The sequence below is a fragment of the Saccostrea echinata genome, unplaced genomic scaffold (genome assembly GCF_033153115.1).
Source record: "Saccostrea echinata isolate AGI-Se365-2 ecotype Australia unplaced genomic scaffold, CSIRO_AGI_Sech_v1 ptg000052l, whole genome shotgun sequence".
Classification (NCBI taxonomy): Eukaryota; Metazoa; Mollusca; class Bivalvia; order Ostreida; family Ostreidae; genus Saccostrea; species Saccostrea echinata.
In genome coordinates this window covers 297,259-441,437 of record NW_026889801.1, presented here as the reverse complement: position 1 = coordinate 441,437, position 144,179 = coordinate 297,259, and the positions used below count along the sequence as shown (strand labels likewise).

At 32.2% G+C, this 144,179-nt stretch overlaps 4 protein-coding genes and 1 pseudogene across 7 annotated transcripts; 2 read left to right on the top strand and 3 right to left on the bottom strand.

Moving 5' to 3' along the window:
- Window positions 1-25,896: 25,896 nt before the first annotated feature.
- On the bottom strand, window positions 25,897-33,809 carry LOC133204245 (uncharacterized; annotated as a pseudogene).
- Window positions 33,810-48,372: 14,563 nt separating this feature from the next.
- LOC133204253 (tubby-related protein 4-like) lies at window positions 48,373-96,654 on the bottom strand. Of its 2 annotated transcripts, XM_061339995.1 has the most exons (15): window positions 96,584-96,654; window positions 95,769-96,085; window positions 79,670-79,989; window positions 75,031-75,159; window positions 73,440-73,604; window positions 69,673-69,847; window positions 67,199-67,315; window positions 65,691-65,836; window positions 62,445-62,672; window positions 59,558-59,798; window positions 58,520-58,710; window positions 56,216-56,456; window positions 52,521-53,650; window positions 52,118-52,309; window positions 48,373-49,126 (listed from the first exon to the last, which is right to left on the bottom strand). In XM_061339995.1, the coding sequence occupies exons 3-15, from the start codon at window positions 79,925-79,927 to the stop codon at window positions 49,010-49,012; spliced, it is 3,330 nt and encodes a 1,109-aa protein (XP_061195979.1). In that variant the 5' UTR covers window positions 79,928-79,989; window positions 95,769-96,085; window positions 96,584-96,654; the 3' UTR covers window positions 48,373-49,009. The 2 variants fall into 2 exon arrangements, with proteins under 2 accessions (XP_061195979.1, XP_061195978.1); XM_061339994.1 differs by lacking the exon at window positions 96,584-96,654 and having other exon boundaries at window positions 95,769-96,117.
- A 10,202-nt stretch (window positions 96,655-106,856) lies between these two features.
- Window positions 106,857-107,363, top strand: LOC133204244 (uncharacterized). Its single transcript, XM_061339986.1, has one exon. It carries the CDS (start codon window positions 106,857-106,859, stop codon window positions 107,361-107,363), a length of 507 nt encoding a protein of 168 aa, XP_061195970.1.
- A 6-nt stretch (window positions 107,364-107,369) lies between these two features.
- Window positions 107,370-137,919, top strand: LOC133204057 (complement C1q tumor necrosis factor-related protein 3-like). Of its 2 annotated transcripts, none has more exons than XM_061339838.1 (2): window positions 107,370-107,800; window positions 137,531-137,919. In XM_061339838.1, the coding sequence occupies exons 1-2, from the start codon at window positions 107,479-107,481 to the stop codon at window positions 137,917-137,919; spliced, it is 711 nt and encodes a 236-aa protein (XP_061195822.1). In that variant the 5' UTR covers window positions 107,370-107,478. The 2 variants fall into 2 exon arrangements, with proteins under 2 accessions (XP_061195822.1, XP_061195821.1); XM_061339837.1 differs by lacking the exon at window positions 137,531-137,919 and adding an exon at window positions 108,200-108,600.
- Window positions 112,189-135,186, bottom strand: LOC133203922 (RNA-binding protein 28-like). Of its 2 annotated transcripts, none has more exons than XR_009723500.1 (4): window positions 135,041-135,186; window positions 120,112-120,186; window positions 119,557-119,848; window positions 112,189-112,254 (listed from the first exon to the last, which is right to left on the bottom strand). XR_009723500.1 is itself a non-coding variant. In XM_061339718.1 (4 exons), the coding sequence occupies exons 1-3, from the start codon at window positions 120,549-120,551 to the stop codon at window positions 119,621-119,623; spliced, it is 450 nt and encodes a 149-aa protein (XP_061195702.1). In that variant the 5' UTR covers window positions 120,552-120,556; the 3' UTR covers window positions 112,189-112,254; window positions 119,557-119,620. The 2 variants fall into 2 exon arrangements, 1 of the variants encoding a protein (XP_061195702.1); XM_061339718.1 differs by lacking the exon at window positions 135,041-135,186 and adding an exon at window positions 120,405-120,556.
- Window positions 137,920-144,179: the final 6,260 nt, after the last annotated feature.

The window sequence follows — 144,179 nt, the reverse complement described above, 5'->3', positions numbered from 1 at the left end:
CTTCGATCTTTTTTCAAAAGTTTAATTTTTTTTTCTTTTTTTTTTTCAATTTTTAATTATTTATTTTTACAGTGTTTTACAGTATTTTCATTAAATCACTCATCTTTACTGTGAGCATCTAATAAAAATTGTTCATAAAATTTCGGACAAACCAAATAAATTTAAAAAGCCTTTGCACCATGCTGTACTCTATATATTTCATTAAAAAGATGAGGAGACTTTTATTTGAATTCTACTTGCTTTTGCAAGTAATAACATTTGAAAATTATTACTGTTGTCGCAGCCATTACAGAACCGGACAATAATTTGCTCTGTAAAAAGTCAGGGTTTTTTTTCTTCAAAAACTATTTTTTTTTTTTTTAGCTGAAACAGAAGAGGGAAGTTTAAGATCTGTTTGATGGGAATTTCAAAATGTCCAAATTTGTAACTTAAGAATTTTAAGTGACATATGCGTTTAATAACATGTACAGCAAACAATAGTTTATTTATCCAAAATCTTATACGTGATAAGAAGAAAACACTTGCTGTGGCCTTCAACTCGACATTTAGACATATCGACGATGTATTGTCAATATATTGTTGTATTAACAATTGTTATTTCCATTCTTATGTCGATACGATATATCCCGGTGAGCTCGAGATAAAAGATATTACAGAGTCTTACACATTTGTTTCATATTTGGATATTTTACTTGAAAAAGACGTTAATGGTAATCTAACAACCAATCTTTATGATAAACGTGATGACTTTAACTTTTCAATCGTCAACTTCCCTTACTTATGCAGCAATATACCTTCATCAACTGCATACGGGGTTTATATCTCTCAGTTGATTCGATACGCAAGCTCCTGCTCTACGTAGGTACAATTTCTAAAACTAGGTAAATTATTGACAAACAAGTTGATGAAACAAGAATATCAGCAGTCTCGTTTAAAGTCATCATTTCGTAAGTTCTATGGTCGATACAATGACCTTGTCAGCAAAAACAATTTATCATTGAGTCAAATGCTGACTGACGTTTTTCATACTAACTGATAGGCCATTATTTACACACAGAATTGTCGACGGATTTTTCCGTTATTTCCCGATCCTGACAAGGAGCACACGGCGGGTGTGACCGGTCGGCAGGGGATGCTCACTCCTCCATGGCACCTGATTCCACCTCTGATGTTTTGGAGGTCCGTATTTGCTCTGCACCTGTTTTGTAATGTTTAATGGACCTTTGAGCTTGAGTACTGTTCGTTATCTCCATATATTTCATTTATAAAGCATTGAACTCCAAATACGCTTGTCTATTGCTTTTAACAATCTACAATACCTTTACTTAACAACGGAAATAAATGAATTATTATTTGTATATCTCTTTTGTATGATTTGTGCAGAAGGGATCATTTTCTCTACGCATTTCAACATTGCAATCAATTTATCAATTAAGTCAATATACCTTTACTTCTAGTAATTACAAATTATGCTTAATATCTTTAAATCTATTGTTATACCTTATATTATAAATGTTATGAATGTATATAAGGTTATTCATTTCTATGTACCGACATATTGCACGCTCGATTTATATTTTCCTCTGTCTCTGAATTAAATATAAATGTTAAGAGCATTAGATATTCTCATTCATACAGATTGGAAATTCTTCGTACTATCCCAAATATTTGCACACTCGTCTGCTGATAATTAGTGTATATTTCATTTTTAGACTTGGAAAATTTTAATTGATCTTGACTTATTAAATAGCAGACGCGTATGTTGTCGTTTTCTGTTCAGTATTTTCAGAAGGGTGATATTTTTATGAATAATAAAATCTCCAGACTTTAATATAAACAAAGTGTGATAAAATCACAAACATTGATTTGATTTATGGCCATGACAAATTATCCTTGAAAATAAAGGAAATTGTTTTTCGTACTCATCTAAACTTTCATTCAACATTTTCCCAGTAGAGCCTTGATAACGAGATCAAAACAGCCTCAATCAATTCGTTCACAAGATAGTATTGCAGGAATAAAACGAATCTAGTTTTGTTTCCTTTGGAACTCTGAACTGCATGATAAAGATTCTCTGTACACTTATTCTGTTATCATACAAGGATAGGTCCACAAAACACATATACACAGATTTCTGTCATTTTTATTCCTTCTTGTGGATATAACAAAAAAAACTTATCTGCAATTCATACGCAGTTATATAAAATCTCTATATCTAATTATCAAAGGAAGTGATATTCAAACCTTGAAACCATGCTATACCATTAAAATTATTATTATATCCTATTTGTATCAGCATTGTCAGATTATATTCTATCATTTGGGTACAATTTTTCCTATCTTTTTAAAAGAAAATTCGTGTGATTGTGTGAATAAAAGCCATCAAATAAATCGAACTATTATTCATATAGTTACAAAAGTGTTTAAATACAGTAGAAAATATTGTACCTAGTCTTTTGCAATTGAGTCAATGTGCAGTAAGAACATCTGTCCCTTAATCTACTTAAAATATTGAAAATATTCAAGCGTATTCTCAGTTTGTTTGTTACTTCTTTCCTTAGACTTTCATTCACAAATAGGTTAGTCATGCTTATTTGTGTAATTTTTTGGATGTTTAAGGGTCCTCCACACCCCGTGACTTATACCGAGTAAAAATGCTTTTACTTCCGGTTTTATATAGTTTGTGCACTGACGATTTGCCTGGCACCGCCTGTAAGGGAGTCATAGAAACGCTTTAGAGAAAAAGGTTTTGTCAGCGGAAATATGCGGTAAACTGAGAGCGACACCCTAATCATAAACAATTAACACATGACATGATCACGGCGTGACCGAAAGCAAAAGGTGTCGATTTTTTCAATAAAAGAAGCAGACTTTTGGGTATATGTTGCATAATAATTCGTAATTAACAGCTAGGTACCGGTATATCTACGAAAAAAGTTTAAGATTATTCATACAATCCATTGTGATATCGTCAACAAAGTCTTTATTGTGAAAGTTAATATTTTGGCACACAGATTTGTGCGTTTCAATAATACCTATCTCATTGTGTGTTTATAAATTTTGATAGTGTGCATTTCTAGCTTTGCTCATTTATATACGTCTGTCCTGATCTGTTGCCAATACTTGAGTATGATGACATATACGGAAACTTGCCAAAGTTTTTGAGTCCCGCCGGGCAAAAGGAAAGATAGCTCTAAAAAGGAACTTCGATACCAAAGATTTTGAAAATAATTTTTCTACATCAATAAATTTAATTTTAATTCAATTTCTTGTTGTAAATTAATTTGTTAATGTTTGTTCTATACTATCAGGAGTTTCCTTAATTTTTTCTCCATGATCTTTAGAGAAAATGAGTTTTATTTATTTTTCTATAACTTTAATTAATTTCTTTAAGAAATATGTTGACTGATAAAATAAAGTTTTTGTGGTTGTTTTGTGAGCTTAATGATATACCATAGGAAAAAACAAAATTTGTTGCGCTACGTATCAAATCTCGATGGGAAAAATATCTTGAAACTTGTGACATGATTTTTTTTAAAAAATCAGTTTAAATTATATTTCAATTCCAGGCCAGATTTCAGAGGATGATATGCTTCTTACAAGTAATGCTCAGTAATATGAGAACATAGGCTGGGTGTATGTCGAGGACCCTTAAAATGGTAGAAAATGCGCTTAAATCTTTAACCGTCCTTTATCTTTCCTGCAATATTTCACATAAGAATGAAATGTTGAAAGGAGTTACTTTCCCTTATTTGTTGATATAAAGATAGATAATCATTGTAGATATTATATTTAATTGGTCAGTTGACAAAAGAATTATGCTTGTAAAATTAATAAATGATATGAAGCAAGACAACTGAAATCATCATGTCGAAAGAGATCCAGTTTGTTGTACATTAATAATGCAGTAGTTGTAAACTTAATAATCATATTTAAGTTGTAGTTTATGGGTCAGTTCAACCAAATTGCCTGTGTTGTAAGTTGCTGTAATCTTTGACTGATATGTCCGTGTACCCTGTATAAAACCATTTCAATATTGTCACATTTTCCGATAAGCGTAGACTGTTTAAGTATATTCAATCTATACAGTGTATAAGAGGGTTGTCCGGTAAAATCTTGCACAAGTTGTCCAGAGTGATAAATAATCAACACTGCTTTCTAAATTTTCCCTAATCTTTGGTACATTTTTCATAAATATACAAAGCAAATTTCAAAGAGTTATATGCTAATTTAAAAAAAAAACAAAATATGTTTTTTATGTTATGATTGGTATCGCCTCACGGCGCACGGATGATAACGCCAAAATGTCAAAAGCAACGTCACTATTCATCTTTGCTTAAAAAAGTTGGATAAGCCCCACTTAAATTTCGGTAATTTTACTGGCGCATACACTCGAGTTCTCCTTTATTCCTTCATAAACATTCAAGTGACCATCTCGCACACACACGGGATCTTATGAAAACATGTATTAGTAAGTTATGGAAGGTACTCTCACCTTCACTGAACTAAATTGGCAGTCTTTTTTCGACGGTCTGCAATGAAAGCATCTTTCTTTATTGCCAATACCTGATTGTCTGTATGTTTGATCTACCGGGGGACCCGATCAAAAAGCCCCCGTTTAAAAATATGTTCCTTTGACTTGTATTCTAGTGTTTTAATGATGTTTTTATAATTTGTTTTATATTTTGTTATCATTCAAAGTCTCTTAAAGCGTCATTATGCAGTCAAAATATATGAATGAACCACTTTCCAGTGCGCCGTAACGTCATCAAACGGCGCAATTTTTCGTGTGTTGCGTTTACCACTTTCCCCATTTTAAAGTCTCGAAAAAGTGAAAAACATTAAGCAAATTCCTTGAAATTATCCAAATGCCGACATAATAGATAGGGAATTAAAAATGTGATAATTTTTACTCCAACCTTATCTATTTTTAATACTTTTATTTCTAAATAATACTCGAATATTCCTCGATAAATTCCTGAAATTTTGGTCGTGAGCCGTAGGACCATACCTTGTAGACATTGAAATATAATTAAATCCTTCTTTTTGCCTATAATTTATTAAAAATATTACGATGTATTTAAATATAATCAATAAAAATTTTCTGAAAATTTCAGCTTAGTGTGTGCATTATTTTTCGATAAATACGCGATGTCCACGATTTTACCGGACATCCCTCGTACAATAGTAGTAGAGCCAATTGGCAAGGATATTGTTGGTAGAGATAAGCAACTGGTTAATAGGCAACTGTTTAACAGTAACTAACTCACATAACTAACTCAAATAACTCACATTCTATTTTCGGCTAATGATCAAAAGACGCCAGGCAGGCGGCGGTTAAGTTCATATGGACAGTTATCAGAAGGCCCCAAGTGTCTTAAGACACCAGGAGGTGTAAGTCTATTTTTACTAGCCGTCACGAAAGCTCTGTCGGTTGAACGCTCACTCTATGATCGGAAGGTCGTGTTTTCGAATCAGGGAAGCGACTTGCCTAGGTCCATAAAAATATGTAGCAACTGTTCCTTTGCTTTTTCTTTCTTTTACTTTGAAGTGAAAGTTGCGAGTCCTTCGGATGAGACCTTAAAAACCGAGGCTCCGTGTCACGCTAGGCAATGGCACGATAAAGGACACTCACAGCTCAATGGCCCTGAGTGCCGAGTGAAGGTCTAAATTTGAAGCTCCCTTCACCGATATATGGTGATGTCTCTATATGAGTAAAAAAATCTCGAACGGGACGTAAAACAACATACAATCAATCAATCTACTTTTACTAAGGTGTAAATATAACCTGCAAAGTTAAATCACGTAGGTCAATTGATTCAAAGACACCAGGAAGGTGTGACACTATCTGTATATTTTGCATATTGCGAGTCAAAATAGGGAAAGTTGTGTATACATCAAACACGTTTTAATATATCCTTTAATTTGAATAGACAGGGGTTTTCCACGATTGCTGTATCATACCTATTTGAGCATGTCTGGATTTTTCGATCAGTGAGTACTCAACCAAACACCCACGTCATGTTAAATCGGTTATTAAAAACAGATTACATGTATAGTTTGATCATTAAAAATTTGATTTTGGCAAAATCAAGGAATATGCATTTCGTTGAGTTTTATCTCTTTCTCTTTCTAGTCTTCGTTACAAAGGATACCTATTGTCGTGGTAAGTTAAAACTTCTGAAAAGTTCTTATATTCATCAATATTTTTTTATATATGTTTCGGGGTGTTTATTATCACAAGAAATCCTCATATTGCAGTTCTTAAAGGAGGACTATGTTTGTATACTAGGAATGGGATACCCATAGAAGAGAAATTCAATAACATAACTCAGATTTGTTGCACAAGTTCAGGGGTGCATGACAAAGACAAAAGATACAATACTGAATGTTGTGGAGGCAAGAAAATATTTTTCATATATATTTATCCATTAAAAATTTATTGAATTAATTATATACCTACTTAAACATAATATCAATTGTATGTATCTGTATCTGTATGTTTTATTTTTAAACTCATTGACGATGTTTTGACAAACATTTTTTTTTCTCATATTATTATAAGAATACTACACAACGCTAGTAAAATCAGTACCTGCTATTGTGTCTGAACGCACGCAAACTTTTATGTGAGTTCAAGAGTTAAATGTAAAGAAAAGTACCTGAATGCATGGTATTTTAAACCATATCTTTGATCATATATACTGTTAAGATAAATAAAACTTGTTTTATCTGAATACCTTTATACACTGTATTTATCATCTTTTTTATTTAAAAAAATCATTTTGATTGCATTTCATTTTAAAAACAATGAAAACGTTATCACATGTATTCTTCTCACATTCAAGCAGTACTTCAAGGCCAAAGAAACATTTTTAAAAGTCGGGCGGCTTTAGATAAATTGCTCTGTCATTTCTCGTTTCTTATGCTAGATTTCTAAACATGCAAGTGCTTATCTAGTTTATTATGGTTAACAAACAGAAGCGACGTTCAAACCAGAAATACATATTTGCTGCAGTGATAAAGTTTATGAAAGGGCTGATGATGAACGAATTTGCTGTGGAAATGATTCTGATTCTAGCAGTGGTAAGATAATTTTTCAATGCCTTTTTAGTAACATGTGCAATGGCGTTTCAGAATTGAAATATAATTATACAAAGGACCTAGACTTGTATTTTCAAATATTTCTTTTCTCGAATATGCATCAATGCCTTTGGCTAGCTCTTTTGGCAACACAGGAATTGGATGTATGACATGTCTTTTGTATTATAAAGTCTTGGTTAAAAACATCTACGATATATATTTTTGTCCAACTGTCCTGAATATTGCGTAAAATTTTCTTCGGTGGACCTGTTTTTTTAAATATTAATCAAGTTTACTTTAATTTAAGGATGTTAACTGTGTTCGAGTTTACAATTTTGTTTAAATCACAGAAAAAAACTTCATGCATCATGATATGATTATTATTGCCCCGTTGTTCAATTATCATTTTAATATTGGGACTAACATTAGTTTTGTTGTGTTTATATTCAAGTTAATTTAAATTAAAACAAGTTTGTATGATTTTAGTGTATTTTAGTATATGTTATAATTGTTTTTAAAATACAAAACGTTGCATTTTTTGATTCGTAATATGATTTTATTTTTTAAGGTATTATTCATTCTGTATTAAACATTAAAAAGCCTAAATGTTGTGGAAATCAAGTTTACTCATCACTAGAGAAGAGTTGTCTTGATGGTGTGCTTCAAGATTATCAAAGTAAACGGTAAGCAAATCACAATATCTACACACGCATATTTCCGATAAAAAAGGAACGTATATAGATGCAGAACTAAAACTCGCAGGTTATTTATTTTTAATAATAATGACGCACGTTATTGTCCTCGAGAATCATATAAGCTATACTTATTCAATACAATTTAAACATACAATAAGACTATAATGACCGTATAGAAAGGCACCGATATTGAAAAATATACCCAAAAAAAATCATAAAATCAAACCCTATATTCCCCATTTGTAGTAACATAGAATGTACTTATATTCACATATCGCTCAGCTCTGGTTCATTTAAATATCATCAAAAATCCTGACATTGTCAAAATATCAACATATTTCATTATTATATACATGCAAAATGATCATCAGTAAATAACGGATATAAACGACCTTGTAGAAATTCCCAGGACCTCAATTTCAACAAAATGGTGAAGCAAACTGGAAAAAGCCTTCTCCGAGAACTCAAGAGGTATATTAGTCTTTCTACTGCCGAAGCACAATTGGAGAACATTTATTCGAAGCCTTGAGTAAATCTGAGTTGAAGACTAGGGTTCAGACGAAATCCCGAGGTTCTACAATATGTGTATCGCATTTGAACATTATTTCTAATAGAATACATATTTCTGCTGAAATGGAATTGTAAAAATAGGAGAGAGAGAGAGAGAGAGAAATAGAGATTTCTGCATATAAAAGCGTGCTTAGTATCACGAATTGTTGTATTATTCCCCTAAGTACTGATTTAATTGACTTAAAATTAAACATATGTACGTACCTTGCAGAAAAGGAATATTCGCTTAGTATTGTTCTAGTATTTTGTGGCATTTGTTTGTGTTTGTGGGTGTCATTTAGTAAAAGTAAAAACAAAAAATATTATGGGAAGCTTTTCCTCTGAATCAATGATGCGCCTTGTCTTTGTAATTATCGTGTCGTGAACTCAAGAATTTAACGTACAAAAGTTGCAAAATATTAAGCAGAGCAGAATTAATATACTATTTTTTTCAAAAGAACATTTTTAAAAAATGTGTTTCATTTTTTTTTTATTTGATTTAAATATTGTTATTGAAATGTTGTATTTTCTAGAGTATTGCTTTATTCGCTCATGAATATGAATCATGTTGATTTATAATGACCATCTGTATTTGATTTTTCACAAATTGCATATATTGTTTTGATTATTTTTATCTAATTGCTTTATATATATACTTTGCTTTAAAACTTTGTTTTCATGATTAAGTGTATAATAATCCTAAACGTATTATTTATAATAAAAAATATTTTACAAGAATTACCAAAACGATCTATTGAGCATTTCACAGATGAGATATATCTATCATAGGATTTATATTTATTTATAAAAATCCTTTCATACAAAGATACATAGCAGGACCCATTAAATGTTATAACAAGTCTCTTTCTTTACTCCTCACAAAAATATTTACAGCAATGAAGCAGAAACTTCGGGAGTACTGTACAACAATACATTCGAAAAGCGGTGTAAATCAGATGTGGATACTTAAAAACTCCAAGGAACTTTTAGATAATTTAAAACACAAAATTTTACCAAACTCAATAACGTCAAGAGGTACATATGACTTTTCAACCCTTCCCAACGATGAATTAATGTCCAGGATTTTTGACTCGTTAATTACTTACATTGTCATTGGTCATTTGCAAAATTATTTTGTAAAAAAAATGTTTGTACACACAAAAGTAGATAAGAGATGCTTGTGTTTCTGAATGACAAAATATAACTATGTAGTTTTTCGGAGATCAGGTTTTCCAACGACCTGTCAGAATTCCCATAAATACCAATTGCGCACTGTTATTAGCAGACCTATTTTTGTATTCATAGATGAATTTATTCAAAACCTTATAATTTAGAAGATGAGGACACTTGCTGTGGCCTTCAACTCGATTTTTTATTTATCAACGACGTATTATCAATTATTAATAGCTACTTCCATCCATATGTCCACTCGATATATCCTAAAGAACTTAAAATGAAAGATAACACAGAGTCTGACACATTTGTTTCATATTTTACTAGTAAAGGACATTAATGGTAACCTAACAACAAAACTTAATGATAACATGATGAATTCAACTTTTCTATCGTCAACTTCCCTTACTTATGTAGCAATTTACCCTTATCTCTTGCATACAGGTTTTTATCTCCCAGTTGGTTCGATATGCAAGAGCGAACAATTTCAAAAACGAGGCTAGCGATTGACATACAAGTTGATGAAAAAAAGGATATCAACAGTCTTGTTAAAATGCATCATTTCATAAGTTCTCAGGCCGATACATTGACCTTGTCAGCAAATACAATCTATCATATAGTCGAATGCTGCTTGACTTTCTCATACTGTAAGGCCATTACTTAAACACAGAATTTTTTTCGGATTTTTCCGATCATGACAAATGGTACACGGCGAGTCTGACCGTTCGGCAGGGGATGCTCACTCCTCCATGGCACCTGATCCCACCTCTAACTTTTTTTTTTTGTTTTTTTTTTTTTTTTTGGTCAGTGTTTGCTCTGCCATCAGTTTGTATTGTTTCAATTGACTTTTGAGCTTGGTTACTCCATATTTTATCAATTAATGAATGTGCATCATCTGCTTTTCTTTTTTATACGTTTATAATTTTTACTAACTTGCTTCCAGCAAAAGAAAAAAAACCTAAGAAATTTGCTATGTAATATTTGTAGAGGGTGAATTACTCAATACAGTAATGCAAAAAATTTGTCTGCTACAAGTCAAAGAGTAAACTCTAAAGATTTAAGATTGGGTTTATATATATATATATATATATATATATATATATATATATATATATATATATATATATATATATATATAATTTGAATCGTTTTAGTTATATTAAACAATGTTAAAGATATTTTTGAGCACATAATTATAAATACTAAATCGAATTATAATATCCAGATTAAAAAAACAAGAACAAAAAACAAAACCAAAAACAAAAAAAAGCAAACATAAATTTGGGAGAAGTTATATTTCCGTTTCTGAATTGGGCAAATACATAAAAACGTTTTTGATAATGTTTTTCTTTAACCCTAAGCTATTTTTCAAAATCTATAACAGGTGAGTTTTATCTTAATTAAGGATGGAGGATCGGCTGTTTCTCACTTGCTCTTCAATCTTTAGTTCATTTCATTTAATTGGGTGTTTAATTTTCCCTGTTTTAATTGCTGGCTGAGTCACATTATACAGAAGAGAAACAAAAGAATACAGACTATAAACAGACATAGAAAATGTCGAAAAATTCTTTCAATTTAACTTAAGTTTATCAATTATAATGAAAAAGAGAAATTACACAATGAAAGTAATACCGTATAAGTAGAAATTATAACCAAGATTCAATTTTGGCATTTTTAGCAAGGGCTCAGTTCTCATGGATTTTAAAGTCATGTCAGTTTACTCTTTGTAAAGTTTTCTACATTATGCCTTGGATTGAGTATTCTGGAAAGGCGGTATTAAGTACCATATTTATTGAAAAGAGCATGGATTTGAGTTTAATAGCAAGTGACAATTTCAGGTTTAAATCTCTTGTGAATACATCTACAGAACTATTCTAGAACCATGATACTGTAATATTTACCAACAAGCACTTAGACATTTACAGATTTTTCCTGTACAAGGAAGATGTAATCAACAAAACATATACAATGAGAACTACGGCTGAACTGAACAATTTATTATTTTGTTAACTAACAATGAATTCGTTGCGCTGGGAAAGGAATGATCTTGTATTTGTTAATTTAGGTTTATGAAAGCTAACCAAGTGTAATGTTGAAGTGCTCATTATTATACAGTGATATTGCATTATCCTTAATTCTAATAACGTAATCGTGCAAATCTTTAATTGTCAATTGATCATTTTTTAGTTTTCTGGATACTGTTAACGTTACTTCATATAAGTTTGTAAAGTTTTAGTTTATTTAAATATTTTGTTTGCTGTTTTCATTTATTGTTCTTTTCATATATCCCATAAGGATGTCTGCATTAAAAAAATATCACCTTCCCAAAACGTACGCTACCCTTAACTAATTCATTTCCTGTCAGAATACTGCATGGGAATAGGATGAGGCATATCCGTTTTAAGTGCAATAACCCTAAAATCTAGCAATATCAGAACGCAATCTAGACATTGTCAGGAGACTTACTTACCCGTTTAAAGCTTAAATTCTTTATTATTTTCTCCTTGCCTTGCCTGAAGACCTGTGATGTCCTACATAATAAAGATTCATCTATCCCGTTTCACCAGTTCGTATTTGCACCTTCTGAACCTAAAAGAATAGCAAGTTCCCATTTATAGAAACATCATAAATTCAGCAGGTCATTTTCCTTTTTGTGGTTCTCCTTTATTTATTTTTCATTTCAAAATTTCAACAAAGTTCGTGATACAAAATGTATCAAGTTATGTATTCTATTATAAACCTGTGTAAAACTATGCTGAAATATCTTTGATTTTTAGACTGAATGTTTCTGAATGTTATTTTTTTTTTAGCTTTAGTTTAATTATTTTTATGAAGAACTCCCTAAGGTATTGTTTCGTCATTTTCTTTACTTTGAGATTTGTTTGGGTGTGTAGGGGAGATTATTCAAAATATATCTTTAAGAGAGTATGTTAACATTAGATTAAAAGTTGATATTTCTTTTAATTCCATGTTGAACACAGCCATTACCCAAACCTCAGATGCTGGATTTTTAGAATTGAGATGTTAACGCCAGGTTGAAAATGTCTGCTTATTTCAATTTTACATTGAGAATTTCGCACAGCGTTTGATAACTATTGACCAGCAAATGTTCCATTATTCACCATTATAATACCATTTGAACTGTGTTTCCACAATGCATTTTATCAGGTTTTCCCTTACATTGATGTGCATTTGATTGTGGTAAATATTGTTTGATTATGAGCAGTCTTTGATAATATTATACCAAAAACAACTGAAATTGTAGACGGACTGGCTGACCCGTAACCATCGGCACTCTCTACAGCTTTTCCCATGATTATTCTTCGTTGATTCTGACAGGTCTTTTCTGGGCCGTTGAACCCGAAATATTGAGGAGTGCCTTTGAAATGAATAATTTTAAATCTCCAAAAATAAACATTTCATCATGCAATGCCCTTTCACCTCTTGGTAATTTAGGGGATGAAACTTTCATTCCACAAGTTCGTCGGAACATATATTTTTTTTTCTTTCAGATCGAGTGTTTATGAATGCCCAGATTCCAAGCTCTATTCTAACATTAACTATTCCCCTTACAGCGGTTTTTCTAGCTATTCATTAACAAATATCACATTATGTGTTTACGAATCCACATGTTTCCATAGTTTGTAATATCCATTTTTCTCTCTAAGACTAATGTGTTTCATGCCAACCTTTATAAGGTGTTTTGATCGTTAATACAATTATTAATTATTTTTAATAATACAGTATGAAAAATTCCTTGTTATTATTTAATATAAATTACCAAAATGATTTTCAATAATCTTTGCAACTGATTTTTGTAAATGAAGCTTTGTGTCAAGCATTTTTCTCATCATTATTTATAGCCAGTCGCTGAAACGCTTACAAATGACAAGAGAACTCCCCAAAAACGTAAGACTTTCACCCACTTTTACTTAACTGTAAACCAGCATATAACACAACCTTCCCACCCTCCACTTTTCATTGCATTCTGAATGGGCGACCTATATTTAAAACAAACACGAGGTTCGTGAAATTACTGACTCATTTTCCCTACACTTACTAAACTTTAAGGCCATTCATACCAATTATTTTAGTTTTAAGTAAAATAATGTAAATATTTAATGACATCACATATCAGGTCTATAATTATATGATTAATATTCCCAAAAGTCACTGTTCAACTGGCATTTTGATACCCCCCCCCCCCCCCCGCCTTTACACCTACCCATGCTACAAACTCCATAAAAACTTAAGTCTATCTTATCAAGGTTTAAGATGAGTTGTGAAGAAATGATACATGTTTATGCATGAAGTAACACGACGTCGACGTACCCCCGGTTATTATTCTACCAGGGCATTAATCATCTTCACACGGGGTTTGTTTATCTCTTGATTGATTCTATGTCAATCATTCCCTCTTTACAGGCTTGCATTTGATGCTTCTTAATTAATGAGTAAATATGATAAGAATTGCATGAACGTTTATCAAATAACTTAGACTGTATACCCTTTAACTATAATTTCATAAATATACTAAGATTTACAAACTATTGGATAAATACATTACCAGATACAGAGATCAACAAAATATAAACAGTTACAATTATAATCTCGTTAAAGGTGCCTTCTGGTGCAGAGAATGACTGGCATAAATGAAATAAAACAAAAACGAAAATTGCGTATGGAAAACTTGTTTTCATGTTCTCATTTATATGTAAAAGTACTGAAGGAATAAAGTACTTCTACATGAATCCACTCTACCTCAATCTGCTATCATGAACCTAATCCTTCGAACTTAAAGTGGTCGAGAAGTCCTTCTTTTAAAGGAATTGGAGCTTCCACGTTTTTGTATTGTTTGCAAACACGATGTTTCACGTTTTTCCACGTGCTGAGGTAGATAATATACTATTCAGAAAACAAATCAACAAAATTGCAGGCATATTTGTAATTATTCTATTAAAGCTATCGATTTTTTTTTTATATGTTAATCTTCTTAGGTGAAGATAAAAGTGTTCCAAGGTCTCCGGTGATGAGGTAAGGTAATCTAACCTTTCCGGATAACGTGTCTCAAAATAAAAGAAACAGTAAGCATGTTTTTTTTTTTTTTGTTTTTTGTTTGTTTTTTTTTTTTTTTGGGCAAGTTTTATACAAGTTTAATTTCGAGTATAAATAAGAGACAACCGTCATCCAAAATCTTGTGTATGCTTTTTTGATACTGATGTTTAAAATAAAATTGCTGCTTGATATCGCATAACAGATAATGATATCTCTTTGTTAAAAACCGGTCACAAATATTTAAAACCAAAGGGGTCGATTGAACTATTGAATACATCTGTTTTGATGGAATTTGTCTTTCTAAAAGTATTTCTCAGACAGAGGAACCTTATATATTAGATATGTATTGAGGATTTTTTAAAGATTTTTTTAAAATTAAATTCAACAGGTTGATGAAATAAAAGGTTATGAAACTACTCCGACAACTTCTGATGCACATTGGTATTTCCAAAGCCAATATTTATTCAGAAAGCCTTCAAAGGAAACCCTGAAGTTACCTTGACATAGAAAGAGGGAAAAATCCTTTAAAATACTTTTTTAGTCTTAAGCCAAAAGAGCTCAATCACTTTGTAGGGATCTTATTTTTGTAATTTACAATTAGGTGTGTTTATGATGTAGATATAATACATCAGATGTTAGATACATGTGGTATCTAGCAAACCCAAAAGGGCGTCCATTTATTGAAATGAAGCTGTAAAACAAATGGCAAACAATGTACAATGTGTAGGCACTTGTTCATTTTCTCATTCAATCGTCCGTAAAAAAATTACTTTTTTTTTATTTGAATTTCTTTTATACAAAATTATTTATATAACCATTATACTTGCTATTCTAAATCTAAATGGCAACATTTTCAAAATATTTGACCAATTTTGTTTTGTTATATTTATTTTATACACAATACTTTCTATACTTTACACTTCAGTGGTCAAAAATGGCATTATGTATTTATTTATGATAGGAGCATATATATTTTTCCTTACTTTGTGCTTTTAAAAATGTATGCTATTGAATCACAAATAACAAGTATCATTAAAATGCCTTTATAGCAATGTAGAGTATTTGTTATCAATGTATAAACGCAAAAAGATTACTTTTGCTTTTATAGCAAATGTGTATATCCACATGTAAATCAAAATTCCACTTAGAGATTTCTTTCACTTGGTACATGTGTGAAAAAGGTAGATATTATGTAAATAAGTACGATTTCAATTTTCTCAGTGCATTTGTACTTCATACTTTTGATTCTTAGCCCTAATGATATTCGTTTTTCAAGGTTGTTAAACTTGTGAATTACGCTTTGATTTCATTCATGGTTCTTAAATTGTGTTTGTTATTCAATCTTGGATAAGGTAATGTTCAAATTCCTATTTATAGTCCGAGATCTTTTTATCACTGTCATATGAAATACATTTGTAAAGCTAGAAAATACGAAAAATTACAATAATAAGATTATAATAATATTAATAAATATGAAAAGGAAGATCTTAACACTTTGTCAGAAGGGATCAAGTCTTATAGAAATGTATTTAAGAATCGTATAAGAAATTTAAAAGGCAATATGCGAACCATCTACCCTTCCTTTTTCACTAAATCACTTAGTGATCAAAGAATTAGAAAGACTATATGAACAATATATTATGGTTCCAGCCGACAAGGCTTGTAACAATATCGTAATTGTTTGCAAGGCTGATTATTTTCACTTTATTTAAAGAGGGCGGTTTTAATTCTAACTCCAAAAAACTCTGTCTTGAATCATTTAATCATTATTATTTCAAGGGCGTTAAAATATACTAGAAACAAAGTTACATGTTTTTTTTTACCAATCCTAACTATACAAATAACCGGAGATCAATATAAACAGACAACTTACACTAGCAAGACTATGTTTTTTTGTTAAAAGTGTAGAAAACTTTCTTTTAACAATTCAATAAACTACAGTGTTCCAAGGAACGCATGTGTCGCCTGTTTTGTATCTTCATTTAAGACGTAAATAAATCTAAGAGAGGCCAACTTTTTATTTACTTCTAGCATTATGCCTGGAAGTATAAGTGCACTTCCTTTGTTTCTTGCGACAAGGATAATAGACAATAACAATAATTTCCAACACGCCCCCGCCCCTTGTTAGTGATAAACAAACTTGTATAGTACCGTAACCGAAATAACATTATTAAGCCTATTAAATTAAAACAAATCCAGCATGCCACTGTTAACTAAACTTATCAAGTTATCAAGAGCAATATATTAGGTTAATGGATAATGAATATTCGGACAATATCGTTATACAGCAGTACAGTGTCAGATGTACAACAATTCACATCAAGCTAATAATTGTACATACCTGTCAAGGAGAGGCCGTCTTGATCATGAAAACTTGTGTCTTATCCTTTTATTTTAACACTTGAACAATAAAGTTTGATCAAACCATCTGTACATTATGGCACTGTCCTGAATTTAATACATTGATAATAAAAACTCTAGTTTCGCTTAAAGAGTGGCTGAAAACCTTTTGCTAGCAAAGATTTTCCGTACTCGCAAGAAAGAACATCTTTCATTAAGTTTCTGATTGACAATATGTATGTAGTTTTCGGAGATCAAATTTTCCAGCAATCCTTTGGAATTCTCATGAGTACTAATTGTGACTCATTATTAGCAGACCTGTTTTATATTCAAAAAGCTTTTATTCAAAAGCTTCTACACGAAAAGAAGTCTCTTGCTGTGACCTTCAATTCGACATTTAGATATATCGACGACGTTTTTATTTTCAATTTTTCAATTTTCATTGTTCATTGCAATACCTACGTTGATTAGATATATTCCTTTTGAACTAGATGTAAAAGACACCACGGAGTGTGACTCATCTCTTTAATATTTGGATATTTTACTAGAAAAAGACGTTAATGGCAACCTAACAATAAAACTTTATGATAAACATTATGACCAACTTTTCTATCGTCAACTTCCCTTATTTATACATGCACCATTATCATCTGCGTATGGAGTTTATGTTTAGCAGTTGACTCCATACTCAAAAGGGATAACTCTACATAGAAACAATTCCTAAAACGAGAACGAGGCAAGTTATTGGAAAAGAAGTTGATAAGAGAAGAATATTAACAGTCTCGTTTTAAATCAATATTTCATAAATTCTTTTTTCAATACATTGACATTGTTAGCAGATACAATCTAAAGTTAAGTCCGATGTTGACTTTTTTTTCTTTTGCACATTGTTTGTTCATTATTTTTACACAAAATCCTCTACGGATTTTTTCCCTTTGCCTGATCATGACAAATAGCACATTGCGGACGTGACCGGTCGAAAGGGGATGCTTACTCTTCCATGGCACCTGATCCCACCTCTGATGATTTTAGATGTCCATGTTTTTCGTTGCCCTCAATCTGTATTATTCCAGCGGACTTTATTACTATTCCTTATCTTCATATTTCATTCGAGGGATTTAGAAGAAAATTAATTATTCAAAGCGTCTGTGTATTGCTGAAACGAAAAACTATCGATATTACTTTTTTCTGTATCCATCACAGTATAGACATATGGACCATCACACAAACACCGCGCATGGTGATTTTGCATGGATTACATAAACAATAACACTGACTACACAAAATGCACTGTGTGATCTCAAAAATATTTGATAAATAAATAAATTTGAATATATGCTGTTATAACTTACGTGACCTTCTTTCCGGTACACTTTTAAAAATCGTGACATGCATCTATTCGATAATCTCCCCTTCAAAAAAAGAAAAGAAGTCAAATCAAAACTCGATTTTTTTTTTTCTGGAAATGCTTAAAATATTCGACTCAATTAACTTTGATTTTGTTTTGCCAATTGATGCACATTTCCCTTAAGTCGTGTGTGCGCGTTTTATATCTGGTACAAACAAATATCCACGAGATTAAGTCTATGGCTTTAAATAATTAGAACTATTTGTGATTTCAAATTAAAAAAAAATGTTTCAATCTGGACGGCTAAAATGTATCAATAACCAAGTTATCATACATGCAATTAAAGTCAAAAGAGTAAAAGCAAACGTTTTTGGATTTCATCATAAAAATTCTGAAATATATTCAATTACCTTATTTTTACATTTAATATTGTCTAACGGTAGATATTACAAAGGTTAATCTAACATTGAAAAAAGTTACATGCGTGTTCTTCATACGCCAACCCATTGTACATAAGAAACTAGCTATGAATCACAAATAAACATAAAAAAATAATGACAACCTTACATTTCATGTTCAACAAGCCAAAGCGACTTCATTTATGAAAAGTTTCCTTCCTTCAACTTCAAAACTGTGGGATGATGTACTCTTTGATATTCGAAATCTTCCTACACTTTCATCATAAAAAGTATATACTGCTTAAAACCTAAGAAATATTGCAACTATGTAAGTAGTAAAACGAATATATTGCATTGTCAATTGCGAAATAATGCTAGTAATTTAAATGCTCATTTATTAAATCATTTTTAAGGGAAGATCAAAGTGATATGTGCGGGTATAGTTCAGAAACTCCATTTCACTTTTTTATGAAATGTCCAAAATATTGTGAGCAAAGGCAGAACCTTATGCAAAACCTTTTCACTTTGCAATTACCAATGCCTTTATCCTTACATGTACAACTTATTTTGGATGAAGACAATAACCATATTTACAACCAAAATATAGAAAAATTTAAAATTGTTCGTGAATTTATTACATCTACAAAGAGATTTGCATGATATTGTTTCTATTCTTTTTTTTTAAATTGTCAAACCACAGAACAAATGTCTATTAATGTGTTCTTATTAACTTTCACATTTATACCTGTATTATTTTTGTTAGTCATATATGTTAAACTGCAAACATTTTGTATCATCTACTCACTTATGATTAATTTTCTACTATTTATTTTGTCATATTTTTAAATCTCTTTTGAATATACACATGTATATATTTATTTTTTCATTGATATGAACTAATATTTATTTGTACATGTATGAGTTTGACCTTGTATTATGGAGAGGACTTATATAGGCAGTGCCTGCTGTCCAATCCTATTATGATTATGCATAATAAAATACTGTTTGAATTACAAGAGGCCCATGGGCCACATCGCTCACCTGAGCACATTGGCTAGGCAAAAGCACAAATCAGTTCAGTATTGAAAAGGTTACCGGGGGGGGGGGGGGGGGGGGGGACCTGATGATGCTTCCATGTCAATATAACAAATGACTTTGTTGTACTTGAGTAAATTTTGAAAAAATTTGATCCCCCATTGTGGCTCCTCCCTATCCCAGAGGTCAAAATTTGAACAAACTTGAATCTACACTACCTGAGGATGCTTCCATATCAATATGACTAAACATAGCTTTTCTGTCCTTGAGAAGAAATATTTTTTCTGCATGTTCTTATGTAAAACTTTCGATCCCCCATTGAGCCCCACCCTACCCCAGGGGTCATCATTTGAACGAATTTGAATTTACACTATCTGAGGATGCTTCCATATCAAAATGACTAATCATGATTTTCAGTTCTTGAGAAGAGGATATTTTCCTATATGTTCCTATGTAAAATTTTCGACCCCCCATTGTGGCCCATCCCTATCCCTGGGGGTGATCATTTTAACAAACTTGAATCTACACTACCTGAGGATGCTTCAATATCAAAATGACTAATCATGGCTTTGCAGTTCTTCATCAGAAGATATTTTCCTATATATTTCTATTTAAGACTTTGATCCTCCATTGTGGCCCCACCCTACCCCAGGGGGTCATGATTTGAACAATCTTGAATTTTCACTACCTGAGGATACTTCCACATAAATATGATCAATCAGGGCTTTGCTTTTCTTGAGAAGAAGATTTTTTAAATTTTTAAATTTCTATGTAAAACTTTGATCCTCCATTGTGGCCCCGCCCTACCCCCGGGGGTCATGATTTGAACAAACTTGAATCTACACTACCTGAGGATAATTTCATATAAATATGACCAATCAGGGCTTTGCTGTTCTTGAGAAGATTTTTAAAGGTTTTTCCTATATATTTCTATGTAAAACTTTGATCCTCCATTGTGGCCCCGCCCTACCCCCGGGGGTCATGATTTGAACAAACTTGAATCTACACTACCTGAGGATGCTTTCATATAAATATGACTCATCATGGCTTTGCTGTTCTTGAGAAGAAGATTTTTAAAGGTTTTTCCTATATATTTCTATGTAAAACTTTGATCCTCCATTGTGGCCCCGCCCTACCCCCGGGGGTCATGATTTGAACAAACTTGAATCTACACTACCTGAGGATGCTTTCATATAAATATGACTCATCATGGCTTTGCTGTTCTTGAGAAGAAGATTTTTAAAGGTTTTTCCTATATATTTCTATGTAAAACTTTGATCCTCCATTGTGGCCCCACCCTACTCCCGGGGGTCATGAATTGAACAAACTTGAATCTACACTACCTGAGGATGCTTTCATATAAATATGACTCATCATGGCTTTGCTGTTCTTGAGAAGAAGATTTTTAAAGGTTTTTCCTATATATTTCTATGTAAATCTTTGATCCTCCATTGTGGCCCCACCCTACTCCCGGGGGTCATGATTTAAACAAACTTGAATCTACACTACCTGAGAATGCTTCCACATGAGTTTCATCTTCCCTGGCTCTGTCGTTCTTGACAAGAAGATTTTTAAAAGATGCTATTAATTTTTCACTAATTCTTTATTATCTCCCCTTGAAAGAGGGCATGGCCCTTCATTTGAACAAACCTGAATCCCCTTCACCTAAGGATACTTTGTGGCTAGTTTGGTTGAAATTGGCCCAGTGGTTCTTGAGAAGAAGATGAAAATGTGAAAAGTTTACGACAACAACGACGCCGACGACGACAGACAACGGACAAATTTTGATCAGAAAAGCTCACTTGAGCCTTTGGCTCAGGTGAGCTAAAAACATAAAAACTAAATTACTTAACGTTAAAAGAGAAAGACATGGTTATTTTACGCATTGTACTTTTAGAGTTATCTTACCAGATGTGCTTTAGATTATGTGAATCCTCGACTGAATTTTTATTTTTTACTAATATGAAGGTGATCTTTGTTCACATGAAATCCTATATACTTGCTTTCAGTCGTAACCTTTGTGCTGACAATATACCACAATTTCCGAAATTTCCAATGGTGACCTAAGTACAAGTAATATAATGGACTCTGCTTAAAAACGTGTTATGAATCCAAGCATTATTTTTATGAACATCGGAAAATGCAAAAATAAGTATATAATTTACATTCTTTTACTGAAAATAAATTTTAAGGTATTTCGTCAAATCTATATTTCTGAAATCGTATCCTTCATTCACGAAAAAAGAATACGATCTGAAATACGATACAGAATAGAATGAGTACATATCAACAGAAAAAATATTTTGGAAAGATCACAGGATATATTACAATGTATATTCATTAAACTTCGATCACAAGTATTTACAAAGTCTAATCTATATTTTGGGTTTGGAGTAGTTAATGTTATCATTTGTTCACAGTTAGTTAGATTTTCTATTCCTAGTTATGCCGGTGTCGCATAGGATATTAATGTTCAATTTCTAATTTATATTATTGCGTGCAACCCAGTAAACTGTGTGAATTTGCAGTGCTTTAAGATCTGAAGTATATTACAAACTTTCTTTGCATGTATCAAGTAAAAATAATTTACTTTATAAAGTATGAGTAACATTTACTCCAATTCAAACTACACTCTAAGTTCTCTAACAAATGGCTTTATATTTCTGAGGACCTTTATTAATGACGCATAATGAATGAACAAGTTAGTTTTTTACCCAAATATGAGTAAATTATAAGACGATATGCATACCTCCATTTCAGTTCTCAGTGCAGTAATTTGAAATATATATTCATCTTTGCGATTGGTTACGTTAAATATGCTTTATTCTACATTTAAACAAGCTATGAATGAATGTGTATTAATTATCAATGAGCCCGCTGGTGTTATCCCGATTTTATCAGGTGAATTGCCGGTAAGCAAATTCTTTACAAAGGTGAAGGACACTAAAATATAATATCTTAAATTATTATCGGTCGATTGTTTTGCGTGCCGGCTTGAGAACTCATTACTCATAAGTTTTGTGCTAACATGATAAATGCAGTTCTTATTTTTGGTTGAATAAGAATCACATGATGAGATCACTTAAACAAGATTTAGCCTTCATTGCTTTTGAAATATGACAGTGGCCTTATTGTTTGCCTTTTGCACTAGCTTTACAAATTGTAGATTGTGCATTATCAAAATAACAGCTTAATCCCCATTTTAAGTTCCCCTAAATATCCCAAATACTGTCATTGTACATAGGTTTAAAGGTAAAAAGAAAAGGCCAAGAAACGAAATGTTGGGTTGGAAACAAAGTATAATTCTGTAAGCTTTATTTATTATTGAAGTATAGACTACGGATCGCAGGAACATTTATCTACCAGAGAAAAACAATAATCAACATATTATAAAAAATGTCTACAAATTAAATTTAAAACACTTTATCTCATAAGCATTGATTACTTGTAAGATTTTACGATGAAGGATATCCAAAACATTACTATCATTTCTGCCCCAGTCTTTTTGCTTCTCTAACAGGAAAAAAGTAGATAAATCGAAATTTTGCATTGTTTCAAAAGAAGTAGAAGTTAACTGCTTTCCCTCTAAAAAAAAAAAAATGACCACAGAGAGCCTGCTGTTATGCCTCATTTAAAGCCTGGTTTTCAATTTGTGATATTAAATAATATGTAAGTAAAATCTAATAAGTTGTTCTCTCTACATTAAGAACGCGTTACGACCAATTAGGTTTGTCACTTTTTACAGTAACCAATATATTATTTGATGTTTTTTTTTCGTCTGTATAAAAATTTTAAACAGAAAACGGTTAATTATGAAAAATACTGGACTGAACGAGATGCATAGTGCATGTAGTGCATATGTTTATTTCTTACTTCTTCCACCAGCATAATGATTCAAGAGAAATATGTTATATTTTTTGTTGCTTAAATGCTTGTTTTTTTAATTCCTTTTGAATATTGTAATATTACAAGTAACACACTGTTTTCTTTTTAATTTGATTATTAAAACGACTAACAATTTAGATTGACATAACTGATTAAAGTTCTCAGCTTTATAATTTTCAAAGGATTTCCAAATAAATGTATTTACGAATTGCCTACATATTCAAAACCCGATGATTTATTAGTAGTAGTAGTAGTAGTAGTAGTAGTAGTAGTATAATGATTATTGGTTTGCTTGGGTTTCAGATACATTTATCTCAAATGTTCGAATGATGAACACTAATCAACAAAATACTGACAAAAGGGACTTAATAAAAGGGAGGTAAACTCGTGTCCTGTCGCATTTTAACAACATAAGCAGATGTTGGACTGCTTTAGTGAAATATAAAGATAACAAACAGAAACCTAGCTCAAAAGTCCATTGAAACAATACAAATTTGGAGCAGAGCAAACACGGTCTCTATAAATATTAGAGGTGGGATCAGGTGCCATGGAGGATTAACCATCCCGTATCGACCGGTTAACTCGCCTTGTGCGTCATGATCGGTACAATGTTTTGATCATCAGCTGGGTATGCATCATCATTTATCGACTGAATGTTTTTCAGCATATCAATTTCAAAACAATTTTCATTTAGATTTCCGACGAAATCTCTAATACATGCATCACTGTGGATTCTGGGTTATCAGTCTCGGAAGTGATTATCTTACAGAAATAAAAAAAAAATCTATCTGTCTAGAGGGGTGTTAAAGACATATCTATTAGATCTCTGCCATTTTTTTGGATTCATAGTGACCACTGCTAAAATTTTTCTAGCATTTTAATATTTCAATACTTTACGATCGTGCATGTTTGAAATTAGTTATCAAATTGAGGAGAGGGAATTTTTAAATGTTTTGATGTGATCTAAAAGAAGTGTTTTATTTCTGGATATTTTAAAAGCAATATAACATTGTTACACCTGATTTAAGAAATCAAGAATTAATTCAAAATGAACTTTTAAGTTTAAAATGTGGTTTTGATTTGTATGTGTTGATATGTATAATTCTCTGAATATATACTTTAAAAAGATGCCTGTTTAGCTAAATTCGAAAATGTGTCCCGTTGTTTTATTAATTACTCAATTAGCCAACAATCGAGGAAGAATTGGGCTTATACAAAGAGAAGATGCCAGGAAATTTGTATGACGTGAAATTGATTTCAAAAAGATACAATTAAATATTTATAAATAAACAATTGCTGCTATAAATAAAAAAATATATCGCAAACCCTAGATGCGTATGTCAATTGCTTCCAACGAAAGGGCAACCTCTGTTTTGCAATCTTTTGTAATGCTTCGGTTTTCTCTGAAGCCTGTTTAGAGGTAGGTGTTTTTCTAGAATCCCTTTTAGATAATTGTATTTAAGTTCAATTATTCGAGGGTTGTCCATAAATTCGTTGACAATGATGTTTTTGTCAAACTAAATGGTCCTAGATATACTTATTGTATACCAAAATATTTTATGAAAATCCAGGTCAGAATACTTTGGTTTTGGTTATTTGAACTTTATATTTTTATAAAAATCGCGGTCTTTAAGGGTCACAGATAGTGCGCACTGCACAAGTTTTTGATCAAAATGATTATTTTCTCCATAAAACAAGCCAAAACTTAATGAAAATAAAATGTGTCTCAAATAAAGCGGTTGTCGTCATCTTCTGCTATTTTTAGTATCCTGGTCATTATTATAGACAATGAAGGCAAATGTAAAGTTCAAAAAGATTTATTTTTTGTTGTTACGAACGAGGCCTCGGTCTTAGGGCTACCGGATGATAAATTGGCTAGCCCTCAAATCAATTATGCATTACATTAAACATTATGCCTCATTATCATTTGAGGGTTACTTTGTGGAGCCCTCAAAGATATCATTATACATTATTCATTATTCAAACATCATGCAATCCATCATTATGCATTATTTATCATGCATGCATTATACATTTCATCATTATACATTGTAGCATCCATCATTATATATTATTCAGTATGTATACATTATACATTTCATCATTACACATTATAGCATTACACATTATGACATTATCACTATACATAATTGGCTTCATGATTGAGAAAGATAGACAAAATCATACTTATACTGGGAAAGATACTTTGAAAATAATGCTATCAAATCTATAAAAGCCAATAGCGTCGCGAAATATCGCCACATGGTTGTTCAAGCAGTGGGAGAACAACCACCGGCAATACAATTGGAGGATAAGCGACGCTTACATTGGCCAGTCACTTACTACACTCGGTACTAAGGGAGCAGATTTGTTGCAATTTACTTTGTAATTTGGATAATAGTATGTCATTGCGCTAGTTCAGAAAGATGAACTCCATATTTAACAAATAATCCGCCAGAAACCCACGACATCTCCGGGTAACTGATATTAAAACCATTATTCACAACAAACAATTTGCTCATAAGACTGTTAATTCTTTTGACTGCAAGGTTTTGAGATTTAATATTTTTACTGTAGCGCCGTGAAGTTCTGGGAAGAATATGAGACCACCCAAGGACAGTGTTTGTAAGTTTAGACCGAATCATTTGAATTGTTTCTCTCATCTTTAAGCATGGCTCAAGTAAAGGCACATCATCAATATCATTACCCCCCACAATCAATAATTAAAATATCAGGCGATGGTTCATACCTCAATAGTAACTGAATGCGGGGAAACAATTTTCTCCATGTTAGACCACTCTTGCCCTGCCAAAGAATGGGATAATTTAGTTTTCTAAGTCCCAAATGTGATTTTTCAGTTGAAAGGCTTGCGCGCTGGGCCCACTTGATAATGGATGAGCCAACTATCCATATACTTTTTTCTTGCCCTATGTGATAAAATATATTTCAATATTTTCTCATTTAAGTTTTATAAGCATATGACATAAATCTATCTGTTTTCATTATTTCGAATTCAGAATGCCCTTTTGAAAAACTGTCCGAGGGAGCCCCAATTCGGAAAGAGTGGGAAGTGTAACGTGAGTTTGAAAGACCTAAGATATTTATGACTTTATCAAAGACTGACGTAAATTGATAACGGGTTAGTTGGCGATCGTCTTTTCTAAAACAGACATTCACACACAGCTAATTTGTGAAATATGTTTACAACCGTTGTACAAGAGCGTGACGTAATGTAAGTCAAAAATATGACTACACAATGCATAGATACAGTATAAATTTACCGCAGTTTTATCGGGTACAAGTGAACTTGTTTACATTGCTTAATACTTTTATTTATTTTGTAATGAAAATAAATTGTAGTGTTACGAAAATTATAGCATTTGTTTACGTACTCTAGGGACAACCCTCGTAATAATTATATTTGATGGGAAAAAACTTGCAAATATTAATTTATGTATACATTTTTATCAGGAGGAAAAAGAATTGCAAAAGAACTTGAATATGTGAATTTTCCTCAACAGGAATAAAGGATCATGAAACACAATAGCCGAAAAAAAAAGATGTCTTTTTCAAAGTCATTATATCTTTCTTTTTTTTTTTTTGTGATGTTTCATAATCATTGATGAATCTAAGTTACCTTTATGACAGAACAAAAATTTCTTATTTTTTTTAAATCAGAATTCTGGTCCTGTATCATTTTAACAACTAAAGATTGTTTGACCTTGTACAGCATGTTTTAGTCTCCCTCAGAATAATACTCTGAAACATTTCAATGCTGTATCGAGAGATATCTTCCTCTTTTTGAGTGTACAGCCAGCCAAGGGATCGTAAATTTTAAATTTTAATCCTAGGCAGGCTTTTGGCAAAAAAATATCACAGAAACAGCGAAGAAGTAAATATACGCATTTCCTATGTATTTTCCATTTCAAGGAACCAAGTATAGACATTTAGAGAGATTCTGGAATTATAAAAATTTAGTTTCACCAAGTAACATGACTATAATGGGTTTTTTAAAAATTCGTTATATTCTTTGCTCTAAAGTAATAAAGTGAATGGAAAAAATTAAATGGCAAAATTCAGCATCACTGCTGCTCATTCAAAGAGATAGGTTCAATTAATATTGTAACTAACAAACATAATATGCTTAACAGTTTACTGCTCCGAATGTTTAAATGGCTACGTGTAAAATATTACAATAATTGATAACAATGTTTTGACCTAGCTTTTACAAGTTGTGAGAACCTTCAATAAACTACTGTTTACAAATCCCTTTGCCTATTTATGAATGAAGGTTTTAAATCTCATTTTTTACTTTCAAAATAAGGTATTTTTTTTTTACCTTAAATTGATCTAAGAAGTAACGCATTGAAACGTCTGTATACTAAAAATACCTTAAAATTTATCCTTTGATATGCATAAATAGGGATTTTCCAAAGAGCCATTAAATATCAGGATTTTGTTTAAAGGGTTACTCATCAGTAACGTCATGTTAAAATGTGATTAAAAAAAGAGAACATGTCCAGTTTGTTCATTTACAATTTTAATTTCGGAAGTATCAAGGAATATGTATCTCTGTAAATTTTACCTCTTTCCCTTTCTGGCCTTTGTTTCAAAGGATGCAGTTGGTTATGGTAAGTGATTTTCTTTTTGTTCTTTATTCAATAATGTTTTTCACATTTTACATATTTCCTATTTTCAAATGAAAAAAAAATCATCATATTGTAGTTCTAAAAGGAGGACAATGTCTGAGAACTAGAAATGGAACATTCATAGAAGAGGAATTCAATAACATAACACAGATTTGTTGTACAGGGTCAGGGGTGCATGACAAACACAGAGGATACACAATTGAATGCTGTGGAGGCAAGAATTTTGATATCTATTTAAAATGTCCAGAAATGCAATCCTCTGTCTTGAATATATTAACAATTTTATGTATTCCTTGAATATATTATCAATTTTATGTATCTATATGTTCTGGTGTGTAAATTCTACGTCTGACTTTGTTTTGCATCTCACAATGTTTTCACTAGTAATAAGATTGTGGTAACACGTAACGCTTTCAAAATCAGCAATTGCAATTAGAACTGAAATCAATTTAAGTAAACTGGAAGTTGCAAAGTTTATGTAAACAAATACACCTATATGGATACACGGTACATGAAACCAAATTTTCCTCTTTTTAGAAACTTAATTGATGTCCGCTTAATTTCATCAATCAAAAAAAAAAAAAAAAAAAAAAAAAAAAAAACGAAAATAGAAAAATAATTCAATTTACTCCGTCTTAACCCTGGGTTGTTTTTAAGATAGTTTATTTTCATGTTGACTATAATTAATAATAGGTTTTGATCATTTTGCATTTTCAAATCATTAAATAACATTATGGCATACGTTTGTTGTTTAATGTAACTGTGACAAAAAACGTATTCACAACAAAAAACTGTCGATTAAAGACAAAGTGTCATATCACTAAGTGTACGAGGGTAGTTCAAAAGTAATGCAAAATGAGATCTGAAAAAAAAAAAGAAAAGCTGGAGAAGCAGTTACCTTATAATTTTAATCGCTCAAAGTATTCCTTGTTAACTTTTGCATATGTCTTAAGTTTTTATACCCATGATCAGAACACCTCATCATACTTGGTTTTAAGGATGCTCAAAAAACACTGATCATTAGCACTCACCATTACATACGTAAAATTTTAATTTTGACCACAATGTTTTTGGAGAAAAAGATCTCACAATGACTAAGATATAGCAAGATGTCTCAGCTCTGTAAACTTTTCTTTCGTCAAAATTTCCTTTAAAGCTCTATGCTTATTTACAGCAGCATTGTCAGCACAAGAAAGTTAACTCCGGAACCGGTATTTGGACTTCCTCCACAGAAAAGCTGCTGAACTTTCTTCAATGCAATTTTAACAAAAACCTATCATTGATAATCCTTCCTTTGGGTGTAGGTTCGTGTATTATCGAATATATCTTGACTAAACAGAAAACCTGTGTACAGTAAGACATGTTTGGAGCTCTGGCTTCTCTTTGCAATAGTAAGATGACAGAGTTTTATCTGGTTCCGATTTATATTATTTTCTTCCTGACTGCTGACTGACGTTTTTCACACAAATTGTTAGGCCATTATTTCCACACTGAATTGTCCACGGATTTTTCCGTTATTTCCCGATCATGACAAGGAGCACACGGCGGGTGTGACCGGTCGGCAGGGGATGCTCACTCCTCCATGGCACCTGATCCCACCTCTGATGTTTGGAGGTCCGTGTTTGCTTTGCTCCTATTTTGTTTTGTTTGATGGACTTTTGAGCCTGAATACTGTTCGTTATCTTCATATATTTCATTCCTTTTATGCAATAAAAAGTGCTCCAATGTTTTAACAGTCATCACTCAAATTTATCACACCTTCTATTGTAGTATTATGTTTATTTTTCGTAGACCATTGGCAGGTTTAACAATTGTTTTCACATACACAGGTATCTGTAAGAAAAAAGACACCCATATGATAAAGAAATATTTTTAGATTCATATTCCCTCTACAAAAACTCTATAAACTGTGATAATGAAATAGTGTCTTACCAACGTCTTTCAGGGTAAATCTGGCATTTATAGATCCTGTTCCTCACAGCATCGACATTATTTTGTGTCACTACAAACTTTGATGAACCAGTAAAACTGCGATCTTATAGCACTCTTTTATTTCCCATTTTGGCTTTCTTTATCCTTGTAAACACTGTACAGCGTGACAGGTTTGTCTTTCAAAAAATCAAAACCACGTCGTCTGTTATATAAATTCTTCAGTTGTATCTGTAATGAAGCGCAGTTTTTACGTACGCCATAATTTCATCTTTTTGGCAGAGATCATTTTTAATAGTATTAAATATCATTTATTATAGTATTTAATAATATTCAGCTCCGTGTAGTGACCATGCTTACTTTAAAGTGAAATTCTTTGCGAAGACTGTAGGAAAAGAATGCGATTTTCGGTGAATATGAGTTCTTAAATAGTACTTCTCTATTGTGAAAAAACAAATTATATTAAGTTCTAATAAATTCTTCTAAGTGCTTCAAACGTCACGGTCACGGTTGGCTAGTAATAGGGCGCTCGCTTCGTGATCAGGAGGCCCTGGTTCGATTGCCATTCGCCGCGCCGCGTCAAACCTAAGACCTAAACATACGTAGTGACTGTTCCTTCACCAAGCGCCAGGTATATGAAGTGAAAGTCATGGGTCTTTCAGATGAGACCTTAAAAACCGAGGTCCCGTGTCACAGTTGGCGTTGGAACAATAAAGAATCACTTCTGCTCAGTGGCCCTGAGTGCCGGGTATAGGTCTAAATTTGAAGCTCTTCACCAGCATATGGTGACATCTCCATGTGAGTGAAAAATTCTCGAATAGGACTTAAATAATATATAATCAATCAATATAAGTGCTTCTACATTTATTATGATATATACCGTGTGTAGAATTACTTTTTGAACGACCCTCATACTCGTTTTTTATGCTTAATTTGTAAACATTCGCCAGTGTTTATCTATTTCTATTCTTTACAAGCAGAAACAACCTTCAAACCAGAAACACAAATTTGTTGCGCTGAAAAAGTGTATGAAAGGGCTGATGATGAAAGAATTTGCTGTGGAAATGATTCTGATTCTAGCAGTGGTGAGACAAACAAAATCATATTCAGTTTTTATCCTAGTTGCATAATGGCGCTAATACAAGTAGTTTCATAACTAGGAACCTAGATTTATGTTTTCCTATTTCTTTTCTCACAAAATAAGAGTCTTGACTTTAACATTTTGCTTTGGTGTAATGGCCAAGATATCTCTAAATATTTAGCACTAGCTGAAAATATTTAGCACTTATTTAAAGCAGTTTCTCTAATTTCTGCCGGTCTGAAAACTTTGAAATAGGGCTGTCATTTAGAATCGCTTGTTGCTCTGAAAGTATTAATGTCCTGAAAATATTTTTTCTTTTGCAAGGCTCAAAACTTGGTAAATTAATATAATACTTTCCGACTGTCAAAGATATTACATGAAATTTTTAGTGATTGACCTGGGCAGTACAATTAAAGAAGGACATAGATACCCAGCATCAAATATTTTGCTAACTTTCCATAAGTAGCTGCTAGGCTAACTAATCGTTAAAGTTCGTAGCTTTAAGTAGAAGCTACGTAGTAACTAAGATCTTGAACGCACTCTTAATCTTGGTAGTTAAAGGATATTAAAATTCTTCGACTTGACGAATTTGTTTTGAGCGTAATTTTAAAATCAAAGAGAACAGTCCTATCTTACGACATACGCTTAATTCTCATATTAATAAAAGGTCATATTTATTTTAGCTTTGAAATTCAATCTTTATAAAAGACCATATTTTGTGTCAAGATATGGGTATCTTAATTTCCTTTAAAAATATTTATAATTAGTATGGTGATAATATTTAAGCCGCAGATACTCCACAAATAGTGTTTAGATAAAAATGTGCTGTTTAGATAAACCATCATGAAATTTAGAAATAAAAAATTGCGTGATATTAGTTACCTAAAAACATATAAAGTTTGAATTATTTACTAATCTCATAATTTTCAAGGTGTTATTCGTTCCGTATCAAATATGCAAAAACCTAAATGTTGTGGAAATCAAGTTTACTCATCGCAGGAGAAAAATTGTGTCGACGGGGTGCTTCAAAATCTACATAAACGTAAACGGTAAGCATAGCACTCTGTATACTGCTCTATGAACTTTTTCCGAAATATTTTGAGGGATATTAATATTTGAATTGACACAGAAAATTATTTAAAATAGGTAAATTCCACGCCCTATTTCATGGTAGCGAAATTTATTGTCCTCAAAAATGTATCTAATAGGCTTTGCTCTTTCTCTGAATTGATTTCAAAATTCACAACATATGAAACAAGAATTTTATGTTTGATAAAAAGGAAAAATGAAGTATTGAAATTAGGCCTCATCATTTGTAATAGAATGGAATTTATCTATGATCTTTTTTTTTCGATTTCCTAAGTCGCTTTGATATCAGCAGTAATCATAAAATGGTCAAAACTTCAATTATTCCGTCATTACAAGCATGTAAAATGATCTTTTATAAATAAAGGGATTTTATAGAATCTCAAAATGTATTAAAATGTCCTCTTCAGAAATTCTCAGGGCCTCAAATTCAAGAAGTTAATGAAACAGAAAGGAAAGAGATTTCTCAGAGAACTCCAGAGGTATATCAATCTTTCCATTTCCGAAACCTTTTGGAAGAATATCAATATGAAGTCCAAAGAAAATCAACTTGAAGATTAGTGTTGGGACGATGTTCCAATAATATATTTTTTCATGATGTCAGGTTTCCTACAATATATATTTTTTTGCATCTATCACTCAAAAATTGAATATTTCTATTAATTATTATTATTTTAATAATTCATTGTGAATTTTATTGAATACGAAGATTTTAAAAGTTTTTTTTCAATTTACTATTTTCCAACTAACCATTATTTCTATTAAAAAAGTTGGGTTTTTTCGTTATTCTGCATAAATTACTTTATAAAAATGTTAATTATTTGTGGCATAAAATTTTAATGATTTTTAATGATTTTAATGATTAGAAGGAGGAAAAAGTTATATGTATCGTGAGAGAGAGAGGGGGGAGAGAGAGGGAGAGTTTGCACAGTGTTTTTTTTAAATGGCATAAACAGAAACAGAACGTTATAATACGACGAATGTCCCTAAAAGTCGTAGACAGGTTAAATTATTTAGTTTCTCTTCACTAACGTAGCTTTCTTTTCTTGTCATAGTAAAAGGTAACTTTAAATCATCATGAAATTCAAGTTTCAAATGGGTAACAAGTTAAATAACATAAAAATACAGAAATAAAGAAACCATAATAGTGTACATCGGCGTATGAAAGCAAAGTTAAGGTTATTTTTTTTTTCTCTTATAACGTCATGACCATTCCTTTTCATATTCGTGTATGGCATTACAAAGCATAATAAAATCGTAAAATTCGTTCAATTACTGTAAGTCTTAAATTATACAGGGAATAAGAAAATAAAGCTTAAAACTACGTTGCGTATTTCCTGTAGTCCTTGCAAAGTCTCCGTAAGAGGCGAATAAAAAACAGATTTTTACGTCGACCGTGATCCATTAAGTTCCACGCTTTCTGGCTTTAATAATCATTTCACTGCATATTAGTCCTTCCTTTTTCAGTTCTGAAGTGAAATTTTCCTGCATCTCTGATGCCATTATCTCTATACTAACTTTAAGTGTGCTATATCACATCTATATCTTTTTGTACTTCTGAGGGTGAGATATGACAATCATAACAATATTTCATTAAATCCTTGAGCGACGGGGTCGCGTTTGACGACGTCATATGCAGCAAATTATTCTCATAATTTGAAAATTCTTTTACCACTCCTGTGTCTCCGATGCCATTTACTTGAATTTTTCACACATTATGCAGGTTTTTTTTCTAATTTAATTGATTTAAACCAGAAATGGATGTTTAACATATTAACAGAGAAACAGATGATACTGCAGTAGTAACACACAGTAAAATTTTGCCGGATTTTGAGAGTGCGCCGATTTAGATATCAGCCTTCTTATAAATCGTCCAAATTTTATTACCATGAAAGATTTTCATTTTAAGAATTCATTATTTTAAGAGACTATTATTGATTATTGATAATCATACAAAATTTGGTTTGTATTCATTTCATACAAAGTTATAAATATTATAACGACTTTTTGGGACAACTTTCATATATATATATATATATATATATATATATATATATATATATATATATATATATATATATATATATATATATTCTTTTTTTAACGAAGTATGTTATATTCAACTGTTATAAGAATACAACTTAAAACTACCGACCCACAAACTTCAAGAATTATATGTATGGAAATGGCAAACATTATGTAGGGCAGAATCATAATATGTTTTTTAACATGATATTTTTTTAATAGTTTGTATTTTATCTTTTTTTTTTATTTACAGGTGTGTAATTAAATGAATCTTAAAAGACTTGATCTCTTCCCTCTCTAGTATGTTTTAAGTATTTCAGTATTGCAATTATCATGTATATCTGAGTCCACACAAATGGCATATTTTTTCTCTTATTGCTTTATTTATGGTTTGCGTTTTAAACTATATTGTTTCCATGATTGTATATTCTGATTAAAACAAGGTTTTTTAAAAAATAAACAAAATTCAAATTATGAACGAACAACTCATAAATTAGATATCTATCTATGAGGATTTGAATATATATTATCAATAAATATTTACATTTGTTGTGTTTTTTTTACTTAGCTAATTATGAAATTGATTTGAATACCATTAATATGTTTAGTCATGTGTAGAAATCTACATGAAGAAACACGTGTTAAAAAGACGACACAATAATTCGACCGAAATGATAAGGATATAGGGCAGAGGAAAGTTTCAACAATTCAAAGTGTTTTTTTTTTTTTTTTTTAGATTTAAAGATGTAAAATGTAAAAATAAGGATTTTTTAAAATCATGTATATGAGACATCAGTAATTTGTAAGCTTCTGCTCATGAATCATGTGATGCCTGTCCTATATACCAGTATGAGACACCAGCTAGTCAACAACATCATAATATTAATATTGATTCAGCCTTTTAATAAGATTTTAAGAACGTTTTAAATGCATTCCATATGTTCATTTCAAGCAGATTTTGCCATTGGCGACTTTAATGATTTTTGTGCATACTCATTCCTCATAGCAATATTAATGATTTATTTTCAGTAATAATTCCGACTATTACTATATGTGTCAAGCATTATCAGTAAACAAATTTTATAATTCTTTCAATTCAAATTTAAACTAACGCATGTTAACAGTAAGATCCTATGATTCAATGAACAACGTGCTGCATTCGGGCATGATCATTAAGCCTTTGAGAACACTCTCTACACTGCACCCTATTTTCAGAGTACTTTTGTGTAATTAGACTGATCTATCATCTGTTATATAATATACTAAATTGCAATACGTATTGTATTACATAATTTGTTATTCATTCAAGTATTCTGAAGATTATATTAGACCAAGAGAGCATAATTGAAAATTTTACTAAAAAGTACGAGGAGTGTTCCAAAAATAATGTCATTTCACCATCTTCGCGTGAAAATCGTGTAAATGTCTTACTGAAATCACATTGACGCGTTAGATTGATCATTGAACCGTAGCGGAAGAAAATTTCTTGTTCACAATTTCACTGACCTAGCTACAGTGTGCATTGCTTTATAGCGTTTTCATTACACTTTACTCAAAATGACTGGGAAAAGAGCAAACAGTGCACTTGAAATTAGGGTCTATATTGAAAGATATGTCTATACTTGGCATTAAACCCGTAGATATTCATCGTGAGGTCTGTGATATCTATGGTAATGATCAAATGTCTCATAGGTCTGTTTGTAGGTGGGTGCTAAATTTAAAACAGGTTACGAACACCTCAAAGATGCTGCTCGCCAAGGTCTACAACATAACATCGTAAAAACCCACCAAATCTTTCAGAAAGACGCAAGATATACCTTGAGGCAATTGGCTCGGAAGACAAACTTGTCGTTAGTACGTGTTCATGCTCCATGTTGAAAATGCGAAGCAATTATTAAAATTGTATCAAAATATACCAAAAAAACTTTTGATAATTTAGTTACTGGTGGTGAGACCAGGGTATATTATTTTGAGCCAAAACGTAAGAGTTCTAACAGAATCTGGGCATCAAAGAATACAAAACGTCCTAGTATTGCTAAAAGATTACGAACCGTGAAGAAGGTTTTATGTAATTTTCTTTGATAATAACAGTCCCGCCATGCAAATTCCTGTGCCAAAGGCCAATAAAACAGTCACAAGTAACTTCTGTAGAAACGTTGTTTTCAAAAAACTGAAGAAATATTACGAAAGTCGTCGCCCAAAACGGGTATGAAGTATCTCCGCCTTTTGCATTGCACGCACTGTGACAGAGTATTTGGAGGCAGAAAAGGTTACTCTCCTACCACACCCTTTTTCTCCAGATATAGCCCCGTGCGACTTCTTTCTGTTCCCCAAACGTAAATTCCACCCATCTAGAAAAAGATACGAATCACGAAAAGCCCTGGGGTCTGCAATTTATCAGTAAATGTTGGGTGTTCCTATTGAGGAGTATGAGAAATGTTTCCAGAAGTGGATTGATCGTCTAAAAATGTAAGGCCAATAGTAAGTACTTTGACGGGTAGTGACAAATAAAAGGAACAAAGGTTAACAAATGTGGGTGAAAACAGCCAAGTGCCCTTTTTTGTAACATCACTCGTATTTTCCCCATTTGAGTAAGCAAATACGATGTTTTTAATACTTCGTTGACTTTAAAGATTTTTCCTGGGTAAAAAAAGGCACGCATCCCATGTTCAAAATGAACTACACAATTTTTATATGTAGTACTTGACGCTAGAAAATTTTCTCAAAGTCCAAAAAAATATTTTCCATCAGTGTATAGAGGGTCCTTAATAATTTCAATGGATCTCTCCCTCACTTGTGCAGATTTTGATTTGAACACGAAAATGGATTCAATTTCGTCGGACAGTTTATTCTTAATAGGCATTCTAAGTTTGCAAATGTGAAAAAAAGTATTTTTAACAGAAGGGAATTTAACTACAGAAAGCAAAACTACTCATAGCGATGAAAGTTTTTCCCCTAGGGAACTAAATTCACGGAATTTTGCTTGAAGAGTTACTCACTCAAGCATTTACGTCACCTCAGAATAAAATAAAAAGAGATAAAATGTGAAGTACTCCTAGTTTTGTCAAGAAATATGGACTGCAGACACTATTTGAGATTTATAATGCTTGCCTTTGTAGTTCCCGGTGCTATGGGCCGTGGTAAATGGTTTATAAATATCAATCTTCCACTACTGTTGTTTTTTGATACATTTAACTAATATTCTGTTTTGCAATTTGAACAATTATTTTGTTTCAGTACTAAAGAACGGAAATTGCTTGCACTCTATTGATGAAACATTACTAGAAGAGACTTATAATCAAACAGCTCAGATTTGTTGTACAAAATCAGGAGTTCACGATAAATATGATCTGGGACAGGAAGTAAAATGTTGTGGAGGTAAGAATTATACATCACTAGTTTCAGGTTTATTTTCCAAAGTATGTCAAAGATAAAGATTATATAGCCTTCAGATGCTTTTTGAGGGAGGGGAGGTGGGCTGCCAACATTGGGGTTTTATATTTTAGTTCATAGTTATGCAAGACATCATTTTCCAGAAAATGCTTTGAATTGATTATCTTTTCAACAAGTTTAGAAAGCACGTAAAGTTTCAATTATAATAAATGCTGAAAATATGTATAATGAACTTTTGTAGTTTATAATAAAAACAGAAACTTACAACTTACTCTCCCTTAATTTTGCCAAAGGTCTTTAAAACAGCCCCATATTGTGACAAAATATTTGTTTTACAAGATAAAAGAAATGCAAATTACACAAAGAATTTTACAATTTTGGGACTTGAGTCATCATATCAAACCGATTAATTGAGAATAATATGAGAGTGTTCCACCTGAGAAGGAAGCTGAGAAATGAAAAATCTCAATATCGTAAAATATTATATGCAAGGAATGAAATCCAAATTCTGTGAATGGCGCTAGAAAATATATTAATTGTATAATCTCTGTTTCTAGACGTTTATCAGCGTTAGTATTGGTTATCATTCCAATGTTTAATCCACAGAAACGACATACAAACCGAAGATAGAGTTTTGCAGCGAGGAAAAAGTGTATAAGAGGTTTTGTTTTGAAGGAAAGGGAATTGGAAATAATTCTCATGAAACAAGTGGTAAGATTTGTGTTTATGTTCATGTTATTTGAATGTATAATATTTATAATTGAAGAGAAAGTACTGTCTTAAAATAGCAAAAAGGCTTTTTACAACATCCATCTTCCTCAAAAATCCTTTCAACTCAACATATCGAAATGAATTCTTGCATTTGTTTACTGCTGCAGACATCTTTACATGTTTTAATGTGCTGCGTGCAAAGACATTACACTTCTGTATATTTACAGTCAATTTTTGAAGATTAAAAATATTATTCCGGGATCGAGTTTATTAACACATTTATTAGTACTTTGCTATATATTTCATTGTTTTCGATCAAAATGCCATAACTCCATAAAAGATTAAATCACGATAAGCAAATATATTTATTTCCATTTTAAAATATCAAAGGGATAAATAATTCTACACTAATTTTTAGTATGATTGCCAACTTCTATCTCAATATTTAATGGTCGTGAGGTCCCTATATTTAATGAAAGGGACTTCCAGGTCTTTATCATTCTTGGCAAAAACAATATTTCAAATTGTACTACCTGTTAAATGATATAATCAGGAAAAAATCTTATACAGTTACAGCCATCAAATTTGTTTTGTACACATATCAAATATTCTAGTTGCAGATAAAAGTATTCCAAAGAATATGCTGGAAAAGCACGTTGATTCAACCATTCGTGTTGACCTGTCTCAACACACAAGGAAACAGTAAAGTTAACATATTTTTGTTCACATGTTATACTAATTTAGATCAAAATGGCTGTTTGAAATCGTACCAACAGATTATAAATATCTTTGATAAAACTGATATATATATATATATATATATATATATATATATATATATATATATATATATATATATATATATATATATATATATATATATATATATATATATATTCCATTGTTACAATGGAGTTAATCATTTTACAAGTTTTTCTTAAATAGAGGTTTAAGAAAATAAACCCTTTTTTTAATGAATAATGAATACACGTTTTCTATCTTTTTAGCAATCATATGGACCTCAAATTCAAGAGGTTGATGAAACAAAGGGGAAGGAAACTCCTCCGAGAGCTTCTGATGTACATTAATCTTTCCAAAGTCAACATTTATTCACAGTCTTAAAAGGAACCCTAAAACTGTGTTTGTGATTTTGTGTGATTCTGTACGTTTGAACGAAAATTACTTATTTATAACAGCTAAAAACCAAACGGACACAATCACGCTTTCTGCTTTTTACAGTGTGGTATATTTTCAAAATATAGACATCATAGTCACATTCATAAAAGGGCTTCCACTCATTGAATAAGTGCTAAAAATGACTAACACTATGCAATTTGTAGAAATAAGTTAGCAATTTTCTCATCATATGGTTCTGAGAAGAATATTTTACTGGTAGGACCATTACTTTAACCCCTGTTGTGGTCCCGCCCTACACCCGGGGGTCAAGATATGAACAAATTTGAATCTACACTACCTGAGGATGCTTCTGTGTTAATATGAATACTAATGGTTTATCTGGTCTTGAGAAGATTTTTTTTTTTTAAAAGATATTTCCTATATATCCCTATGCAAATCTTTGACCCAATGTTTTGGCCCCGTCCTATCCTCGGAGGTCATGAAATGAAAAACCTTGAATCTACAGTATCTAGTGAAGCTCTTTCATCTTTTCTGGTCCAGTGGATATTGACAAGAAAATTTTTGAAAGATACCACCAAATTTTCATGAATTCTTAATTATCTCCCCTTGAAAGAGGGCGTGGTACTTCCTGTGAGCAAACGTTGACCCCTTCACCCAAGGTTTCTTTGTGGTATGTTTGGTTCTAGAGAAGTCAAAAATGTGAAAAGTTTACAGACAACACACCACACGACAGACAGACAGACGGATGCCGGACACTTTTTGATCAGAAAAGCTCACTTGTGGCTTCGACTAAGGTGAGCTAAAACTTTTGAAAATACTAATAGATGTTTATTGACACGGCAGCCTATTCAAACATACGGGGAAGGGTTACATGAAGAGAATGTCCTCCACTGCAGAAAGGGGTCTGATCGGGAGGCCCGGGTTCGATCTCGTTCGCCGCGCTGCATCAAACCTAAGACTTTAACATAGGTAGTGACCGCTCCCTCGACAAGCGCCCAGTACTAGAAGTGAAAGTCACGGTTCTTTCGAATGAGACCTTAAAAACCGAGGTCCCGTGTCACGGTAGGCGTTGGCATGATAGAAAACCCTCATTGCTCAATAGGTCTAAATTTGAAGCCCTTTACCGGTATATGGTGACGTCTCTATATGGGTGAAAAATTCTCGAATGGGACTTAAAACAACATACAATCAATCAATCAATTGAAAAGGGATCCATCATTTTTTTTTCCGCTGCTTGCCGTCAATACCCTGACGATGAAATTTTTGAAGTTATTCAATATGACTAAAAATTGTTTGATAAAACTCTTACGATATATTCTTTTAAAACTTATCAAAATTTATTTGATTTTGTTTAAAGTGAAGTGGAAGCGATCATGTGATGTAGGAATACAGGTCTAGTTGGGGTGTCTCAGGCGCTAACATAGGGTGTGGATCATAAATAGGTACTGACAATTCAACTTTTCGGCATAAGATGAGAAAGCGTTTTGACTTCGTCGCTATAGGAGATCATAAGGAAAGAAGAACAATCATTTTATTTTACTCTAGTATCAATCATTTTATTGTACACCGCACTGCAAATATTCCACATTCTTATCAAACAAATACATGAAATATCTTAAATAATGGACAAGTCGTGAATTTACGTTAATGTGCAAATGTTATGTCAGGCAATCAAAACGTCTTACATGAGTACCCTAAAGGTCAAACATGTTATATTTGAGGTTTTTTTAAGGCAAGCAATCTCAGTTCTTGTGTACGTCTGTTTGTTGTTTGACAAATAAAAAAAACGAACTGTCTAAGCCTCTAAACGTCAAAAGACGAGCGCAAATTCATTTCTATTGTGTAAACCAGCATAAAGCACTGTACCTTCCCATTTTTCATTCGGCATGAAACCCGAATTCAGCCAGATACCATTCAATATATTCTGAATATTCAACCTAATTTATGAAATATATCTAACAAATATAAGGTTTGAGAAATTACTCATTCATTTCCTCCACTTATATTTAACGCTGAGATCATTAATACCAATTATTTCAGTGTTATGTCATGTAAATATGCTATGCCGTCAGTAAATTCAGCCTCTGATTATATGACTAATATTCAGAAACTTACTTCGATGGTTATTTCATAAATTAAATTCCCCTGACTTTTACAAATATCGATGCTGTACACTGCTTAGGAAATAGATAGGTAGAGTATTTCTATCATTCGATAAAGATACCGAATGTAAATCTTCTCGGTTATAACACAAATCAAATAAGTTGTTTAGATGCTGTACGACAGGTACAATCATTGCAAAATAATAATTATGATAAAATGAAAATAAACCATGATTTTAATATGAGAAGGCAAAACCTTTTCCCAAAATTGTCATAATTATGTTCATTAGGATTTACAATGTATTTTTGCACATATTTGAAAATCATGTGTACAAAAACGTGTACAAAGCAGAAGCTTGACGTACAGTTAAATGTTTTATAGTTTATATCAGCTATTAGAAATAGATATCAATTCAGTCAAATCAACTATTTTTCTTTAAATAGCAGGTTGTTGTTTGTAACTCACTCAAAATCTTCTAAGACACGAATAGATGAATCACAGTTAATTTCAATATGCTCCTTTGGATGAGAAAATAGATCTAATGAATAGATTTTTTTTTATATAATCCTATGTATAACTTTGAATGCCTAATGTGGCCCCGTCCTAACCCCTGGGGTCATCATTTGAACGAATTTGAATATACATTACCTGAGGATGCTTCAATATAAATATAATGTGTCATGGTTTTGCTTTTCTTGATCAAATGATTTTTAAGATATTTCCCACGTATTCCTATGTACACATGTGGAACTTTGATACCCTGTTGTAACCCCACCCTACCCACAGGTGTCATGATCTGAACAAACTTGAATCTACATTAATATGAGAATCTTTCTGTATAAACATACCTTATTATGGTTCTGTTGTTCTTCATCAGAAGATTTTTAAAGATATTTCCTATTTGTTCCTGTGTATAACTTCGATACCCTGTTGTAGCCCCATCCTACCCCCAGGGGAAATGATAATCAGCTAGGATGTATCTAAAGTATCCTGAGGCAAGCGAATGTTGAAATGGAGATAAAAGACGAGCTGTATCTGTATAGTGTAAATCATAACTTATTTCTTAAAGTCTGTACACACTTTAAAAATTTTATTCGTCAAAGATATTTTTCTTTTTAACGTTGAAGAGTTCCCGAAAAAAAAAACGAACCCTAATTTTAAAAACAGAAAACGGAACAGGAGAATCCAAGTGAACAGAATACTGATTACTACCGCACTATTGAAATAACACCCACTATTGAAATAATTATTTCAATAGTGGTTAAAAGTGCATTTCAAAACAGAACACAGGTGCAACCACTATTGAAATAAGGTTCACTATTGAAATAATTAAATAAATTAAGGTTACAATGCATTTCAAAAGGAAAACCAACCAAACAAAAACAAAAACACGGGATATTGCGACTTAAAAAGCATCGCCTCATTGTTTTCTGATATGAATTTAAAATGTATGACACTAAACATAATTTTAAAATATACCTCATATTTTTAGTTTTACGTTGTGATAAATTGGTGCTTTTTCAAATGCTTTGTCAAATTTCTTTCATAACATGGTTAAACATAAATTTTGATTTTCATATCTCAAACCTTAATCCATTTAAATTTGATGCTTTTGTTGGTTTTTTTTTTTTTTTTAAACAATTTGATGAAAGGATGACTGCACTTAACGCCTGTTTTTGGATCTTTTTCGGTTGCTTCTGATGCTTTTGTATCTAAACCTTATCTCACTTTTGTGTGTTTATGAAAGAATACTGTCAATTTGGAACCACATTTAAATCTTAAAATGATTTTAGACTGTGATACAATAAAATGATTCAATGTTTTTTGTCCTTACTGCTTTCCAAATATAGTGAATTTACACTTACCTGCCCTTGATTGAACATTAGATATGCATGAGAGGCGGAGCTAACATTGTTAGAGTGGGTCTAAAATTAGACTTGATAAATAACAATGACATGTTTGGAAAAACGAACGTGATCACTCTTTCCAATCCCCCTCTCCATTCTGTATGGCACAAATACACTTCTGACAAAGGCTTCAAAACGAAATTAACAATACGAGCACGTCAATGTAATTAAAGCAGATTTTATATCAATGCCAGATGACTTAACGTGTTCGAACACAATGTCCTAGTTAGCACTTAACATGCTACCTTACAAGTCACGTGACGGAATTTAATATTCACAAAGTTACCTGAGGTAAGAAATCACGTGGTGAATTATAATATTCAACATGTCACAATCCTTGATTACAACACAGAGAGCGAATGTAAGAAGAAGCCGTTTTTTCTCTTTTTAACCATGAGCGCATGTTTGTCTATTAATCTCCTTTTAACACATTATCATTTATGCAAATATACAACTACTGTTACACGTAGAACAATAGACAAACATGCGCTGACTATGTATAAAGTCAGTCAAAAAGTGGGCGTCCTCATTATCGAACGGAGATTCAAGAAATTGTGATGACCCCTGCCTTTGAAAACAGATTCGAACTTCGTAAATACACACTTTTATTAAACCTAATTACATAAAGTTGTAGATTGGATGTTGACCATTCTTGCAATGAAAAGAAAAATCCTTGTTTTGAAAGTTTATTTTGTCGCAAATTCCGCATGTCCTTAAGTGCAGTCATCCTTTAGAACAGAGAGTCATTAGGCCTTAATGAAAAAGGATTATTCTCTTTCAGTGTTGAGAAATAGTGCTTGCACATGAAAAATTACAATTTCGTGATCAAAAACTTTTATATTCTACTTAGATATGTTGTCCAAAATCAGGGCTTGTAATTAATATTGGATACTTAAAAATTTCAACTGAAGGAACTTCTGGAAAATTTGAAATCACATATTTTTTCCAAAGTCAGGAACATAAAAACTTACTTTTCAACTCTGTATACAACCAATTGTAGTCCAGGCTTTTTGACATCATTGACAGCTGCTTTTTCAATAAAAATGGAACTCGTAAATTTACTTACCTTGTCATTGGTCATTTGCAAAACTATTCCGTTAAAAACATTCTGATTGTACACGCAAGTACTCTGAAGTTGAAATTAAAAAGATGCTTGAGTTTTTGATTGGCAATGTCTATATGGTTTTTGGAGACCAGGTCTTCCAACAATCTGTTCGAGAATTCCCATCGGTACCAATTGCGCCCCGTTGTTAGCAGACCTATTTTTGTATTGATATGAAGCAGAATTTATTGTAAATCTTATACATAAGAAATCTCTTGCTGTGGCCTTCAACTCGACATTTAGATATATCGATGACGTATTATCAATTAACAATTATAGTTATTACTAGATGAAATCCCGCGCAAGCGCGGGGATTTGTTCAAAATCCCGCATGAAGTAGAAGACAATTCGTCTCCACCCCCTCCCCCCTTGTAAAACTTAAATAAAAATTTTAATAAATTGACGTTTATTGTGAAACCTGTTATATACTATGGATATTGTATATACTATATTATGGATATTGTACTTCATATGCTCTTATTTCATTTCCGTCAAGAAATGCACATTCTACTGAGAAATTGATTTGGGGGGGGGGGGGGTAAAAATTTACTGGTACTTGGATCTTGGTTTAGAAATATGTATGTACCTTATTGATATGTAAAAACTGTACCTTACCTTTTTTAACATATCAATAAGGTACATACATTTTTATAATCCAAGACCCAAGTACCTGTGCAAAAATTAGCTTTTATATAACGCCCTATGAGTACACTGGCGGATTTAGAGGGGGCAGCCACCCTCCCGTTTTGTGTCCAAAATATACATGGAATTTAACAAATCATTTTTTTTTGGGGTGTGTGCGTGGGCCCCTACCCCAACCTGGTCGCCCCCCCCCCCTTCACCCCCATTTTCAAGATTTCTGGATCCGCCACTAGAATAGGCCGAGTACTTGATACAAAAGACTATATTCAGAAAAAAACTGAAATGTATTGATTAAAGCACAACATTTTACAGTATAATTGTATTTGAACAATGCCTTATTCATTAATTTTCTCTTTTCAAGTTTATTACAAAGTACAAATTGTACTTCGGGTTCGTTGTCACGATGCTCTCAGTGAGAAATATATACAAATTTTATCGATAAATTTATTAGGAAAACCTGCTAAATATATGTAACAGTCTTTCGATATATAAATATATTCACAACTTACAGTGTTATCAATGATTTACCATTATTTCAATAACCATTCACACAAAAGCTTTTTTTATGTTAAAGCAGCTATTTTCTTTTTAACATCGGGCTCGATGCTATATGATGTTCTAGAAGCTTCCGTCAATATTACGATCGATAAATGACGAAAATAATTTGCACAGTTTCCTTTTTAAGCAGTTATCACAACTTATTTCTTTTATATCATTTAAATCAAGGTTTGATTGAATAATTCAGTAATGACGTTTAATGAAATAAATAAACGATTGCTTGTTGTCAGTTTCATTAAAAATTGCCAGTAACTTAGATCCACCAACCGGAAACGCCACCGTACTCACGTTTTGCTATTTCATGGCTGTTTATAGAAAATAAAAGTAGACTTTTGATTTAATGTACGATACTTACTATGCAAGTGAAATCTAAATATAGTTTACGGACATCATCTTGTATCGTGTGTATTCTTAGAGGAGTAAGTAAGAACTCTGGTGCACGCGTTTCGGAGTTTATTTGCAAAATTTATTAATTTATAAGTATAGATGTACCGAGCTACCGTGAACGGTAACTTAAAATTTGAGTACAGGTAAGTAACTTCTGGCTATATTACAGTATGTAAAGAAAAAATATGTATTACAAATAGAAATTAATATGTAGCACTAATTTTTCAAACCTAATCTCGTATTTTTGTTCCACCATTCAAAATATCTTATAATGAAATATGTTACTTTTTTAAAAATCTACTTGCAGCTTAATATTATCGTTGCATATGACTTTGAATTAGTTACATCTTGAAAAGGGCTGGTAGACTTACCCACTCAAAATTTTATGTTTAAGGCATTTCTAAATAATCATCTAAAATTTGAGTGTCAGTCGTCAAGTTAAAAGCGAGATACATAACTCACATTTCTTTGTTATGTAAGTGGATTGAAATTCGTATCAAGCAAAATACGGAGGATGGCTAAGCTCTGCAAACGTTTCTTTCTTCAAAATCCCCTTTACATCTCCATTTGCAGCAGCGTTGTCAGCGACAAGAAAAAAATACCCTGGATACCGGTATTTGAACTTCTCTTACAGAAAACCTGCTTCATCTTTCCTTAATACAATTTTAACATAAATGCTACCATTGATGGTCCTTCCTTTGGGTGCAGATGCATGTTTTACCTGACTTCTTCAATAGAAAGAAAAACCAGTATTAGACCTGTTTGGAATTATGGCTTCTCTTCGCAATAATAGGATGACAGCTTCCTCTCCGATTCCACATTTTATTATTGACTTTCTATTTGGGCTTTAAACAGTGCACCCATGTCTCGTCACCCATCACGCAGGTTTATAATATCTTCTTTTGTTAAAATGTTAATATTTTAATAGACCCTTGGCACATTTAACGCGTGTTTCCTTGTAGGCATCTGTAAGGAGATAATGCACTCATTTGATAGAAATATCTTTTTCAGTTCATTTCCTTCGTCAGAACGCAATCAATTGTTGTGATGATGAAACGTTTAGTGTCTTAGCTACGTCTATCACTGTAAATATGGCATTTTCAGATACCATGTTGCTCACAGGATCAGTATTTTTGGTGTCCCTTCAAATCTTGATCGACCAATCTCCCTTCCACTTTTGAATTTTTTAATCCAAATAGACACTATATACTGCGTGAAACACTAGTCTTTCAAGATATGATAACCATGTTTTCATTTGGGTTCTTCGGTGAGTTTTGTAATGAACCGCAGTTTTCTCATAAGCCCTCACAACGAAAATTAAAACCCCGCAATTTTAGTGATTTAAGTAATTTTTTTTATTAAATTGACACCAATTTCAATAACCCTGATTCTGATATGCTTTAACCTCAAAGACTAAAACTTGGATAGCATAAGGAAGTCGATTTATATCAAGACAAACATGATTAATCTCAATTTTCAATCAACATTAATTTGTTGGAAATGTTAAAATGATGAATATCTGTTAGGCTCTGCATAGGTACAATGTAAGATAATGTTCTGATAAATATCAAAATTAGTCATTGAAAAAGTGGTTCTCTTATCAAATTACATATAAACTGCATAAACATTTGAGCACTGACTTGTAATTTTCTTTCAAGGGAACCCAGTTAAATGTTTAAAATTTATGTTTTACATTATCAAACAGATGGCTATGATTTTCTCCCCAATAACCTTTGCATTAAAAAATAGTCTGCAATTGAGAGGTATCCCAAATGTTTCTTTTATCAGAATGTGTGAGTTATTCACTGCGCAAAATACCTGTTAAGTCACTGTATATAAAATCGAGAAATGCTCCTAAATTTATCTCTTCTTCTTTGTGCACTTGCACTTTGTATGAGGTTAACTGACACTTCGTGAAAGCAATTATAAGTAAAAAAAAAAAAAAAAGTGAATGACTTGCACTAACAACTTTGCAATAATTCCTCTTTTCAGAAGCGCAATACATAATTACATAATTATACTGAGTTATCTAACTTTTGAGGTTTCAAGGTACAAAAATGCCAGTATATCTATTTTTAATAATTTATTTCTCAAAATCCTTTACTATATGTTTTATAATCCAATGACAACGAGTTTTAACTTAAAGAAACGATTTTAATCACTGTTACAAAGGGGAAAAAAACAGCTATTGAGACTCAAAGATCTACCTTTCTTAAAAATTGAATGGAAGAATTTAAAATTTACACAAAAATCATATGCAAAGTAATGTACATTTGGTACGAAGTTATAAATAGCGACAAATTGTTATGACAGGGTTATATAAATAGGCATTGTAAACTCTATTCCAACAATTTGCTGGTTGGGCTTCATTACTTAATAATGGCTAACAAGCAATGAGATCAAATTGCTTCGCAAGAGATAAAAACATTATGCATACAAACAATAATTTACAGCCTGCTGAAATAAATAAGAAAATCTTAAACTGAACTTGAGGACAAATAAATAGTTTATAACCCACTGTAAATCTCAGTGATTCATCGTCATTTTCCAAACTCAAAAAATAAAAAAAAATGCAAAAGTACAGATATTTTAAATATACCAATGCACAATAAAGAACCATATTTAAATCTCTTTCAAATTGAATTATTTTGAATATCTGAATAGCTGTTTTCAGAAAACAAGGTCTTTTCCGTTGTGGGAAAAGGATACCCTGTTCTCCTCTTGCTTAGTGTTTGATTCTATTTTAGTCGCTGAGTCACATTAGCCAGCGCCACGGCAAATGCTTGGAGTGCAGTGAAAGGATACTGGAAATCCAAAGTGTAAGCATTGCTACCAATCCTTCCAAACTGCATCACCTGAAAGTTAAATTAATTGTTCAAAAACCTGCAACTTACTTCAAATGCAGGAAATACATACGTTATTGAAATAAATCAACTACCATCATAATCTATGAATAACGATGGACTATAGGTTTAGTGTTAGTATGGAAAATACTAATGTTAGATAAAAGAAATTATCAATATCCTTTCATACTAATACTTTCATAATAAAATGTTTTTTTATTAAAATAAGTTGTTGGAAGCATACTGCAGTAAAAATACATAAATATACGTAAAAAACTTGATTACAACAATACTTTGTATGCATTTCTAAAATATGACAGTTAACGCATTCGGACAAAAATATTAGATTCCATTATTTACTACTTGATAACCCCAAACATTCAACACTTTACAAGATTGCACAAGTTATCCGCATTCCATCAGGTAGCCTTGAAGTTTAAATTGCATACCTACATTACAAATGGGGTTACGTATTCTTTTCCGTACCTATCCCATTGGTTGGCCTACTTTATTGATCTTTATAAAGAATTACTCATCCCATTTATGAGGGTACTACAGACGGCCGACAAAGAAGAAAATAACAGCAGAAAATAATAGCACAACATCCGGTTATTATGATCTCATTTGTTTGCCTAAATATAAAATGTCAGCAGAAAGACCCTGCCAGTAGATGACACTAAATCCCCCATCATTTCCCTAAATCTCATAATGCACTGTGACCTGGTAACTTTGATCTGAAACGGGTAGACCAATCATTTTCATTTGAACTTCACAGATTGCATTAAATAGATAAGTGAGTAATGCATCTCCTGACGACCAATAAGTGCTACTGTACCATCGATGTGCAGTTTATAAACCTATACGATCGGGAATTGCACCATGCCTGGCAAGTTCCCACGGGTTTTCTTTTAAAGATAATTATTTTCTTTCAATTAAATTTCAATGTCATATCTGTAAAATCCTTGGAACAGTATTTTAAAATTCGAACAAAACGTAATATCATCCTCCGGAAACAAACCTAAAAGAAATGCTTTCGTTCAATATTTTATCATCTTACGTATATATCTTGAAACTTGCACGGGAAAATTTATTGAATTTATAACTAGAAAAAAAAACTTACTACTAAATTTAATTATATCATTATATTACTTTACATCTGCATGGTTCTTAAGAGAAGTGTGTTCATTTGGAATTGGTCACTTGATCCTGCTAAAATTTCAAACTCGTACAGATTTATTCTTGCAGATACAGTTGCATTTTAGGCAAATACTTTGCATGGATTTAGCATATGGGCTGAAGTTAAACTTAATGTCAAGCAAAATGTTTTGTCCCTCCAAGGAATAGCTCCTTCTAGGATACTTTATGACTTAATAGGAAAGTCTCTTGAAATAAGCAACTGCACAATATGCAACTTCACAGCAATACTACTTCAATATACACTGGTAATGTTTCCATTTAACAATCCTCAAATTTGCAAGATTTTTTTTACATGTTTTAAATCAAGTGTCTTTCAGACATGATGCTGCTCATTGACAAACAAGACGTACAATGGGATAACAGCAAAAATCTCCCCACAATAAAAATGCATTTGACTCTAGGGTATACGTCCTGTAAATCAATCATATGGTGCATTTTGCATAAATACAAATGCATGTTCCATTTCTTGATAATATGTACTTTTTTCTTTTTACAAGAATAATTCGAAATAAACAAAGGATGCCCACAAATGCACAGTTGATTCTTCTCCAAGAGTTCTTGTCAATTTGAAAAACTTGCCATTCAGATTGAATTATATTCATATATATATAATATCATATAAATAGTGCATGTTTTTGGGGGTAACAGAAATTGAAATGGTCAACCGACGCGTCAGCAGAGGTTGACAATGGTTTTCCGAGGAGGTATCAATTTCAACTGTTACCCTCAAAAAAAAAATTACTATTTATTTCATTATACTGAATGTCTTATTGATTAGCATGCCAGTAAAAAAAAGTTCAAGTCTGGAGAGCTTTTAAACTCCCTGCTTCTGTTTTTCTCAATAAGAAAGCTTCGAAAAAGCTTGACAGACCTCTTTATTGTTTGTTTGATTGATACTCAGTCATTTTTCATACAAAGTTTCGTTATTTATGCTCTCTCGACAATTTTTATCTGTCGTTTGTTGTTTTCAATCAAGCTACAAGTACATCGGAGCTTTGATTGAAATCAAGTTTATTCTGCTTTTTTTCAAACGCATAACTGACGTTTTTGAGAATTTTAAGGCGAATCGTAATTTACACGCATGTGACATTATCATTGTGTTACCCATTGTCTAGTGTGTTGCTAATGCTGAGGGTAACATAACAAATTGTTAAATGCGTCTAAACCAATCATATTTTAGTATTTAACGTGAAAGTTTAATAATTATAAATATCGATACGTACCGATGTTCAAAAATGTATCGAAAAATAACTTCCAATACGTATCGGGCAGTCAGTTTATCTTATAATTCTGTGAAAAAATTGGGAATTTCGATCACCAAACATCAGATTTTCTTGTTTGGAATTAAAACTGATAAATTATGATATCAACATTAAGGAGAGAGCACATCTTAAATAACTATTACAATCTACACAGATAACTATAATTATATTTTAACATGTTGGTTTTACAATCGTTAAAAATTTGAATTTGAAGCGTATTTTGTAATGACAGTGATGCAAGAACTTCGAAATCATTATGGATTATAAAACACGCAATTTTTATAAAATATATGCATTAATTTAAATGATTTACAAGACTTTTTTGATAGACTTATTAAAGTATCCAATATATCGCATATCGCTTTATAAAACATCGCATCATATCGTATCGAAATTTTCTTTGCTCAATACAGAGCCCTAACATTTAATAACCATAATCCGATATCGTAACGCTTTCGTAATTAAATTTGAAAACAAATTTTTGAGATCAAAAAGCAATTAAAAAAAAATAAATCCAGAGAAACAAAACAACCAAAATGCAAACCTGGCGACTTCGGAACTCAATCTGGAAATTTTTGGCTGACTCCTGACTGACCCTTCCTCCAAAGTCCAACTGATAGACCTGACTGTTCTCATTCCATAGAGGAGCTTTATTATGCATGACAAATTGGCGATACCCCAGGTGTGGATATCTCGACCTTCCCCTGTCTTCACTTCTTTTCCGTACCTTCTGAAGCTAATACATTGACAGGCAATAGTTTTACTTGTTTCTATCTTTCATCATATTCAAAATGAAAAGTTATTTTGTACATGTAGGTACACATACCAAACATTAAACTTGGAGATACAGTAAAGAACTGAAGCTACATTGAAGATTTGCAATTTGAGTTATCATTCTTTGGTCTACGAAATAGTTCTTTTACTCAATAATGAATTAATACTAATACCTTCTGTTTTAGCTGCGTTTTCTGGAAGGTCTCCAAATTCTTGAAACTCTGGGAGTACTTAATGTCCTCAAAAGCCTGTTCATTTTCCTTATGATGGTAACTTCTTGGATTAAAATGTCTTGATTTCCGTTTAAATATAGGACTATAGTGCTTACAAGTGCCCTGAAGAACTTCTTCTCTTATATCTCTCATTGGAGAATCTGCAGCCCTGTGCAAGGGAGAATTTGGCAGAGAGGCACTATGACAGATTTCTAAACTAGAAGTTTTGCGAGTGAAAGAATCAGGATCAACCACTTCATCATCGTAATGAAACACAGAACATGAAGCACCTGAGAATACACTATTACTTCTACATGTGTCTTTATGCACATCTTCTAAAGACCCTAACATTGTGTTTGATTCCTCACCAGTTTCCGAGGGCTCTGGACTGTGATCACAGATAATTGCATCAGAGTCTACATTTGTTAGGGTTTCTAAATACAATCTTTTCTGGTTATCAGAAAAGGTTGGAGTCAATTGACTAGAATCACAAATTATTCCTGCCATATTGTCTGAATTTTCAGAGGCTCGATTGTTTAATCCCTCATCATCTATGAATTTGATGCCGGGATTTGCCAAATCTGCCCACCGATTCTCATCCCCATCCTTCATTATATTTGAAACTTCATTATGTAAACTAGTTCTCATTGAAGATGAATTATTTGTTTGAATTAATGTCTCCCCGGTAGGTGTTCCCACAGTCACTTCTGATGAGCTGCCATTTTGAGCAACACTCCTTACCTTTGGAATTGCACCTTGACCTATGAGCTTGTCCTTGATAACAGAATTATCCAAAGTGTTAAAGGCATTGTTTTGAGCAACTGATTCAGAGGCAGGAGAAAGAGTCCTGTTTTTCATGTTTGGAGACCAATGAAGTCTTTCACCATTTAATACATTGTAGTTACTACTCACATTTCCACTGATATCGCACAATACCTTTTCATCATTTTGATTGGTTGAGTTTGAAGATAGTTTTATATCCATGAAAACATGGCTTGTTAGTTGATTAGCATTATCACCATTACATGTTTCTGACACAAGCATTCCATCTTCAAATCCAATGTCATCTGGATCAACAGCGAAATCATCATCTGAAATAAAAGAAACTAAATAAAATCCACATACATATATTATCCAGATTGGGATCGATACAGTAGTCACTTATGAAAAACACAATTAAACAGAACTGCTACACAATCCATATTTTAATAAATGTATAAAGATACTACATCTAAAATGTCCTTTTTAAAGGTAAGAAATTGTGGGAATGATTAGGGAAGAATGTTTACTTATTTAATAACTAGCTGAATACAAGTATTATAGTGACAAATATATTTTTATTACAGACATTCAGTTATATAGTAATCAAAAAGAAGAAGGAAATGTTAGTGAAATGCCACTCCCCAAAAAATAAAGATCTATGTTAATACCTGGATGCAATACCTTGAACTGGGATGTAACTTGTCCTTGACTTTCTTTTGGCCTTGAATATATAAATTCTTTCTCTTGTACAGTTTACAAGACACTACCAATATTAAACCTATGGGCATGCAAACAACACAAAACAAAAAGTATCTTTGAATTGTGCTTTAGAAATTTCATTCCCTTGAAGCAACACTCTCAACTTCATGGATAAAATGAATTCTGAGTTAAAACTTCTTGAATTTTTCTGTTAAAAGTATCTTTGCAAAGTGCCTTTCATTGCAGTGATTCAATAGTTGACAATTTGAAGTCAGAGATATACATGTCCTCTCATTTTAGTTTTTATATTTATAGAACACAATACTTCTTCAGTACCTCTTTATATATATATATATATGAACAACGTCAGGAGCAGTCAACTTACTTCATTTTTTAGAAGGAAATCTTGAGCAATCTTGACCTTTGGATGACCATGCAAATCAGAATCTCAAGTAATTTGAGAATGTGAAAGACTTGCACAGATTGTGCTAATCATCCAAAACAGAAATGAATTTATTCATGACCCTTTTTCCAGCCTGACAGCCAAAAGTATAGTGATAAATTTGAGACATATTTTTTTCACATAATTCTTCTGAATATAAGTTGTCTCTAAATACCTTACACTTTCACTTTTTTTCTCCATGGTATGATAATATGATGTGTTTTTTATCACTACATGTACAATTGACATCAATAGTTTAAATTCTGGTCAAAAATCATTGCAAAATAATGAATTAGTTTTACAAAGTACTAGTAACCCCTTAGGATCTGAAAATAATATTGCAAATTGGTTTTTTTAATGACCTTTTTTTATTATGCACTTCTGGTCAACACCAAGGGAATTTTAGAAATGATTTATTCTAGTGCAAAAATTCATATTGGATAATACTGAGGATTTTTTAATAATGTCTTATTTTGCCAGGGCAATGGAATTATTATTGTGGTATTAATCATTAATTGAACATTCATAATAAAATATCATTACTCTGCAAACAATACAGTGTCAGATAAAAGTATTAATATCAGTATTATGCAAGACTAATTATTCCAACTTGTTGGAGGCTGGATGGTATCCCAAAGTTAAAAGTAGATGTTAAAGACAACTTCAGGGAAATTCTTTATTCATCTATAAAGTACAGTGTAACATTTAGATTAAGTTAAAAATTAATGTCTTCCATCTATATCGCCTTCATTGTAAGTAACACTTTTGCAAGTTTTGTGAGTTCCAAAAGAATTATCATATTTTACTGTATGCATTCTTCAAACTTTGTGTTGTTGAGGGTACTTGTTGCTAGAAATTAACATTCTAGTCACTTACATGTATTACTATGAAACTACACATGTCAAATGATTTGTAAGAGCTGAATAAACAGTAATATTAGAATTCTTGTATTTAGTATATAACTATTATGTAACTACTATGTTACCTACAGTTTGCCAGGCAAGCCAAAAAAAAAAAAGTAAATATGGCACAAAAAATTCTATGAAAACAGTACTTCACTGATGGATATCTCAATATTTGAAAAAAACATTATTATTCTCAAAATAATGTCACACTCTTTACAAATCTACTGCTAATTATAGAAAGGCAGATCATTATAGAATTTCTCTCATTATAGCAATACTCCAAGAAAGCTAAATTTGCTTCATTATATCATTTTAATACTTGATATATGTAAATAACATTTCATAGCTTAAAACTAGATGTGTATCTGGAACAAATTAATAATATGGTTTCATTATAAGCAAATAAACACATTCATTGCAAGTGCATTTACTACAAAAGTAATTTAATGACTGTTCATGTTCAACACACTTACTGAAACTTAACATTTATTCATCATGTTCATCTACGAGAAATATCAACAAGTCTCATGACCTTCTTTAACTCCCAAGTAATTTTCTAAAGTAATTTAATTACTGCTTGTACATGTTCAGCACACTTAATGTAACTTAATATTTATTCACCTACAATGTACCAGAATAATCCACACAAGTTTCACGACCTTCTTTAACTCTCCTTAAGTAATTTTCTCCACAAACCATTTATTCAACTGCATGTGCATTTATGTACAAATGTTTCTTCAGACTCAAAAACTGGTATCATAAATGGGTATGAATTTCAAAATGATGAATCACAAATAAAAGTTTTTCCAAATAACAGTTGGTTTATAGTATGCAAACTCCATACTTACATGATCTGCTATCCCCTTCCTCATCACATTGTCCGGCAGGGGTAAAGTTAGGATCCCTGGACAAGGGTTGATTCACTGTGCTGAGAGCAGTAATGGTGATGGTCATTTGTCTTGGCTGGAGGTGTAGGAGACTGGTTTTATACAGGACATTTCCCAGATCCTCTGGAAGGAATGGTGCTAGGCCTGTCAGCTTAAACTTGGTCCCCCAAATATTTGAGGTCACTTCTACCAGTTTATTACTCTATGAAAAAGAATCTCAGACTTTTCTCAAATAATAAGGATTGGAGTGCACTAAAAACAAATAATTACATAATTTTACTTTATATGCTTCACCACTATACAGTTTATAGGAATATAATCAATAATCAAATCAGAATGAAGTTGAAATGAAAATTGCAATATGGCAATACTGGAACAAATTTCAATTTAAGTTGATATCTGAATTTACCAGCCCTACAGTTGTACTGGTTTATAAAAATTATATATTGATGTTACTATGGAGGTAAATTGAAATTTGATAAAAGAAATGTTATTTCAAGAGATTGCTTCTGCATTAATATGTTTTGGCAATTGGAGATTTGTCTCCAATGTGTACATGTATGTTTGGTATATGAGGGAATGAGTGAACATGTCAAAAATAACACTGAAAATACAAGTTTGATTACTATTACGTATACAATGTACTAGCTATTTATGGCCAATGGATTTGTAACTTGCTATTGCTAAAACAAAGCAAAGCAGTTGACATTTCAAGAATTGGATTATACACCAGAATTCATTTCCTTCAACAGAAATAAACTACCAGACTATTTTATCCTTTGCTAGGATTATGATTTTCTTGGACAACACAGTAATACAAGAGAGAATGTTTGAATAATGGCCCAAAAACTAATGTTTTTTATTGATTTACATAGATGTGATTTACATAGATTCAAGATATTTTATGCCTTTTTTCCACTATAAATGTCAAAGATGATATGAAATAAATGACAAATTTATATGTGAAGTAATTAATCAATCACATTGGCACCCAAGTATATGACTCTCTCATTTCTTATGGATAAGTATTTTCATCTAAATCAATGAGTTGTCTTCAAATTAGAAAGATATTGATCCACTTACATTCCCCAAGGAATTGTTAGTAAAAATGAATGAGAAAAAACTTCTCTGTAATTCAATTTATCTCAAACTCGAGCATAAAACATGTACATCACAGAATTTTATAGATCTTTATGAAATCCTCAAATGATTACAGAAGAAGAAAAAGAGCAGACCTTCTGTCATTGCTTGAAGCAATTTTTTCTCCAATTAACATTGAATTCTTATAAATGAGGATTTATTAGAGAACTGTAATACAATGCCTTAGGTTTTTTTCAGAGACAAGCTATATGAATATATCTTCAACTGTTTGTGATGGGTTGTGCATTTCCACTACTCTAGGGAGATTTTCGTATATATAAAAGCCAGTTCTTATTTCCATATGCAAGAGTCCATCAGTTAAACCAGATGATGAATAAAACATGCATAGCTGCCATTTCAGACGGAGTTGATATTAAATATGATATATAGGGAAATTATGTATATAATATTATCTGTGCTATCAATAGATCATTAACTGCTCTCTAAGAAATTTATCCCTTTAGGGAATTTTAATTCATGATTTTATTTGTTACAATGGTCATTTATTAAATTATGCCTACCACAAACTTAAAACAGGGATACTGCACAGCTATCTCATACTATGACATCTGCGATTTGGCCTGTACAAATACTCAATAAAACCCAAATCCAATAAAAATCCTGGTATATGACCTCTTTTATCCCTTATCAGAATAATATGATAAACACAAATTCTGAACAACAAAACAAGTAATTCGATAGAAAAGATGTATGCAATTTTAAAAAAAAATGTCCTTGCTTCACACAGTTTAAATAAGCATATCATTTGGAGTTGTTTGGTAGGAAATTATCATATTTCACAAAAAAACCTTTAACTTGTTGACAATGATAAAACCCTTTTAACAAACATTTGACAAATTTGTTAAATGTGCACTAAAGGATTGCAGATTTTACTTCCTGGCTCAGGTTCATTAGTACTGGGTGACTGATGACTTGCAAAATATCAGGGTATTCAAACAACCCAAACTAGTCCCAGACTGTTTGTAACCTGTAGAATGCACCTAGTTGCAATTACTTTTAGTTAGAGTGCATTCTTTGAATCTTTAATACTAATACCACCCAAAGAGCCTCCGAACATACTGAGTGCATTTTTCGCATACATATCTTAATTTCTCAAGTACAAACCTCTGGAAGACTGTCATTGTATAAAAGTTCATCGAGTGTACGAAAAGTAATAGATCTGTCCACTTTCTTTGCTCTGAAAATTTTGGGTCGTTTTTTGCGTTGCATTCTAGGAGAACCACAACCATCAGAAGGAATATCTTCATCAGAGTCGGTTAAGCTGGCTTCAAAGTCAAACTCCGGAGTATTCTGGTCTGAATGATAGGAAATTTATTTACTTATCATGAATTATTTAAAAACACACACACATACAAAAACTAATCTTATATTTAAATATAATCCCTTTTCTATTTGAATTTCGAAGTCCTGTTACTGCAAATTATTGCATTTTATTCATAGTTACAAAAAAAAAAAAAACAAAAAAAAAAACAAAAAAAAAAAACCTTTATACCTTCAAATGCACATGTGATTTTCAATATAAAGAACATGTAATTATACAACTGAAGACCAACTGCTATACACCAGAAAAATAACATGATTATGGACCATAATGTTCATCTGAGTCACAATTCTCCATGTAAATTGTAGCTCCAGGCTGTGGTGATTAAAGAATTTTTTTTTTAAAGATTTTCTGTAGAATGAGATTACAATTTTTACATTTCATATCAAGTGTCAGCATAACTGTAGAATTAAATTGTTGAAAAGAAATTCTTTCAATTTAGAATTAAAATAAGTGCATGGTTAACAGAGAAAATCTTTTAAAAAAAAAAATTCTTTAATCGCCACAGCCTGAAGCTACAATTTAAGTTATTTTTAATCATACATAAAATGAGAAAAAGAAATTGGATAATTAACATTGGTCTCTTTTGGCCTAGTTCCTTAGAAAAATATTTTTTTTTAATGACAATACTATCAAAAGGGTGCATGCTGTTCCATCTGGATACTTTGTGTTTAGTTAAAATTGACCCTAAGCTTTCGTTCTGAAAATGTTAAATAATGTGAAAAGTTACAGACAGATGGACAGGCAGGCATTCTTCAAACTTTGAAAAGGAAAGCTTACATGAGCCTCTGGATCAAGTGAATAATAAAATAAAAATGTACCATCATTATATCCAGCTTTTGCCCCTATCTTAGGATCATAGATGACAAAATCAGGCCTAAGTTTGCTGGCCCTTTTCCCTTTCAGTAAGGGTATCAGCCCCCCAAGGTACTCCAGGTACATTGTATAATGCCCTCCTGATGTTTCCTCCCCATGCCTGATCATGGTACAGAACAGTCGCTCACTAGCTGGGGGAGGGGAACAGATGAACTCACGTAGCTTGAAAGGGTCTGGGATGTAGCTCTGAAAAAAGTATGACAGTGCATTTTTTTTTCCAATCATTGTAAATATAGCAAACAAAAATAAAAAATTTAAGGATTTATTGAAACAGTAATAGCATCTAACTGACAAGTTGTGCTCATACAAGTGTGATAATTTGGTATTAAAATAATGTATGCTGCTGTTATGAGAGGTCTCCTAGACATTATCCATTTCTTTGGTTTGTCCAAGCTCTCTTTTACAATTTTCGTATTGTACTCATTGAAAATATTCCATAGTTCAGATGGGGTGTCACAGGTACAACATGGCAAATACTGACATGGTTTCCTATTATAATAATTTTATTTTAAAATCAATTAGCCATCAAATTATTACCATAAGACAGTATTAAGCCAATAGACTAGCAAGCACAATCAAATCATTGCAATTATCACTTAAGTAAAAGACTCAGACTTCTCTTTCAAAGCCATATGCATTGGTTGGAACAAGTTGGTGAAAAAAAAATATTGTCTAGCTCTGAACTTCATCACTTGTAGACATTTATGGCAAATTGATATTAATTAGAATTGGCTATATGTCACAATCAACAAAATTGATAATGGAATCAGATAAAGAAAACATTTCAATAAAAGTACAAACAAGTTTGCATCCATGCAGACAGGAAGGCAGATGCTATCTCCTGAAGGAACCTTGTTATCAATTTTTTTCCCTATTTCAGAGCAATAACATCTTGTACTATAGCTTACTATATCAAAAAAGACAAAAAAAGAGACTGTTATCACAAATTTGATGCTGATCGAGCCCACTTTTATTTATTACCAACTACATGAGCTTCAGTGATATCAATTCAATAAACGAAGTATATGGGCACAATACTCTCATTTCAAACAGCACATTTTTATTCCTTCATGGAATTCTTTAACACAATATATTTAGAAATTGGCAGAAAACTGATTCTTGCATGGCTTTGTGCAATCAAACACAAGAAATTTATTGTACATTACGTAACACAACACTATTTATCAGAGCTTTCCATGGTAACATAATTGGCACCCAGAGACTTTCTTTTATGAGAAAATGCTGGTATGGCCTTTGACATGTTGAGAACTCCGAGACTTTTACAATGAGAAAATGACAGATGATGTAAAGATTCTTATCGACATTTAAGCAAATATCTTTTTATAACAGCATTCCTGTAAACAATGTGAATTTACTGAAGAAATACAGTTTCCTGTGAAAAAAATAAACTTAATTGCACCATTTATCTGAAGCCTGTTTCTATTTTCCCCAAACTTTGAGATAAATCTCATTTCTAATTTTTCATTTTTTTTTTTGACAAGGTTTCATGCTTCCATAAAATGTTAAATTTATTAACATCTCTTTGAAAAATTGTCAAATAAAGTTTGGAATTTCAGAATAGAATTTCAAAGAGACTGGGTTGCAATAGATTGAATGATACTGCTAGAAAATAGGTGAATTTGAAACATATACAGAGAAGATTCTGAACCACAAGGTTTAGTCTTGTGGTGAAGTCTAAAAACAAAACCATTATTAAACACTATAAAAAGAGATGATAAAACTTAATTTCAATAAATGAAAGAATTTTTAATGTTTTGTAAACTTTGGATTGACTTAATATTGTGGCATTTATGTACAAATTTGACAAAATTGAACCAAGAGTTTATTAATAAGATATTTGGTTTTATCCCTTGAGATAAGCGAAAAAGCAAAAAGATGCTGGGAAAATCCTTGTATTTAGCATGAGTCAATTGAGCATAAAGTGAAGGTCAGTTGCAACATCTGCAGCATACATCACATTTAGTGTCCATTATGATGCACTATATCTCTGAGTTTTGTTTGAATACTCCTTCAGAGACAAACAATGGGCCTAACCTTGCAATAAACTTAAGTCAATGGAGCATTAATTTAAAACTGATGCAACATCTAAGCTCTGGGCCATAAATCTTATACAAGCTCAGTTTTGATCTCAGTTTCACTTTTCCATATGTATATTCCTTTTGTAAAAATGAGACGCAGAGCAAAAGTGAGCTTGTCCAAGTTTTATGGCCCCCAAGCCTGGAGCATTCATCTCATTATCTACCAATATCTGCATTACATCCATATCTGCAAGTTTGGTTTAAATACTTTTTGGGGGTTTTAAGCAGAAGACCTAAATGTTTAGTTTTTTTTTTTCCTTTCGTCCACAGACGTACAGGAACCACATTTTCAAAAGAATTTATGACTAAGACGAACAATATAGCTGTTTCTTAAATTTTGTCTACCTAATATTTTTCGCAATTGAAAAAAATTGCTCTCTAATAAATACTTCCCTAAATTCTTAAAGAATTACATGACTTCTTCAAATCATGATATCCAGCTTTGGCCCCTATCTTAGGGGGGAGGGGGCATAATTTTTCTTGTACTTTAAGAGATAAAACACATGTTTTCTGCCCAATAAAGTGTTAGAAATCATTCAATGTGACAAAAAAATCCAATCAGTCCTATTATAAGAATAAATGGAGATGACTATATAATAAAAATTTCACTTTTAATCTTTTATCCCAGCTCTTCGATCTACATACAACCAACAAAATATGGCTGATATACTACTGACTCTGCATTAAACAATCAATCAATCTGCATTGATACTCTATCTTCAAATGACGTTACCTTGATAGTTGGTGAGAACATGGTTTGAACGCTATGATGGAGTCTCATGGGCAGAGGTAGTTTTCCTATTAGTTTCTCACTTTTTATACAAATCTGTATGACTCTCTGGCAGAGGAATTGTAAAGGTGGCACCTTCTTCATCACCCATGCCACGTGGAGGTTGAACCCTGCTGCCACAAAAAGGCGGCGGTCATTGTGGCCCCAGCATAGGGCACTCAGAGGTTTACCCTGCAAGTCAGAACGAAAACACATGTACTTTCTTTAATTTTATTAAATTCATGCAAAAACAGTATGAGAATTAAAGAACATTAATTTTTAAAAGAAGTCAAACATTAAAGACCTTAATCCATTGCAAGTGTTCGTCTAAATCAAAACAATACACAGAATTATGTATGAGCACTGTGTAGCATTAAAATCATATTGTATTTCAAAAGATAACATGATTCTGTATATTTTGGTTTCTACAAATGGGGGGGGGGGGGGAGTAAAAAAAGTTTTTTAGTATACATTTCCTGTGCTTGTATTTATAGGTTAATACACGAGGCAGCAATGAAGATCTCCCGAAAAACAAACCACTCCCTGCAATAATTAGTGCTATTAGTTCATCTTACCATCCATCAACACAAAGCATAATTATTACCCTAATTCAAACAGAAATTCATCAAACAAGATTGATTATTCATAACAAAGCCAATGACAACTTCACCTAATATCCTTTATAGAGACATAAATAGGTCAGGGTAAAAAAACAAAAGAAGCCTGACAATGATCGCAATTTATCAAACTGCATCCGCTTTACTTCGTTCTGAGACTAATCAAAGAGACTCTAATGCGACAAGGCCTAGCTAATTGTAAGGAACTCTAGATAAAAATTATCTAGGCTAGACCAACAACCCATATATATGATCTCCGGATCGGAAGCATTTACTACTCATAAGCTGTCTAAGTTACGTAAATGCAATCACGGCCTACCTAACTTTGCTTTCAGATGCCTAATTTCAATAAATACATCATGTCTGACCCAAAACATAGTTTACCAGCATTTATTACTTTGGATTCCAATAAGTTATTTGTCTGAGACATCCATATTAGCATGAAAAAAAACTATGGAAAATAGCACTGCATTAAAATGCATTGGAGGCTTTAGAACTTGATTGTGGAACTTTTATTGATATTGAAATGGAATTCTTGATAGCTCTGGAAGACAGTCCAATCTTGAGGTGAAAAGGAGAGAGAGAGTAAATTATCAAATGTTAATTTTTTACGTCATCTACAAATTAACAAATGAATAAATAGTTAACCTTCATTCACTCATGTCAAATCATGTGTCTGTTTGTGTTCTACTTTGACGTCAACATCACATTTACCTGCGTAGTGCTCACTTGTTTATTTTGTGCCATACTCATAATTGTACCAATGAATCCAATAAAAAAATTTCTCCATTTACATTCTACATGAATTTAATTATTTGAGAAACTAAGTAGAAATTTTGTCTCTCTCTTGTAGACCATATGTTTCTGATACAGTAACTTTGAACCAACAGAAACATAACATCCTGATCTTCATATCAACTCTTTTGTTAGTGCTAATCTCATCAATGTTCTTGAAGAAGAAAAATCACTCATCAGTCAGAAATGAAAAATGTTCCAAGAAATACATTGTCTCTGGTATATATAGCAATTAAGATCTAATTTCAAATACGGAAATTAATAATGATTTTAAGCTTACTTTATGCTTTCAATTTTAAATTAGGTTTTCATCTCAACCTGATATGGTTTCTCTACCTCCTACTTTTATCGTACAACTATAAAAAATATTGTCAATTAACTGATAGGAAAATAAAGAAGAAAGACTATAGGATCTGTTCTACAGAGCCATTAACTATCTCTCAAAGGTTACTGAAGATATATTAATTGGAGAGAAACATTTCCATTCCAAGTCACAGGGGCATGCAAATCCTAGACAACCAGTCCGAAGTATGTAATTATGATAGATTTTTTATTCTATCTTCAAACCAATCGCAGATCAAATAACAAATACTGTAATTTCAAATTAATGTACCATTTAATGATATTGCAACTTGTTGTTGTGAACGTTTTTTTTTTAACCCTAAAAGACAATGGGCTAATTCCTATTTGACCTTTGACCTATGAGTTCTACCTTAATATGAAGAAATAGACTCAAAATTTTAATCAATGACAAAAAAAATCTTGAATGCTATCACATATATACATAGATCATCAGATTATATGTTGTTAAAGTGGTAACAAAAGAAATGCAATCAGAAATAATTAATCTAAAGAGTGAATATTGACCAAGATGTACAGTGTTATCCTTTTTTTTTTTAAATCTAAACATTTATCTATTAATTACCAGTAATTATTCTAAGACTTCAACATTTAACTTCCTGTTGGGTTTTTTTTCCCCTTAAAATGTATGCCTATAAACCTTCTGGCATCTTTGGAATACATAGGAAAAAAACTTAATTGGAAAACCACATTCTTTAATGCACTCTGCCAAAGCGTACTTTTAATCTCAAAAGAATAAACTCCATTTACTGTCAGCTTCACGAATTGCTGCCGACTCCAAAAAAAGTAAAAAAAATTAAACAAATTAGTAGCAGGGATATCGACTTTTTTGCCTATTTTGTCACGTTTGGTGATTTCCATTGCTCACGATAAGTATAAATGGTTAGAATGGCAAAGACAAGAATAAATCTCCCCGTCATGACTGCTGGAATGGTCTCCTGGAATGCTGCAATTCCATCTATCACAACACTGGCATCCTGATGGATGAACATAATCCTAATCAAGATTTCAAAATGGGACAAATTTCAGGGGTAAAATTATGGCACTAAATGTCTTAAGTGCAGAAGAATTTCAAAGATATGTAAGAGTAAGTGTAATTTCTAACTTTTTTTTAAAATTTGATATTAAAAAAAGAACAAAGGGTCCATGGCTCTCATTTATCAGAGAAACATTCATTGCCAAGAAAAAAAATCCCAAGGATTTATCTGTGGTAGCAGATCATACTGTAAGTCCTGGTTTCAAGCAATATAGAATATTCAGACAAAATTAATTAAATTTACCACTTTCAGGACTTTACTCCCTGCACACATATACAAAACAACAATTATAGACATGTTATTTATTAATCTTGTTAATCTTGAAAATTGAAAATCCCTTTCCTCCAAAAATTTGACTTTTCAGGAATCAGGACACTGGATGTTTAAGTATATTGCTTTACCTGGCAGGGGAGATAAACCCTATGTAGGAGTTGTCCCTCTTTTGTGTAAAAATGAACTTCATTTTGGCACTGAAGATTTGGTAATCTTGTGAATCCCCCGACAGCTAACACCTCTCCACAGTTGGACCAGTCCAATTTAATGGATCCTGTTCAAAGAAAATATGTACAGTAGGTACATTGCGATATCATTGATAGCAATGTAGCTTAATCTAATAAAAGTGCTAAAAGCCAAATACCAAAAAGCTATATTTTGTGTGAAATGAGACAAAGCCATTAGTTTTTTCTGGTCAAGAAGATTAAAAATTCTCACTAGGGACCAAGTTCAAAGCAAAAATATATCTGCTCATGTGATATACACGTACTCCACCTCCAAATAAATGATACTACATACATATTGGGGAGGGGCGTACCTTTTTTAATGCAATATTGCTGCAAAACTGAAAATAGCCAGAGAGAGCACATTTGTCATAATGTAATGCAATTTATGTCAATTTACTTCCAAGTATTCACTTCTAGAAAACAGTCAATGAAAATACACTTTAAATAGAAACACAGAGATCAGATAAGGGGCAAAATACTCGTACAGTTGATTCTATAATCTTCTACCTAATGAAGCAAGAATATGTCCTATGGCAAATTCATGACATCCTCATTAGAACAATGTGCTCCCAGCTTTTGTAACGTAGATAAGCAATTGTTGCCAAACAAAAAAAAATGTCTGTTCCTGATTGTTGCAGGGCCCATTCCTTGTCATGCAATCAACTTTGGCTGATTCAAAACAGTGACACACACCAAACACAACTAAAATCAATTTCCTGTACAAACTGGAAACCATTCCTGCGAGTGACTGACATTTCTGTACTGGGTTTCTTTGCAATAACCTCAAAAAATCTCAGAAACAGCAGGATATTTAGGAAAATGATAGAAAGATAGCATGGGTTTGAAACAGAAAGATAATTGTAGATCTGGAGGACACAAGGCATTTTCTGAATAATTTGGAAGTCATGTTGTGTTATATGTCTTAACAGGAAGGAAAACCCCACAGGGAATAGAAAAAGAATTTTAAGAAATCAGCTTTCTTTATTATGATTACTGGCTCAAAACAGATTTAAGAGTTTATATCAGAAACAGAACTGCATGTACTAAAATGGAAAAAAAAAATGGAAATTACATTTTCCTCCGAAACTACGTTTTCCCTGAATTGTTTAATTTTTGATGTCTGATGGAAAATGAGCTTCCATGATAATAAAAGCTTTTCGAGTTTTAATAAAAATTTCAATATTTGTATTCAAGCACTAAATACATACACTTCAAATCAGTTATGCATTATTAATACTGATGCCATATAATTTAAAATATGAAACAGACAGTGACAGCTTTATTAACAAATGAAGTTAAATGAAATTACGAGGCAAAAATGAGACTCATAATACATGCATTTCCCTTCCTTTCACTTAACCACTTTCATAAGTATTAGTAATTGGGGTTAATCTAGTCAAGAAAATTACCTTTGAGGTTGGTGTAGATGATCCTAGGATGCAGATCATCAAAGTTTGACATTAAGTATATGGCACCACTCTTAAAGCACACCGCCAAAACGGCATCCATGGATTTAGGTGTCGACACTAAAATAGTACAACATGCATATGTTTACAGACTACTGTTTAAATATTTACATCTACTGCATATGTTTCCCTGTATGCAGGGAAATTTTTTCCCCCTTTATTCTTGCCCCTTTTGCCCTTGTCGCAAGAGGGTGAATTTAAACCGGGCAATTTCAAATTAAGAATCACTATCTCTTACACACAGCTGTGTCTGGATGAATTTAAAACGGGGCAAAATTGTCCGTAAGTGTGCACAGGCAAAAATAACCCTTCATACAGAAACAACATGCTTACAGAGATTGAGTACTTTTTCTGCAATGTTGCAACTGTTAATCTTCACAGAAACAAAGTATTTTATTGTTTAAAAAACTGTGATGATGCAAAAAAGACTGTCTAAGAAGCAATTTTCTTTTTCAAACAATTACTGTACAACTACATAAATCAGTGAACTCAAAATTTTGTGCAAAGTTCTTATCAACTGATTACAGCGTAATCATAAATTAGTGCATCTTTATGTTTTTGTTTTATTGATATAGTAGCAAGTACTTGAATTATTGAACAAAATGCAACAAAAAAGGTCCTAAAATATGATTACTTCTAAATTAATTTAAGTATACAGGAAACATCTTTTATAACGTATCTCAGGGGACTGTGATAAATCCTACGTTATAACCGGTGTACGTTATAAACGGAGACCGGAAGTACTCAGTACACCTTTACCGTAAACACATTTCAAACCGCTAGTGTGTTATTAAATATTTTAAAGTATGAAGAGAATGTAAATAAATGATTTACATGTTATTTGGTTTCATTTCTTATATTAAGAAAGATTAATATTCAATAACATTTTATTTTCACAAACTATAAATTATTTCAAAAGTGCTGTAAAATCTTGATGATCGTCAGATCATTTAGAAGAGTCCGTAATGTTTGTCTGTTTGCCTGACGAAATTTATTTACAAAATTTTCCAGAGTTGGATTAATTTCAAAGATGAACTTTATTCAAACAATTTGTTATAAATACATCTACCTAAAACAACAAAGAAACCTCGTTAGAAAAATATCCATTACGGAGAAGCTATGAAGTCAACAAACCGTGACTTATCCGCCGTCACTGATAGAAAAGGTGTGAAACCAGGTGTCAGAATACGTTATAAGAGGTGTAATTATGTAACGGGACCAAATTTCTAATACTTTATAAGCGATATTACGTTATATACAAATACGTTGTAAGCGGTGTTTTTTCCAATGAAATATATAGACACTTTGTCGGGACTAAGAAATGGCTACTTTACATCTGGAGATACTTTATAACCGAGTGCGTTATAAAAGAAGTTTACTGTATTTACTGATATTACTGATAGAGTATTTTCAACATATACTGTTTCCGAGAAAACTTGCTTTTTTCACCCAATTCTATAATGGAATTGATCCGAACAAATATTCAACTTAATTGAATAATGAATGCAATACTACAAACAATACATGTTAAAGAAGGTGGCTATGACCGTTAAAATGATTGAGAAATTATGATTTTATGTCGACCAGCCAATTATAAACAGAAATAATACAAGAAACCATTATATATCATTATATAATAGAGCCATACTCTAAAAGAGAAGGTTTTCTTTTTCATTATCATGTCAACTCATAGATTTAAAAAAATAACCATTATTTACATAACTCACATTTGTCACACCCTCCCCCCTCCCCGTCAAGAAAGGGGGGGTGAAGATAGGGTATAAAGAGCTAGGCACTGCATTAACAAGTTGTAAACAGTAATTTCAATTATTATATGACTTCAGTTTCCTCTATTGATAGAGATTAATGGAAGCAAACAGAGTTTTAGTGAAAAACAATGCTAATTTACATCCACTAAAAATACGCCAGACTATACATAATTTATATGGTGGAAAACAGCTCAGCTATCAAAAATGGCAGTATAATCAGGTAGGAGGTATTATTTGTGAACGATTATTACCTCTTGATTGCAAGATGGTGAACTTCTGGTCAACTTGAAATAATGAAATGAGAATACACATTATATGAGGAAAAATGCTTACTAAAAATTTACGTCATGACGTCAATAATAAAGTTCAGCTAAACCTGTAATAATCTGTTGCCTTTTGAAATTAAATAAAGATGACATTTAAAGTAGAAAGAAAATTCATATTCATCTACTTCGAAAAAAATAAAATGTCTATTCAATTCTAGTATTTATAATATATAAATTTTATCTGGGGCAATCAAATTTTAAATACCCTTTTTGTTGTTGCTATTCTATGCCTAACACACAGTGCCTATTTATCATTTCTTAGATTTGAACCAAATTGGATTAATTTCTATTGCGTTTTTTACGTCTCAAACAGTGGTCTCACCATTAGGGGCTGTAAGGTTTTCATTCTGCTCCATTGAGGACTCGTCCATGTTAAACTTTTCACAGGACCATGCAAGGGAGATAATCTCTGTTCCTTGCATCACCATCACTTGTGTTATCATGGTACCTGTAGAACTCAGCACAATGATCTGTCCATCCATAGTACCAAACAGAACCTGTAAAACAAATGGAATAGTCAGGTCATTCAAAGAATTAAGTACAAGAGCCAAGTCTATAAGACAAATTACTTATCATGCTTACTGGCCCAAATAAGACTGATTTTTTTAACACACATGAAACATGACAGGAAAAAGATTTAGCTGCATATGGTTAGGAATTTGAACCTGGGACCCCTGCATTACTATTCAGATGCTCTAACCTCTGTGCTCCCCAGGCTAATATCAACACTCTGTATAGCCATAACCACTGTATTCCTCCCTACTCAAATGTCTTTGCTCTCAAAGACACACAATCTAAATTCTTTAGCCCCTGGCAAAACTTTCACCTGCAAGTCCAGGGGTGATCAATGTAATAGTGAAAATTTATGAAATTTATTACTGGACCTGGAATCAAACCAAAGACACCTGTATTTACAGTAAAACTTGTCTAATCTGGGCACCACTGGTTCCATAGAAATTGGGTGGATTAGACAACATTCTGGATTAGACAACATTTTTGACCATTGAATTCACTGAAAGGGATTTAGAGTTTGCATGGTATTAGACAAGAGTTCAAATACACAACATCCAGATTAGACAAGTTTCACTGTACTAGTCAGGTGCTCTATCCAGGCTGATACCAACAGTCCATTGAGCCATCAGTATTCCTTAGCAACTAAATGGCTACTAGTTAAGTAATTTACATCAGAATTATTTGAGGGTGGGTGTGGGGGGTTGCATTCTTTTTTTCTTCTTTTTTTTTTTTGCAAATTGAGATATCATAAAATTAATCCCCTGAAACACTGCATAATCCTTCAGAATACTTTGCATAAAGGCTGAACTTCCTATCTGAGTATTTAATGAAAAATACCTTTTTTGACATCAAAATTTACAGTCCCATCGAATTAAAGCATTGCTCATTTGCTTGTTCCATTTCAAACTGGATTGCTTTTTTAAGCATCCAACAAGTACAGCTAACACAGATTTTTTTTTCTTAATTTCTTTCCTTAAAACACCCATAAAAATTAATGTGTTTATTCTATCAGTCTTTTCAACCAAAAGGATAAAACAATATCAATTCTATATCAGTCAAATCAAATTGTTCCCAACTTCTCTCATTAAAAGCTTTGCATGCATATTTATTTTGATAAATGATTTCATAAACAAAAAATTAAATAGCTTTCAAATTGCCAGGGGATTAGAATATGTGATTTTCATAATGGTTTATGGATTTTTTAATCACCATTATAGTGAAATATTTTTTTAATGCATGTTGCTGTGCATTTTCCTGTGTCCACTTTTTAAGAAATTCTCTTTAAGAACCATTCATTATCCTGATAATCATCAAATTTAATCTGTGAATCCTTGCATCTACATGTATACTTAAGCCTCCTTGTTTCTGCTGCAGATTTTTGTATTGATTTCTTTAAAAGCTTTAATTTTCTAGAAAATGACTCTTTAATTTCAGACTGTTCTGGCATGCTTAGAAGAAATAAATGTACGTGTATCAGATTACAAAGCAGGGCAGCGGATGCCACAGCAATTATTCTCCTTTTATGGATTTTCAACAGCTTATAATAAAAACGATGAATATTGAGCAACTGTTAATTTTTTCAGAACAATGTCCTTCATGAGTCATTCAAAACAAAATTCAGATTACAGAAAAAAAAAACAATTTGGTAGCCAAATAAAAAGATTTTTTCCAAGACAAATCAACTGGCATAACAGAAAATCTACACTGGTCCCACTGTAATAATTAAAAGACATGTTGTTCTTGTGTTTTTTTCTTAAAAATAAACGGTTACTGTGAGGTCTTTTGTTACGATAACTGAAAGACAAGTTCAATAACTTATATATCCATATTGTTCATTGACACAGCTGATGTTGGTGTGAGAGGGTCATTAGAATGAAAATAGCTGAATTGTCCTTTAATAGGCACCAGTACAACTGAGAGAGTGACCACAATTAACACTCCTACATTCAATCCTGCTTAGTCCTGGTAAAGAACCAGCTGCCAAACACTGGTGAGCACAAAAATCGCTACCATTGTGGTACCCAGACACACGTACACTTAACATGCTATATTTCAGTGAAGATAAGCTAAAAAATTCCTAAATTATACCTTTTATATCTTTTTAATTTCTATAGAAGCATTCAAGTGGCATTTTACAGACCATTACATTAGCTAATGGAATATATGATCCATATCAATAATCCACCCACGATGGTATTTTCCATAGAAAAAATAATCAAAAAGATCAAGCACACAAAGACAAGCTGGGTTAAAAAAATATTAAGACTAAAAAACAAAAAAAAACCCAAACTACTCAGTTTGCCTTTAACATGTTTAACTCAAAGTTTCAGATTCAATTTCTTGTACTTTTTATCATGAATTTTAGGTTGATCTAACGAGATGGAAGATTGTGTGATATTTTAACAAGGCATAGGACCCAGTTTATGTCACCTTCGATTATGTATTGCCATATCTAGACGCACTAAGGGCACTCCGACTAAAAAGGCTTAATCAGGCTTATGTCAGGGAGCATAAAAGTTAATGTTGCTGAGCATGCTAATGTCAATGAACAGGGTAATGTCTGCAAATACAAGCTAATGTTAGCACCATCTAAACAAGTTCTTATCTTAGCTTTGTAGTTATGTTAAACATCTGACCACTGAACTTATCAAATTAATAATTGATTCAAGCAAGCCCAGGGACTTTAAAATTTGACACCTTATACATTTTATTTCTGTGAAGGAAAACAACAAATCATTTTTTATTGTTAAATTTCAATTTTTGTGCTAATAAGAAATGTACCACATGCATGCACATGCAGTACGTGCATTTCACTTGAAGCACTAAAATGATCAAGAAAATAAATGCTGTTCAGCATAAATCTTCGCTAGCCAAGAGTTTCTGATCCGCTATTAATTCTACTCTCCTCACAAACCTTTGGCCTATGGTGCTGTCAAAAGTCAGGTTTGTTTACGTCATATGATCTTGAATCTCAATACCACATACACACAGATTGCGTCATCCACAGAAATAAAAAGCGTACTAGTATTTAAAAATAAAAGTATTCAAAGAATAATTGACAAGCAGGTATCAAGTGTTGTTTATTTGTTATGTATAGGGTGCAAATCTTTACCTGCAATACAGATTTCTGATCACATAATGTGCACATCTGCTTAAAGCTGGATGACACCATAGCTACTTATAGAATGGCACATTATCCTACCGAACATTGTTCACTAGTGCTTTTCATTCCCAAGACTAAAGAGTCAACAAATATCCCGAACGGAGATATCCTCATTTACAAAAGCATTTGCTGACTGGTTGAACAATGTCAATTGACTCCAATCACACTTTGAGAAAAATCCTGACTTTTGATAGCACCTTATGAAAAGGGTTTGTGAGGAGAGTAACGGATCAGAAACCCTTGGCTTGCGAAGATGTTTAGCATATGGCACAATTTTGATTTCTTTCTATTTAATAATTGAAAACTGGCATGAAAAACAAGTACAGGTATTAATTTTTTTTTTTTTTCTCGGGGGGGGGGGGGGGGGGGGGGGATTAATCTTCCTAGCTGTCTCTGCTTTTCCAGGAACTCACCTGTTGATCATCAGGAGACCACACTCCACAGGTAATGGTGGTCTGATCAAGGTTAAGCATAGACGACCAATACATTTGACCAGCCACGGACCCAACCAGAACAAAACCATCACAGTAACAGATCAGGGCCATTCTGCCATCATGGGACCAAGAAAAGTCAGTCACCTTCAAAATGAATTCTTCATCATTTACATTCATATCTTGAGACTTAATATGTTGCAATTATTGCAAAGATTTAATTTCTGGGACGAAAAATTAATTAAAAAATTTTGTTTCATTATTTTTAAAGATTTGATTAAACCTGTCCCCAATACTATATATCCTAAAATATTTACATCCACTGAATTTTTTCTCCTTTGTTTCTTATGAAAGTCACTTCCCTTAATCATATCCATTCAATCTAAAGTAGTTAGAACCAATTTTTTCTTAGTCATCTTTATTAAAGATTTCTTAAGCAGTGGGCTTTTCAATCAAAGAAACATACCAAGACATTAAGATAAATAATAAAATATTTATTACTGTAACCTACTTTATACCAATATTTATACAGACTATTAAAATATAAACAATAAAATGCCTTCCAATCTTTATTTTTAATTATTATTAGATTAAAAGTTGCTTACGAGGGATATGTATTTTTTTTTTTAATCATTGCAACAGTTCATTCCCTCATCAGCAAACCAAATAAAGAATTAATAGTTTAAATATTTAGTTTAGACAGTAAGCTTTTCCTTTTTGATTTCTTTATAACTAGCAGACTGACACTAGTTCTTGAAAAATGTTGTTCCCATCAGGACAAATTTTAAAAGAATTTCACAAAAATCACCCATTATCAATTTGATTTAGTAGTTTCACTTTATGTTGGTTAATTCTGAGAATATTATTCCTGATATGTACAGCTCTCAACAAAAGGCATCTGGACCAAAAAAGAAAAGAAAGGATGAGGATATGGACCATTAAAAAACTCAGAAAGGGTAGGTCTACCAGAAAGAAAGAGAGGTTAGAGCAATGAACAGAATGTTCATTAACTTCTGATTCACAGAAATACATGTCACAGTTAATGTAGAATATTTTATGGTGCAAGATTTTTTGAAGTTAGGAACAGTGATAAATTATCATACAATTTTATTTTGCTCTAAGTGCATGGTGTTGAAGTGCATGTATATGGTGGCAAGAGAAACGATTCTAATAGTTTCAGATATGACAGTCAAGGTTCAGCAATACTCCAATGTATAGCTGTAAAATCAATATTTTGCTGGGGTCAAATTTTGTGGTTTGAGGAAAAACAATGGGTTCATGGGGATTTGATTTCATGTCTAAAGAATTGTTGAGTAGTTATGTCTATGACATTTTACATTTCATGGTGGACAGGATTTCATGGATCAACGAAAATTAACACCCCCCCCCCCCCCAAAAAATGAGCAATTCCACAGTATACCCCTAAATGCCCCCCCCCCCCCCCCCAAGAATATAATAAGAATAGACTGACAGGTCCTGCCAATTTTCCTTCAGGCAGCTTAGGGTCTTATTGCCCTACCCATTTGTTAACGTTTTCAAGAACTCTGAACTGGCACAGTTAAGAAAGACAAACCTGACTATTTCTATCATTGATCAGTTCTGTGGACCATCTTCCTTCATGTTTTATCCAAACAAATATGGCTCCCTGACCATCACAGGTGGCAAGTTTCTGGTAAGGTTCATTCCAGCGAACTAAAGTTACCTTGAAATAAAAGATTTTTTTCTTAGTATGTGAATGCACACTAGACAGATGCCTTATTTTGTGCAACTGCTATAATCAAAAATAAACTCTACAACTTACTTGTAGAATGTCTTTGATAACAAAAATCAATTAATTTATATAATTGTGCCATTTACTAATAGTATTTCCAAAATAAAAGGATACAGGAGACTCCGGGTTATCAACATGAGTTTAATCTAAAGAAAGAATTTTATATAAAGAAATTTCTATTTTTAATAAAAACGCAACACTGGTTGTTGAAATCAAAAACCAACAAAGAGAATTATATATCTTAGTATATAGTCTACTTGTGTACCAAGTCTTATTGAAATTGGACCAAAACTGTAGGAGGAGTAGCATTTTGAAAAATATTTTACTGACAAATTCAGCTAAACTGATGGACAATGGACACCTTACCAATGCATCAGATTTTCTGGTCCTTGACCAGTAGAGCTAAAATTATAAGACTTCCTACATAAAGACCCTGAATTTTTACAGCATTTTACAGAAAACAAATTTATGTTTGGTCTAATAGTCATAATATTGCATCTTCCACTTTAATACTAAAAGGCCAGATGTGCCAAAAGTAATTATAATAGCACAAGCTCTTTTCCTAAGCCCCATTGGTTTCAAAAGCCTGCCAAAGTACCATTTATTAATGAAGAGCCACAGTTACAAAAGGGGCTGCCAGTAGTTGGAAACAAATAAGCACTAGACCAGCAGGCATCTCATCTGAAGAAATCTGGCTTCAGAACTCATAAGACAGCAGGGTTCAAAATTGCACAGAGTAATAAGGCTTTTGTAAGAAAATTGGCAAACATTTCTTGACAGAGGCCAAAAAGAGAGACATAAAAGAAATCCTTGTTACAAAATGAATTCTTGCTCAAGACGATGTCAATATCGTTCTTGATCAAGGAATCACTTTTTGTCCTGTGATAAAGCCTGTTGGTTAAATCTCTTTGGTCAAATCTTCCTTCCCCTGTATTTAATATCACAAAGCATTTACAAAAACAGCAGCCGGAAGACATATTTTTATCAAATGAATGAAAAAAAATAAAAGAGTAAAGCCTAAAGCCAGAAGTCATTTCCTTTCTGTAATTCTCTACAAACAACCTTGAAATTGCAAATTGTAGCACTGCAGAAATACACTGAGCAGTATATAACCTTCATAGCAAAACTTTCAACAGAATTTCTTTGACACTTTATTTATGAAACTAAAACAAAATTAAATTCATATTAAGGACATATGCAACGTACCTTACCTACTGATAATTTTTCAAGATATTCTTAATTTAAGATTATAGTGGCATCAGATGTTCGTAGAAAAAAAATCAGCATGCATTACCAGGGGTTTTGAAAAGATATCAATTGATGAAAATTCTTGTATAATTCAAAAAAAAATATACAAAAATTACTAAGGATATATTCTAGATGTTTTGTTTATCCAAACTTGTTTTAGAAGAGGTGTACAATAGCATATATAGACATTTAAATGTAGCACACAGTTCCTTTAAGTATTGGAACTCTTCAACTCCAGGGAAAAAGACAATAAAGTTCAAACTACGTTGCGTATGTCCTTAATATATGATAAAAATTTACTTAGCAGACAGTGAAAAGAATTATCTGAACATTTAAAACAGATTGACTGACTATATACATGTATATATCAATCTAACTATCTGCCTTTAAAAAGGAAATAAACCCAGATATAAAATGGTGTACTTATGGAACAGGTACATTAAAAATCAAAACATTCAACAAAACAAAACAATAAATTCAGGAAACAATGTGAACCATATGTGTCCTGGTCATGCCAATTGTGGTTGTATTTTATGGTGTCACAGAGTTTTAATTACATCTGCATATTCAAATAAAGCACTTTTTAGAAACATTCTGCGAAGTAAAATTGCATGGATAGAATTCTGCTTCCTCTACAAATCTCCTGCTTTGAGCTATCAGTGGGAAACTATCGAATGATCAAACACTGAATTGTTCTACGATCACTCTAGTGTAATATATATGATTGTGTTGCCTAATGGGTATTATTGATAGAAAGCAATGTATATTAACAATGGCAACTGAATGGAAAATATTGACAATGCTTCTGCGACGTGTTCAAGGGAACCAGTATCCTTTTGGAAAGACAACAAATTAATCTCTTTGTACATACAGGATGGTGTCATTAATTTTGCAAATGATTTGAGATAAAATCAAAATAATTATTCACAGTTGGGGAAATAATATAATTGTTTGTTTATATACACTTCATTTGACCAAAATTTGAATTTTAGATACACATTAATTTTAAAGAGATTTGAGTTAAGTGGGATCCAAATCATGAAACACAAACCAATGAACTATTAAATTTTTTTTTCCCAAATATTTATATTTATTTAATAACTAGTTTTCTACAGTGGATATATTTAAGTTTACTTTTCCTATGTACTGACCTCTTAGAAGCACAGCTAGACTAAAGAAATTTAGAAAGAATATCAAGTGCTGTACATATTCATGAAAATGAAATCACAGAAATTCTTAACATTTTATGTCCTTAGTTTGCTCATTTACATATATATATTTCATCTACATATAATTTTGGATGATGTATTTTTTTTTCTGATTTATTCCCCTTGGCCACCATGTTAGATGTCTGAACTTCCTGAATTTTCTTCTTTGACACATGTGGAAGGATTATAAAAGACTTTAACAAATGACTATATTCATTAAAGAAATGTTTTCTCTATACTTCAATGACCAATATGATAAATAAGTTAAAATTGGTTCAGTCAATAATGAGGAAACTTAAAGATGAGGATGCTGACCTCCAAAATGGCATCCAGTAGGAAACTATCTAATGTATGTCTATGCAACACTTCTACAATTTTACAACTGGAAAATTATACTGATCAGCTTTTGACCATAAAACACAGCAAAACTAAAATATAAATATACAGTCAAACCTCGTTATCTCGAACTCGATGGGACCGAGAAAAAACTTTGAGATAGCTGTGAGTTTGAGATATTGAGGGTAAAATACTTAAAGAAAAAGGGCTTGGAACTTTCCAATTACTTCGACATTTCCATTAAATTGTATTTGAGATACCAAATTTTAACTGTACTACAATTTTATACGATAAACATAATTTAAATTTTTTGGTTTCATTCTAATATATTTTCAGATCTATTATTATCCTACATCCATTTTTTTACAGAGCAACTGATGCCATATAAAAGCCTGATGTTCCAGACAAGCTTAAAAAATCACCCTGAGTCTTAATATTTATCATCTAATACCAGTCTGACACAATTCCAAAAATCCTCGTTTCAGGAAGAAAAAAATCGTATTATGTCTGATTACTGTCTTGTTCCAACTCACGAAAAATATCCATAAAACTTATCAGCTAAGAAGGCCCATTATTATTTTGTTACATAACTTGTTATAATTTTCTGAAATAAATCAATATTTTCTGAAATAGCGCAATCAGATTTTCTAACCAAGTTCTGTCACAATACTCCAATTACAATCATTATATTGGATTCCGCTTTCGTATTACAATGTTGGACCTTCCTTTAATAAAATAAATCAGAAAAATGTCACAGCACCTACATTTTTTTCTTGCCTTTTGCACATCCAATCAATTTCAGGACATTTTTTATGGATTCAAATCAATTCTTTTTAACAATTTATTAACCAGAATCATACAATAGTGCAATAGCAATTCCCCTATAAATCAAGTTTAATCGCTTATGATGATTGTTCATTCCATTTTCCTAAGACGTCGCCTGGATTTATTAATAAAATTGTGAAGAATTTAAATAAAAATGCCCCTTTAAGATAAAAGCAAGTGTAAGAAGATCAACCAGGACAAGAAATTTAATAGTGATCTTATTGGAATGGAGTAAACAGAATTAGATGTTTTAAATCCATTACTGAGATTCAAGCAAAGAGTGCAAATCCTAATTTAAACTTTTCCACATTGGCACTCTCTTACTTTATTACTAGTGCTCAAATTCACTGAGTCCTGAATTTAGCTAACAAGTATAACACAGAGGTCCTTCACACTAAAGAGAATAAAATACCCAATCATACTGCTTGTTGAACCATCATTAATACAGTGCAGCTTCATTAATCCCGAAGCTTCACCTGTGAGGAATAATCTATATATATATATATACATGTACAGTGAAAATTATCTAATCCGACCCCATGCAATCCGTTTCACAGTGAATTCCCACCCTTATTTTCATTCCCGTTTTACTATTTTCCGTTTACTTTACACTGTGCAATCTGACACCCTGTCTATTCCGACACAAAATTTGTTTCCCAGTGTAAGTCAGATTAGACAGGTTTCACTGTATCAAGTATCATATGTTTCAGTTCTTTGGGTGCCTCATTAATCTGCCAGTGGATAATTTGCTCGGGAACACAAACGTCCCGATTAACAAGGCACAACTGTAGATGAAAATCATCTGCAGTTCTGTATAAACTCACCTCACTTTTGTGACCTCTCAAATTAAAATTACTACGGGGTGGTGGATCGTACTTCTTGCAGTGACTGGTGGTGAAGGTGACACCCACAACACCCTTGGCATTTCCACTAGCCAGCCAGCCCTCCATATAATACTGGTTTCGGTTCAGTTTCCATCCACCATTGTTGTCTGGTACATCCGGTACTTTTCCCATCCATGACAAGGAGTGGATCGTACATTCGGTTCGCGTTGAATTGTTCTGCTCAAAATGCACATGCATTTTGCTTGTCTCAGAACTTCGGATGGATCAATGACTGCATTTTGTTTTCAATTTCTCAGACACTGTAAAATCAAAAGAAGTCATTTTAAGTTTTTTATCAGGGTACGCTTTAAACAATTAAAGTAACTGTATAACACTATATATTTAAGTAATGATTCTAAAAATGTGCATACTACACTTTAGCTGTATTTTATCAAATTATTTGTCCCTCTCTCTTTCAAAATACCTTAAAGTAATTTCTTCCAACAAGGTAAATATATGTAAGAGTAAGTTCTGATGTGCATATATCGAAAAAATTGCCTGATCAAGCCATTTCACAAACCTTTACATACATAATTATATTGAATACTCAGAAGTTTGATCTTTTAAAAGGAATTACAGTAAAACTCAGTTACAACTAAGTCCTAAAGACCTGTGGATTTATACTTCTCTATATCCGTAATTCATTAACCGATATGAATCTGTTTAACTTAATTAAAAGTATATATAGCAGATTCGCAATACATGCTTCCTTTTAAGAGGGCCAACTAGGGTTTTTATTGCGCAATATTTCACGCAGCATAATAAAATCAAGCTAAATTAATTAACACTTTAAAAGCAACAATTTTCACATAATACACAATCTCAGTGTCACAAATAAATTTGTTGATTCTCCAAAACTTAACACATGTAACAAGATGAAAAACTTATCATTAAAAACACTGCTATGCTTCAGACATTTTTACAACAATCAATGGTAACTTAGAATTTGAAGGAGTAAATTTTGCCACATCAGACGGAGTACATATGCCTCACAGCAAGCTCTTTCTACACAAAAAGTAATTTCACTTCAATCTGAATCTTTTAATTGCCAACTGAAATAGGAAGCCTTAGAAATTAAACAAAACAGACACAATTTATATTGTTCATTTTCCATCTCCACAATACAAAGAGACATCTTGTACTTGTCTGGTTTTAATCCATGCTTTTATATTTACTAGCAATTAAAAGTGCCATTACACCAAGCACTCTGAAAGCCCTCTAGCAGCATGAACTTGTATCATAGGAGTCAATAGTAAACCTGTGCAGGGCAAATTGGATCAGATATTGGTTGAAGACACTGAAGTGGCAACCAATCCTGATCAATACAGATTTCAGAGTACAGTATACATATGTCCTATTATTAAAGCATATTTTCCCAAGAATGATATTGCAGAAGCATGAAATCTTCACAAAGACATACATAATTATGTATCAATTAACTTGAAGTAATCTGCAAACTTTTCTTTTTTTTAACAAAAAAATTTGCAATTTACAGTCAAACCTTGTCATTTCAAAAATGAGAAAAATGAGGCCGAGAAAAAACTTCAAGATATCCGAAGATTGAGATTAATTAAAATACAAACAGAACAAGAGGCCCAAGGGCCTTAACGGTCACCTGAGTACAACAATTTAGAGGATCCATAAACTGATAAATGAAGCTTTAATTGTTACCCAATAGCAAGAAAATTAGTATGATTAAGATCAACAAAATAATTGGTCTAGTATCTTTCTATCTGCCCCCCATTTATCACTATTACCATGCAGACTTTTAACAAAATGTCTACATTATTACCCCTCACATTGGCCTCACTTGGCCTTTGAAGAACATTTAAGAAGATAAGTTATTTTTGTTTCATTTTTATTTTAATTATCTATTATTTCCAAGTCTACCTGATTATTAAAACTATGAAAGTACTTTTTATATTATACAATAAATGTTCTTGCATAATTCTCTTATTCTATTAACCTTTCAAATACATTATCTACAGTGATTAATTATCAAAAGTGAATGGCAAAGGGGAATAACTTCACTCTGTCAATAGAATACAAATTAACAGAGCCCTGGCCAGGACCAGAACACTTGACTAAATGGTCCAGATGTTGAAAATTTATAAATTTGGAAGAGGTACCCTCATCATCATAACTATGCAATTAGTTGAAGATTTTCAAAGAATTCACACATTTTCACTATATTATCAATAGAGCCCCCCCCCCCCTCAGAGAAACAACAGAACCCCTGGGACCACAAGTTTTAAAAATTTTGTAAAAGCATCCTTGCTCATCATAACTATACACTTGTTTCTTTGCTTTATAACCAGGAGTAGAAAAAAATATTTTGAAGGAAATTATGAATTTCACTATATAATCAATAGAGTCCCCCCCCCCCTTTCACCAGAACCCCTGACCCAGGGGCCATGAAATTCACAATTTTGGACGAGGCAGCCATGCTCATCATAACAATGTACTAAGTTACTTTATTTCATACCCAGGAGCAGAGAAGAAGATTTTGAAAGATAAAATGCATTTTCACTATATAATCAATAGAGCCCCGCCCTAACACTAGAACCCCTGACCCAGGGGCCATGAAATTCACAATTTTGGAAAAGACAGCCATGCTCATTATAACTATGTACTAAGTTACTTTATTTCATACCCAGGAGCAGAGGAGAAGATTTTCAAAGATTTAATGCATTTCCACTATATAATCAATAGAGCCCCACCCTAAAGCCAGAACCCCTGACCCAGGGGCCATAAAATTCACAATTTTGGAAGAAGCAGCTATGCTCATCATAACAATGTACTGAGTTAATTTATTTAATACTCATGAGCAAAGAAGAAGATTTTTAAAGATATAATGCATTTTCACTATACAATCAATAGAGCCCCGCCCTAACACTAGAACCCCTGACCCAGGGGCCATAAAATTCACAATTTTGGAAGAGGCAGCCATGCTCATTATAACTATGTACTTAGTTACTCTATGTCATACCCAGGAGCAGAGGAGAAGATTTTCAAAGATTTAATGCATTTTCACTATATAATCAATAGAGCCCCACCCTAACACCAGAACCCCTGACCCAGGGGCCATGAAATACACAATTTTGGAAGAGGCAGTCTTGCTCTACATAACTATGTTCTAAGTTAGTTTATCTAATACCCAGGAGCAGAGAAGAAGATTTTCAAAGAAATAATGCACTTTCACTATATGATCTATATAGCCCCACCCTAGCACCAGAACCCCTGACCCTGGGGCCATGAATTTCACAATTTTGGTAGAGGGCTCAATGCTTATTACAATCATGCCAGCAGTTTGACTGCTTGATGTCCAGGAGTAAAGAAGAAGATTTTTAAAGATTGCATTAATTTTGGTGGTTTTAGCCCCACACCTCAGGCCCCAGGGGGACAGGGACCATGAAATTCACAATTTTTGTCCCCCTTCACCCACAGATGCTATATGCCAAAATTGGTTGAAATTGGTTGAGCGGTTTCAGAGAAGAAGCTGAAAATGTTTAAATGTTAACGCACGACGGACGACGCACGACAACGGACAAAAACAGATAGCAATAGGTCACCTGAGTGACTCAGGTGACCTAAAAAGTGATTGGGACTTCCAACTCACTTTGACATATCCATGGTAATTGAGATATCAATGTTTGAGATACTGAAGTTCAAATATACATGTATACAACCGAGATATGAAGACAGCTTATTAGTGCATGCACAATGATGAATCTTAACTTTCCCCAAAAATGGAATTATTTGTTTGTTATACAAGATCTTACATTGAATCAATGAAATGGTAAAAGAAGTTAAGTAGCAATGTTCCAATCATGCCTGCAATGACAAATTGAACCTTAGAAGATCAATTTCAAAAGAGCTAGTTCAGAGGTTCATATGTAGTTGAACCATGTTAATATTGAACTCAATTAAAAGAACCAAGACATATCTTCTTACTAGATATTTGGGGATTCAAGATATTGAGAAAAAGTTGCAGGGACTTCAAACTCACTTCCATATATATCCAAAGTATTGTCAATGAGACATATATTTTCAAGATACCGAAGTTCAACTGCATATTGTGATTCAAACTCCTCACAATATCTGATCAAGCTGGCAAATAATCCATCATTATCAATTATATAAATTTATCTCTAGAAATTGGCCATTTTCGAGCTAAAAACCCTTGTTATTAATTTTGCAAAACATGCTTGAATGGGGTCAAGTGGATAAAGTAATTTGACATTTATTCAAGTTCTGTCACAGGAAACAAACAAAACAACCTCAAATTATGTAAATTATTCTGACATTTATACAAAACATAAACACTGTAAACATGGATTTCAACAACATATTTGGAGAAACTTTGGTAGTTTAATCTCTGCGTCAGGATGGTTTATTTACTCTATCTTATAACAGGCCAACACTCTTTATGAAGGGAAGGAAAATAAACAGTTTTGCTGTATTTCTGATATTCTTTTACAATTTGACAAAATATCACTTTGATATTCTTTCACAATGTGACAAAATATCAGACTTTTATTCAATAAAAAATCAGAGTATTTCACTGCTGAAAATGTCATTAATATATATCACTGAAAATTCTACTAGTCCTGTCTGGCTAGTGCTGACTGCTGAACTACATTTTAATGGTCCAACAGAATTTTTTTGGTGCGCATGCACTGTACGTTACATTCAGACCTGTTGACTTCAAAGCCCTCGTATTAGGCTTATCATAAAAACTACCTTCCCATACAGGTACCTCATCATGAACTCTAACTTGAAGAGTTATAAAGGGAAAATAGCCCTAAAAATGCTTGTAATCGAAAAATTGAGAGTTAAATAAACAATTCAGTGAGTTTCAATTTTGGAGTTCCTGACAAACAATTAAGATGATATTACCTCTTCTTGAATGGTTAAGTTTTAAGGGTTACTGACACCATGCTGATGAAGTTGCACTTTGCACCCCTTATGCAAACAACATATGTTATCCAGGGATTTATTAGTACCTTCTCAGGGGCCGAAATTCGGCCCCATTCCCAATTGAAAATGAGTTCAGTTTTTCCCAATTTGGCAGTATTTTTTCCCAATTGGTGAACAATGTTTTTATATTTAATTATCTAGGAAAAACACAAAGTAAAATTGTCAGATTGTCTGTAATTTTCATCTATTTAACTCATTTAGGAAAGCTTCAGTCATTAACACGTTTAAAAACACTGTAAAAACATCGCCAACTTTCAATCCGAATTTCCTCCGTTTTTCTGAAAATAGTGATATTGTGTAATTAATATATTTATAAAGTTATTTCCACCTACTCAATTGATCTACGAGTGAATGGTAAGGACTGAAGGTATTATTTCAGATAGAAAAATATATTTTCAATGCATTATTACATATTAAAAGAGGGCTTTGAAAAAATGTGTACTTTAAGTATAATTTTTTGCAGGAGGTTTATAATCTCTAGAAACCGATTCTATAATGACCTAAATTGGAATCTCATACACACATGTACTACCCTTAGAAGTTGTATAAATAGTCTTTATACTCATTAAAGTCAATTTAACTTTTATTAGTCTATTGTTTGTTTGGTTGTCCATTTAAATTAGAGTTCATGCTGAAATGTTAAATGAATTACACCTGAATACATGTAAATGGTTTAAGCAACATTTTTAACTTTTCCCAACTTCATCAAAAAGCCGATCGTTTTTTCCCAATTCCCCAAAAATGGTGTTTACCAAAATAGGCTGATAAATCCCTGTTATCTGTCGGTCTTACCAATAAGTGTAGCCTAATTTTTAATGTCAAAAGGCAATCGAGAAAGCTTGCATCTAGGAGAAAAATATCGTAGAGTCAGTTGATTCATATACAATTTGATTAATTTTTCAATGATGGCTCCATGCAGTCATTACATTTTTTTTTTGAAAATCTGTACTGATATCTGGAATACTGCATGACTAATACAGATTACCTGCATGTGCATACATGGTCACAACATTGGAACCATGCATGTATGCAATATTTAGTCATTTTTTTTTTACCCACTGAACTTATTGAAATTCTACAAGATTTTGAAAATTCAAAGTCTCCCACAACATCTTAAATGACTAAATTGTTGGAGAATTTCAGATAATATAAGTTAAAGCAAGACACAATCTACTAAAGACCAAGTTAGAAGCAGAGTATTATCATGATTATTGTAGGGGAGAGGGGGTGGTTAATTTGTAGTAATTTTTCACTATTCTTGTTTCTCAATAAATTACATTCTTAAATTCAATACTGACCATTTAATTAAGTAATCATTATAAAATCCAAATCTAAGAGTAAGAAAATATTTTCTGCAAACTTAATTATATATAAATACCATTTACTTGATACCAAAGGAAAACATGAAACTTTAGAAAACACATAACCCAGACCATTGCCATTTGTACGTTTCAGATTAATATTCAAGATCACAACCAATTTATTTCTGACTCAGTAACAAGGTCCTGAAATATTCTTAACCAATCATTATAAAATGTAATGGACCTTATCCTTAGATATTTTGCACAAAATACCACTGCACAATATCTAAAATAAATCTGTCATTAAATCAGCCCTATGGAAATTGATGTGGGTTTCCACTTGAAAATATCAAGAGAAATTGATCAAGGATCACAAAGAAAAATTCAAATTGCTGCACGTTGCCATGAGAAACCATCAGTCTTCCAACATTGCTCAATCCAGTCAATATTGCTCCCAAAACATTTTCACCAATTCATTCCCCAACATAAAGCAGATTCTGAAATCATCAAATTCCATTAAAAAAATTTACTCACTTCCTGCAACTGAAATCTTTCTCTCCAATTCCTGCTTCACTTCCAAAGATTGTTGAATTCTCTAACACTTTAGAATCAATAGTCTTTCTCAGATAGCTTACAGAAGCAATTACAATTAGTAACTGATCAGCAAAATCAATTGATGGATGGGATCAAGGTTTTTAATCAGCAAATATATGACTGCCTCAGTATCCAAGCCTCTGTCTACTGAGCTAAACCCAAGAATAATTAATTTTACATTACTTGTTAATTATGATACTACTAATGATTCTCTTAAATGTTTGTGTGTTCATGTAACATTATTGTTGACAAAATAAACATGACCTAGGTGTATCCATTTACAATATACTATAGTGCCTCCTGGTACAGCGCATGAAATACTAAATGATATCTTTATAAACAACACAATCTACTGGACAGTACCAATCATTGTTAGTTCTGTTGGTAAAATTTATTTATTGTTTAAGTAAGAAACATTGCATCATATGCATTTATTTAACTTAAATTTATATTGATTAATAATTTTTGTAATAAATGTATCCCAAAGCATTATTATCATAACAATTAACTAGTACAGAAAATAAAATTTATAAAAGTAATGTATCAAATTCCCTAACATTCTGTCTAGCCTTGGTCTGCTTAAGTGGCAAACTGACTCCTCCTAAGGAAGTAATACATGTAGTTATATCAATAAGGAGAATACATCCATTTGAAAATTTAATTAGGAGAAGCAAACTTATTTTTTAGCTCTTGAAAACCTTAAGGACAGATGATACAAACAAATTTTAAAAAATGGATGCTTGGATTAATATTATCATCAAATTTCTAAAATATCAAGAAATTATGAACTTTCTATGATGTTCCAAAATTTACCTTAACTGTCACCTTATAAATCTATACAACTTAATATTTTAAAATAATTCACTTTGTAGAACATTACTGTGAAACTTTGAATGAACAAGATAATTCAGAGAAATTGTGTCCCCCATTTTAGAAAAAAAAGAAAAGGGTGGAAGACCTCAAAAAATGCAAATGGACAAAGAAAAAAGATCACAACCTTGACCTTTCAGCTTTTGGCCTTTAAGAGTCAACGGGGTCATTTTAAGTTAGAGAAATTAACGGCCTTATGTGTCATTGCAAAAGCTTATAGAAAACTTATGTTATCATCTGAAAACCATGCATGTATGCAATATATGAATTTCTGACCTTGGTCTTTGACCTTTTAACCTCAACAGGGCTTTCAATAAGGGAGACAGGAGGCAATTTTTCATTGTTTCATGATCAGAATTATATATTTCAAATATCATAACTGGCAAAATAAACTATTATAATTGGAAGTAATTCCAAAACAGCCTCTTCCAATGAATGAAATTCACCTCTTCATTTCAAAATTATTGAAAGCCCTGCCTCAAAATCCATAGGGGTCAATCTCTTTACAGTCATATTGACTAAAGGTATAAAATTTCAATGCAAAACCTCAAAGAGAACGTAAGTTATCGCCAGGAAACCATTTTATGCAAGATATGAATTTTTTACCTTGACCTTTTGACTTAAAAATCAATAGGGGTCTTCTTTAAGTCTTTGAAAGTTCTGATATAAAATATCACTGAAAAAGCTCAAGGAAAACTAAAGTTATTATCTGGAAAACTATTTTTTGCATTACATGAATTTCTGACCTTGACCTTTGACTTCAAAATCAATAGGGTCTTCTTTTTGTTACTGGGAGTCATGATACATAATTCCACTGAGAAAAAAAAATCAAAGATAACTTAAGTTATCATCTGGAAACCATTTTTTTGCAATACAGCCTACTCCACATATATTGAAGTTGCTTATTTTGAAATATCACTTATTTAGACATAAAACTTAATTCCCAGTCTCATTTTTTTCATTATCTTTGCAATAAAATATCAGTTAAATTGAAATCACTTGTATTGAATTTATTTTTAAGAAAGTTATCGGTCTGCTGAGCTGATAATGAGTTGTTTTCATAATGGTTATATTGAAGTCCTCCTGGCCAGTCGTTGTCATCGTTGGTGACATCATAATTATCTAAGTAGATACTAAAGTGTTAGTAGATATATTTTCACCTAATATGTTTTCATTGCATGTTTTTATAATAAATGAAGTACTGAAGGGTTTTCCTCTCTCTCAGATCACATACTGACAGTGCTTTTGAACAGCCGTTTGAACACTTGCTTGTGTAAACAGGTAAATCAAAGAAAGAGAGAAGAAAAAACATTGTCTTTAGATAGCTTCAACAAATTAATATCTGTATGTGAATTTCTGACCTTTACCTCTGACCTTTAGAACTCAAAATCAATAGGGGTCTTTGTAATATAAAATTTTATTACAAAAGATCAAAGACTATTTTTGAGATATCATTCCAAAAACGCAACTGTTACACACAGACAGAATGACATATATCAGAGAGTTTATCGAGTCTACATTTAACATTATTAATATGAAACAATCTGACTGAATTTCCAAATCTATAATGTTTCAGCTATATATAAATATGTTTACACTAAAAAACAAAAGAGAGGTTTCATACCATAAATGAAATGATTTCTTCCATACCAAAATGAAACACCATTTTCCACTAATCAACCATGAAATTATTTTTCTGCACTGCCATCAACAGATTGACAAGCATGAAATAGAATATTGGGAGTAAAATTTCATGATTAATATTGCCTTGTCATTACCTAACTCACATAAACATAATAAACTACTGTATGTTTACATGAATTTGATCATTCTACATGTAAAAATAAAAAAGTCATTTTTGGTCAATTTTGCAATGGATTTTCATACATTGTAGTAATCCCTAAAACACATTCTATAATTGGCAAATGAAGTTGGATGAAAGTTGGCATAGTTATATATTTCTTCATATAAAAAAATAAAACCTTTTCTCAAGATACTATCTTACACGACTGTTCTCTAGATACTATCTTACATGACTGCACAACTTCAGAGGTAGTACAATTTTTTTCCCAGCACGCTAAGCCTTGCATGTCAAATCCATAACTGTAAGAAAATTAATTCCCCTCTTACTTTTAACTATGACTATTCTTTAATAATTCATAAAATATTGATGAAATATGGCAGTTACCCTAGTAAGTATGAATCTTAAAGAGAATTCTAAATGGGAATAGGAATTATTTCAGAAGATTAAACAAAGAGTGTTATGCTTAAATCCCAGCTGGGAGAGAAAATAGAAATCATCCATTCAAAAGCCTCTTGTACTCATCCTTGAGATTTAGTAAAAGAAACAACAAACTGATGCAGAGATCGAGAAAATACCTCTCCATCCATTTTAGGACAAAAATATTCTAAGACTTAAGACTTAAATTAATTACATAATTTAAAGCTAAAAATTCTGGAATGTTTCAGTAATATGAATGTTATTTTATAATTACAAGTGTTCGAAATTCACCGTAAAATAAAATTAGCTAGACATGCAGGGCTTACTGCTAGTAAAAGTTGTCAGCCCTGTGAAAGATTTCTAGCCCTGGAAAAATAATATTGAAATGAAATGAGATGATCTCATTTGATAAATTGAGTGAATAGCATTATACTATAGGACCCAACTTGGTGCAAGCTAACTAGTTTAAAGAAAGTCAGCATCAGAAGGAATTTTTTAACAGCAACTTCCTCTTCTTCTATACATCCCGCTTAAGTGGAAACCACAATTCAGAAAGCAAAACTATCATTGGCTGCAATGTATAATTAACTGCCCCTTCATAAATGTGTGACTGGTCACAGCTAAATCACACTTCACCCAAGGAAATATAAAACTAATTCTATGAGTATATAACTAACTGAATTAATATTCACTGAAGATTAAATTCTCTGTGAAGATCGAGTGACACTTGACAAAAAGACAGATACATGGAAAAACAAAAGTAATCTTTTTGTATCTGTTCTGTTTCACACAGTATGAAGAAAACAAGCAATAAACGATCTAAATTTGACAATCCAGGACTCGGACAATGACTAGGAGTGAATTTAAGGCAATGCTGACAAAGAACAACAATGTAAGGGAGCAAGAGCAACAATGCCACATAGTGAGGGCAACAATAACTAAGAGTGAGCTAAAGGGCAACAATGACAATTAAATTCCAAGGGCAATAGTCAAAAGTAGCAAGGGCAACAATACCAAGGTGCTAGGACAACAAAATCAATGAGCAAGGGCAACAATTACAAGTAGCAAGGGCTACAATGTCAAAGACTGAGGGCAACAATATACTTATATTTACTATGACACCTTTGATAACAACGTGAGGGCATTAAAATGAGGGCAAGGGACAAAGATAAAGGAGAGACGATACTTAAGTTCTTATCCTTCCCACCCTTAAAATTTTCTCACATTTTTCTTTTTTTAACATTTTCTCACATTTCTAACATTTTGCTGTAGATCAATTTGATTTTTTGATTCTCACATTGTTAGAGTCTTAAAACCTTGGTTTTTGCCATTCTTTTTTCTTGCTCCCTTGTTTGTTACCCTTGTGTTGTCATTCTAACATCCTCAAGCCCTCACTTTATCATTTTCACTTCCTTGCATTGTCACCCTCATCCTCTCTCTCTCATATTTGGGATAACGTGGTTAAATCAAAATTCCGCGGACATCTTTTGAGATAACAAATTTCTTCGTCTTTCATGAAAATATACTTCTGTCAATATGATCAACTTTTTCACAACATTTGTTTGTTTGTTTGTTTGTATGTTGTTTAATGTCCCTCTCGAGAATTTTTCACTCATATAGGCCCTTTCACAATTGGCACACAAGCACTTTACAACACTTTGTGATCGGAATATTTTAGCATCACACGAGCTCTCGCATATGTTGCACGATGTCTTGCATTCATTGCATGCGTTTTAGTGGTCACATCAAGTCTCCTCAAAATAGTGGACATGCACACTTAATTCAGACGCAACCAAATGCGATCCAAATTATCACAATGCAACACATGAACATTAGTACGAACGTCTTACAATGTTTTGTGTACTCATAAGAGTGATGCATGATTTTTAAAGGTCGTAAGATAAATCAGAGCAGTGTTTTGCGACCATGAGACTGTTGCTCAACGTGTCTCATATAATCTTGCAATTTTTTACTATCATTGCACGATTTATCAGCTTCCATTTGCCATGCAAATATAATATATATACACCATATATATTATATTTATATACCAATACGATATCAAACCGAAGAAACACTTTGCTGTCATAATAATACAGTCAATAATTAATTACACACATTCTAAACGATAACAATATTTGAAGAAATAAGAAAAATCACAGCACTGTGTCGGGTTCTCTAAATTTAGAAATGCGTGGCTGATGGGTTTTGCCTAAATGCACTCGAATGAGCAAACCTACCATGGAACGCATGATCACATGAGCGCCGCATGTCCAATTGCATTGGCGCACGTTCAATCGTCCAATCACCTGATCACTCGTGCGATCCTATCGCATTATCTTACAACACTCGCTTTCGTTGTATATCAGTCTCATATAGACACAAGATATATCGCAAGATTTAATGCATTTGCATCGCACAATGGTTGCTTTAGATCTTACGAATTTCTTATGAACACTTTTTCATATGCGATTATTTCAGCAACGGTTTACGATCCAAATCAAATTTTTTTGGTCGCACGAATATTTTGTCGCGTCTACTCGTGCGCCAATTGTGAAAGGGCCTTTAATGTGAAGATGCCACCATTTGCCGGTGGACAGCTGCAAATTTTGTCCTATACTCGGCACTTACAGCCATTGAGCAGTGAGGGATCTTTTTCATGCCAGCACCTACTGCAACACGGGACCTCAGTTTATACTGTCTCATCAGAAGGACTCACAACATTTGTAAAAACTACTATAATATAATTTTAGACTGATTCTAATTATTTTAAATTGTAATTTCATTAATATATATATTTAAAACAAAATCCAGACTAGTATATAAAACTTTACATTTTGAAAAACCCTAATCATGATTAATTTCTAAAGATTTTCAAAACTGTCCATTTTTATAGCATTTGTCCTGCTAATCCACATCATGAATTGACAAAGAAAATATGTTGGATCTGCTTTTACAACTTGCTATAAGGTACTTTTCTTTTCTGATCATCTGATAATGGACAATTAATTGCTCAATAAAGAGAGCTGAAGTGTGCACAAAGAGAGAAAATCAATCTATAAACAAACAAGGCTGCTGACCAAAAGCCTCTACAGTTCTACTTCTGGAAGATACACTTCAGATTGATACGCAATGATAAAATCTTTTTTTGTTATAATGATGTCGCACCTAAACAACAATCACTTCATAGCTTATTTGGAATACTTTTCATTTAATTTTTTTTTATTATAAACCAATTCAGCATTAAGGATGAAAAGGTGAAGATAACGAACAGTGATCAATCTTAAAAAATCTATAAACAATACAATGCCATGAAGAGGGCATAAAACACTGACCCCCTGAAATTCCAGAGGTGGGATCAGGTGCCTAGGAGGAGTAAGCATCCCCTGTTGACCGGTCAGACCTGCCGTGAGCCCTATGTATTGATTAGGTATACGGAACATTCCGTAGTCAAATTCAGTATAAAAACAAAGGCCTAACAATTGATATGAAACAAGTCAGCCAAAATACAACTCAATGATAGGTTATATTTGCCAACATGATCGTTATAATGACCATAAAATTTATGAAATGCTGACTTTAAACAAGGCTGTTGAAATCCCTGTAACATCAACTTTAATATCTGTCAATAGCCTGACTTGGTTTAAAAATTGATCATACTCAGAGCATGCTCTTGAGTATCAAATAAGTTGGGATATGTAAACACCATATGCAGGTGATAGCAGGATACTATATAGATAATTTTAGATATAGATAGCATGTTACTATATAGATAAGGAAAGTTGACAATGGAAAAGTTGAAGTCATCTCGTTTGTCATACAATTTAGTTGTTAGTTGGCCCTTATCGTCTATAGTCTATAAAACATCCAAACATGACACAGATGTGGCAGCTAGGATATTAAAAAAGAAATTACAGTGTCTACACAAAATAATTCAACTTTAATATGTTGGCTTTGTTTCCTTTTAGTTACAATGTTTGCTTATTACGTGCTAAAATTCACTGAATATTTAATTCAAACTTCAAAAACCTTGTTTAACCATTTTTGCATTGAATACATGTAAGAATATGTACAAGATACAGAAAAAAAACACTTATAGTGAAGTCTCTGGGACCTGTGAATTTACTTCACTATATCCGTTATTCGTTATATTCCTACAACAAATTCGTTAAAGTATATATAACGAATTTGCCATATGCATTTTTCCCCCTCAAATATGACTACCAAATATGTACTGGGAGGTTAATTAAGTACAAAATTTTCCTTAGGGTACTAAAGATTTCTAATAAATTGAATTTTAAATACACATGTATTACTACTGATGAAAAATAATGTCAGATAAATATTGAATTTTAAGATACTAAAAATTCGTTATTTATAAAAGATGTAATTTTCGTTATCTCTAACCTCTATGGGACACAAAATCAGTACGCTATAAATATAAATTCGTTATATCAGAATTCGTTATAACTGTAATATTTTCCTAGGATTTGTTAGGAATTTTGCCGGGGATTCCCAAAAACTTCAATTTATCCGTGAATTCGCTATATCCATGTTCGTACTAAACAAGTTTTACTGAAGTGTCACAATATCAATATGTACATTCCTTTTTTTCTTGAAAAACCTTGTGACGTACAGTTCTCATGCATAACTAAAATGTTTTTATCAATTAAGTATTCCCATCCCCTATTATGGACAAAAGACTCAACCTAAAATAATATATATATATATATCAATTTCTATAGTCCATCTTATTTTCATTTGATTGATTAAAGTTTTAATCATTGTTCAAATACCAAATTGCTATACATTTAAATTGTTTTCTTTTTCTTTTATTTTTTTACGTTTTCTATAAATACAATGTATGTGACATGCTTTACCTTTACACATTTTTGTAAGAAGCAAATTTCAGCAGACTTGCATCCATTTTTACTGTATAAATATTACAGTGTATATATTAAAGAGTAAAATATTCATTATTTTGCTTCTTGATTGATAATTGTAATTATCAATTTTTCTGGCTTAAAAATAGTTGTTTCTTCTGGTATCTAAATTCTAGCTGTTAATTTTCCATAAAATGTTGAAGAATTATCTGCTTATCTAACTTACTGAATTTAAATCTGCCATGAATAATTGTTACTTTTAGAAATGAAAATTTAAATTTGAAAAGAAATTGGTAACAAAATTTATTATTTTAATCATTGGAATTCACAGACTGTGACATTAAAATATGACAGATGTTTTATAAAATTTCTTTATAAAATGCTTCAATAAGGACTTTTTTGCAGTTTCAAATATGAAAAGTAAGCATCAGTTAAAAAGATATTTGTATTTTTTGAGCATTCATTTGATCTTTACAAAACATATGTGTATGTATTAATAATATACATACAATTAAGTTTTGCTTTTTTCTGTTGCATGCACACAACTGAACTTTTCCGAGTACAAAACCTGGCATTATATTAATTGCCCAATTTTCACCTTTTAGAAATAAATTTTGGGAAATTACGCTATTTTGCGACTTAAATTCTTTCTATTAATAACATTAACTGCATTGCCTATTATAGAGCACTGAATGATTTACCACTAGCAAAGAAATTTGTAACCAAAAGTTTAATGTAACATAAGTTGGGTTAGACATGCCATATGTTCTGTATGGGAAAACCTTTGAACTTATGCATACATCAATTACTGTACCAGCTGATGCATTAATATTAAATATGATAGCACCAGCTAAAAGAGGTATTAATATGAATTATTCTGACCATAACAATGCAACAAGTTTCATTGATTCAACAAGTTTGCAGTATGCATTGATAGTGCATGTACTTAATAACGACAAGTACAAAATTCAGGTATCTGTTATTCAATAAAAAAAAATCAGGATTATTCCATAATTATAGCTGGAGCGGTTCAATATGATTCAGTGATTCAACAAACTGCAGTGTATATAATTGCACAGATTAATAATTTATGTACTTTGACATGGTGCTTGAACAATTGACATAATAATTACCATTTTTCATTACTTGAAGAATCGAAAACAGAACAAGACAGTTAAAATAAAACTTACGGAACAAGTGTGAAAATCCTAATGACTCCCGGAAAAAATTGCAGGATTATTCCCAATCGGAAAAAGAGAAGTAATATCGAAGCATCACTTCTTGACAGAATTTGATCCAATGGTGTTGTTATCTGAAGCTGCACGTGGTTTGCTGATCGGTAGGCTGTAACAATGTGATCGTCAGTGTGTATATAATGTCCATGTGATTCTGTAGCCAATATAGTCTACGATTCCCTCTTCTGCTATCTGCCTGGTCACCAACCAGCAAAAATCAATAGGTCTTCTCTGACTCATAAACATTGCCAATGTTGCTTAAACTATGCGAGCTGAAATGACATCGTTATAGAATTCTTGGGGGCCAAAAAAAAAAAAGACACAGAAAATGTTACTATAAAGATGACAGCCCAGTTAAAAAAACAATTTTTTGCCTGTCAGTGGTAAATTTAAAGAGAAAGGGAAATTGTGCAATTAAATTTATGGCTCAGATTTTATTTTTCTTTTTGATTGGGCTTAATGAATAGGAAAACAAAAAACATATTTTAATTATTTTGTCAATATGTATCAAGTTCTGTCTATATTTCCAGGTCTTCAATTGCCTCTCAAATTAATCTGAAAACTATGATAAAAAAAATATCAACATTAATTCATCTCAGATTTAGAGCATGTTTAATTCAGAATTATTAGGAATGCAACCATTTTGAAGATCGTTTCCAAGCAATAATCCAAAAAGGAATATGGATTTTTTTCCTTCCACTTTCGTTCAGAATATGTTATACCAAGCAATTTATTATTGACCAATTGATATTCTAACTCCGTATACTTACCAATCCAAGACAAATTTTTTTCATTATCAAGGATTCCGATACATTCTTTCTCTTTTATTGTTGAAACCTGAAAAGAAATTCAAAAGATTAGTAAAGGATTTTAAAGCTTGAAATGTCAGGAAAATGTTTGAATTCACTTCATCTATTCTACAGGTTCTAATAATAGCTAAGGAAGAAAGAGCAGCATCTCAGCATTTGCAACATGAAATAGAGAGAGAAAAGAGAAGTATTTGAAACATTTGAAAAAACGAAATAAACAAGCAAAGAATTGCGGTCCCACGCTTTTGGTGTCAAGGTCACGGGGTCAAAAACCGTAGTATTTTTGGAAAGGTCTTATTACAGGTAATGATTGATTTATTGAATTGTATGTTGTTTTATGTCCCGTTCGAGAATTTTTCACTCATATAGGGACGTCACCATATACCGGTGAAGGGCTTCAAATTTAGACCTTTACTTGGCACTTAGGGCCATTAAGCAGTGAGGGTTCTTTATCGAGAAAGTGCAAAGCGGTTGGTGAAGGAACAGTTGCTACCTATTTTTTACTGACTTAGGTCTGTCGCGACCTTCCGATCACGAAGCGAGCATTCTACTGACTGAGCTACCGTTGACGGTATCACAGGTAATGTAGACATGCCGTATGAAAGTTCTATCTTTTTTCATTAAAATTTTATGATAATTCAAAGTAATGTTAAAATTTTTGAAAAGTATGTCAAACTTCAAGGTCATGGTCAATGGGTCAAAAACCAAAGTTGAAAAGGCTTTGTCACAGGTAATGCACATGTCAAATATGAAAGCCCTATCTCTTTTTAATCAAAAGCAAAGATTACATTTTTTAAAAGTATGTCAAACTCCAAGGTCACGGGGTCAAAAATCATAGAATATTTAGGAAGGTCTTGCCACTGGTAATATACATGTGTAATATGAAAGCCCTATCTTTTCTCTTTCAAAAGTTTTGACCAATTTTAAGTAATATTAAAATTTTTGAAAAGTACCGGTAGCTCAAAAGTCAAAGTATATTTGGAAAGGTCTTGTCACAGGTAATGTACATGTGAAATATGAAAGCCCTATCTTTTCTCGTTCAAAAGTTATGACCAAGGTTGAAGTTTTTGTGACAGACTGACGGACAGACTGACAAAAGGACAGACTGACAGACGAATGAGATTTAATGTCCCCTAGCTTTCGCAAAAGCGGGGGACAAAAAATCATTATAGATTTAGCTATCGTGAGGAGTACTTGTATGAAGGTAAAAACAAAAACAGATAATCCTATTTCTTCATTCCTTTTAATTATTAATTAATCTACAAGTCTCTCTACCAGATCATTAAGAGCATGAGTCATTTTAATTAAATCAACCTGAATGATACACAGATATTTTATACAAGAATAATTCAGTTTCGATTTATCTCAGTACACACAACTAGCTGTTAAACAGCAAAGTTTTACTTTAGCCCCAGTGAATCACCCTAACCAAAGGGGCACTGATAAAAACAAGGAGACTTGTATCCACACAACTTGAGACTGTTTTGCATATCAAAACAAGACAATTAATTGGGACTTAAAGTAACATACTACTACTCATGTTTACATTTAAATTTCTTTATATTTTAGCAAAAACCTTTGGGCCCCTATTGTGGCCCTACTATACCCCTAAGTGATCAACATGATTTAACAATACAAATTTGGATGGCCTTCTTGTTCTTGTCCTGAGAAGATTTTAAAGATCTTCTTCTCAAAATATTTCTGTTTAACACTTTCATCCCCTAATGTGGCTCCAACCTATCCCCTGGGGTCATGATTTCAGCAAATTTTAAACTGCACTACCTGAAGATGCTTAAATATCAATCATGTTAATATTGAAGTCCTGGTGATTTTCTTCATAACCGAGTTTTACCAGTACTGTACATCCCTGTGATTGCCGAGTTTAACCAGTACAGTCTTGTGATTATTGTGATGCAGGTGCATACAACATGTAAAATGTCTCTTAAAATTTCTCTACAATCAAAATCAGGAATTGATAACACAGCTAATTTGTACAGGTGATACTTATATTAATACCACCTGACAGTTAACTATAGGCATGATACAACTGTAGGTATGGACAGTAAATATATAAGACATTGTCGGTAACAATTCATACCAAAATGCACTAGCTGTTTAAAGCCCAAGATAATGTGACCGCGCTCTTGGATGTCTGGGACATAATTCGGCGGTGCACGTTAATTGTGGAATTTAGCTCAATTTAGGGTTTGGGGAATGTTAGGAAGCACATAAGTCCAAATTTGTAGGGTAACAATGACAGTTTATTAAAGTAACAGTGAATTCCAAACAACATAAAAACATAATTAAAGATGCAAGCCCAAGTCCTAACTAAAATTTAGATAAAGCTGGCCTAAATAGAAATAGAATCTTAAAAGTTTCTTAGTCTAATTCCCTACATGGTGCTTAACACATCAACTCTCTAGCTCTGTCACTCTAGATCTCTTTTAACTCTCTGTATTCTCAAATATATATTTTTAACTAATTGTAAGAAATTACTCAATGTAAATATAGCCAAAGGCCAAAACTTGTCAACTAAGTAATCTGAAAAATAGAATACTCAAGTGTCATCCTTTGATGTCAGGAAGTCAAAGAAGATTTATTTAATTAATCTAACACCTAATCAGTGACCATTGCCATCAGGCAGTATGAGTGTAAATGATTTACAATTGCTAAGAAAGCACTAAATATTTCTGGGGATTAAGAATTAGGCAGATGTAAAATGTGTTGGTTTAGTTTCATTACTTGTGAACAAATAACTTAGGATATCAAGAATTTATCAAAGTAAATGAATTTTATGAATGATATTAAAATTATTAAGTAAAATTATAAAATATATTAAAATAAGTATCAAAAGTGAAATGGGAGCCATTTCACTGGTGATAATAATAAGCACCGCCTTCAGAATTACCTGGTCTGTATTCCCCCCGTCAATCAAGTGAATTAAGGTCCATCTGACATTGGGTGCTTGAAATTGATTGACAGTTAGTTACTAGTCCTTGTGTACATAACTTGTGCACCTTGTTTGGCACCCCCGGTGACCAGCAAAATAACTTTTGGTCTTTTGATGTTTACCGCACATATAAAAGCACCATAAAGAAGCCGTATCGGTCCAAAAAAAATAGCTTGGTTATAAATATCTGTTCCTCACACACATGAAAAATAAATTTATCTTATAATGATTCAGTAAAATATATCATGCTATGTATAATAACTTTCTTCTCTCTTTTTTTTTTTTAAAGTAAATTTCGCTTCAGAGTACAATAGGATTATAAAGTGGACTGACATTTCATTCGTAGAATTTTTTGAGACATGGCGAAAAATTACGATGAAACTAGAGAGAAAAAAAAATGCTTACAGGCCTATATTTGCTTATAATTGATTGGATATCTAGGATGAAAGCAAAATATTTGATTCAGTACCAACACTGTATTGATAAAATATTGAGGTTTTCTTTTTTCTTCTTCCAAGCAGTTCTCGCCACGTGGGAGTGTTGAAAAATATTTTTTGAAAGAAATACTGTACATATGTTAATAACTAAAGTATATTTCATTTTTAATTGTTTTAATCATACACATAATTTAAATTTATCTAAATAAATATTTTAACTCTCTGAAAGCATGCAGTGTTAATCTTGCAATTTTTTCACCTTAGGTTTCATTCGCTAGAAATAGGACCAACCCTGAATTGGCTATTCATACAAACTAGCTAATACAAACAGGAAGTAACTCTAAATTCATGCATATACAGTGATGATTGAAGCTCAAATGCTTTTTAATAAAATTTTTAAAAACTGAAAGGGACGAGCAAAGATAAGTATCTAACTTCTTAAAATTTACTTGAATTCATTAATTTTAACAATGAAGTCAGTGATATTAAAGGTGCATACATAACATTTTTACAAAAATCGATGGGAATTCATTTGGGGTCATGTTTTGAACAAACTTGAATCTATACTACCTCAAAAGTTCACTTATGTTTCATCGTTTCCTGCCCAGTGGATCTTGAGAAGAAGATTTTTAAATTTCCACCGTTCCTTTATTATCTCCCCTTGGGAGAGGGTGTGACACTTCATTTGAACCCCCTTTCCCCAAAGTTACTCTGTGCCAAGTTTGGTTGAAATTGGCCCAGTGGTTCTGGAGAAGAAGATGAAAAATGTGAAAAGTTTAAGACAATGCCTAAAAGGACGGCTACTAACAATGGGCAAATTTCGATCAAAAAAGCTCACTTAATGAGCCTTTCACTCAGGTGAGCTAATAAAAAAAACAAGAGGCCCATGGGCCACAGTGCTCACCTGAGTAACTTTGGCCTTGCTGTTTTTCACCTGATTTCTCCCCCCCCCCTGTAGTACTTATTGTGGCCCCACCCTATCCCCAGGGGTCATGATTTGAACAATTGGAATCTACACTACCCCAGGATGCTTCCAAGTAAGTTTCAGCTTATCTGGCCCAGTGGTTCTTGAGAAGAAGATTTTTAAAGATTTTTCCTATATATTTCAATGTAAAACTTGGATTCCCTATTATGGCCCCGCCCTACCCCCGGGGGTCATGATTTGAACAATTTAGAATCTACACTACCCCAGAATGCTTCCACATAAGTTTCAGCTTTTCTGGCCCAGTGGTTCTTGAGAAGAAGATTTTTAAAGATTTTTCCTATATATTTCAATGTAAAACTTGGATTCCCTATTATGGCCCCGCCCTTTCCCTGGGGGTCATGATTTGAACAATTTAGAACCTACACTACACCAGCATGCTTCCACATAATTTTCAGCTTTTCTGGCCCAGTGGTTCTTGAGAAGAAGATTTTTAAAGATTTTTCCTATATATTTCAATGTAAAACTTAAATTCCCTATTATGGCCCCACCCTACCCCCGGGGGTCATGATTTGAACAATTTAGAATCTACACTACACCAGCATGCTTCCACATAATTTTCAGCTTTTCTGGCCCAGTGGTTCTTGAGAAGAAGATTTTTAAAGATTTTTCCTATATATTTCAATGTAAAACTTAAATTCCCTATTATGGCCCCGCCCTACCCCCGGGGGTCATGATTTGAATAATTTAAAATCTACACTACCCCAGAATGCTTCCACATAAGTTTCAGTTTTTCAGGCCCAGTGGTTCTTGAGAAGAAAATTTTTAAAGATTTTCCTATATATTTCAATGTAAAACTTGGATTCCCTATTGTGGCCCCGCCCTACCCCCGGGGGTCATGATTTGAACAATTTAGAATCTACACTACCCCAGCATGCTTCCACATAAGTTTCAGCTTTTCTGGCCCAGTGGTTCTTGAGAAAAAGATTTTTAAAGATTTTTCCTATATATTTCAATGTAAAACTTGGATTCCTTATTGTGGCCCCGCCCTACCTCCGGGGGTCATGATTTGAACAAATTAGAATCTACACTACCTTAGGATGCTTCCACATAAGTTTCAGCTTTTCTGGCCCAGTGGTTCTTGAGAAGAAGATTTTTTAATGACCCCACCCAATTTTTGTATTTTCTTGATTATCTCCCCTTTGAAGGGGACTTGGCCCTTCATTTTAACAATTTAAACTCCCCTTCACCCAAGGTTGCTTTGTACCAAGTTTGGTTAAAATTGGCCCAGTGGTTCTTGAGAAGAAGTCAAAAATGTGAAAAGTTTACAGACGGACGGAGAGACGGACGGACAGATGGACGGACGATGGATAATGGGTGATCAGAAAAGCTCACTTGAGCTTTCAGCTCAGGTGAGCTAGAAAGGTTCAACCTCATCATTTCTGACCTTTTGAGAACAACCCTGCTGTATAATTGTTCCTCAATCAGATCACTAAATGCACTCTAAATGCCCTAAATGGACTAAGGCCACCACACTGTAAGCTCCTTATGAATACACAAATTGATTGATGATGATGAACAGGTTCGTATTAATATAACTATCAAAAAAGCTCCTGTTCTCATGTAATGATTGGACAAAATGTATGCATTGAGGAAAATCTAGCCATTGGCTGTATTCTTTCTTCCATAGGGGAATATTAATTTACTTATATAGCCTAAATACATTTACCAGTAACTGCTTGTGTCTGCATGAATACTATAGTACATGTATACTGGTGTCTCACATTATAATGGTACTTTTAAGTTTAGAGATCGAATTATTATTTTCAAAACATTGAACATACAGAATAACTTAAGGTATTTAGAGTTAATAGGACAGTTGATACATAAAAGTTAAAATTTAATACAAGAAATGAAATCAAATGTCTTTTATTGACTCATCAAGTTATCAATTAGACCTATACCTATTATCAGCTAACTTAATTAAATTGTCAGAGCTTTATATACTTCTGTGATGCCCGGTGAATAAAAAAAAAGCGTTACAAATAATAATTGAACCCACGATATAGGAGAATGAATTGTATACATGTATATATATATTACCTGATTACTGCTCCATAGGTGCAGGTTCTGGTTCAAAAGAATAAAATTGTCTTCAAAAACATCCTTACATGAAAGTTATTACTGTACAGTAAATATAATTATTGGTTTAAATGAAACAGCTCTAGGAGCTGGGAACAGCGTGTTGGCATCGTGTTAGTCAATGTACAGTCTCGAAATAATGCATGATGGATGCACTTACATGTAGACCTGCATGTCATGGTGATCAGCTGCTTGCGAAAAATGGCAAAATCAGTTAAACTCAGTATTGCATTTCAGTGAATAATGACTCAAAGTACATATATTCATATTTTTAAAAACTTTATATCTTACCATATCGATACACTTTACTTAAGATTACATCTTTCTCGTGATTCTGCTGCTGCTAAACTTCATAACACTGAAGAGTGATCAAAGGAGCATAACTCTTGTATCAACCGAAACTACATTTGTAGGAGAGAGAGAGAGAGAGAATAAATGGGGTTAAAGATGCAGACAGATGAACGTTATTTTATCTCTTTTACATGTATTTATTTAGGCATTAATAGATCAATTAATCAATCAATTTATTTATTTATTTATTTTATTTATATATTTATTTATTTATTTATTTATTTATTTATTTATTTATTTATTTATTTATTTATTTATTTATTTATTTATTTATTTATGTTTGTTTGGGTTTCTTTATTAATAAATATTATACATGTTGTATACAGGTAGTTCATATAATACGCACATACCCATCGTGTGAGTGTGGGGGGGGGGGGGGGGTCTATAGAAACTATAAGAAAATAACGATGAAGCATGTAATACAAACATAAGAATTGAATTCCATCAAAATGATCTATCAGATGTGTATAACAACATTAATGTAGATTCAAACTCTGTTAAGATATTGTATGAAAAAAATTTTGACATTCAACAAAAAACATTGTTAGATATCCATGCCTCATCCAAAGGATTTTTATACCCATAACAATTTAGGGTAGAGTCCGATCCTCCGGTTCTGAAAATCGGAAGTTAAGCAATTGGAAATGCTCACAAAAATGTCTCTGAATTCAGATAGTACATGTAATATATTTACCCTGGTATTTCTTCAAAGTTCATCATTAAAGTTAATCATATTATAAAGGGAAAATTATCAATTTTCTGATATATTTTCAGGAAATGTGAATAAAAGCACCAGCAATGCATTTTCTAATTGAAAATTGATCAACAAGTTATAGTTACACTATAGATATTAATTGGTTAGCTGTAAATACACTCACAGTTTTTCATTCACGAGGGGCGGAGCCCCGAGTGAATAAAAACTGTGAGTGTATTTACAGCTAACCAATTAATATTTATTGTGTAAGTTACTTGTACCAGAGGACTAATGAGAGAAAAGCGAGTTGATAAATAGCACCGCCTACTACGAGGTGTCAAGACACGGTCCGGAGTCTGTATAAATAGCTGTCTCCATCTGCAAGGATCATACTTTACTGCGACACTGCTACTACAAGTTGTTGATAAAAAAATCGGAATTGGTACGTGTGAAGATATTGTACCTTTGAAATGTTGAAGACGCAGAAAACATGATTTTTGTCAGGTACAGTTATAGGGGTAGCGATTGTAGGCTTTTATGTTCAAGCCGTCAACTCTGAAAGAAAAGTTATCTTTCTAGATCGTTTTTTTTTTTTTTTTTTTTTTTGAAAAAAGGGGGGATGGATATGGGAAACATCGGCATTGAACTTTTTCTTTATGGCAATCGGCGTACAGAAAAAAATGAAATGATTTGTGACATTTTAATGAAAGTTTGAAATGGTATTGGAAGTAAAAAAAAAAATGCGGGGACTTCTGATGTGAAATTGCTATATGTATTTGGAGACGGGAAAGAAAATGACGAGAATTCGAGATAGGACGTATCATTTACTGATTAAGGATACGCGGAGAAAACATACAGAACCATTTATGAAGCGGACACCGACTAGCTAAATAATGTTAGTATTTTTGAAATTTAAAATGTTGACTTAATTCATTCATCAGCCATTGCCTTGGTCTTGAAATTGACATCATTCATTCATTAGTCAAGGTCTTGACACAGTATGGCTTGATGCCAAAAGGTGGGCGTGACTTAAAAAAAACTGTGATTCTTCTGGCAAATACACCACAGCAAAATCTAAATTTACCGCCAGTCCTATGGTACAAATATATTTTAGAATATAAAAAAAACTATGATTGTTAAATAACACATAGTGTATAAAAGGCTTTGTTCTAAAGACATCACATATCATTGTAATTTCATCTCATGTTAATAAGCATTGGTATCTAAGGCTAGATTTATATAGGAAATTCGATTCTCTAAAATGTATTTATGTTCTTTTATGGGGTAAAAATGTCAACTTTTTTACACTATTTCTTCTAAGACTTCAAATAACCTTATATAAAATTGAGATGCATGAAATGAGAATTGTTGCACGAAAGGATTCTAATTTCAAGCCTCCTTTTGAGAATTTTTAAATTATGTAATTATTTTTATCGCTATCCTTCCTGGCTGAGGAGCGGATATCCTTAAGCCCCATTCTAGAAATACGTAGCTCTTCGGGTGGCTCGTGTGCCTCGCACACTATAATACTTTGTACAGAGCGTAGCCGATTGGAAATATGTATCTATAACAAGCATTACTAATTTGAAGGTACTTGCAGATTTTCTGAACCTTTTTTTTCATTCAAGGAACGTCCTAAACAAAAGTGTAACAAACACGCTCATGGATGCCACAGGTTTTAATCCACCGCCACCCCTACAGAGGACTGAAATAAAGATTGGGTGGGTTGCACAACCGAATAGGAATTCCTTGACAACTTTTTGTTGTTGTTGTTGTTTTTTTTTTTTTTTTTTTTTTTTTTTTTTTTTTTTTTTTTGTTTTTTGTTTTTTGTTTGTTTGTTTGTTTGTTTTTTTTTTTTTGAGGAAACTGTACCCAATCATAGATCAGCATGTATGATTTTTGCGATATAGTGTATACTGGCATAAAATTCAACCCCTAAACGCCGAAAGGACCCGTTTGCTTGATTTTACGTGATTACTATATATCTCAAAAAAGTATATACGGTGATTAAGTAATTTAATCGAACACGTGTTATCGGTCCCTGTGCAACAGACCTAAATTATAAAACTAATGTTATACTTCTGTGGCAATATATGTAATGTATACGCCAATAAAGATACTACTACCTAAAGAACTTAGTTCTTTATAAGGATTTCACTTTCTTTGATCTAGATATAAGATGTTGTTTATTCAGTGTCAAGTGTAGAAACATTGATTTAATGCAATGATTCACTCCCCTGTTCAGCAAATTTTCATTATTACCACAAAATGTAGCAACAAATCACTTAAATCGCTTTTTTATTAAGACAACTTGATAGAAACCAAAAAATGCCCTTTAAAGTATCTTTGTTGAACGAGGATTTTAATCTTATGTACATATTAAAAGTGCATTTCTTAAAGAGCAAATATTTATAAAAAGCCATCACAGATTTATAGTATATAATATCCCAGATTCTGGATATTGCTTATCTTTTTTTTCTTGGATTGTAAGCGTAGTATATAATCGAATTCGCTAGACTAAATACAAAAATACATGAAAAATAGGAGATAGAGGTACGACAAACTACTTCCAAGAAATACAAGACCACGTAAATCTTTCGAAATGCAAATTCAAAATTCCTTTTACATTATCATTTTACTGTTTTTGTTTAACACTGGAGATGGTTCTGCATTGTTAATGCATGGAAATTCTAGTGGAAGCGACACGATCCATGGGGCAGGTGGGCACAATACAGATATGGCGGAAATTAAGCAAATGTTTCTGAACTTGACAACTGAGATTGAATATCTAAGGAGACAAACAGACATTATACCGGTTCTAAAGCAGAATCTTACTGTTCTTGGTAAAGAAAAAAAGTTACTGCAAAACAGAGTATTCTTTTTGGAAGCGGAACTGAATAAACTAAATGCCTCTAAGCCTCCCTCCTATGATGAATTAATGACGTATCTAAGAGGGACAAAACAAATAGTTCAAACTCTGGCGGCAAATGAAGAATACGACAAAAATCTAACGCAGCAACTGAATAAAGCGGAGAATAATATCGCGATTTGTGAGAAGCAAAACAAGAACATAACGAAACGACTTGACGAAGTATTGAATAATTTAGTGATACACGAAAAGCAGGATAAAAACTTTACTCAACGATTTAATGAAATAGAGAATATTTTGGTGGAATATGATACGCGGGGAAAAAACGTCACTAAACGACTTAATGAAATTCATAATTATTTTGATTGCAAATGAGGAATATGACAATAACCTAACGGTGAGACTGAATGAAGCTGAGAATAATATTGTGATTTGTGAGAAGCAGAATAAGAACTAAACTCAACGACTTGACGAAGTAATAAATAATTTGATGATAAACGAAAAGCAGGATAAAAACTTCACTCAACGACTTAATGAAATAGTGAATGTTTTAATGAAATATGATAAGCAGGGAAAAAACGTCACTCAACGACTTAATGAAATTCATAATATTTTGACTGCAAATGAGGAGTATGACAAAAATTTAACTCTACAGCTCACCGATTCAATGAACAACTTACAAGATATAAAAGTTCAAATGCGATACACAAGCTTGTCACTAATGGACGTGCATTCTAAGACGGACTCACTCAATACTACATTAACTAGAAATTTTGACGATCAAATAAGGGACGTTTATGGACGAATAACCAGTATGTATCCTTGCATTGCATGCTATTTCTTAAATATACAAGTAGTTTTATAATCACTGTAAAGTACATGTAGTTTCATAAAGGGTGTCCTTAGTTAACGAATTTTTATTACACACGTTTGTTATGTATACAAGTATGTAAAATAAAAATTCGTTGGAATTAATTCACTTTATCTTCTGAATTATTTATTAAGCTTTTTTAAAAAACATATTCTATATCCTTAATTAAAACCACAGGCAGACAAACTTTATTTAACTATTACCAGTAATTATTCACAAAAGTGAGTATAACATACCCGAAAAATTATCGAAAGTAATCAAATGTGCCATTATGAATGCTGATTTTAAAATATACAACAAATAAAAAATTATTACGAATTTATTGAACCTTAAATTGCAGACATTACCAAAAAAGTAGCCTTTACGGTAGGTGTGACGTCATACAGCAGCTCCTGGAACAGCGGTACATTGGTGTTCGATAGGATCGTCTACAACATAGGAGGAGGGTACGACTCAAGTACTGGTGTCTTCACATCTCCTGTAGACGGACACTTTGTTTTCTTCGTGAACGTTCAAGCTTATGGGGGAAACTCTGTATACACATATTTAGTTCTTAACGGCTCGGCTAAAGTCACATCAATGGCAAATGGTGGCTCTTACCAGGCATACTTGGCAGGACCCAACCTGGTGGTATTAAGGCTTCAAAAAGGAGATCGAGTTTGGGTGAAATATTACGCTGGAACTGGGTATTATACTGAAGGTTTAGCTCCTGTCACCACGTTTTCTGGATTCCGCCTATGATTTATTGACAAGTGTACTTTTAAAAAGTTGTAATTTCAGCATATATTAAAAATATAATGAGGATTATAGCATATCTTTTCAAACAATCCAGAATAAAGTAAAATTAATTTTTCAAAAGGTGTGCAACCTCGATGGTAGTGTAAATTGTGTTTTTGAAAAGAAAATAAAGTGAATGGAGGTTTAATTATAAATTACTGCATAACAGTGGGAAAAAAGTATATTTTGAGTTTACATATTTTTCAGATTAACATCTCCTAAATTTGTACAGTTACTTTATATCAAGTGATTTTGTTTTATCAGATTCTTCTCAATTCTATTCATAAAATGAGACATATGAGAATTAAGAAATACTGTATGTACATAAATTGGCGTATTCAAAATTTAGAACAATCACTGGGTATGGAGTTTTTGGCGAAATCATGAATTAGCGCTATTCATGTCCGTACCGTATATCTATACTTATAAATTAATAAATTTTGCAAATAAACTCCGAAACGGGTGCACCAGAGTTTTTACTTACTCCTCTAACAATACACTAGATACAAGCTGATGTCCGTAAACTATATTTAGATTTCACTCGCATAGTAAGTATCGTACATTAAATTAAAAGTCTACTTTCATTTTCTATAAACAGCCATGAAATAGCTAAAACGTGAGTACGGTGGCGTTTTCTGTTGGCGGATCTAAGTTACTGGCAATTTTTAATGAAACTGACAACAAGCAATCGTTTCTTTATTACATAAAACGTCATCACTGAATTATTAAATCAAAACTCGATTTAAATAATATAAAAGAAATGTGATAACCGATTAAAAAGGGAAATGTGCAAAATATTTTCGTCATTCACCGATCTTAATATTGACAGAAGCTTCTAGAACATCAGAATGTTTTAAAAAAGAGGCGATTATAGCTACATGACCATAAAAAAAGCTTTTGTGTAAATGGTCATAATTGAAATAATGGTAAATCACTGATAAAACTATAAGTTGTTAATATAATTATATATCGAAAGACTATTACATATACATGTATGTAGTAGGTTTTCCTAATAAATTTATCGGTAAAATTTGTATATATTCCTTACTGAGAGCATCGTGGCAACGAACCCGAAGTACAATTTGTACTTCGTAATAAACTTGCTTACATAAAAAGAGAAAATTAATGAATAAGGTATTGTTCAAATACAATTAAAGATGTAAAATTTTGCGCTTTAATCAATGCAGTTTTTTTCTGAATACAATCTTTTATAACTGCAATAATGTAGCCCTCTCCTTTTTTGAGAGGGGGGGGAGAGAGAGAGAGAGGGGGGGGTCAGAAAATATCAGATCAAAAAAAAAAAATCGGAGAGGGCTTCATTATTGCAGCTTAGTCTTTTGTATCAAATACTCAGCCTATTCATAGGGCGTTAAAAGCTAATTTTTACACAGGTACTTGGGTCTTGGTTTATAAATATGCATGTACCTTCTTGATAGGTAAAAAAGTAAAGTACATTTTTACATATCAATAAGGTATAAACTTATTTATAAACGAAGACCCAAGTACCTGTGAATTTTTACACCCCCCCCTCCCCCAAATCAATTTATTAGTAAAATGTGCATATTCGTTGCTTTTATCCTTGACGGAAATGAAATAAGAGCATCTAAAGTACAATATCCATAACATAGTATAACAGGTTTCACAATAAACGTCAATTAATGAAATTGCTATTTTTCAAGTTTTTGAAACACAAAAAACGGGGGGGGGGGTAGGTAAATCTACTTCATGCGGGATTTTGAACAAAGTATTTCTTCCTGCTATAAGCCTGTAAGTTGTCAGTAGAGAACTACAGTATATTTTCTGTCGGTAGTGGTATAAATTGAATTCCCCGCGCTTGCGTGGGATTTCATGTAGTTGTATTTATAAATGATTTCTTAGCGGTATTCATGAATTAGCGCATCGTTGTCTGCGCCAAGGGCTCCCTAAAATATGAAGCCCGCTTTTTTAAGTACTCATACAGTACATGCAGATGTTGTCCTGTTGAGGTTACTATTAACCTGATTTTTATACATATTATGGGATAAAAAAAAAATCATCACACTTACCGATGCTTGTGATACTTCCCTAGCTCTATTATTAGTCTAGTTTATGCCTCACTAATGGAATGAATGATATCTTCAAATAAATTACTGCATTTCATGGTTGAAAATGTAATAAATAAACATATCATAAATTATTTGAGTTCTTATAAATTTAGCAAGAAGAAAACAGAGTACTCAGAAAGCACAAGTGAAAGTTTAGCTTTATACTGTATGTCAAGGGAGGCATCCGAATAAGTATCTCCAGTATATTTTAACAATTTTTAGCTGTAATCCTTTGATGATGAACCTCTTCTAGAGAATTTTAACTTAATATCACTCATTTGTTTACTACAAGTCAATACCATGCAGCATCTAAGGCTTTACTACTAACATGCATCAACTGACTATTCATGAGAAGAATTTTGTTGTGACGATGCAAATGCACAAGATTTTTAATATTAGTGTATTTATTTTACTTTTATACAAATCAATATCATATACTGTTGTAACCATTCATTCTTTTTTAAGTATTTTTAAATCCGCCATCACCAATCAAACCATTTTGATTTCTTGGATTTGCCTAACAAGTTTTTCTTGTATTTATTCACCATACATGTGACAGAACTGAAAAATCACAACTGGAGATTTGAAATTTTTCAGCTGGAGTTTGGGTCTCAAAGCTGGAGATTTTTTATCAACATTTTTACAAATCGCAAAAGACCATCCAACCCCCAAAATTCAGGAAAAAATACCCTCTCCCAGTTTATTACTTTACAAATTTTATTTTATAAAGTTGTTGTCTAGTTTTAAGAAAAATATGATAAAGTTTTTATTCAAATAAAGTGAAATTGAGTATTCAAAATGAAATCAATTCATTTCCTAGTAAATTAATTAAGAGTTCACAGCATCATCAAAACATTGGATAAAATTTTATTTTTGATTTAGTATTGATATATCAACTAGTAAGTGAAGTAAAACATTCTAAGGTTTTATGTAACAAATTCTATGTCAGTAATTTGTTTTTTAAATAGAATATGTACAGATGAAAAAAAGTACCCTCTAAAAAAATAAACAAATTAGAGTCAGGTATATTTTAGCAACACCCTGTAGTGTGATCTATTTTTAACTTAGAGTGTGACCTACATTATAACTGTATCTTTTTATGACCAAAGCAGCATTAGAAGATGGCAACTGTGTATTTTAGCAACTAATTACAATGTTTTGCATTCAGTAATAAACATCAATGGTCTTTTATCAAGTTGATATATCACTAATTTTTACAACATAATTATACGACCTCATGTTGATTCCTACGAAGCCTACCGCTGTGAAAATTTATTGCACTGGCGTTGTTATCTCAATTTCTTTTCATTCTGAGCAATTATATGAAACACGATCAAAAAAAATATTGCAAATAATATTTAATTTGAAGAATTTTAAAACAGGGAAGATTTAAAAATTAATCCGGAGGGGCGGAATGGGTGTGAAATATCGGGAGATTTTGTCTCCCGCCGGAAGAATCACATGTATGATTCACCAACAATTCAAAGTCATCAACACCATCTGTTTTCCTTTTCTTAGGTTTCACAGTTTTGACCTGAAATAAAGAGGAAACATGCATGCACAGTGCAACTAAATTACATTTCCTTCTACCAGTTTATTAGTATCTCTTTGGTTGTTATTTAACAACATAGAGATCAAAGCAACATATTACAATTATAACAACATACATGCGTGAGCAAAACATGTAACATATATACAAAATGTGTTTATAATTGCATCATATTTCTATATATATAGATGTTATTAACCAGGAGGTTTGACTCTCTCGTTTACAATTTTTATAAACGAACAAATTTTACTTAATAGCTTAACATTTTTGGAAGAGAACAATTCATTAAACTTGATAACATTTGGTCTTGTAACATAATATTTGGGAATATACAATTTTCTTTCATCTTTTAACTTGTTACAGCATAAAATATAGTGAAATTCGTCACCTACATCATTTTCACATAAAAGACATATTCTATTATCTCTTTCAGTACCTTCCCATCTTCCCGTTTCAATCGGTAGTTTATGATTTGATGTTCTGAATCTAGCTAAAATTTGTTTCTTATGATTACTTAAGACGCTATCTACATAAAATTGGCATCCAAATTTTGAATTTGTAAATAGATTATATATCACACCTTTTGAAGAATTATTGCAGTTTGATTCCCAATTTTGTTGAAACTGATCTAGTAATTTTTGTTTCAAACTTTTTAATTAGCCAAGTACTATTGAATAATTGGTTCTGATTCCATATATTACTGTATCCACAATCGTCTAAAATTGATTTCAAATTCTTTAACCATTTACATTCATTTCCATTGTCAAATTTAGCACGAAGTAATTTGTACATTAAATTGTAGGGATGGCAATTTGTAATCGGTTAACCGGTTACTCGGTCGGAACGATGGTAATCGGTTAGAAAATCTGTAATCGGTTAGTCGGAAAAAAATTAATATATGTGTAAATTTGAATAATTTCCTGAAAATTCAATTAAAAAAATAAAAAATACAAATAAAATTTTTCTGAAATGTAGCATGTTCACCTATCTATTTAAGCTGATTCGGAGATAATTAAGGTTCTCCAGACTGACATCGCGTGGGGATAATTGGTCACTTTTCGAGTCGTTAATTGCTGTTTAAACACATGTCGCGTGTTTCTTTAATGATTTTAATTAAATGATCGTTGACTACTGTGAACTGATTATAATGTGTACCTTATCTCTTCTATCCTTTGCAGTTACTTACCTATCAAATTATATTCTAAAACAAACTTCGTAAGATAAGCGATAATTCAGACTTAATTTTGATTATCATGACAATGCAAAATGAACTTCCTTGACATCTTTTCTCAAAATTTTTTAATACATCTGCAACCTCAGGAAGTTTCATGGGTTTCTTAATTTTTTCTTTTCTTTTTATTCCATTTTTTTTCCTTTTGCCCATTAAAATTGAAATACAATATATGTAGTATTCTGATCATATATAAATATAAGCATAATATTACTACATGAACATCTTTATAGTCTTACTTATTTGAGTGTATTCGAGAATTTTTGATACGATTAACCGACTAATCGGTCGGAACGTCTTGCGGTTAACCGATTGGCAATTCTGTATTCGATTGCCATCCCTATTATATTGCAATATTTTGATTGTTTTCCACTTAAAATTTTTGACCAGTATGCAATAATTCTTGTTTTGATATGTACAGTTAAAGGTACTCTCCCTAATTCACCATATATCATGAAATTGGGAGTACTTGGTTTTAAATGAAAAAGCATTTTACAGAATTTTAGGTGTACTCTTTCTATAATTTCAACATTACCACAACCCCATACTTCACAGCCATATAACAAAATTGGAACAACAATCTTATCAAACAAATACAATTGATCATCAAGAGAGAGGTGTAATTGATTACCTTTTTTCAAAATACCATACATAGCTTTAGTCGCTCTTTCAATAGCATATTGTTTTGTCTTAATAAATGAACCAGTTGATGAGAATATAACTCCAAGATATTTAAAATGTTTGACAATTTCAATTTCATTGTTATTGTAATAAAAACATTCTGTAGTGTACGTCCCTTTGAAAAAATCATTATTTTTGTTTGTTTTTTTTCAATATTAACCTCAAGTTTCCATTTTTCACAATACAATGAAAAACTGTGCAATTGATTCTGTAAATCTTCAGGTGATTCGGCGAGTAAAACTGTGTCGTCTGCATACAAAATAACCAACATCTTTAACAAAATACCAAGTTCTTGTTCAATCTCATATGATATTGTTGAGACTCCAATATTATTATGTGTAATTAAAAAAGATTCTACATCATTTAGGAATAAAGAAAATAAAAATGGCGATAGGTTTTCCCCTTGTCTTACCCCTATTTTGCATGGAAAGTATTCAGTAACCATATCATTTACAGCTATTCTCGATTTACTTTCAGAGTACATTTTCACTATCACATTAAAACATTTTCCAGTAATATCATTTTGAATAAGTTTTTGCCATAGTCCTATTCTCCATACATTGTCAAAAGCAGCCTTAAAATCTATAAATGCACAATACATTTTCTTTTTCAGTAAGAAAGATAATTCGATTAACGATTGTAAAGTGAAGATATTATCTATTGTAGAATAATTTGATCTGAAACCCCCTTGATTTTCATTCAGTATCTCATATTGTTCAGCATAGTTATTTAATCGCTTAGCTAAGATAGATGTAAATAATTTACCCAGGCATACAGCTTAATAAAGTAATAGGTCTATAGTTTTCAGGGGCTTTGTCGTCCCCCTTATTTTTATAAATAGGCAAAATATTACCAATCCAGCTTCAGGTAAAACCGCTGAGTTAAAAACAATATTACATAACATAACATATATAGGTAACATAAGACTAGCGGAAGATTTTATGTATTCGTTAAAAATTTCATCACTACCAGCACTTTTGTTATTTTTAATACTTGCTATTGCTTGTTTTATCTCATCTTCAGTTATCACAGAATCTAATTCTTCATGAATACGTGTACCTATATACTCATTTGATACAAATTCTTCACTGTTTACATCACAATCGTTAATATTTTTAAAGTATTCGTAAAATTCATCTATATCATTATCACATTTTTTGTTGTTCGGCCTTTTATTTATTATTTTCCAATAACTTTTTGGATCTTTACTTCTAAGTTTTCTAATTTTTTTCATTACTAAATTTCTATGTTTTTTCATACTTTTATCCATGGTATTTTTATATTTTCGTTCATTTACACGAACTTCTTTCAAGATACTTAAACCATATTTTCTAAACATTCGTTTTGATTTCCGAAATTTTTTCCGTGCTATTTTACATTCTTTGTTAAACCACTCCTTTCTTTTCTGTAGTTGTTTACTGTGATTTTGTTGAGCATTGAAAACTCCAAAAGTTTTGCGCGCCGAGTTAAGCAATAGATCTGCAGTGTTTGAAAATATTTCATTTACCTGGTTTTTATCCAGATTATGAATATCAATATTACTTAAGATATTTTTTATTTTGTCTAGATCATTCAAATTAATATTTTGACAGAATTCTTCTGTTTTATCATTATCCCAAGATTTTATCTTTTGACGCGAAGAGTTATTTTCATTTTTCATTTTTTCACATCTGGTTTGGAAGTTATAAGTGTCATTTGAGGTACATGTATATGAATTCATACCTATTTCACAAAGAAGTGGCATATGTATATCTGAGTATAACCTACTAAAATCTAGTATAGAAAATTTAAGTACATATTTAAAAAATTCAACACTACTTAAACAGTAATCAACCACACTTGATTTTGTTGTAGTAAATTTACCCTCTTCAAGTCTTCCATTCAGCAAATGCATATTGTTATTTTTACAAAAATTTAATAAATTATTTCCAAAATTATTCTTTGTTTTATCTAATGATTTTCGTTTCCTAGGTATATTTATCTTTTGTAATTCAAATACATTTGAAAGACAGTCTAAACTGGGATCATCTAACTCATATTCTTGATTTGATATGTCATTTGGTTCAATAAAATCATCCTTTTCAGACGTTCTTGCATTAAAATCTCCAATTAGGCATATATGATTAAATTCACTCTGTAGATTCAAAAATTCAAGTTCAATTTCTTCAAAAGCTTCCCTTGAACTATATATAGAACTTTCTGGGGATATGTAGACAATTCCTAAAATCAAATCTTCATCTGAATTAATTAAAAAAGAATTTAATCTTAACCAGTGAACAAACTTACAATTTGTGTGAATAATAGTTACAAAATCTTTAATAGATTTTTTGTATCCAATTACAATACCACCAGAATGTCTGTTAGAAAATACGTGTCTATTTTTAGCATCAAAGAAAAAATCAGTATGATCAATGGGTGTATTATCATCCGTTTTTGTCTCAGTAAAACACAGAATATTATAGGAAGAAATAAATGTAGAAAATTCTGGGTAATTTAAGCGTCTACTTAGACCACAAACATTTAATCCTAAGATTTTAAGTCTGCGAGCATGTTCAGTGGATGAATCGAGAGAGTCGGTTGGATAAGTGTCCACTAAATTGTCACGTGGTAGATTTCCTCCTAGGTTATCCTACCTTTGACTTACTGAGCCGCGTCTGTGGAATGGTCGGAATTCACGGGCCGCTGGAGATAGGCGCGGATCTAGATTGTGAGGTGCGGTGTTTTCCTGTTCGTAATCTGTCAGCACAAATCGTTCGCCGTTAATATAAAGTTTATCCATAATCAGTTGCCCTCTCTTGCCCTGTCGTTTAGCTGCTTTGTAGTGCGGGTACAGTAGTTTACGGTTTTCGTTTATCTCCTTTGGAAATTGTTCGAATACACTGAATTCTGGGTTGCTTTGATCGCCCGGACCGCCTTGATCCCGAAGGGCAGTGATAACCGTAATTGCAGTTTTTCGGACTTTTTTTACGGTCCTTAAAGTTTACAAATTTTGTCACAACTGCCCGAGATTTTGTCTCTTGTTTCCGGCCCATGCGGTGAACTCGATGAAACGGAATTTCATCTGTTATTCCAAGTTTATCAGTCATAAATGCTTTTAACGCTTGTTCACATTGTTCTGCACTTTCTTCTTTTGGTTCATTAATACCAAGGAATATTAAGTTGTCCCTCATGGACCTTGCTTGTAATTCATTTTGCTGTTCTTTAAGGTTGGTCAGTTTGTTTGTAATAGTTGCCATTTGTGCCACATTCTCTTTTTCTATATTTTCATGCATTTTTTGGAAATCTTTATTTCTGCTACTATCTCTTTAGATGTTTTTTCATTCTCATCTAATTTGTCACTAGTGAATGTAATGCTTTTTTCTATTTCTGACATTTTTGTTTTTAATTCGAACACATCTGTTGTGACAGTATTCATTGTCGTTTCAAATTTGCTGATTCGTGATTCAATTTGGTCAAGTTTATCTAGTTTCTGAAAAACTTTGTCAAGTGTTTTGGCTAGATTGTCTATTTTACTTCCGTAATCAATTGGCTGCATTCCGCCCTGATATTGTTGTACCTGATGTACAGGGGGTACAGGTCCTACGGGTGAAAAGCTGTAATTCATTACGGGCATTTGCGACATTTGTGGAATTTGATATGTATGATTTGGATTGCTTTGCATACTCTGATTGTTCACTGGGGTTGAAAATAACTGGTGAGAGATTCTTTGTGTGTCTACATTGTCTACATTGTCTTGAGACGTACTCATAACACTTACTTTTCTTTGTTGCGCTTCACTGCTCACATCTGGGCCTTCTTTTCTTTTCTTGCCTTTCTTTGCTTTATTTCCACTGGAACCACTTTCAGGTGTTTTAGGCCCCATAACACACAGTTGATATCGTTAGATTAATCTCCCAAATCTTTCTAAAGTTTCAAAGTTTGTTTTATAACAAAAAAATTAGTTTAAATCCAGACCTCAAAAAATCATGACTCTCATTCAGCTCACGCATGCGCTAGCATCAAACATCAGTGGCTATAATTGAACCAAGGCTTTTCACTTTAAACCATAGACTAATTCTTTCAATTTCTATATGAACAATCTTTTAATAAAGGTAAGTAAAATTACCATCAGTTATTTAATTGCCTTTTGTACAACTGCACTCAAATATCTAATGTTTAATCAAAGCAATTAACCATAGAGGCCATTATGATTAGGTGGCTCCACTAAAGAGGAAAGTACTTAAACACTTTATCCACAAAATTTTGATTAAAACTTTTGGTGAAACCTGTAAGTCTACGAGGGCTGTTCGAAAATTATTGAGACAATTACTTTAACTCCATAAAGGGCAGAGATAATTTCAGGAAAATTCGTCAACATTTTATAAAGAACGAATAAAACAATTATACAAAATTTCTAATTTAAAGGATAATTAGATAAGTTCCTGTGAAATAATAAACATTCATATGTCTATCGACCTGGAGCAGTATCGCTACGTCATTTTAACGTCACTCCAGCCGGAGATGATTTTGCATGTGAAACGATCGGGAAGCGTTTACTCTTTCTTTGTTATCATAATTATTTACCCTACAAAAATCAAACTGTCTCTTTTCTTAAACGATTCTTTAAAAAAATGTGTGTGGTTGCTTCACTATTGTAAATTTTTCATGCGTCATTTATACAGGATGACTTAGCATCATGCAGTGCCGATTTATGTAACGCGAGTCAACGTTATTAATTCCGTTACGGTAAAAATTGATGGTCGTCCGGGGCTTTTGATTTTACTGCAGTTGAATTATAGGTTAGAAAAAAAATATGTACCAATGAAATACATGTAACAAACCCTTAGACATGTTTTTTTTTTTTTTTTCTTGTTATTGTTTTAGCAGGTTGGTCAGTCTGGAAAGGAGTTTTACATAGCGCTACACAAAACTTTAGGTCTCTCGCTGCTCCACCTTGACGTCAAAATCCATTTTGTCGTCGTTATCAGATTTCTTTACCGCGCTTAATTTTTTTAATGATCTCCGTATTTCTGATCAGAAACTAACAAACTTGCACAACATGAAGTCGAATAAAATTAAAAATTTATACACATAAATTGAATTATTTTCGCTCTTATTATAGGTCCACCGGGATGTTGAACATTGGCGTTACATATTTTCAATATCTGATTTCATGACTGCGCCGGGTACCCCTACCACTGACACATTTATATACCATTGAAGAGAAGAAATTTAATATTTGTAAAATATTTCTTGCTTTTATGAATTCTTAATGTTTGTCAAACGTATATGCAAATTTTCACCTAAAGACGTTCATTAGAAAGAAAAATATACAAAATGTCTCAATAATTTCCGAACAGCCCTCGTATATCCTTATGTACATGTATTATACAAACATTTTCACTAAATACACCTGTCTCCTCAAATTTCCTTTTAAGTACATTCTTTTTTGACTTTTTATTAGTCGTCGTCACGGCTGGCCGAGGTTTGTGCCTGACTTTTTGCTCCCCAGTGGGAGGGAAGGCCTTTGGGTAACTTTTTACCATCCTCTGCAGCTGGGAGACTCCCTATAAACTTGTCCACCATTTTCGGGCTCTGGACTTTCTGCTGCTTTTTTGATTTCTTTTCTTCTGTGGTCTCATTGAAAGAGTCTTTTGATTTTGCCTTTTTAAGAGCTTCTAGGCGTCCCTAATAGCAAATGTACATGTAGCATATTTGTATTTTAATGCGTTTTGTTCATAATACAAAATGCAATTCCACAAATTTTGATAAAAATTATATCAATTTCCCCATATTATGTATCACAGGAAATAAACAAAAGCAGGCATGATAAGCTGCTGAGCGCATAATTAATTATCAGGTTTCTGTGTCTAAAGTAGGCACAACAGATCTAGAAACAGAGTCCAACAGTGGGAAGTGGGTAATACATGTAGTAGTGATATTTCTGTTACCTTTTGTCTCTCCATTCGTTTTTCTTTGGCCTGTAGAGCTGCTTTATTTTCCAGTGAAAATTCTACAATCAATCTCTGCCAAAACAATATATATAATAATTAAAAGAAAATATTGTAGTTTGTTTTAAGTGATATTCCTTTTACTTGTGAGCAAAAGTATACATGAATCTATGCACCATGATATGATGATAAGTAGTAATATTTTCCAATAAACTTGTATTGGAATTAATTCTTAAAAAAACAAATATTTTTATTTTAGTAGTCTTAGGTTTAAACTGTACCAACAGTTTTACCTTATCCTCGCCAAACAAATCGGCATTGTTATTGGTGTTTCTGAGGGCATTCAGGGCATGTTGATGACATGTGAAGTTTATAATTATAAAGGCATAGCCTCGCGACTTCCCAGTCTTCTTGCTGTTCATTCTTTCTAAATCTCGCATGATACGGCACTGTAATGTCAACATAAGAATTATATATTATTGTAATATTAAATTATGATCTTATATTACATGAAATAAAATTTACACATATACAGGTACTTAAAAATAGTTTCACTGACATATGGTGGTAAATTTCTGCCTCCTATCATTTATCCTTTTATCTTTTCATGTTCTTATTTTTGTTTTCATCTATTTATTTAATCTTCGTTATTTTGTTTGTTTTAATTTACATGAAGGATCCAACCTAAAATACGCACATACCAATTGATGTTATATGGAAAAGCATGAATAAATCTATATGAAAAGAGGGACATTGTAATATTTGTTCAGATTTACCAGTTAATACATACACAGGGAAAAAAGGCTCGCATGAACTTCATATAAAATTCGCACGAATATCATACGAATTATTCGCATGAGAAGGAGACGAAAAGGACCACGCATGATATTCTTACGAAAATATGCAATTTTCACATGAAATTCGCATGTGGGACTTTTCGCATGATTTTTGTATGATTTTCGCATAAATTTCATGCGAAAAGGCAAACACTTGAAAATCATGCGAGCCACTTTTCCCTGTGTATTCAAGAATAATTATAATGGATTTAAGCCCCATTCTACAAATATATTTCTATAACTTGTTAGGCTTAAAGTAATCACACATGCAAAATTGCCACACAGTGTTTATTTGAGAAACTCGTACCTAAATTTTCAAAACAGGCATTGGAATTTTGAACGCATAAATGTTATATTAACCAAAACAAAAAAAAACTATGTAAGACAATTGTCAAAAGAAAAGTGCAACAAAACACGCCCATGCCACGAATTTTAGAATTAATCCCCCCCCCCCCCCAAACACTGATAGGAAACTGAAATGACGATGATAAACATATACTGATATTGTTCGGGGGGGGGGGGGAGGGTTCTTCTCAAGAAAGTAATTATTGAGCCGGAACGCAGCCATAAATTAGCATTAGTTTTCTACGATATAGTGTGCACTGGCTTGATAAACTTAGTACTTTTTAAGGAATTCACTAACTTTCTCAATCTCCTATGCAAAGTTGTCGTTCGTTCCTCTCTCAGACACCTCCGCAATGGACTCGCGTCAAGATTTTTGACATTACGTTAAAAACATAACATTTCAAGGATTATTTCTAAAAACTAATAGATTTAGATCTAATTAGTAAATATCTATCCTAAAGGACTATCATTAGCTCAGACATAAATTATAATGAATTAAAACAAACGCACTATTTCTCTTGCTTATCACTGTGATATACGAGAGCCAACGACAGAATTGAATGTATGAGTCAATGGTAGAGAGTGTAACTTTCTTTGATGTAGATATTCGTGATTTAGATGTTTATTCAGTGTTAAGTGTAGAAGCCATTTGATGCATAATTCACTCCCCTGCTCAGCAATCATTACCTCAAAACGTAGCAACAATTCACTTTTTTAAAAACTTTTTCATAAAGATAACCTAATAGAAACCAAAAAATGTCCTTTAAAGTTTCTATGTTGAACGAGGATTTTAATCTAATGTACATATTCACCGTGCATTTGTTTATAGAACAAATATGTTATAAATGCCATCAATGTACAGATTAATAGTACCTCTGGATGCTTTTTATAAAAAAAATCTTTTTCTCTTGGGACATGTGAGAGTAGTCTATAATCGAATTCGCAAGATGAAATACTAAGTAACACGGAAAACAGGAAAGGTTCGACAAACTGCTTTCAAGAAATACAAGACCACGTAAATCTTTCAAAATGCAAATTCAAAATCCGTTTTACATTATCACTTTACTATTTTTGTTTAACACTGGAGATGGTTCTGCATTGTTAATGCATGGAATTTCTAATGCAAGCGACACAATCCATGGGGCAGGTGGACACAGCACAGATGTGGCGGAAATCAAGCAAATGGTTCTAAACCTGACAACTGAGATGGAAAATCTCAAGAGGCAAACTGAAATGCTTGGTAAAGAAAAAAAGTTGCTTCAAAACAGTATTCTTTTTGGAAGCGGAGCTGAATAAATTAAATGCATCTAAGCCTCCTTCCAATGATGAATTAATGGCGTATTTAAGGATACACCAAAGGTTTCCAAATGCCAGAAATTAATTTGCATGTAATTCTTTCATTATCAAAGATAACATAATAAAAGTATATATCATTTGAAAGCTTGTTAAATTTACTATTTATTTATCCTCATTTAAACTTTAATTAATAACTTATTTAAAAATTATTTAAATATTAATGTAAATTTTAGTGCATAAATATTTTATAAATCAACTTTTTTGTATTTAACCCCTCAAAGTTGTCATTTTACCTCAAGGTAGATTAAAGATTGAACTTAAAAACCGTATCTCAGATTTTCGATAAATCTTCTAATTCAAAAGTTACAGCCATTTGCCCTTCAATGTTACCAATTAATTAGCCTAATTTAACATTTCCCTCAATAATTCCAAAACTAAGCTAGGTATCAAAAATCTGAGATACGGTTTTGTGAACACATATTTGAGAAGCAACCCATCCAATTTTCAGAGAAATTGGTCAATAAATAAGGGAGCTGAATCCTTTGAAATAATACCCCAAACTGTTTGATCTTACTTTACAGTAGAGGGCAAAAACCCATTACACAACAAAATCTGCCAAAGCTAGGAATATATGACACCTTGGAGATTCAGCTTTGGATACCTGTCACTTAGCCACATTTCCTATGCATATTCACAAGAATGGGAGGTTCTTTTCTGTATTTAGATGCTTTTAATTAAGTAAAATAGGTTCAAAATCTGAATCAGAAAGATTTCCCGGCAAAATGGCAAGAGCTAAGCTCCACCTCCTATTTTATGGTCATCAGTGATCTGTTAGATCTCTTTCTCTAAATCTAGATCCCTGTAGTTTAATTACTGATAACCTCTGTGAGGCTAGTGAAGAATTCCCCAAGTGGTCACATTGATTTATTGCGTCCTTCATGAGCAGGCAGTCACAGATCAAATCAGAAGCTTCAATAACGGAACATTCACATGTGGTAGTGTTTATGTTTCATTATTGTTAAATAATTAGAAAACCATTTCATAATTACCAAAAATTTTACATGCATTATAAAGCAGTGATTAACTTCTTTTTCTTAGCCAAAAATCTCAAAATTGTTGAAAATCTTGAAAAAAGCCTTTGGTGTATCCTTAAGAAGCACAAAACAAATAGTTCAAACTTTGGCAGCAAAGGAGGAATATGACAAAAACCTAACGCTGCGACTGAATGAAGCGGAGAGTAATATTGCGATTTGTGACAAGCAAAACAATAACTTAACGAAACGACTTGACGAAGTGGTAAATAATTTTGTGATATACGAAAAGTACGATAAAAACTTAACTCAACGACTTAATGAAGTAGTAAATATTTTGGTGAAATATGATAAGCAGGGAAAGAACTTAACTCAACGACTTAATGGGATTCATGATGTTTTGACTGCAAATGAAGAGTATGACAAAAATTTAACTCAACAGCTCACTGATTCAATGAACAACTTACACGATATAAAGATTTAAATGCGATATACAAGCTTATCACTTCTGGATGTGCATTCTAAGACGGACGGACAAGCTCAATACAACATTATCTAGACATTTTGAGGATCAAATAAGGGATGTTTATGGGCGAATAAACAGTATGTATTCTGGCATTGTACAGGCGCGGATCCAGAATTTTTTTCCAGGGGGGGGGGGGGGGGGGGGGGGAAGGGTCCACTCCAGTCAAAAAAAAATTCCAACCCAAAAATTTCTTGACAAGCAAACAAAAAAAACCCTTAAATTCCCTTATTCTCTTCCAGAAAATTACTTGACAAGCAGAGAAAAAAACCCCGTAAAATCCATTTCACAAACGTGAAAAAGACTTATTTCGTGGTGGTGATGGTGGGGTCCACGTTTTCGTTGGGGGGGGGGGGGGTCCAAGATCTTTTTTTTTATTTGATTCAGTATATACTTTAAATACCTCAGCAAGTCCGGACCCCCCCCCCCATTACCCCCCACCCCTCTAGATCCGCGCATGTTGTATTTTCTTAAACAAACGTATTTGTTAAATCTGTAATTTCGATCCTTTCATTCATGAAAAATCGTTGGAATTTACATTTTTTTTATCATCAATCATCATCAATTATTAGTATTATCTCAAATAAGATATTTGTTCGTACAAATTAGAAATTTGTTCTTACTAATTAGATATTTTTTTCGATAAATTAGATATTTGTTCGAACAAATTAGATATTTTTCGGATACACGTCATATGCTACATGTACATGTAGTATATGACTATTCCCTAGTTCTGTTAGTAGTCTAGTTTATGTCGTTATAATGGAATTAATATCTTCAAATAAACATACCTTCAATTATTATCACCCCTACTAATGTGTTCGGAACCTTTTATTTTTCGCTTTTCTGCAAATTATCAAACCCGAGGAGTTAGCAGTAGCTCTGGCGAGATTAAGCGAGACTTCAGAGAGATAAAGTAAATTATTCACGGAAATATGGCTAGGAAGTGACTAGCACTTGTAGACATGGTAAACAGAAAAGTTATGTTGCGTTTCAGTTTTCACAACTGTATAATATCTTTAGAAATGTACTTCAATCTCTCTTGAATTCATTCAAACGTCAACTAGTATTCTTTATGTCATTATATTCTGCAGTTATTCTTTTTGGACAAACATACTTGCATGGGAACTGGGACTATATTTCTTGCCGTCAGATTAGCAAATGAGGTACCAGCATGACTTAAACTGACAATTCAGCTGAATGAATTTAATTGCATTGTGGGTTACTACGGATACTACAGGAATTTTACGCTTGAAAAAAAAACATTTATACAGGCGATCAGAAAGGCACGGAGAAATTTTTTCCTATGCATTTTGTGGATGAAAAGCAATCTGTCCATTTTTTATTTCTATGCTTACAATTTCAAACAATTCAATTGTTAAATAAACGTGGAATTCTAGGTTTCTCAAAGCCATACTGTAAGGCGATTTGCGTCTGTATTCCTTTGTTGCACTATCGGTGAATTATCAGGTGGATTCCTTGGCCAAAAACACATGTGATCACGGGTATTGTAATGTAAAAAAAAAAAATGTTGTCCATTTAAATGCCATGGGGATTTCGCTCGTTTTCCTTATCCTTGAAGCGCTAGTATTCTTAACGTGGCACAGCCTACGTTTCACTTATACATTTTCTAGCTAAAAATTACAAACAGTCATGCAAACACCCATGAGATCTTTTACAGTTTCTAATCTTTGTATTTTTTTCATAGAACAGTTTTTTTTCGAATTGTTTTGTTTTGTTTTGTTTTGTTTTGTTTTTTTTGTTTTTTTTTTTTTTTTTTTTTTTGTTTTTTTTTTTTTTGGAAGTACATTGATTGAACCACGTGTTCGAAGTAAAATATAAGCATGTAGTAAATGTTGCTATTCATTCAACGATTGGTCAATCGTTCGTGGTAAGATCCTCTGTGCGCATTAATAACAATAGCCATATAAGATAAATAAAGGTTTTATCATTGTAGAAGACATATTACACTTTTTTTTTCTACCAGCGTTTCGGGCGATTTTAGAAAAATTGTCACTACTAAGCTCCAATTTTCTCCGTAAATTATCATAAGAGCGAAGATTAAGTAGATTGTGATTTTTAACCTAACCACTCTTTTCTGGTTACTTACTTACTTAGTCCTCTTCGTGCTTTGAGCACATAAGGCCTGCACCGAGGACCTCCATCTCTCTCTGTCCGCTGACATCTGCTGTACCTTGTCCCAAGTCCATCCCTGTTCTTTCATTTCTTTTTCTACTGACCGCCGCCATGTCTCCTTTGGTCGCCCTCTGTTTCGTTTCCCTGGTGGAGTCCATCTTAAGGCTACCCTCGGTATATCTGATGTTTCCATTCTCAAGACATGGCCAATCCATCGTTTCTCTTTAATCTGGTCAGATATGGCAGCTGTTTGTGTTCTTTCATACAGCTCCTCATTACTGATCTTGTTCGGCCAGAATATCTTAAGTATTCTACGGAGACATCTTGTTTGGAAGGTGTCTAGTTTTTGAGTGATGTTGTTTGTCACCTTCCAGGACTCAGACCCATATAGGAGGACTCCAATGACATTTGTTTTAAATATCTTTATTTTTGTTTTGGTTCTGATAGTTGAAGATTTCCAGATGTTCCGTAAGTTGGCAAAGGTGGTACGGGCTTTTGCAATTCTTTTTTCAATATCCAAGGTGGAATCTCCATTGGCTGTGATCTTGCTGCCAAGGTATATAAAATTGTCTACTTCTTCTATTCTGTTGTTGTTTGCTGTAACTTCCTTTTCTATCTTTGTATTTATCTTCATTAACTTTGTTTTGTTTACATTTATATTAAGTCCGATTTGTCCGCTATACTTGACCAGGTCATCAGTTTTGCTTTGGATATCCTTATATCGCTGTGCTAGTAAAGCGATATCATCTGCAAAGTAAAGATCTTCTAATGACTGTTGAAATGTCCAGGCTATTCCTCTATTAGCCTGACTGGTAGTGATTTTCATAAGCCAGTCTATGCAGAAAGTAAAGAGCAATGGTGAAAGCAGACATCCCTGTCGTACCCCCGTTTGGATTGGGAAGCTCTTTTCTGGTTAATATCATGAAAATCTTTTGGAAAGATCTGGAAACACATTTTTCATAGGACATGTTTATAAAAGAAACAGGCTATAGCAATTTCCTGTTTACTGCCAATTTTATTTATACAACGGGTTCTGCCCTATAACCTTTGAGTGGGTCAACCTACACCACGTGTCTTGAATTTAAATCACAATAACATTATAAGGGGTGTTATAGTACATCTAAATTTGGCATTTCAGAAGGAAATGTATATTTATGTAAATTATTGCTTTAATGTATGTAAAATGAAGTATCTGAATAAGACTGATCATAAGTATTCCCCAACATGACAAATTTCTTAAAAAATTATGTCTTGTTATTAATTCATGATGAAAATACACTTATCATTCATTTGTGAAGCAAGTCATTAAGGGTTTTTATCACGTATCTACCCGGTAATTTTTTTTTTAAATGAAACACTATTATATTCTTAAACATATAATTATCGTTTAATTATGAAAAAACTTTGGAAACAGTCATAATTAGGCGAGAAAACGCCCGTAATATAGAGTTCTCGAAGTAAAAATCTCCTCTAATTAGATAGGGGTCACGTGGTACTGAAACGTCATAGGTGTCAATGTTCAATTAGAACTCGTAAAGCTTATCGTAAGAAAAATGTATCAAATAGATTTTGACGTTAAATAATATACACTACACAATAAGGTCGGTGGAAATTTTGACATCGACGATATTCTCTTAGCAGAGACATAGTTAGTTATAGACGGTCAATCTTTTATGTATGGACGTCTAGCAGAGAGGGAAAAAAACGAGAAAATATGCTGACAATAGGAGAGGACACCGAAGACGAAGCCGTTAACTCGGAACTTCCGACTAAATAGAACGAATAACTTAAGTTGGACTTCGTAAATACCGGGGTATTTATAAATATGAGAATTTTAAATTCAACTTCTTCATTATTTTAATAAACTGTATATAAATATTCTATCTGTTCCAGTGAATATCATGTATGAGAAATGACCTTTCTTCAACACTGTTCGATGGCGCCGTACGCCATTACGAAGTTCACAACATTCCTACTATAGCATGTACTAGATTCTGTGCGACTTTAAAAATACGTGTTGGGTACTTTTTTTTCCGTTTTAAAAAGGTACCATGTCCTTGAAATATTTTATAGTACAGAAAAAAAAATTGTGATCTGGCATAAAGTTAAACTATTGTTCTGAATGGAGACAAAGCCCTCGCGTCTGCAGAAAAAAAGGCCCCTTCACTTCTCAACCGAGTCCAGGAAATGTGGGGGAAAAAAGTCTTCCTAAAACCTTTCTTGTGCGCATTTGTGCATCCTAAAGTCACAAATTATACCTTACTACTGTCAATTATCCAATTATCACTTATTTATTTACTAACAGGTTTGATAGACACAACGAATGAGCCGTTTTGTATACACAATAAGTACTTTGCTTGACCAGGATTGACACCTATGACGTCAGAGCAATGGCGGATAGTATCGGCGATCAAAGTATGCATATTGAGAAATTCAAACTTTGAATCGCTGAAACATCAACAATATTAATTTTCTAGCAAAGATTTTTAAATATATGATTTTAATAACATGTAAACTTTGTCATATTCAAAAAATTTTGAGACGTGATATAAACCCTTTAGCAGCATATATAGCAGCATTATTGATATGCATCCTCAGACTTTTCATGAAAGATTTTGTTGTTACTGTGTAAATGGAAAAAAAAATCATTTGTTTTTTATAGTGTTTTTATTCTACATTTACACATAACATTATATATATATATATATATATTGCTTAACAATCAATTCATCCTTTTTTCACATTAAGTTCTGTAATAATAATAATAATAATAATAATAATAATAACTAGAGCAAAGCTCGTTGCAAAGCAACGAGTAGGTCTTCCGACGGACGACGGGCGTAGAAAGTAATATATAAAGAGTTTTTATCCTAATAATGATAAAATTTAGGCAAATTTCTATAAAATGGACCAAAAAAATCATTTTTTTCAAAAACTTCGACTTTCAATTAAGACTTTTTCGGCCGTTAGGACGTCACTTCCGGTTGACGTCGAATCTCAAAGCCATAAAAAACCCTTTAAGCTCAATTACAAACCATTACATATAATTTCTAATGATTTTAATTTTTATCATTATTATTATTATTATTATTATTATTATTACAGAACTTAATGTGAAAAAAGGATGAATTGATTGTTAAGCAATATATGTATAATGTTATGTGTAAATGTAGAATAGCTTTATTTTTCGACTACTTCCGGTTTAAACTGGAAGTACCTTCTTTGGATGGTTTTTGTTATATACATTTGAATTTAAGTTCTTTATGCCTTTATTCAAAACTGTTCAATTTTATAAAAAAAAAAATCCGTGAATTAAATATCACTTCTGTTGTCGACCGGAAGTGACGGATGCAAAAACAAAAGGCGTGATACACAACTCAAAGAGATGTTCTATCACTTCTGAAAAAATCATGATTCTATCTTGAGTCGTTTTTGACAAAATGACAATTTGAAAAATGAAAATCGAACAAAAAATGCGACTGGAAGTGATTTTTTAAAAAATGAAAAAACGGTCCCGAGATATGATAATGATGCATCATCCCTGAAAAAATCTTTGAAATTGGTTTATTAGTTTCCGAGAAATCGCGTGTACTATGAAAAGGGAATAATACGCAGCTCTGTTAAGGCTGCATAAAGGGGGCGGGGCCTAATTATACGGGAAATGCTTACTGTGACATCACACAAAAATAGCATTCCTCAAAATAACAGAATATGAAATCATTTGCGATTTTAAATTGCATAAGAGTAATGAACTACATCAAAACTTACCACTGCATTCATTTTCACCGCTAGCCACACAGCAAGATATAAACAAGTCACTGATTGCACTGCACTTGTCGACATGACGTCATCATGGTAAAATTTGACGCATTTTATGTACAGTGAGAGGCGGATCAAATAATTTTTTCAGAGTGAAAAATGCGTTTTATTATTAAAGAGACTATTATTTGCAAATGTTAGATAGACCATTAATACCAATCAGAAACCTTTCTTTCGTGTCATTATTTAAAAACTATCGAGAGAATGTATTGAATTAATTCTACCGTGTTTTTGTACAGGGTTTGCATGATTCACGCCGAGGTGCTTCATTAAATCGCCTTTTCGCAAGGGCATACACTTAATAGATTTTGACCATTTTTTAAATATACATAACGGACACATTCCTTAACTTGAAAAGTGCTGCTGCTTTCCTGAAATCGAGAGCTTAACTTAATAAATACATAAAATACTTGGTAAAGGTCACACATATTTCGATTAGAGCTAAATTACTTGAAATTTAAACTAATAAAATGCGAATTCTATTTAAAGCAGCAGCACTTTCTATAAACTACAAGATATGTAGAAACAATTTATTACTTAATTTTTTTTAATTTTAACTAGGGTATGCCCTTGCGATATTGAAATTTGTTCATGACCTTCATACAGTACACATTACATACATTTATCACGTGACTGTCAAATAAAGTGACCAAACCAAAATCAATATAGAGCGGCGTATACAATGTTATTTCAATTAATATTAAAGTCATGTGATAATATAGTAGTTTAACAAAAATAAATTCAGTTTAAAAAGATACGTATTTATGCACGTTCATATTCCGTTGATTTCTTCATAGTACGCCTTAACATTGCTGCGTAATAATAATAGGAAACAGAAGAAAAACAGTAAGGTCTTCCGAAGGAAGTCGGAAGACCTTAATAATAATACTTTATTTATAGAAGGTAACCCGATTAGTGCAAGCACTAGTCTTCCTCGGGGCCTTCTTTAAAACACATATACAATGTATATATACAATAGACACAAATCACAATTATGAATTGAGATAATAAAATATAAACACTATGTTGCAAATAAAAATGTTAAAATTGAAAAATACGCATTTTTCAAGGCTTAAATGAACCATAGTTTTTCAGTTTAAGTTCTTCAAAAAATATTTTGGCGATGTATACATGTACCCCCACAAAAATACTTTATTTGTGTGGTTAATGGTTAAATGAATGAGTCGATGAAATTTGACAGCCAGACTAGCTGGACTTTTTTGAAAATCAAGGATTTTAAAACTAGCCGATCGAAAATTTATTCTCTGCGTGAACAACCAAAGGGGGGTAAATTTTGGAACTTCCTGTCCAAATAAGACTCGAACGATTTTGTCCAAAATGTGCATACGCATTGTATATATAGTCATGTAAGAAATATACAAAAATTCTGTCGATGTGCGTTTGGGGAGAGTTACTAAAATAGATAGACAATATAAAATAGATGGTAAAAAAGCGTTATAAAATAGTTTTTTAGTATGCAGTGGAAGAAACTTATTAATTTTTCGTTCAGTAAATAATTTATACGTAAGAGTTTTGCAAACTGCATCTACATGACAAGTATATTGAAGAGTATGATCAATGTGATCACCTAATAATTTCTGCATTTCCACGTTTTCAAGGGGATGACCGGAAAGTTGTAAATGAAGAGTAGTGTTTTCTAATTTTGATTTCTTTTGTTGTGTTCCCATTAACATACACTTTGTTTTATCAATATTCAAAAGCATCTGATTTTGTTGACACCAGTTTTGTATTTGATAGAGGTCATGATTAAGAGTTGTTTCAATAAGTGAAATATTGTTTCCATGAAAATGCATTGTAGTGTCATCGGCAAACATATCAATATTACAATGTTCAACAGACAATGGTAAATCATTAATGTATAATAGAAATAATAAAGGGCCCAATAAAGACCCCTGTGGCACACCTGCTGTGACTGGCAGTGATTCAGATGTGTATGCACCGATTTTTATACTTTGAGTTCGATGATATAAATATGATTGAAACCATTTAATTGATACTGGACCAAAGTGATAGCATTTAAGTTTTCTAATTAGTATATCATGATTAACAAGATCGAATGCTTTGCTTAAATCCAAATAAGTAATGCCAACGAAATTTCCTTGATCTATTGCATGCAGCCAATTATCAGTTAGTTTTGTGAGAGCTGTCTGGCATGAGTGAAATTCTCTAAATCCTGACTGTGCTTTCATTAATAAATCGAAGTGAGAAGTAAAGATGCGTATATTTTCTGCTACATGCTTTTCTAAAACTTTCGATATAGTTGGTAAGATTGAAATTGGGCGAAAGTTTCCTTTTTAAATAGAGGAGTTACTTTTGCGACTTTTAATTGTGAAGGAAAAGACCCCTTGATTATGCTAGAATTTATTAGATGTGTTAGAGGTTTTGATATTATACTAGCTAAAAGTTTAAGCAATCTAGGTCCAAGAAAGTCTATGCCAGCAGATTTGTTTACATCTAGCCTCTTTAACATATTAAATACTTTTTCTTCATTAATCAAAGGAATTTCAAAAAAGTCTTGATCTCCAAGTTTTGCCTCAGTGTATCTTTTCAATTTTTCTGATTCAAAAGTAGTAAATGAAAGATTGTTTAATAATTTTCTTGGAATTTGTGCAAAATGTTCATTAAAAGCACTTGCAATATCCTGTAAATTATCAAGATCTAACCCATTATATGTTATATTGGCAGGGGATGAGTTTTTGTCTGATTTTGAGGCCAGCTGATTTAAGTGACCCCACATTTCTTTAGACGTAGAACTATTTTCAATTACTTTCTTATAATATGTAGATTTTGCATCATTAATTAATAATGTGACTTTGTTCCTCCAAAATCTAAAATTATCCATGTCTCCCTATTTATGGAATTGATCTCGTACCCTGTTTATGGAATTGATCTCGTAAATTCCTAGCATCATTTATTTCTGTAGTTAACCATTTAGTGCGGAATTCTGATTTCACACGCTTTGTTTTAACTTTTGCATGCTTATTAATTATAGCATTGAAAATATCATAGAAACAGATTAAGATGTCATTAGGATCATGCAGTAGAATTAATTCATCAAAATTTGCATTGTTTAAATCAAGCAAAAATTCTGTTTCATTAAAATTTTTTAAAGTCACGATATTGTATTTCAATATGTTTGCCTTTACGTTTCATGCTGTTAGAGCTTCGTGCGGCACATATTGGATAATGATCAGACATTGCTACAGGATGCGTAGTGTAGAAATGGTCAATAAGAGTTTTAGAGCTATTGGTAATTCTTGTTGGGGTGTTAATTAATTGTTTTAATCCAAAATCTACAATTGCAGATGACCAACTCCGCTGGGATTCTTTGAGCATATCAATATTGAAATCACCTGCAATAATCACTTCCCGGTCATCACAGCAGGTAGCACACTGTAACTCTCTGACAAAATCATCAACCCAGCAGGAGGGACAGATGGTATCTATCTATAGATAGTTTTCATATGACGTATTTTCTCTATGAGTTATTTCTCTTGGCCGCCATCTTGATGGTCAGCCTGGTAATTTTTCCTCTTTATCTTACCAAATTTAAGAGGGTCTAGCAGAAATATTTGGGGAAAAATCTTCTTAGAATAAAAATTATGAAATAAAGGAGGCTTTAACAAATGTATATTTTTCAGAAAAACAATTAATGCTTCCTATCCCACAATGGCCAGTATAAAAAGTTAAAGTTGGTTCAATAATGAAGGAATATGAGCATGTTGACCTCCAATATGGCGGCCAATGGAAATTAACTCTTGATAATTTAGGCCTACTGAAAACTATCTATTAAATCCACCATCACCGATCAAACCATTTTGATTTCTGGGATTCGCCTAACAAGTTTTTCTTGTACTTATTCACCAACATATCAAAGTCATCAACACAATCTGTTTTCCTTTTCTTGGGTTTCACAGTTCTGAGCTGAAATAAAGAGAGACAGGCACTGCATGAATAACATCTTTTCTCTCTAGCATCAGTGGCTAGTTGAACGAAAGCTTTTCACTTTAAACCACAGTTTACTTCCTTTAATTCTAAAAAAATCTTTAATTAATAAATGACCTTCAGTTATTTAGTTGCCTTTTGTACAAATGGACTTAATCAATCAAAATTTTGATTAAAGCTTGGTGAAACATCTAATTCTATATCATTAATATTATACAAACCTTTTCACTAAATACACGTGTCTCCTCAGATTTCCTTTTAAGTACATTCTTTTTTTACTTTTTATTAGTCGTCGTCACGGCTGGCCATCCTCTGCAGCTGGGAGACTCCCAATAAACTTGTCCACCATTTTTGGGCCTTGGGATTTCTGATGCATTTTTGATTTCTTTTCTTCTGTGTTCTCATTCAAGGAGTCCTTTGATTTTGCCTTTTTGAGAGCTTCCAGGCGTCCCTAATAGCAAAATAATGTATATGTAAGATATTTGTATTTTAATGCTTTTTGTTCATAATACCAAATGAAATTCCACAAAGTTTGATTAAAAAAAATTACTCAAATTCCACATATTATGTCTCACAGAAAATAAACAAAAGCAGGCATTATAAGCTGCTGAGCACATAATTCCTTATCAATATGTGTCTGACATAAGGAGTCGTAATGGCACAGGCACAATAGCAACCCACAGTTTACCTTTTGTCTCTCCAGTCGTTTTTCTTTGGCCTGTAGAGCTGCTCTATTTTCCAATGAAAATTCAACTATCAATCTCCAAAACAATATATATTTATTTAAAAAAAAACATTCTAGTTTATTTTAAGTGATATTCCTCTTATTTATGAACAACGAAAAGTATACATGAATCTGTGCACCATGATATGATGATAAGTAGTAATATTTACTTAAAAACTTATATCAGAATTCTTGAAAAAGCAAATATATTTATTTTAATAGTCTTAAGTTTAAACTGTACGAACAGTTTTACCTTATTCTCGCCAAACAAATCAGCATTGTTATTGGTGTTTCTGAGGGCATTAAGGGCATGTTAATGACAAGTGAAGTTTACAAAGGCATGGAGTCTTGACTTCCCTATCTTTTTGATGTTCATTCTTTCTAAATCTCGCATGATACGACACTGTAATGTCAACATAAGAATTATACATTATTGTAATATTAAATTATGAGCTTATATTACATGAAATAAAATTTACGTGTACATACCGGTACTTAAAAATAGTTTCACTGACACGTGGTGGTACATTTCTGCCAGCCTCCTATCATATATCCTTAATTATATCTTTTCATGTTCTTATTTTTGTTTTCGTTTATTTATTTAATCTTCGTTATTTTGTTTGTTTTAATTTACATGAAGGATCCTACCTAAAATACGCACATATGCCCATTGATGTTATATGGAAAAGCATGAATAAATCTATATGAAAATAGGGACATTGTAATATTTGTTCAGATTTACCAGTTAATACATATTTAAGAACAATTGTAATGGATTTAAGCCCCATTCTACAAATATGTTTCTATAACTTGTTTAAGGCTTAAATTAAGTAATCACACATGCAAAATTGCCACACAGTGTTTATTCGAGAAGCTCGTACCTAAATTTTCAAAACCGGCATTGGAATTTTGAACATATAAATGTTATATTAACCCAAAACAAAAAAAAATTATGTAAGACAATTGTCCAAAAGAAAAGTGCAACAAAACACGCCCATGCCACCACGGATTTTAGAATAATCCCCCAACACTGACAGCAAACTGAAATGACGATGATAGACATATACTGAAATTGTTCGGGGCCGGGGGGGGGGGGGGGGTCATTGACAAGAAAGTAATTATAGAACGCAACCATAAATTAGCACTAGTTTTCTACGATATAGTATGTATACTGGCTTGATGAACTTAGTATTTTTTAGGGAATTCACTAACTCTCTTTGATGTAGATATTCGTGATTTAGATGTTTATTCAGTGTTAAGTGTAGAAGCCATTTGATGCATAATTCACTCCTCTGCTCAGCATTTTTTCATCATTACCTCAAAACGTAGCAACAAATCACTTTTTAAAAACTTTTTCATAAAGATAGCATAATGGAAACCAAAAAATGTCCTTTAAAGTTTCTTTGTTGAACGAGGATTTTAAATCTAATGTACATATTCACCGTGCATTTATTTATGGAACAAATATGTTATAAAATGCTATCACAGATTAATAGTACCTCTGGATGCTTTTTATAAAAAAATCTTTTTCTCTTGGGACATGTGAGAGTAAGTATATAATCGAATTCGCAAGATGAAATACTAAGTTACACGGAAAACAGGAAAGGTTCGACAAACTGCTTTCAAGAAATACAAGACCACGTAAATCTTTCAAAATGCAAATTCAAAATCCGTTTTACATTATCACTTTACTATTTTTGTTTAACACTGGAGATGGTTCTGCATTGTTAATGCATGGAAATTCTAATGCAAGCGATACAATCCATGCTTCAGATGGGCACGGTACAGATGTGGCGGAAATCAAGCAAATGGTTCTAAACCTGACAACTGAGATGGAAAATCTCAAGAGACAAACAGACATTCTTGGGGAAGAAAAAAAGTTGCTTCAAAGCAGAGTATTCTTTTTGGAAGCGGAACTGAATAAACTAAATGCGTCTAAGCCTCCTTCTAATGATGAATTAATGGCGTATTTAAGAAGCACAAAACAAATAGTCCAAACTTTGGCAGCAAATGAAGAATACGACAAAAACCTAACGCTGCGACTGAATGAAGCGGAGAATAATATTGCGATTTGTGACAAACAGAATAAAAATTTAACTCAAAGACTTTATGAAATAAATAATGTTTTGACTGCAAATGAAGAATATTACAAAAATATAACTCAACAACTCAGTGATTCAATGAACAACTTACACGATATAAAGGTGCAAATGAGATACACAAGCTTGTCACTTATGGACGTGCATTCTAAGACGGACAAACTCAATTCAACATTAGCTGGAAATTTTGACAATCAAATAAGGGACGTTAATGAGCGAATAACCAGTATGCATACTAGCTTTTCAATTTCTTCAATATACATTGTCAAGTATTTGATAAATCTTCATAAGAGTAAAAATTTCGTTTTCTTATTCAGGGTTCCTTATTTATAATGAAAAATCGTTGGAATTTGCATGCTTTTGTTTTTTTTGTTCATTTTGTTTGTTTTCCGTTTATTTTGTTTGGTTGTCTCATGTTATTATTTATTATCTTCTCTTCACTAAATAAAAACTGCAGGCAGACAATCCCGTTTTAATTCTTAACAACGGTAACATATGTACAAGAGAATATCGAAAGTAATGTGCCTTCATCATTTTTTTTTTTTTTTTTTTTTTTTTTTTTTTTGCTTTTTTAATAATAAAATTTCATTATAAGAATATTCAAAATTTGAAAAATTTTAATACAACTGTATCAAACCTTGCAGACATGACCAAAAAAGTAGCCTTTACGGTCGGTGTGACGTCATCCAGCAGCTCCTGGAACAGTGGTACACTGGTGTTCGATAGGATCGTCTACAACATAGGAGGAGGGTACGACTCAAGTACTGGTATCTTCACAGCTCCTGTCAACGGACACTTTGTTTTCTTTGTGAACGTTCAAAATGACAATAGAAGTGAAATATACACATATTTAGTTCTAAATGGCTCAACTAAAGTCACTACACTGGCAAATAATTCTTACCAGGCGGGACCGAACTTGGCTGTGTTAAGGCTTCAAAAAGGAGATCGAGTGTGGGTCAAACATTGGTCTGGAATTGGTTATTTTACCAATAGTGATGCCCCTGTCACCACGTTCTCTGGATTCCTAATATGATTTTGTTGAAAGGTGTACTTTTTATAAAGTTGTAGTTTCAGCCTTTAGTTAGAAATATAATGATGATTACAGTATCTTTCTAGCAATTTAGGATTAATCTATTTTTTTTTCAAAGGTATGTAACCTCGAGAGTACTTTTTCGAAAAAAAAAATTAGGAAGGTTTATTTGTAAATTACCGTCGTGCATAATGGTGTAAAAGTATTTAATGTTATTTTTTTTATCTACATTTCTTATCTAAGTACAATCATTTTATATCCAGTGATTTTGCTTTATCAGATTCCTCTCAGTTTTACTAATTTATAAAATGACACGTGATTACGTTTACCTTTGAGGTTCGTTGCGCACGGTGCTGTTACACATTGACGTTACGTCAAAATAACGTCATTATGTTGTTATTTAAGAAATAAGATATCATTTTTAGAGTTTCATTGGGATATGACATGAAGTCGGTCACGTGATCAAATCCTATAACGCACGAAGGGCATTTTATTTGATTTGATCACGAACCGACTTCATGTCATATCTCAATGAAACTCTAAAAAAATGATATTTTATTTCTTATATTTATATTTTACTTTTATTCGTGTTACAAGGGGACTATTAAGGCACTATTAAGACTTTGTTATGGAAATGCAACATAACGTACCTACGACGTCGTGTGACGTCACAACTTTCCAAATTGCCCGTGAAGTTTGCTTTCCATACAGAAGAAAGCCTGATCGTGTGACCAACTGCATGTCATTGAAAATTGAATGTCAATTTAATTAGTATTGTCATATAAGGAAAGACATCGGCAAATGTAAATATAGCGTTTTAAACGACTTTAGGTGCTAAACATGATTTTTTTTTTAATTATCAAAATAAAAATAAAATAACAGGGCACAAAAATTTCAATGTTTGAATCTTCTATTGAAAATATTAAGATGTATATAAATCTTATAAATAAATTGTAAGATTTATAATATGGAAGTGTCACGGACACTTAACAGGATCTCAGTTATCCTCATGCATATCCTCTATTCCTCTGAATTTCTATTTCTTTTTTCTCATTTTGTGCTCTCTATCTTGCAAAGAGGAAACACTTGAAGTAGCTTTCTCTTTCAACCGTTTCTTCTTTTTTTATTAGGTTATTTCAAGTTTTCTATTTCTATTTAGCAGACGCATGCGCCTTAGTTTTTGACACCCAAGATCAAAGAAAAGCACATACAATCAGTAGTCCTTTCATGCGCGGATCCAATGGGGGTGGGGGGGGGGGGGTTCCACACCAACTAAAATAAAATCTGACTCCGAAAGTTTTTAACAAGCAAATAAGAATATATATATATATATATATATATATATATATATATATATATATATATATATATATATATATATATATATATATATATATATATATTAGGGATGGCAATCGAATACAGATTTGCCAATCGGTTAACCGTAAGACGTTCCGACCGATTAACCGGTTAATCATCACTTTTCCGGGCATTGTTTTTTAAAATTAATTCTATTGATACCCCCTTCCTAATAAATTAATATATAAATAAAAAAAAGAAAAGAAATACGCCGTTAGTATTATTCTGTTTATGCGTGATCTGTATACTTTACGTATTTTAATTCAATTTCGAAAGGAAAACCATAAAACATCCATGAGATACATGTATCAAGGGCATTGATAACTTACTGACGACCCCCAAATATTACATACGGTCATTCTGTATTGTCAGCATAAACAAAAAAAAGTTTAAGGAGGTTGGATCCTGCTATCAAAAGCATTGAGAAAATTTTTATCAAGTATATTTTTAGAATCTACACGCATAGCTCAATTAAATCATGGGGTTTTAATTGAATATAGTTTATTTTGCATTGGTAGAATCCAAATTTATTATAAGAACTAAAACATTACGCAGATTTTTTTTAATAGAGGTCAAGACAAAAATCTTATCAAAAGCTCAGGAACGAACCTCTTTAAACTATTATTTAATTTACAATGTTTGCATAAAAATATAATTTGGCAGATAACTACAAAAGATACACAATGTTATCAGTTCACAATACTCAACGGTGATCTAATTATCATCATTAAAGAAATATAGGACAAGCTGGGTAACGGCATTTTGTTTAAACAGCAACTAACACTGCACAAATTGACCAATTATCCCAACACCTCAGTCCGAAGAGTCCTGATAAATTGTATGTAAAAACGTTATAACTTATCTACATTCATAGATTTTTAAAATTGCAAATTAAATTTTAAGGAAATTTACACATATTTTTTTATTTTTTCCGATTAACCGATTACAGATTTCCTAACCGATTACCATCGTTCCGACCGATTAATCGGTTAACCGGTTGCAAATTGCCATCCCTAATATATATATATATATATATATATATATATATATATATATATATATATATATATATATATATATATATATATATATATATATATATATATATATATATAATTATATATATATATATATATATATATATAAAATTATATATATATATATATATATATATATATATATATATATATATATATATATATATATATATATATATATATATATATATATATATATATATATATATATATATATAAAATGAAATATGAGTGTTTTCACTCAAGATTTGTTCAAATTTAGTATGAAATCTTAGTAGTTAAAGACCCTCCCCCTTTCCCCCCAAAAAATTCAAACAAGAAGCACTGCTCTTGCAAGCCGTAGCACAGGTTTGACCCCTCGACCACAGCGGTGTAATATTGGATTCGAAAGAAGACTCTCGTAAATGTTCTGCAAAATTTCCAATTTAATTTTTATTTTTGATATTTATTTAAACCCACGAAATAGGAGAGACACACATCAACATCATGTCCATGTAGTCTGAAATACAACAGGAGAAAAAAATCCATTTAAAATAAAATTCCTCCTTTTTACTTCAATGACCACAGTTAAACAATTGTCCAACCGATAACACGGTAACCCCCCCCCCCTTTTCCCCAAACCAATTCGACCAGCTGAAAAGAATGCCTTTAATGGGCAGTTACTGGATAAAATGAGATTTAAAATTTTTACTTTTCATACTTCGTAGGTTTTAATGGAACTGGGCTCCATTTTGAAAGAAAAAAAATAAATGTTGAGTACACAACTAGACTTTTTTATTATAATTTGATATGTTTATTTATATGAAGATATTAATTCCATTATTGTTGCATAAACTAGACTAATAACAGAAATAGGGGATAGTCACAGGCACTTGTTTCTGTAATCAATTTTTATGCCCCCGCCATAAAATGGCCGGGGCATATAATGTTTCCCTGTTCCGTCATTATTCTCTTTTTGATCATTATCTCGGCAACAGTTGCACATATTCAACTCAAATTTGACATATGGATACGTCATAGGAATATGTACGCAGGTCAAGTTCGAATTTGATCATGGTCCGATAATTTTTAGACATAGTTATCACTCTTGAACTTAAAAAAAAAAAGAAAGAAAATTTCAGTTTCCGCTCTCTAACTTTTGTAGGGATGTATATATAAGGTCGAAATTGCATATGCAGGTATTATACCAGAAAATACAGGATCAAGTTCGAATTTGGTCATGATTTTTGACAGAGGTAACCCTATTGAACTTAGAAAAATTAAGAAATTTTCAGTTTCCGCTGTAACCGTGATTTCTGTCGCTAGTGCTCAGGGTCGCTCTTAATAGAATATATAGGGGAAAGAGCGACTCAAATCACTGGCCTCTGCGCATGCCTGGGGATTTTAGTCGCTTCAAATCAAAGCGGTGCTCTACTGGTTTTAAATCCACGGTAATAGTATCCGCATTCTTAGCTTTTAGTGTTTTATTTATTTAGTTTAATCCTAAAAGTATGCAAAACAATTATATATGTTATTTAAAACTTAATATTGAATTTTCTTCGTATAGGATTATTAAATGATGTTTTAGATTTCTAAAATCTATTTATTTTCTAAAAGGAAATAAACGACTTCAAATTTAATTAAAAATTTTGTAAATTGAAATATATATTTAAAAAGAAAAGAAGGGGGGAAAACATGCTACGGTTAACAATCTCTCAGTCATTTGTTTCAACAGGCGTGAACCATGCCCAGGGCGTTATCTTAGACAGGTGTCAACAATTACCTGTATGTTAATAACTCACAAACACTGCTCCCCGTGGTCAATTTTTACCAAAGGTGTGAAGTGTGTTTTTATAACCACTTCATTATATACACTTGTATTTTGTCTTCAATGAACCATAAATACCTGTATTTCACCAGAATATAAAGTGATAATTCTTATCTCATTTCGACCTATTTTTTATTTAGCAGATAAATTAAATAACGGGAAAATAATTCTGAACAAATAAATAATGACGACATAATAATTTTAAATACGTTTAGGGTGGTTGGCCACTTGTCCGGCGAAATGATAAGAAAAAGTGAAAAAAAAAAAAAAAAAGGATGTGGTTTTAATTTTTTGTAGCTGATATAAATTTTGAGTTAAATAAATCTGAATATGAAGAATTGAAGAAACATTATCTTAAACAAATCAAGAGCGTCGGTGATTCCAGTCGCTCTTCAAAATTACGGTTTCATGTTCAATTGTTCATACGAACCGACTAGTATGCCTTCTGTTACAACATTAAATGCAGTTTTGATTTAAAGTAGATTATCTGAGTGTAGTTCAATATTTCTAGGGAAAAAATCTAAAACGTTATTTTAAATTTATTTAGTTATTCGGTCGCTCTTCAAAAGGGGGTTTCATAACCTACCAGAATTATATTTCCATCTCTAACAACTTAAAAAATTGGATGCAGTTATGATAAAGAGTAGATGATAAAAGGTTAGTTTAATAATTCTAGAGAAAAAATTCGAATACTAATTATTATGAATAAATTATGAGCATCGGTGATTTCTGTCGCTCGTCAGAAATCCATCAGAAGCTACTATAGTTCATGGTCTGTACCAACTTAAGGCTACCTTACTGAAAGGCAACAAAAAGTAAATATTGAAGGTTTCTCATCAACATTCAAAACTGTTGATGCAGGAGTACCCCAGGGATCTGTGCTAGGCCCATTTTTATTCTTATTATACATTAATGATATAACCGAAGGCATACATAATGGTATCCGTTTATTTGCGGATGATACATCTTTGTTTGCTATAGTAGACGCTGATATTATGACTCCTACATTATCTCTTACAGCCGATCTCGAAAAAATAAAGAAATGGTCAAACTCTTGGGCTGTAGATTTTAACGAAACAATTAATGTTAACTTTACAAGAAAGCAGCGACTTTTTCCAGACATTCATTTTGGAGAACATGGGGACATTATTGAACCATCCAGTAGTCATATACATTTAGGGCTTCACCTTCAGTCCAATGGTAGTTGGAATAAACATATATCTGCTATTTACGAAAAAGCTTGTAACAGATTAAATATTTTGAGATTACTAAACCACACACTTGATAGAAATTCCCTAATAAAGATACATTTTGCTTTCATTAGACCTGTCTTAGAATACGCAGATGTGGTATGGGATAACTGCTCTCAGGAAAATACAGAATTGTTAGGAAAGGTTCAAGTAGAAGCTGCAAGAATTATTACTGGTCTAAGAGTAAATTCTTCAAGATCTAATCTATACGACGAACTAGGTTGGGAGCCATTACATCAGAGAAGAATAAATCATAAACTTATATTATTTTATAAAATTGTCCATGGTATTGCCCCATATTATCTATGCGAATTATTACAGCCCTTCCAACCAGTGCAACATTCTTATAGTTTGAGATCAGACAGAAGTAATCTTTCTCTACCATTATGTAGAACTGAATCTTACTACAATAGTTTTATTCCTTCAACTATAAAACTGTGGAATAATCTTAGCTCTGATGTAAAAATGTCACCTTCTTTATCAATGTTTAAGTCAAAAATAAAAACTAAACGACCATTTAGCAACTGTAAATATTATAACCATGGTAACAGAAAAGAGAATATACTTCACTGTCAATTACGCAGAAAAGCTAGTAACCTCAATGCACACTTAAAAAATCATTATATAATAGCTGATTCATCTTGTCCTAGGTGTGATTACCATAATGAGGATAATGAGCACTATTTTATGAATTGTCCAGTTTACAGTATACAAAGAAATGAACTAAGAAAAAATTTACAAGAGCTAGGTATACCGTATGAACTAAAGACTCTTTTATATGGGTGTTCGAAGTTATCGTATCAAACGAAC

Excerpts from the sequence above, each read along its gene's own strand:
- LOC133204244 (XM_061339986.1), top strand. The coding sequence starts at position 106,857 with ATGGCGGAAATTAAGCAAATGTTTCTGAACTTGACAACTGAGATTGAA.
- LOC133204057 (XM_061339837.1), top strand. The coding sequence starts at position 107,479 with ATGATAAACGAAAAGCAGGATAAAAACTTCACTCAACGACTTAATGAA. Across the intron at positions 107,801-108,199 it reads CGTTTATGGACGAATAACCA|ACATTACCAAAAAAGTAGCC; the intron begins GTATGTATCCTT and ends CTTAAATTGCAG.
- LOC133203922 (XM_061339718.1), bottom strand. The coding sequence starts at position 120,551 with ATGCGAGATTTAGAAAGAATGAACAGCAAGAAGACTGGGAAGTCGCGA. Across the intron at positions 120,187-120,404 it reads ATTTGTTTGGCGAGGATAAG|AGATTGATTGTAGAATTTTC; the intron begins GTAAAACTGTTG and ends TTGTTTTGGCAG. Across the intron at positions 119,849-120,111 it reads AACGAATGGAGAGACAAAAG|GGACGCCTAGAAGCTCTTAA; the intron begins GTAACAGAAATA and ends ATTTGCTATTAG.
- LOC133204253 (XM_061339995.1), bottom strand. The coding sequence starts at position 79,927 with ATGCATGTGCATTTTGAGCAGAACAATTCAACGCGAACCGAATGTACG. Across the intron at positions 73,605-75,030 it reads TCAATGATAGAAATAGTCAG|GTGACTGACTTTTCTTGGTC; the intron begins GTTTGTCTTTCT and ends TTCATTTTGAAG. Across the intron at positions 62,673-65,690 it reads GGGTTTATCTCCCCTGCCAG|GGTAAACCTCTGAGTGCCCT; the intron begins GTAAAGCAATAT and ends TCTGACTTGCAG.